Here is a 144179-nt window from a genome sequence, read left to right on the forward strand (position 1 = left end):
AGCAAATTTGCCCTCTAATTTAAACTACTTTAAAATTACATGTTTAAAATGGGGCATTCTAAGTGCTCCTGCCCTGATAATCATGAGGCAGTGGGTGAGGAGGAAGTAACATAAGCATTATTCAGAGGTTGGTTAGGGCTGGTTACTAAAATGCTGTTGCAATGGATGCAGAGCCCGTACATGAGACAACACCCTCATGCTTTGTTTTGACAGTGAGCTCTGCCATTAGTGTGCCCAGCAATATCATTATGGCAACAGAAGAGAAATGTTCTGCTAGTGAACCTGGGGCTAGGTCTGCTAAGACACCTGAAGACCCAGCACCTGGGCAACAAGCCCTAGGCCTGCAGCCAGGGAAGAAGGGGATATGGGCTGAGTGCCCCAACCCAGCCATAATCAGCACAGGCGGGTCACTGTACAGTCTTGATCTCTTCTCCCTTTGCTTGACGCCCACAGGTGGGAGGCAGGCAGCTCAGCGCTTACACAGCCCGGGCCCAGCCACCCCCTCGAGTAACGCCACGTGCCACAGCGCAACGGCTGCTTTTCACTGACTAACCGCCAGCTCTCGCGCCCGTGCTTCCCGCGCACTTGTTCCCAGAGGAGGGCGGGGAATCCATGGGCGCGAAAAAGCCGCGCATGCGCTTTTCACGGACGGCGGGTGGAGGGACCACTGGTCTCTCCGCGTGTGCCCTGTGCGAGGCACGTTACACCTTGTGACGTCAGCGCGCAGCGTCACGCGGGTGGGACGTACAAAAGTGTAAGTTTCAATTTTTTTTTTGTGCCAACGGAAAAATTTTTCTAGGGCCGCATCCGCGTGTCGGAGCCGGGGAGGGGCGGCTGCGCCCCCGCCCCCACACAGGGAGCCCTCCGAGGGGAGGGGGAGCCTGCGCAGGTGTGCGGGGAGCGGGCGGCTGGCCGGGGGGGTGGGCGGGGTAGAAGGGAGGGACGCGGGGACAAGGAAGAGTGAGACTGACACGTGGGGGGGGGCCGGGAGCGAGACCCCCCGATTGGGCCTGGGGCCAATGACAGCCCCGGAGCCCCCTCCCCCCCGACATTGGAGGCCCGTGAGCTGCACATGTGCAGTCGGCGCCCCCCGCCGTGTCTCCGCAGAGCGGCGCTGTGGGGGCGGGCGGGGGACGGACGGAGGGAGGCTGCTGTCCGCCGCCGGCCGCTCAGGTGCAGGCACCGTTCGGCAGGTGGGAGGTGCTGCTGCGCCGGAGGATGGGTTTGGGCGGGACGTGGGGAGGGGGCGCGGGATCTGCCCGGGTGGGTGGGGGAGATGGTGCCTCCGGCCCCTGAGTCAGGCGAGCCCAGTGCCTCGCACGGCCCCGCGCCAGCTTGGGCGGGCGGGCCCCCGGCGGGGGCGGGGGTCTGAGGCGCTGTTGGGGCTGCCCGTCTGTGAGGAGCCTCAGGGGCGCCGCGTCCTCCTTCGCCTCCCATCGCAGCTGCGGCCCGTCTGCCTGCGCCCGCCGCCGGGTACGGGGGGCTGTCAGGGGGCTGGCCGCAGAGGCCTAGTGTCTGTGGCGAAGCTGACAGGTCCGGCATAGAGGCGCCCCCACTCCTGTGCAAAGGCCTGGCCTGGGGGGAGTGGGGGCGGGGGTAGTGTTGCAGAGGGCACAGCTGGACCGTGACCGGCCCGGTGTGGGCTTAGACTGCCAGCGCAGGCCGCCTGCCGCCCTGCTGGGCTCCTCCGTGTATATTTGGGGTGGGGAAGCCCCTGGAGCTAGGGGGCGAATTGTGACAGCTTCCCCGAGCTGCAGGGAGGTCGTTCCACTGTGGGGGTTGTGCGGCTGCTCACCGAGAGCAAGTTGATGATGCCAGAAAACTTTTTAAATATTGCGAGACACGTTCTAAAGTAAAGAAATATATGCTTGTAGTTAATAAATTACACTTTACCGACTTCTGCAGTTCACTATTATAGCTGGTGTTGTCTTGACTTTCTTTTTAGAAAATAACATCACTGTTCCTGTTTCCTTCTGTGGGCATCAAGCATTTAAGCGCCTTGATTTCTAGGCATAGGTAACATGGCAAAAGATGTAAGTATATTTATTTCATATTATATGTGGAAGTATGAGTAATAGAATATTTCCTTGTTCTTGCTAATAAAAATAAAGCAGGCCATACATCCCACAGATGGCATTAGGGGATATGAAGACCTGCTTTTTGTATCTTATTTAAAATAGGGTTTGCAGTGCATCTGTCACTGTTTTCACATAGAAAGTTTAGAATAGAATTATTAGCTTTTGTACTATAAAAAGGCTTTAGATTTAAGAGAATCTGCAGACATTTGTTCTGTGCAACAAAACAAAAAGCCACCATCTTGCTGAAAAGCATTTTGTGATGCAGGCATTTTGTATACTTGTAGTAGAGGTTATGAAAACTGCTTTTCACTGCTGTGCTTAATACAAAAACAAAATAATGAAATTGTTGTTCAGTCTGAGTGTTGTCAGTGAAGTACCTTTCATTAAGTTACCTGTTTGTTGATAAAACAGGTACACCGGGAGCACCACTGTCAGTGTTTCCCTGCAGTTCAACCCTGTTTAGGGGTGAGCGGGTCCTTCAGTCTCCATTCCCTTTTCTTTTCCACCCTTTCTCTTCTGAGACAGACAAAATGAACCTACTTAATGCCAACAGGAATTGGCCTCAGGCAACTATTTTTTTTTCCACATAGACCATCAAGTTCATGCCACTAACCTAGAGGTGAGTGATAATAAAAGAGGGTTTATCTCTTGAGCCATCTATTCTTACAATTCCCTTTTTAATACCTCTGTAACTATCAGAAAAATTACATTTAAATATAAGACAGTATTTTTAAATGTAAACAAACTTCTGTTCACTAACAGTCCTCATTTAATATCATTAGGCTTTCATACTTGCATGTTACATTGCTAGTAAAGTATTCTGATATTTTGATTTGCATATTGATATGTTTTTTGCATATTTTCTAAAAAATACTAAGCAAAACAGCATTTTTAAAAAGGTTTTAGATTATGGCATAAGGTTTGATGTGAGACAATATTGCAACCTTCCAAACAGTGTGACACAGATAGAACTTAAGTAATCCTTGGTTTAAAGAATTAATATTGTAGAGCACTGATGTGGTTTAAAAACCACTTAAAACCCCCTAATGAGTGGTGTGGCAACCAAATAGAAAAAACAGTCAAGGCTTGCCAGGAAAAGACAAAGGAAGTGAATTACGTTAAAGATAGCAAAAGGCCTTATGGGTGGGAGGGAAGAAAGTAGGCCCATTGAGAGGATGACATAAAAGATGGTTGAAAATGACGGAGATACTGATGTCCTTCTGTTTAAATCCCTCCTAAGCTATGTCTACACTACAGATAGAGCTGTACTGCTGTAAGGTCTCCCATGTAGCTGCTCCACACTGGCGGGAGAGCGTCTCATGCCAGCATAGCGCTGTCCACACTGGTGCTTTTATCGGCAAAACTTAAGTTGGTCAGGGGTGTGGGTTTTTTCACACCCTTGACTGACAAGTTTTGCTGACCCCCTTCCCCCCCCCCCCCAAAAAAAAAAAAAAAAAAAAGAGTGTGTGGGAGAATTTAGAAAACTAGGAAATGAGGAAGAACTTAATGAGTATTGATGAAGAGCATGTAAGGAGCGTACTTGGGGAACAAAAGTGTATACCACTCATCCAGTTCAGCTGATATGGACCATAAGATATTAGGATAACTTGCAAACTTATATGTAGTTATGTATAGTTTAGTGATAGACAACTGATAGGGTACTAATTGCTTTTTTCCAATTTTCAAAAACGGAAAGAAGAGTGAACCTGATGATTACTGTTCAAAGCCTAACTTCTGTCCTTAGTGAAATAATGGAACAATTTACAAGAGGAAAAAATCCCTAATTTTTTAGGCCTTGATCCTGCAAAGATTTGCACATGCTTAACTTTAAGTGGGTGCATAATCCTGTAGACTTCAGTAGAACTGTTCATGTGTGTAAAAATTAAGTATGTGCATAATTCTGCAGAATTGGGACCTTACTGGATAATTTGCACTGTGAACAGTAAGCAGTATAAATGTATAAAGAATATTTCTTTCCAAACAAAATCTGTTCCTTTTTTTAAAAAAATTGCAAATTTAATAGCAAAGTAGGGGGATTAAAGAAAGGAATATATGGATTTTACTAAAACATTTGGTGAATCTTCCAAAATCTTTATCTGAAAATGTTAGTGACATAGATATAGTGTCCTGTAGACTGAAAACTGGCCAGAGGATTGTGAACTGATAATGATAAATGGCAAAGTATTGAGTTTGGGGTAAGTACTAATGGATTTTTTTCTAATGGATAAGGCCCAGAAGCTATTGCAAAGTCTGCTGTAGCTCCAGTCATAAATAACATCTTCATTGAAGAAGGAGTAAAAAGCACATCACAGTTAATATTAAATATAGAGGAGTTGAGAAAACACCAGTGAGGATAGAGAAATAATGCAAAGGGGTGTAGAGAGAGTTAAAAACACAAGTGGGTGCATCCAAATGAATTAAAAAATAAAATAAAATGCAGGCTAATATTTGAGGAAAATAATTCAGAACACAAATATTCGATAGGGAGAAACCTTGAAATCTGTAATGCTAAAAGAGATGTAGGAGAAGAGCAGCTCAGTTAGGAAATTCCAGAATGATCTGGCAGCAAAAATGACCAGTGTCATGTTGGCTAAAGATGCAGAGATATCACATCAAAGAGTGGAGAGGTAGTCAGCAGAACTATACAGAGAGTAACTGGACTCATTTACTGAAAGACCAAAGGACACACTCATTACTGAAAGACTTTAAATTGATTGATTAAATTCAAAGAAGAGATGATGATAAAGTTATTTAAGGGGAGGAAGGAATAACTTGCTAGGGAGAGTTAAGATATTAAAAATGTGTAGCCTGGCTCATTGACAATAGAGAGGGAGCAAAGACCATGGTGTGTGAAGAGTGTTCGCGGCTTGGGGATAGGATAATATGATTTCCCTTTACTTTGGCAGTGATCAGTTTCTGATGAGAGGAATTGAGGTCCCAGAGTTGCATGTGGTGTAACTTTTTTTTTTTTTTTTTTTTAAACACTGTGTACTGTTCTCATCTACGCTGCTCCCATGAGTCCTGTTGATCTTAAACCAAATTAGACCCAGCCATGCTTGGGGAATCCCAGAAACCTCAGCTCAGTCACCACTCCTGTTTCTGTCTCTTTAGAACATAAGAACAGCCATACTGGGTCAGACCAAAAGTCCATGAGCCCAGTATCCTGTCTTCTGACAGTGGCCTATGCCAGTTGCTCCAGAGGGAAGAACAGAACAGGTGATCATCAAGTGATCCATCCCCTGTCGTCCATTCCCAGCTTCTGGCAAAACAGAGGCTAGGGACACAGTCCCTGCCCATCCAGGCAAATAGCCATTGATGGACCTATGCTCCATGGACTTACCTAGTTCCTTTTTGAACCCTGTTATAGTCTTGGCCTTCACAACATCCTCTGGTAAGGAATTCCACAAGTTGACTCTGCGTTGTGTGGAAAAAATACATCCTTTTGTTTATTTTTAAACCTGCTGCCTAGTTAGTGTGTTGTTTACTCCTTCTCATAACAGTTCCTTATTTACTTTCTCCACACTTGTCATGATTTTATAGACCTGTATCATATCCCCCCTTAGTCGTCTCTCTTCCAAGCTGAAAAGTCCCAATTTTATTAATCTCTCCTCATATGGAAGCTGTTCCATACCCCTAATCATTTTTGTTCTTTTCTGAACCTTTTCCAAGTCAATATATCTTTTTTTGAGATTGGGGGGACTGCATCTGCACGCAGTATTCAAGGTGTGGGCGTTCCATGGATTTATATAGAGGCAATACGATATTTTCTGTCTTACTATCTATCCCTTTCTTAATAATTCCCAACGTTCTGTTGGCTTTTTTACTGCCGCTGCACATTGAGTGGATGTTTTCAGAGCATTATCCACAATGAATTCAAAATCTCTTTCTTGAGCGGTAACAAGCTAATTTAGATATACATCATTTTATATGTACACCTCTACCCCGATATAACACGGTAAAGCAGCGCTCTGGGGGCTGGGGCTGCGCGCTCCAGTGGATCAAAGCAAGTTCGATATAACACGGTTTCACCTATAACGCGGTAAGATTTTTTTTGGCTCCCCGGGGCAGCGTTATATCGGGGTAGAGGTGTATATATGTTTTCCAATGTGCATTACTTTGCATTTATCGACATTGAATTTCATCTGCCATTTTGTTCCCCAGTGACCCAGTTTTGTGAGATCCTTTTGTAGCTCTATGCAGTCTGCTTGAATATCTATCTTGAGTAGTTTTGTATCATCTGCAAATTTTGCCAGCTTACTGTTTATCCCTTTCTCCAGATTATTTATGAATATGTTGAATAGGACTGGTCCCAATACAGATCCCTGGGGAGACACCACTGTTTACCTCTTTCCATTCTGAAAACTGACCATTCATTCCTACCCTTTGTTTCCTATCTTTTAACCAGTTACTAATCCATGAGAGGACCTTCCCTCCTGTCCTATGACTGCTTAATTTGCTTAAGAGCCTTCGGTGAGAGACCTTGTCAAAGGCTTTTTGAAAATCTAAGTATACTGTATTCACTGGATTCCCCCTTGTCCACATGCTTGCTGACTCTCTCAAAGAATTCTAGTAGATTGGTGAGGCATGATTTCCTTTTACAAAAAACATATTGGCTCTTCCCCCAACAAATTATGTTCATCTATGTGTCTGACAATTTTGTTCTTTACTATAGTTTCAATCACCTTACCTGGTACTGAAGTCAGGCTTACCGGCCTGTGATTGCCAGGATTGCCTCTGAAGCTCTTTTTAAAAATTGGCGTCACATTAACTATCTTCCAGTCATTTGGTACAGAAACTGATTTAAATGATGTTACAAACTACAGTTAGTAGTTAAGCAATTTCACATTTGATTTCTTTCAGAACTCTTTGGTAAATACCATCTGGTCCTGGTTACTTATTACTTTTTAGTTTATCAATTTGTTCCTAAACCTCCTCTCGTGACACCTCAATCTGCGTCCGTTCCTCAGATTTGTCACCTAAAACAAATGGCTCAGGTGTGGGAATTTCCTCACATCCTCAGCCATAAAGACTGCTGCAAATAATTCATTTAGTTTCTCCGCAACTGCCTTATTGTCCGCAAGTGCTCTTTTAGCATCTTGATCGTCCAGTGGTCCCACTGGATGTTTAGCAGACTTCCTGCTTCTGATGTACTTAAAAATGTTATTACTTTTTGAGTCTTTGGCTAACTGTTCTTCAAATTTTTTTTTGGCCTTCCTAATTATATTTTTAGACTTCATTTGTCAGAGATTATGCTCCTTTCTATTTTCCTCAGTAGGATTTAAGTTCCACTTTTTAAAGGATGCCTTTTGGTCTCTCACTGCTTCTTTTACTTTGTTGTTTAGCCATGGTGGTACTTCTTTGATTCTCTTACTAGGTTTTTTTAATTTGGAGTGTACACATTTAAGTTGAGCCTCTATTACGGTGTCTTTAAAAAGTTTCCATGCAGCTTGCAGGGATTTCACTTTTGGCTTTTAATTTCTGTTTAACTAACTTCCTCATTTTTGTGCAGTCCCCCTTTCTGAAATTAAATGCTACAGTGTTGGGCTGTTGTGGTGGTTTCCCTGCTACGGGGATGTTTAATTATATTATGGTCACGATTACCAAGTGGTCCAGCTATAATCACTACTTGGACCAGACCCTGTGCTACATTTAGGACTAAATCAAGAATTGACTTTCCTTTTGTGGGTTCCAAGTCATTTAAGGTGTCAAGAAACTTTATCTCTGCATCACGTCCTGATGTGACATGTACCCAGTAAATGTGGGGATAGTTGAAATCCCCCATTATTACTGAGTGTTTTATTTTTATAGCTTCTCTAATCTCCCTGCGCATTTCAGTCACTATCACCATCCTGTGCAGGTGGCTGGTAATATATCCCTACTGCTATATTCATATTAGAGTATGGAATTACTATCCATAAAGATTTTTTGGTACAGTTTGGTTCATTTTTTTTTTTTTACAAGTTTTTTACTTCATTTGATTCTTTGGTTTTTTTTTTTTGTTTTTTTTACATATAGTGCCAGTCCTCCACCAGCACAACTTGTTCTGTCCTTCTGATATATTTTGTACCCTGGTACTACTGTGTCCCATTGATTATCCTCATTCCACCAAGTTTCTGTGATGCCTATTGTATCAATATCCTCATTTAATATGAGGCATTGTCGTTCACCCGTCTTATTATTTAGACTTCTAGCATTTGAATATAAGCACTTTAAAAACTTGTCACTTTTTAGCTGTCTGCCGTTTCATGATGTAATTGAATGGGCCTCTTTTTCATTTGACTGGTTTCAGAGTAGCAGCCGTGTTAGTCTGTATCCGCAAAAAGAACAGGAGTACTTGTGGCACCTTAGAGACTAACAAATTTATTTGAGCATAAGCTTTCATGGGCCACAGCCCACTTCATCAGTTGCTGTAGCCCACAAAAGCTTATGCTCAAATAAATTTGTTAGCCTCTAGGGTGCCACAAGTACTCCCGTTCTTTTTTCATTTGACTGTTTCTCATCAGATCCTACCTGTATTTTATCAGCTTCCATCCTCTCCTCCTTACTAGGACATAGAGAATCTCCATTAATAGATCCTCCCTTAAGAGAGATCTGTCTGAACCACGTGTTCCTCCACACCTGTCGGCTTTCCCGCAGCCCTTTTTTTAAAAACTGCTCTCTGACCTTTTAAATTTTAAGTGTCAGCAATCTGGTTCCATTTTGGTTTAGGTGGAGCCCATCCTTCCTGTATAGGCTCCCCCTTTCCCAAAAGTTTCCCCAGTTTCTAGTAAATCTAAACCCCTTCTTCCTACGCCATCGTTTCATCCATACATTGAGACCCTGCAGTTCGAACTGGCCCTGTGCGTGCAACTGGAAGCATTGAAGGTCCTGGACTTCAATCTCTTACCTAGTGGCCTAAATTTGGCTTCCAGAAACTCTCTCCTATCCTTCCCTATGTCATTGGCACCTGCATGTACCACAACCATCCGCTTCTCCCCAGCACTACACATACATCTATCTAGATATTTCGAGACATCCGCAACCTTCGCATCAGGCAGGCAAGTCACCATGCGGTTCTCCCGGTCATCGCAAACCCAGCTATCTGTGTTTCTAATGATCAAATTTCCCTATAACTATTACCTGTCTCTTCCCAATAACTGGAGTTCCCTCCCCTGGAGAGGTCTCCTCAGTGTGAGAGGATACCACAACATCATCTGGAAGGAGAGTCCCAATTATGGGATTGTTTCCCTCTGCTTCAGTTGGATGGTCTAGTTCCCTGAGACTTTCATCCTCCTCAGCAACACAGAGGATGTCAGGCTGCGGGTGGGACCGTTCTGCTGTGTCCCGGAAAGTCTCATCTATGTACCTCTGTTTCTTTTAGCTCCTCCATTTCAGCCACTCTGGTCTCCAAAGCCTGTATGTGGTCTGTGAGGGCCAGGAGTTCCCTACACTGAATGCACACGTACGCCACCTGTCCATACGGCAGGTAATCATATATGCTGCATTGGTGCAATAAAATGGATAGCCCCCACTCTGTTGCTGGACTTCTGCCTGCATTCTCTTTTTTTACTCCTGCAGCTCATTCCTTTGTTGATGTTTGGTTTTTATCAATGGCTGTTTCTGGCTTAAGTTTAAAGAAGGTTAAGTGTATTTAGCACCCCCTCTCGCATTCTCCCTCTGAACTCCCTTGCAAAACTCCCGTTAGCCGCTCCTGTTCGCTAGCTCCTCTTGTCACTTAGGAGTGGGTTTTTTAAAGGTTTCCAGCTGTCCTACCAACTGCCATGGGATCTTCCCCTCCAGTTTGACCTATCACTCTTCATTCAGGAGACATAAGAGCTTTAGCAGATATAACACTCTATCCCCTGTTGACCTGTTAACACTCAGATTCATCACAACACAGTGAAGTCTAGCAAGATTAATAGGGTGCAGTTAAGAAAGGGGAATACTTGGGAATTTTTGTCCTTGAATAAACTTACTGTGAGCATTATCAAGCTATCCTGTATTCTCCTAAGGGAAGTGGGTGAGATTTCCATCTTTTGGGACACTTAAAACTAGACTGGACACAACACTAATAAGGGGAGTCAGGAATAATTGTGCATTGGTGGGAAGATAATTAGTAACCTAATGGCCATCTACCATCTCTAACCCGATACCAGGAAAAAGTGTTGGTCGCTTGTATATTGGGACTGATGTCTGAAAATACAGAAGGAAACACTATTCCTCATAAATGGTTCAAAAATGTAATCGTGTAGCAGTTCTTAAACAGATTGGTGGAAAATCAACTGGCAGAATGGTGCTAGTGCTTCTCGTTTTCAGTTACTTCAATTGCAAAGAAAATCCTGGAGGCCTGCAAAAGCAGCAGGAAAACAGGTGGTTTGTGTCTGGCTCTCTGTTAGGAGTCACTGCTACTTAGAAGGAAGAGAAGAAACAGGAGCTGCTCTCAAGAATTAGAACCATTAGTTAGCAAGGAATGCTCAAAGGAGAGAAGTAATACAGCCTTGCAATGTGCCCATGGGAGAAGGGGACCAGGTAGGAGGAAGTCATGTATGGGGAGAAAACACTTAGTGCATTAAACAGTCAAATATGCATAATTGCTTTTTTCATATCCATTTCTGTGTAGGCAATTGCTATAGTTGTCACAGGGATACTTTGTGACTCTCACATGGACCATCTCTTTCCAGATATGGTCTTTAGTAAAACTCTGTCCGTGCTAGGAGAGAATTTGCAAAATCTTGGACTGATTGATTTCTCAAAGTTTTATTTTACATTGTGTGTTCTACCAACATTTTATTTTTTTACTCGAAAATATTTTGGCAAAATTATTCTCTTTATCTCTAGATAGGCAGATACCTCTGAAGTATTTTAATTAACAGTATTTTAGTGTTTTATGTATTTTAGTTACCGAGTGAGACTGACCCTATACCTGACTCTGAGCAGGTGGACCCTTGTGCCCGTATGGAGCCCTATTGATTCCCTGTACAGGATTCTGCCACATGGAGCTTGTTGCAGGCTCAATGCCTGATATTACTTCCCCAGATATCTAAAGATGGAGGGGTGAGAGAAGTGTGTGTATTCTCTCCCTTTTAAGGGAGGTGTTCAAAAGAAACTTGAATAAATTATATCATTCCACTTCACTTATTTTTTACGATATCGTCTGTAAATATGTTGGCCAAAGAAAATATTTTAAAATGTACACTTGAAAATGAAAAGGTTTAGAAAAGGGCAACAAAAATTATTAGGGGTATGGAACAGCTTCCGTATGAGGAGAGATTAATAAGACTGGGACTTCTCAGTTTGGAAAAGAGACGACTAAGGGGGGATACGATAGAAGTCTGTAAAATCATGACTGGTGTGGAGAAAGTAAATAAGGAGGTGTTTTTTACTCCTCCTCTTTACACAAGAACTAGAGGTCACCAAATGAAATTAATAGGCAGCAGGTTTAAAACAAAGAAAAGGAATTATTTCTTCACACAGCACACAGTCAACCTGTGAAACTTTTTGCCTGAGGATGTTGTGAAGGCCAAGACTATAACGGCTTTAAAAAAAAAAAAAAAAGGTCCATCAATGGCTATTAGCCAGGATGGGCAGGAATGGTGTCCCTAGCCTCTGTTTTCCAGAAGCTGGGAATGGGCGACAGGAGATGGATCATTTGATGATTACCTGTTCTGTTCATTCCCTTGGGCACTTGCCATTGGCCATTGTTGGAAAACAGGATACTGGGCTAGATGGACCTTTGGTCTGACCCAGAATGGCTGTTCTTATGAAATGCTGAGGAGTGGTTTCCTGCATTGCCATTTAAGGCCCTAATCCTGTGATAAGATCAGTGAGAGTGGACCCTGGCACCTTCACAGGGCACCACTGAAGTCAGTAGGGTTCTACAAGAGCAAAAGAGCTCACTTGCACAAATCTGACTAGGGTAAAGGCCCATGGCTATTTTTTGAGTGAAGATACATTGTTTGTAAAAAAGATAGCAAGATCCACAGGTCAGAATTCAGATTCATGTGTTTTCTTTGCAGAAAAGCTTGGCCAGGTGTGGTAACTGATGTAATCATGCAGCCTTACGAATAAAGTAAATAGGTTCTAATGTTTGAGGGCTGTTTGCCATTCATTGTAGCATCATGGTACTGAAAATACCTGACACAAGACTGCTGAGGTTGTTTAGAAGAACGTGTATTTTGTATACCATTCTCAGACCTATTTGATGAAGCCTACTGGCAAAGAAATACGTTCGGTGTATAACAATAACAACCTCACTATTTTATGCAGACTGCCATCTCCTATGAGATCTGCGGAAACCAATGCATGTGCAACAGTTTTTGTTTTTGAACAAAATCTTCATTATGAATACCTTGACTATTTATATCTGTACGAACTAGATTTACTCCATTATCTTCAAGTTTAATTGTTTTCTCATGCATTGCAGTTCTGTAATTAAAATAATGTGAAGCCTATGCTTTGATAATTTAAAAGTACCATATGGAAAACTAACTGAACTTAAATCTGCTGTCTTTATCCAAAGGTTACAACTGGGCTAAAATTTAAAAAGTCAAAATGACACTAACAGTAATGGAAACGAGGGCTCTATGCGCTCTTTATGATGCACAAAGAGGGCCTAAAAAGAATTTTATATGCATTTTTTTCCTGGCTTTCTTTCTTTACATATCAGGAACATCTAGTCTGATGTTTTTGCTTTTCGGTTTTTTGTTTTGTTGTTGGAGATTTCCGGTACATATTGGAAGTTTTAATTGAAGAGGTTGAAAATTCAGTCTCTCACAAACAGATCTTGTTCGAGTTGTTTATGGACACTGTTTTGTTAATGCTTACTTGCCTGAAAGATTTGATTTTTTTTTTTTTTAAAAAAAAAAAATCTGAATTAAAATCATTCACCCTGAATCATTTTTTTTCACTTGCTTGGTGTTTGTCCTAATACTACTTGTTCTCCCGTCGTTCGTTATGTCTTTCAAGAAAGAGTATACAAGACCTGACGTTTCTAATGTTAAATTTTTTAAAAAGGTAAAACATTGCACATACACCCTTTTTGGATGGAGGCAGGAGAGAGATAACTACAGCGTTAAGTGAGGAGTTACTGTAAAAGGTTATGTTCCTGAAAAATGCAACTTTATGCGAAATGATGTTAAGCGAATCCAGTTTCCCATAAGAATTAATGTAAATAGGAGGGGTTAGATTCCAGGGAAATTTTTTTCACCAGAAAGACTATATTATTATATATGTAAAATGTATGTATAAAAAAATATAGTGATACAGCATGGCCAAAGGGAAGAAAGTTTGCTGTAGATTAATTAAATCACCTGGAGCCAGTTAGAGCACCTGAAGCCAGTTGCCGAATAAAACCCACCTGCTTCAATCAGACAAGGGAAGGAGTTGAAGCAGAGTGGATTGGTCTTGGAGCAGAGAGCAGTTTGGAGGGAAGCAGAGGGGAGTTTAGAGAAGGGCTGCGGTGGGCTAAGAAGACCAAGACCGTAGTAAAGGGACACCTGGTTTGTGCAGAGGGAGGGCTGGAAGCCCCACAAGCTGAAGGGCAGGAGAGGGAAGTAGTCCAGGGGAAGGAACTGCTAGTTCAAGCGGTTTACCACTATCCCTAGGGCCCCTGGGCTGGGACCCAGAGTAGAGGGCGGGCCTGGGTCTTTCCCGCTCCACTCCGCTCCTCTAGGACACTACTGAGGCAGTTATTACCCCAGTTCAGGGGAGAGAAATGGTGCCCTGAACCCTCCCCAAGAAGAGAGAGTGCGAGACCCATCAAAGTAGTGCCAGACGTTTGCCACTATACATACATACACACACACACACACACACACACACACACACACACACACAGTATACGTTTCACACAAACAATTTAATACTGTGTGCAGCAATGATGATTGTGAAGCTTGGTTGAGGTGGTGAAGTTGGAGGGTGGGATATTCCTAGGGAATGCCTTACTGTTAAATGATGAACTAGCACTCGGCTGAGCCTTCAAGGATTAACATGTTGTTAATGTAGCCTCACGCTCTAGAAGGCAGCACAAATGGAGGGAGAGGAGACAGCATGGCAGACAGACCCACACATCGTACGTGGGAGAGAGAGATGCGCATTGCCCCTTTAAGTAAGCTGATTCCACTCTAAGTACATTGCCTTTTTAAGTAGATCAGCAAGTTGAGACAGCAGCTGCTGCCAGCAGGCTCCCTCCATCCTGAGCCCTGTCCCGTCCCCGTCCCCCCCGTGGGGTAAGCAGGGGGGAGGGGGACACCCTGACATTAGCAGAGACACACACCCACCCCGCACAGCAAGCAGGAGGCTCCCGGTAACCTCCTAAGGCAGAGGGCAGGAGCAGCACATGGCAGTGGGGGAGGACAACTGAACTGCTGGCAATTGATAGCCTGCTGGACGGCTGCCCCACAGGAATCTTAAGGGAGTGGGGAGCTGATAGTAGGGCTGCTGGTCCACCCTGGTTTCAAGCCCCCACGACCTAGCTCCAACAGGCTGCTCTTCCTGCAAGCAGTGGACAAAGCAGGCAGCTGCCAAACAACGTTATAAGGGGGCAATGTACAACTTTAAATGAGCATGTTCTCTAATTGATCAGCAATGTAACATTAAAACGACATTAAGCAGGACAACTTTAAGTGAGGAGTTAATGTATTATCATAAATGAGGAAACAAGCAAAATCCCAATTATTTTTGCTTTTTGAAGTCACCTCTAAAGGACCAAGGAAAAATGCCTTCTAAAAAAGTCACTTGCCAGTTCTGGAACTTATCTGCGTGGTTGTAGTCTTTTTGCCACGGTCTCAGTTCTTTAAAATGCTTATCTTCATTAATAATTTAATAGCATAGTACAGTATATAGCAATGGACTTCTGGTGTATGTCTTCAGTTTTACCTGTGTTAGGAACACAGCGGTACTTACTAGCATGCTAAACAAGATAACTGCTTTTAATGGCTAGTTATAATAGTCATGTTAATGCATCACAAATTTTAGTTATGTATTTGCTTGATTGTGGATGATTGATTTATTAGGGTGGGCCATATGTCCCGTTTTGGCTCGGGCAGTCCATTTATTAAACCCTGTCCCGACTTTTTGGCAAAAGTGGGCACTTGGTCAGTTGGCAAGAGCAAACAGGACAAATGCCCACTTTTTTTTTTTTTTAAACACAAAAGTGGGATGCAGCGGAACATGGTGAGGGGGAGCAGCTACCCCAACCTCGCATTGGGGGACAAGCAGGGCTTGGGCGAGCAGCAACGCCAGCCCCAGCCTTGTACAGGGGGGACAAGCAGGGCTCGGGTGAGTTGCTCTGGCCAGCCCCGTGCAGTGTCCCGTTTTTTCATTTTGGGAAATATGGCTGTGACGGGTTGGATCACAGAAACCGCCTGGGGGCTGCCAACTGATGTGCCAAGATTACTTCTGCACCTGCTTTCCCTGCCCTCCCAGCTTGGGACTTCAGAGCCCTGCCTGGTTTGAGCCAGACCCGCTAGCCTGCTGCAAACCCAGACCCAGGTCTGAACCACGTCCCCTAATAGCTGAGGCTTAACCTAAGAGCAGCTTAAGAAGTGTTCCTGTCTTTAACACTCAGATGCCCAACTCCCAATGGGGTCCAAACCCCTAATAAATCGGTTTTACCTTGTATAAAATGTATACAGGGTAAACTCATAAATTGTTCGCCCTCTAGAACACACACACACACACACACACACACACAGATGCACAGCTGTTTGCCCCTCCAGGTATTAATACATACTCTGCGTTAATAAGTAAAAAGTGATTTTATTAAAAACAGAAAGTAGGATTTAAGTGGTTCCCAGTAGTAACAGACAGAACAAAGTGAATTACCAAGCAAAATAAAATAAAATACACAAGTCTAAGCCTAGTACAGTAATAAAACTGAATATAGATAAAATCTCACCCTCAGATGTTTCAATAAGTTTCTTTCACAGACTGGACGCCTTCCTAGTCTGGGCACAATCCTTTCCCCTGGTACAGCCCTTGTTCCAGCTCAGGTGGTAGCTAGGGGATTTCTCATGATGGCTGCCCCATTTGTTCTCTTCTACCCACTTAAATATCTTTTGCATAAGGCAGGAATCCTTTGTCCCTCTGGGTTCCCACCCCTCCTTCTCAATGGAAAAGCACCAGGTTAAAGATGGATTCCAGTTCAGGTGACATGATCACATGTCACTGTAAGACTTCATTACCCACTTGCCAGTCGACAGGTATACAGGAAGACTTACAAGTAAAACAGAGCCATTTACAGTCAATTGTCCTGGTTAATGGGAGCCATTAAGATTCCAAACCACCATTAATGGCCCATATTATGCATAACTACCATAAGACCTCAGTGTTATATTTCATATTTCTAATTTCAGATACAAGAGTGATACATTTATACAAATAGGATGACCACACTGAGTAGATTATAAGCTTTGTAATGATACCTTACAAGAAACCTTTTCCATGAAGCATATTCCAGTTGCATTATATTCACACTCATTAGTATATTTTTATAAAATCATAGAGTGCAACGTCACAATGGTCACCCTATTTATTATGTTTGTGTGAAGTCATGTGCCCAGATATCATGTTGATTGGCACATAATTATTTCAGAATATTATTTTATAAACCTATAGGCATTTAAAGATTACATTGATAAGGATGTAGGTGAGGTAATGGCTTTTAAATGAATAGTGTTCAACACTTAATGCTAAAATATTGTATAGTACAGGTACAGTTATATAAACTGTTCTAATAATTTTGCTGAAAGAACAAATATCTAGGGTACAGACCCATTTACATGCGGGTGTCGGGAGTCAAGCCGCCATGACCGCGTGTTAACGGACCGCGGCTTAAGAGGGCCATGCTGAAAGAAGTGTCTGATTCACTTAGGAAAAAAAGGTTGTTATTTTCTGCTCTTTCTGACTCGCATTTTTTTTCTTTTGAACTCTGTCATTTTCCGCAGATGAATGATTTTGATATTTTCCGCATTTTACTCCTCCATAGATCTTGCAACAGTTTCTACAGCACTAAGTGGGTGAAATTTTGACATTTTCAACAACATTCTCATCGTCACTGCCATTTAGGCTGCGTTGTGAGAATTCTTGCCATCGCTTTTGCGGTCCGACGTAGCCTTGCAGCCCGTTAATATTTCTTCCTCGGACAGAAATTCTGAAGTCGGGCAATCTTCATCCATCTCCAGCCACTCAGTAATGATTTCCGGCGACGTATCCAAACTAAAATCTTTTATCATTTGAAAGAGAAGTTTACCTTTATCCTCTTTTGTCTGCGTGCATGTGTGTAGGACGTCTTCTTCCAAAAATCCTTCAAAGTCTGGTTCTGAATCAGTGCCACTGCTGGAGTTTTGAGTCTGAGCCAGTGTTCCCTCTAATTTTGGACAGGCTGTGTGAGCAAAAATTTCTTCTGTGCAAATTTTTGAAGCAGAGTTCAAATTTGTGCACCATGAGGCAAATGCGCCCAAGCGAGTAAAATGCTTATACATTTAAAAAGTTTTAATTTGAAGTTTGTGTCAGTTTATATGGGTTTTCAGATACAGACATCGTAAGTGGTTAAAAAAAAAAAAAAAAAAAGTTTGTTTTAAATTTAAAATTTTCCTAAAAAATATCAATAAATGATTATCAGCCAAGAATAATATGTAATTTAAAAATGCATTTTAATTTCCTTATTGGTCAAAATGTCAAAGACTGCTAAACTAATCTTACTGTTTTTCCCTGCGATCTTTTTCATTTACCTGTTCAATATAAACTCTGTCCAGATCTATCAGTCCTCCATCCAGCTGGTAACTCTTAATACACATCAGCATGTCCAAATGATCTACTTGTAAACAATTCTGCAGTTTGTTTTTTAGAGTGTTCATTAAGCTAACGCCGTGCTCACAGTCTGCACTTGATGCTAGGAATGTTCCTCCAATATCAATCAACTTTGCAAGATCCTGAAACTGCTCGTTCTGGTGAGCAAATGTCACCATATCCAGGAAACTTAAAACCAATTGGCTTTTGAGTCTTTCGGCTACTACAAACTTGAAGTCGTTGTATTGACTGACTATAACAATCTCTTCAGCAAGAAAGTCTTTGTATTTTGAACATAGGGATTTGACCTGATGAATTCCAAAATTTGAAGTCACACTTAACTATTGCTTCACGATCAAAAGCGGACCACTCCTGGACTTCATCCTCTGGAAACCTGTCTGCCAAATGTGCACACAAGATGTTTATGAAAGTTATTATAGAAATTGGTATAGAATTGGTATCGATTTTCATTATTTTCTTGAGAGCTCATATCTAAGAGAGCCTTAACTTTGTCACTCCATAAGACTGAATCTCCAAGGTACTGTCTTCTGACATTGTTCAGTTTACCTCGGGCAAGGTGAAATGCTTCAAGAGGTGTAAGGCCCCGTTTCTGGAGCTGTGTGGATAGTGAAGTCAGCTCTGACAAAGCATCATTCAAAACTTCTAATGTTATTCGGTATTCCATAGTATTCAGCTTTTTGTGGCAGTATTTAGAAACTGGATCAGTATCTTTATCTTGCCCAAAATATTCCAGAAGAGGATTATAGTTGCGAATAATTGCTTGAAGTGCAACGTGCCTAGATAACCAGCGCACTTCATTGAGTGGCCTGAAAGCCACTGACTCGCATTCAGAAGCATCCACTATTTTCTGAAATTTGTATTTTCTCCTGGATGACCAACAGAACGCCATGTAGACAGTTCTCATTAAGGTTTCGATTGTCTCTTATCAGATTGACCTCTTTCCATGCATCGGAAATCCCCAAGTCTTCCTGGTGTGCAACGTAATGTTGCTGGACTAAGTGTGGAATATCCTGTTTCAGCTGAGCCGCCACATCACTGAGTTTACCCAACATCACAGAGGCACCATCAGATGTGAACATCACCATTTTCATTAGATCAAGTTGGTGTTTTTTATAAAACTCTTTGATTGCAGACACTATTGAAACAGCATCACATTCTTGCAATCTTAATAGTCCACCAAACAAAGTTTTATAATCTGCAGAATTTATGGATCTATATTTAAAGTAGAGTATCAAATATCTGTGAATGGATATATCAGTGCTTTCATCAACAGCTACAGTAGGAAACGTTGCCGTTGCTATTTCACGCATAAGGTCATTTTGGACAATGCAGTTGATGATTTCAAGAAATTCAAAAACGTGATTTTTACTTCTCCAGCTCGCTGGTCTGTGCACATTCTTTTCCATATTGTCATTAATATCCTGAACAGAAAGCACTGAGCTGTGCATTTTAATAGCCAACAACACATTGTCAATAAGTACCTTGATTTCTTCTGGGTTTGAGTGCTTGCGTTCAAGATTAATTTGCCTCCTCTGCTTTTCAGCTGGACTTTCAAGAATCATGGAAACCATTCCATTCCGTAAGGAAGGGTTTTTGTTTCTAAGTCTTGTTACACCATCTATATGTGACTTATTTGACAGATGATGCTTTAAGAAATCCAACATCCATACATCGTTCCACATTCTTCCTGTTGAAAATTTTCCCGGAGCTCTGGCATCTCAACAATATAAACAAACCACTCCGTTGTCCTCCTCATATGTGAATATTTCACGAAGTTTAATAGGCATTACACTATGTGACTTTGGTGTAACTGTCTCTATAGTCTCATCCAACCATCCAGATTTAAATGAAGTCGCTGTTCTTTCACGCTTTAGACCTCTAGACAGTGACATTTTGGGACTGATTTTTTTTACCAAATTGGTTCATATAAAATTAATACTTTTTATTATATGGCTACTATTTCAATGCGCTTAATAGCGTGACTCGACAAAAGGTCAAACGGGAGATCATTCCGATCAGGATACCGGAAGTTTGTGCATAGCTCCGATCACGTCCATCTCTCTGTGGCAAAAAAACGACGGGAAAATGGTAAAACATCACAAGTAAATGGATGAAGTCCAATGCCTTTGAAAAATTTCAATCACGAAAAAAACGCTTACCTTTGTTCATTTCTGGGAACTCTTTGCAGTTCCTTAGCAACTACCGCCAGGCATTTTGACTTATTCGCATGTGCTTGAGTTTGTACACAGCCAAATGAACAGACTACAAGGAGATGTGTGGGTCTCCTCCTCCCGACCGTCCCGACATGATCAACGTTCCACGTTCAAAATGCTGGCGGGGAGGGGTACGTTTCATTGCCCTCCTTTCCCTTTTCCTCCCCCCTTGCCAGCTAGTAGAATCTGGCTGTGTTGATAGATGGTGGGCGAACAGTGTCAAAAGTCGCCCGTAAATAAGGTGACCAGATCGCAAGAGGTGAAATATCAAGACACAATGGGTGAGCAGGGTGGGGGGGGAAAAGAGACACACAGCTCCCCTGGCCTACACCCCCTGAACCCACTATGCCCAGAGCCTCCCCCAAAATCCCCCACATTTGACACAAATGCACAGTGCTGTGCAAACCACCACCCCTGCCCAGTGCCCCCCTGCCCACAGCCCCACCACAGCTGCCGAGCACCTCACACAGAACCCCCCCACTCCCTTGTTTTCCCAATACAGATTTCTCCTCCCTCCCAGTGCCCTTCCCCCACAGCCCAGCCACCACAATTAAACAATGCTCCACAGATTCCCTCTCCCCAGTGCCCCCCCCCCCACACACACCCCTCCCCCACTGTCTAGCACCCCAAAACACACAATCCGCCCTCACTGCCCAGTGCCCTCCAGACACTCACTCCACCATACCCTGCTCCCTTCCCTGGCTGCACTCACCAGCCCTGCTGGGAGGTCTCTGGCTCCTAGGGTCAGGGCGCGTGGGGGGGGGTTCTCCACTCTCCATGTGCTTTGCCTGCCACAAGCGCGAGCTCTGTGGCTCCCATTGGCCGGGAAAAGCGGGCGTTCCGACCGATGTGCGGTCAGGATGCGAGACAAATGTGTGCGCGGGGTTTAGAATCTGTGTGTGTGTGTGCACAGGCGCACAGCTTAAAGGGAACAGTGGTCTGAGCCGTCTTTGACAGAAAAGGCATTACCGAGAGCCTTCATCCAGCAGTTCTCAATGGACTTTTGTTTTACTCCGTCTCAAGCTTTTTTAACTAAATAAATTTCCTTCCTGTTTAACTGTTTCAGGAATTCGGAAGTGCCTGAAGACGTGCATGACACGATCGCTGAAATCAGCTCCTGTCGATAATTGTTTTAAAAATTCTAAATAATGCCCTGATCTAAAAGTTGAATTTTTGATGTTGTGTTGAATGGTAGGTATAGCACTCACATTTTTCCATCGCTCGATACCAGTGATTCGGCTGGAAGATGGGCTGAACAATTGTCAAGTAGCAAAAGTGCTTTGGCTTTGAGTTTCTTCGACCACAGATGCTTACGAACAGCTGAAACAAAGCTGTTGTGGAACCAGTTGTTGAAAATGTCTTGTCATCCAAGCATTTTTGCTCTTCGTGTATATTACTGGCAGTTTGGCTCTACTGAGGTGATTAAAGCAGCGAGGGTTATGAAAGTGGCCAACGAGAAGAGGGGAGGGGCAAGCTTTTGGCTGCCTGTCTTATTACTACAAAAAAAGTCACATGATCTTTTATCTTTTTAAATCCAGCTGTTTTCTGTCTGTCGTAATTAAAAGCTAAAGTCTTATCAGATAGCAGTTTTGCAAATAAAGCTGTTTCATCACAATTATAAAGTTGTTCTTCATGGTAGTCTTCATTTTGTAAAATAGATTTTAACTCGGCGGGAAACACGTTTGTGGCCAATTCATTGGCTGATCGGCTTTCTCCAGAAATAGATACCTGCGCTATGGCATGATGCTTTTTAAAACGATTTATAAGCCCTTGCTGGCTTGGAATGATTCATCCCCAGTTAAATTTCCAAATTTTGTCGCTTGGGCTTGAAGCATTGGGCCACTTAATGGCATTCCTTTCAGGCTTTCCTGAGCAAACCATGTGCGCATGGCTTTGTCTATCGTGGGTTTTGCTGAATAGCGCACATGTTTTCGCTTAAGCCCCGTGACAGAATTGATATTTTGTACAAAGCCATTCAGTTTAGATTAGTTTTTTAGCCATCCTCGGAGAGTAGATTCGACAATTCCAATATCTTTTGAAACTTTGGCCTGGGTTCTCTGCTGTTTACTCGATCTATTGCAGCTAGCTTTTCTTCTACAGTGTAGGAACGCTGACACTTGCCTTCTGCCATTATATTAGGTCTACAGTTAAAATTTTCTAAAGTAGTATATAAATTACTATATAACTACTATATATATATTATATATCTCTCTAGTGTGACAATGACTAAGTGTGCATGATACGTCTTTACCAATATCGGTAAAGACATACAACACGTTTCTGCTCTGCACTTCCTGTCGATTTCTATGTCAGTGAGTTAGTGAGCAAATCTGTAGCGCTACATAGCAAGTTCCTGTACTGCATGTTAACGAGTCTCGCGTGTTAAATAGGTAGCACTGGGAGGCGTGGCACTACCACGCTTTAAGCAGATTCACGTGTAAACGGGTCTGTACTGTATTTTGTTCAGGTCTAGGGCAGCAAGTACCAAGAGCTTTTTATGGACATGGTTGTTGCTACTGCTGCTCTGATAACTTGTCCATTGGCATTGCAGACTGTAATATATACTGTAATATCCTGAGTTCTGGTGCAGGAGAAAACACTTGATTTTCTCTGTACGTTAGCATGCCTGGTAGAGTTGACTAGACAGTGTTCTGTGCATGTGAAGTATCTGGGATGAGCATGACTTGAGTGCATAATTAATGAGCTGTGCATATTTTTAATTTTTGGAGCAGAAAAAGCGTCTGCTGACGTTGCTGCAGTTCTGCCTTTTGCCCACCAGAGGGCACTGTGGCAATAGAACACAGCAGCAGCTCCCAGCTGGCTAGGGAAGAGAAAGAACCTGCCTTCTTCACAGCTCATGTCAGGCCAGGTCAGGAGATGGGCTATGGGAAGACAGCATGGGGCTGCTAGGGGGCCGGACAGGGGCTCATAAAGGCTAGTGGGGGAGGACAGACCTGGGGCAGGGGCTGAATGGGAGTGGAGGTACAGGGCCACGGGGGAGGGAGAATCAGGGCCACATGGTGATAGGGAGAAGGGGTGCAGAGCCACATAGGCACAGGGGGTGGATGAGTGGGGGCACAGAGACATATGGGGGCAGGGGGTACAGGGACACATAGGGACAGGGTAGTGGCTGGGTGGGGGCACAGAGCCACATGGGGATGGGGAGAGGGATGCAGGGCCACATGGGAATGGGGGGAGTGGATGTCTGAGTGGAGGTGGAGGAACACGTGGATGGGGTGCAGGGACACATGGGGACGGGGCAGATGTGCCTGACTGAATTGGAGAGGTTAGGGGTGAGCCAGGGTCTGCATGGGGGAAGCTCCCTAACAATTCCTCCCCGCCTCCCCCAAAAACTTGTTCCATACTTTTCCCACCCATACCTAACAAGCCTCCAAGTTCATACCCAGGCTCCTTCCCAGCAATTTACTTCCCTCTCCCTGAGCTTCTCCATTACCCCTGACTCCCCCAAGCCTTTGCACTGCTTCTGAGGGGTGCAGGAAAAGCAGTTCTGTATTGTAGTTTAAATTAATTATTAATACAGAACTCTGAGTAATATGTTGTGACAGGGTCGGGCCAGATGGCTACAGGAGAGTAATAGAAGGCAGATATATTAGCCCCAGGTTAAGTAGGTCCCTTAACAGGGAAGGTACCAGAACAATCAGGAACCTTCTGGAGACCATTAAAACAGACGGGCTGATTTGAACACCTTCAGCCAATCAAGAAGCTTCTAGAATCAATTAAGGCAGGCTAATCAGGGCACCTGGGTTTAAAAAGGAGCTCGCTTCAGTTTGTGGTGCGCGTGTAAGGAGCTGGGAGCAAGAGGCGCTAGGAGCTGAGAGTGAGAACGTGGACTGTTGGAGGACTGAGGAGTACAAGCATGATCAGACACCGGGAGGAAGGTCCTATGGTGAAGATAAAGAAGGCGTTGGGAGGAGGCCATGGGGAAGTAGCCAAGGGAGGAGTTGCTGTTGCACAGCTGTTCAAGGAGGCACTCTAAACAGCTGCATTCCACAGGGCCCTGGGCTGGAACCCCGAGTAGAGGGCGGGCCCGGGTTCCCCCAAACCTCCCAACTCCTGGTCAGACACAGGAGGAGTCGACCTGGACTGTGGGTTCCGAAAAACGGCCAAGCTGAGGGCTGCTGTGAAGCTCCAAGGCGAGCAAATCCGCCAATAAGCGCAAGACCCACCAAGGTAGAGGAGGAACTTTGTCACAATGTCTAGTAAGGAATCTACTTGTCAAAAAACATTACCTGAATACTTGCTGACGGGTATTTTGAAATAAATGACTACAAATAGTTAAAACTGGTGTTGCTGTTATTTTGACACCTAAAATATGCAGAATTTTGCAGAATTTGAAAATATTGTGACATAATTTAATTTTTTTGGCACCGAATCCCCCAGGAATAACAGTGTAGTAGTGGCAGGTTTCAGAGTAGGAGCCGTGTTCGTCTGTATTCACAAAAAGAACAGGAGTACTTGTGGGACCTTTAGAGACTAACAAATTTATTTGAGCATAAACTTTCGTGAGCTACAGTGTAATGGTGGTAAAGGAGTGAAATTTGGGAGAAGCAGCCCAGTATAGTGAGTTAATGAAACTCTTGTCACTCCTGCTCTTTAGACTAGCAGACCAAGTGCTTAAGTCACTTGCAGGAGATTGAGTTCTATATGTAGTCTTGGGTGAATGCAGGAGATTCTGTGCTCATTTGGCTGCTCCCTACAGGAGAAGAAAACCATTGGTATTGGCAGCTTGTCCACCAGAGAGATCTGTTATTGGCCACTGGCCCATGTGCATCTTGTGAAGATATTTTTAGGCTCCTAAGAAATTGTTGAACTCTGATAAATATAATTTGCACTGCATTTTAGCTATGGACTCTTAGAAGTTTTTCTTTGGTGAAAGAAAGAGACAAGGCAGTGATTTAACTTGTCCATAGCCCACATAGTATAATCTTCGCTGTTGCTGAGCAGAGTGATTTAAGTGGAAACAAAACTAAGTTTCAGAGCAATTAGATAATACAGGTGTGCAAAGGCACTGACTTTCTGGTTTCCTCAGGGGTGCTCGCCCTGTGCTTCACCCTAGGCCCTCGCCCCAATTCTTTCTGCCCTTGCCCAGCCTCTTTCTGAGCAATTAGATAACACAAGTGTGCAGAGGCACCGAGTTTCTGGTTTCCTCAAGGGTGCTCGATTCCCTGCTATGCCCCAGGCTCTGCCCCCACTCCACCCCTTCCTCCAAGGCCCTTGCCGCGCCTCTTTCTGCCCCCGAGTACACCCTGCCCTTGCTCTGCCTCTTCCTGCCCCCACTCCTCTCCTTCCCCTCCAGCGCCTCCTGCACGCCGCTGAACAGCTGATCATTGGCAGGGCGGGAGGTGCTGGGGCAAAGGGAGAGGAGCTGATCGCCGGGGCTGCTGGTGAGTGCTGAGCACCCACTATTTTTTCCCCGGGGTGCTCTAACTCTGGAGCACCCACAGAGTCAGCGCCTATGCAAATGTGGCTCAAAAGGGGGGGATAAGGAGCAAGATGTAATTAAAGCAATAAGCTTACCTTTTTGCAGATCTGAACTATAAGTACAGCTAAGTATTGCTTCAAGAATAGTCTAAAAGACCAAAGTTCTAGGAGGTATCATAGTCCTAGGTCAGAGGTGGGCAAATTACGGCCTGCGGGCCACATGCGGCTTGCGGGACCATCCTGCCCAGCCCTTAAGCTCCCGACCAGGGAGGCTAGCCCCCGGCCCATCTCCTGCTGTCGCCCCTCCCCTGCAGCCTCAGCTCACCATGCCGCCAGCACTCTGGGTGGTGGGGCTGTGAGCTCCTGCTGGGTGGCATGCCCCAGTGCTCTAGACCAGGGGTGGTCAAACTTTTGAGGCAGAGGGTGGGGAAATTGTATGCAGGGCTGGGGCAGGGGGTTGGAGTGTGGGGTGTGGGAGTGAGTGCAATGTGAAGAAAGAGGCTCAGGCCAAGGGACTGGGGCAGAGGAAGGGTGCGGAGTGCAAGAGGGGGCTCAGGGCAGGGGTGCGGACTGCGGGAGAGAGCTCTGGGCAGGGGGTTGGGGTGCAGGATGGGTTTGGCAGGGGGGCTCAGGGCAGGGAGTTGCAGTGTGGCAGGGGATTGGGGGTGCAGAGGGGTGTGGTGGGGGCTCAGGCAGGGAATTGGGGTGCGAGGTGCAAGCAGGGAGTTGGGGGGGGGGGAGGGATTCAGGCTCCAGGGTGGCAGCAGCTCGCACCTGGGCCAGGGAATGTGTGCCCTAGTCCCGCGCTGCTCTGGGAAGCAGCCAGCACCATGTCCCTGCATGGCCCTGCACGCTGCCCTTGCTACGTCTCCAGGTACCTCCTCAAAGCTCCCATTGGCCACAGTTCCCCATTCCCAGCCAATGGGAGCTGCAGGGGACAGTGCCTGGAAGCAAGGGCAACACACTCTGCCTGCCCCACCACCCCCCGGGGCTCCAGGGATGTGGTGCTGGCCGCTTCTGAGAGTGGCAAGGGGCCTGCAGTGCCACGGGGGGCAATCCTGCAGGCCGGATCTGGCCCACGGGCTGTAGTTTGTCCAGCCCTGCTCTAGACTGTGTGGCGGCATGGCTGGCTCTGGCTGGGTGGCACAGCTGCCAGTCCTGGCGCTCTCAGTGGCATGGTAAGGGGGCGGGGAGTGGGGGGGGGTTGGATAAGGGGAAGAGGGTCTTGGGGGACAGTCAGGGGGCAGTTGGATAGGTGTGGGAGTCCCGGGGAGCCTGTCGGGGTGGGGGTGTGGATAGGGGTCGGAGCAGTCAGGAGACAAGGAGTGGGGGGGACTTGGATAGGGGATGAGGTCCGGGTGGGGGTCCTGGGAGGGGGCTGTCAGTGGACAAGGAACAGGGGGGTTTGGATGGGGCAGTCAGGGGGCAGGAAGTTGGATGGGGGCCAGGTTGTTTGGGGAGGCTCAGCCTTCCCTACCCAGCCCTCCATACAGTTTCGGAACCCTGATGTGACCCCCAGACCAAAAAGTTTGCCCATCTCTGTCCTAGGTTTTTACTTACAGAAAAATTAACTCATTTTTGTGATCTTCTAGAAGTCAAGCTTCAGTCAGCGCAGCTATAAAAAGCTATCTGAAAAGTTGCTTGATTTGAGTTATCCTGAATAAAATAAATGAAACTAATCAGGAAACTGCACATGTGCAAAGGAGATCTGATTGACAGCAATCTGTTGAGCTTGACTAACTCCTTATGGTATATGGGAGTTTTAATTGCAGCCTTCCTACACCAGCTGGAGCATCTATGTTTGGAAAAGAGAACTTATGCCGGAAAATGTGCTGTTGGTTTGTACTGCTTCAGTCCCTTGGGATTCCCTGCTTCAGTCCCGTGGGGGTGGGGGTGGGGGTGGGTGATGGTAGCTTTAATTTACATTTGAGGCTCCATTGGAGTGTTGCTGGCCAGGGTGGATTTGATTTAAATCATGATTTAAATCACATCAGGAAGACTCAATTTAATCAAGGATTTCTACATAAAAGTGTATTCTTGTTGGTTGTTATAACCTTAATACATATTCTTCACAACTCCGAGATAGATGTTGGTTTCATTTTTAGAAGGTACACACTATACATTTTTAAGTGATTTATTTAGAAAACTTTTCAGATTAGTTTTACAGCTGTATCAGAAAATGAATGATTGGTTAGTTCAATTACCTTTGGTAAATGAAATATCTCCAATTCAACAGGTTTATCATTAATATTTGGAGGATTTTCTTGCCATGCTGTATTAGGAGGAGAACATCACCAGACAGACATTTAAATTGTATTATTTAAACAACAACGTTCTGCATTTTTTTCTTCAACAGCAAACATATAATATTTTAACAAAACAAGCATATGAATTTTTGAATTTAAACATTCAAGTTTTTTAAAATCAGGTTTGTTTTTGTTAAAATTGTTTTTACCTAAAATAGTTAAATGAAATATTTAAAAAAAAAAACCCAACAAATCGACTGTCAGCCAGCTCAACATGACAAACTTAGAATATTGGCTTCCACAGCTAACTCAGTCATCTTCACCTTCATTTTCCTGTTAGTTCATAATCTGGAAAAGAAAAACAAGCTTTCCTACTTTTTCAGGTCCCACACGATTTCTCAGTTTGGAATGAATTAGTCCCAAGGAAGAAAATATTCTTTCAACGCCGGCAGAAGAAACTACTGCTGTTAAAAGGGAGATTATCACTTCAACAGTCTCTGAATCGAAGTGTTTAAATGACTTCCACCAGTTCACTGGTGTGACTTTCTTTCAAATATCATCAGCAAACATATTTCTTGAATGGTGCATCCTTAACTCTGAAGTTTATTATAGTTGGCATTATGGAGGGATGACTGCCAGATGTCCATGTCATAGCCAGCTCCTCTTTTTCAGCAGTTAAGGTTTACTCTGGTACCGAGTATTGAGAATATTTGCAAGAAAATCAGCTGGAGATAGTTCTTGTCCCATATGGTTTTTTAATGCTTGTAATTTAACTCTGCAATGGCATATTTCTCTTTTTAAGATTTCACTCGGTTCCTTCCAATTTCAACAGCGTCAGCAATAAAACCGCCATTTCCCTGCATTTTGTTCAAGGCTACAGAAATAGGCTTCAGGGGACTCGGCATGTGTTCAACATTTCTCTTAGCCCAACGTTGAGAACTTTGGCTGTGACAGTGCCATCTATTTTTTCACAATTTTGTTCAGACTGTCATCAGATTAGGTCAGTTCTTGAGATAGTGCTCAAAACCATCCACTACTGAGATCCATCACACGTCTTGTGGGAGAGTTAGCTTGGTTCCTCCCACTTTTTTTCAGAGCAGCTGCTGGAAAGTGGTTGTTACATGTGCCAAATTCACAACTACAAAAATAGGGAATAACTGTTTAGGTGGTAGTAGTGATGAAAAGATTCTGTAAGTTGTAGAGGACCACAAACTGAGTTGTCAGTGTGAAGCACCTGCAAAAAAAGGTTTAGTAGTATTCTCGGGTATATTAACAGGAGCATTGTATGTTAGACACAGGAGGTAATTGTCCTTCTCTACTCAGCGCTAGTAGATCCCAGCTGGTTCTGTATCCAGTTTTGGGCACCACAGTTTAGGAAAGATGTGGACAAATTAGAAAGAGTCAAGAGGAGAACAACAAAAATGATTAAAGGTTTAGAAAATTTGACTTATGAAGAAAGGTTTAAAAAACCTGTAGTCTTGAGAAAAGAAGACTGGGGGGGGGACTTGATAAGTCTTCCTTCTCCATAGAGGGTAAATGGACACACATCAGACATCAGGAATGGTAACATACAAAAGCCAGTAGGAGAACAATTAAATCTCCCTGGACACCCAGTAACAGATTTAAAAGTAGCCATCCTTCAACAAAAAAACTTCAAAAACAGACTTCAAAGAGAAACTGCAGCGCTACAATTTGCGAACTTCATTTGCAAACTTAACACCATCAATTTGGGCTTGAATAGGAACTGGGAGTGGCTGGCTCATTACAAAAGCAATTTTCCGTCTCTTGGTATTGACACCTGCTCATCAATTATTGGGAGTGGACCACATCCTCCATGACTAAATTGGCCTTCTACATTGGTTCTCCACTTGTAAGGCAACTCCCTTCTCTTCATGTGCCAATATATATTTATGCCTGTATCTGTAATTTTCACTCCATGCATCTGAAGAAGTGGGGGGTTTTAACTCATGAAAGCTTATGCCCAAATAAATCTGTTAGTCTTTAAGGTGCCACCAGACTCCTAGTTGTTTTTGTCCTTTTCTACAAACTGTTGCCATATGGGGCCTGGCTACTAACCTGTTTAGCAGTTAAGTTCAGGAAGTTGAGGTTTATTGATCATTAAGAGGAAGCACATATATGTATACTTATCACATTTATTCTTTACTCAAGACTTTAGTATAATTTTACTGACTGTCAATTTTATAAGTATATTCTGGATAATGAAGTAGAAATCTGTTTTTCTGTCTCCCTGCTTTTTCTTGTGGGATGGTCTTAGTGATTTTTTTTTTCTGTGGAATATGTCACCGGTATAGTTGTTAGTATGGTATTTAAGTATTTTAAAGAACAGACATTTTCCACAAAACTTTATTTAGTACATACTGTACCTTATTGGCCATTATGGGGTGGAGATACTATTGTTATTGAGTTGCAGTTTTAATTTGGAAACCTGGGTTGGGGAAGCCTTAACAAATTACATTAGATCTTTCAAAATTAATAGTAAAGAACTTACAGTTGTCTATAGATATTGTAAATCTTTTATTTTCTTTACTAGGCTGGACTAATTGAAGCCAATGGAGAACTTAAGGTTTTTATAGACCAAAACCTTAGTCCTGGAAAAGGTAAGAAAATACTTTATCAGAAAGATACTTTCACGTTTTGGCCTTGGATATACTTAAGTGTATTATGGGCAATAGAAGCCCTTGACAACTGCTTCCTTAGCACAGTTTTTTATAAAGCTTTTCTTATAGCTCATTTTTATACTCTAGTGAACCAATTCTGCAGATTTACCAAGGCTACAATTGTGTGAAGTTCATTGGTGGTTTAGCTGGCATTCCATAGGTGGCCAGTCATTAGTGTAGCTGCACTGGTGCAGCCACCTAGCTTAGACAGGCAAAGGTGCTGTAAGCCATGATTTGCACCAGTGTATTTTATCAGTTGGAGAAAATGCATTAGTGCAAATTGCTGTTTAAATTGTCTTTGCCTGTCTCGGCTAAGTGCTTGCTAATCAGTATGGCTACAGTAGTGGTTGGCTGTCAATATCTACCCAGGGAATTTGTCCAAGTTACAGCCAAGGCCTGGGATAGTGTTCTTAATATAAATCTTCTTAACTAGGTAATTCAGTTAGATAATAGCTGCGTTTGTCTAAGTCTTCACTACTTCAGTGATCTAAACATTTTTTGTACTCTCATAGGCTATAGAATTCTATTTCTATGTGACACATGATCTCAGATCCTAAACTCCAAAACTGTTGCAATATTATGTGCTGAATGCTTCAACTAGCAAAGGCAAGAGAAGCACACAGCTTATAACTTAGCAGGAAATTTGATTCCCTTATTTCCCCACTGATTCTCTGAGAGAGATTCTGTCTGTAACCCTTCAGTTTGTACTTTACTTGTCAGCAGGAGTATAAAGCCAGACTGGTGAGTGTAGGTGTTGAGCATTAATTGTAATATTTGGGTTCATAGTTTTTTCCTCTTGAAAACAAAACAAGGGCTTGTCTTTGATTTTTGAATTTTTTTTTATTTATCTTTTAAAATATCCCTATATACTCCTATCATGCCGGGCTGGTCCTAGTGGCTTTTCATGGTAGATGTGATATTTCCAGCATAGTGTACTCAGAGCTGTTGACATGAAGCAAAAAGAGTTAGCAGTCTGTATCTAGGTAGGTGAAACTTCCTTCTGCCATGACCCTCCACCCCCATAATTGAAGTGAATAATACACTGAATGCTTCATTCCCTTCTCAGTTCACTTAGCACATAACGCCCACACTTTGTATATTTTCTTGATACTTGTGAATCACTTTTAAAGAGTAGAATAAGGAGAAGTTTATTTTGAGTTTCAAGGGCAACCGAAAAGTGACTGGAAAAGAAGTAGTGCTTCATTTCAGTGCCTTAAGTGTAATTCCGTATAAGATTTTCTCTAAGTGGTTTTAAATAAAGTTTGTGCTAGCCTGCAGACTCTGCCTGCTGTCTAAAAATCAAGCTTTGTTCTTTTTGGCTTGTGTGTCACCACCAATAAGATTTGGCAATCCAAATTGTGCCCTCTGTTATCCTGTGCAGTATTTTCAATGGGGTTACAGGTGTAATTGAAGGCAAAACTTTCCCTGTTACTGGAACTTGTTTAATAGCTCTTTTTATAGAGGAGCTAGAATGGAATCCAGCAAACTTTATCATAGTTATATACACTCTACAGTGTTAACAGGAGTTTAAAGTAGTAAATATTTTTGTCACTAAAATATCCAGGTACCTCTTAAGATCTGTTGACAAAGGAGGTGTCAGTTTTACATGGCTGCTTTTTTGACAATATCTGTACCTTATGGTTTGGTAGGTATTTTTTTTAAAACGGGCATTTCAAATCAAACTGTATATGATGTAGCAAAGAAGAGTTTGTTTTCATTGACTGACTGATCTATAAATTGCGTATCATCATTTTTTAAGAGCCCCATCCAGCTCCCACTAAAATTGATGGAAAGACTCGCATTGATTTCAGTGAGCAGTAATCAGCCCTCAGTGTTGGATTGGAACAGTGAGAGATGCCTATTGGGCTGTAATATTTCTATACTTGTCTGTTTATTATGAGTTGCTACTTTTGAGTGTGTGATCAGATTTTTCTCCATTCTGGTTCCATGAGGAATGTGGTGGCAAAAAGGTATACCCAGAGTCTGCTGTTGAAGGCTTTACCTCCTGATCCCTCAAATTTGTATTTCAGTTCTGATAAATTTTAGCATGCAAAATTGATTGTAGCTACCATGAAGTTCTTGAAGGATGTCTTTAAGAAAACATGAACCTATAACAGGGAGACTTTGGGCATGGGCTCTGTGTTGTATAAGCTGTGGACACTACCCAGGCTGGGAAAAGTCCTGTTGTTCAGAAGTCCAGGACAAGTAGGAGTGCTCCCTCCTCATGAAAGTGTCCATTTTCCTCAGTTCTAAGGTGCAGTAACATAGATCTGCCTGTCAGATAGGGAGAGTAGCTGGAAGGGTTCAGGGGGCTGAGAGGACTTAATGGTAAGGAAGAGAGAAGATAGAGCAGAGCAATAGAACCTTCTAAACTGTAGACCACAGTTAGATCAAAGGCAGTTGTTGTCTTTGCCGGAACACAAGTGATAGTTTCAGTTGCCAACCAAAGCTGAGTGGGTAAAATTGGCTACAATTTGATTGTCTGCTGTGAAACAGTTTGATTTGATTTGGGGCTTTCTCTAGTATTTTGTTACAGCTGACTTTAAAAAAAAAAAAAAAAATTGAAAAATGACTGGAATACATCAAACTATCATTAGAATTTTAATGGCTGATCCAGTGACAATTCTGTAGCTGAACAAGAATTGGTACACATCAAATTCTGCTACAGCTGATCATATTGCACAGAAAACTGCTTTGGGAATTGCAGGTAACAAGATTGAATAACTCAGGTCAGAACTAGTTGCTCTGAATTCAGATTGTGTAGCAGTGAACATGAACTGTTTAAGTGTCATGAAGGCCAACTTTAAACAAGAAACTATTCATGTTGTGAACTGCATCAATCATAAATTTGAACCTTGATATTCAGGATCTCAAGAGATTATCTAAACAGCTGAAATGTATTTTGAAAGATCTTTTCAGATCTTATTTAAGTCCCAAAAGACCCCTTCAGTTAGTTAGTGTTGCCTTTGATGCAGCAGTGAGCTATTTTGGAATATCTTCAGTATAAACTGAATTAGTAGTCAGGCCAAAGCATAGCAAAAATGACTAAAAATTATATTTTGCCTGTCACCAGTTTGAATCATATTGCAAAAAACTGTATGAGGGAGTGATGTAGCTCAAGTTATGAGCATTCTTAAGGATAATTTATGAATGTCTATCTTGGAAATACAATTGTAATCACCATGGAAATTGAAGACTCTGAGCCTCTCCTTGAGACATAAAAAAATCTCTAGTTTGATGCTTTGCAAAGCCTAGAAAATGCTTGATGGAGCTTGCAGCAGTGGAAGGCAATATTGCTGTTTGTCTAAAAAGTTCTCCTTAGGGCTGACAGATTTGAAGATTTGGATCTTCAGAGACACAGTAGTCAAAAAATAAGATCTGTATGTTTGGTATCTGTGTTCAGTAGCAGATTCAGAATCATCATGTTACAACAAGCAATATTCATGTGGTTTCAGTACTTTGGCTCCATAAAGTGGCTTATTCTTTGAAGGCCTCTGTGCATTCTCACTCATGAGATATGGTGCCTCTGGTGTTATACTGTGCAGCTGTGTAGAAAAGCAGTGTCTGCTGAGTGCAAGGGGCAGGAGCACTCTTGTGCTAGGATGATGTCATCAGCTCTGTCTGTATGGGAGTGCACCCACGCGCACACCTCAGTTCCTTCTTCACAGCCACAGAGAGCTCGTGGAAATACCTTTCCTGTTCATGAGGCTAGTTAGGAACTATTCAGAGAAAACAAGCTGTTAGTTTGTTGTTAGTGTTAGGTTACTTGGGACAATTGGCCTCGAGTTATCCCCAAAATCATGGCAGGTCCTGAACCCCATAGAGGGTTCAAAAGAGATGCAACCCACTCAGCTATCTTCTCTGAGACAAAGACATGTTTGGTGTCTTCTGTGCCTGGGAGAATTGCACATAGTATCTCAGTGCACAGTTTTGCCATGCTTTTATTCCTTGACTGAGGAATGAGGGGCATCTCAGGGTGCACGTTCATTTGACTTTGGTACGCTTCCAGTTGGACTATCGTGGTACTCCTGTGGGAGGTTTTGAGTTCTGGGTCTTTGCCAAGGTCTTCTGTAAAGACACCTGAGACACATCAAGCTGCTCCTGATTTGTCGTCTTCCCTCATTGTAGAGCCTGAGGTCCAGCTCCCCAAGACCAATGCCTACAGTGGCCAGGCTTCCTATCCAGTACTTTCTGGAGCTGCAGACTTCACCTGGGCAGTCTGCACTGAAGACTCATTTGGTGCCATTAGTCAACTCCGTGACCAAAAAGCAGTTTTCCGGATCTGTGTGATCCTGCTCTGAGGAAAATGAAAAAGTATTCAAACTCACAAAGAGAGTCAGAGGAGGAGGCAGCATTGTTTTCCTTCTCTGCCACTGGCATGTTTCCTTTAGGGACTCTTCCCAGAAGAGGGCTGGACAGTGCAGAACACATGTTTTGGGAAAATTTGGAACTGGGAGTGTGTTGGGGTCACGCTGCTAGTAGTAACCAAAGCTGGTGGAAGCCAGGGTGTGACTGAAGTCTTGCTGACAGGCTGCTGGGGTCAGAGCTACTGGACCAGGACTACAGCTATACACAGACACTCAGGGTGTGACTTGCATGCTGGTGGACCATTTGAGTAGCCCAGGTGGGGAGCTACAACAGCAAAGCATAGTGAGGTACCCAAGGTTGCGGGGCAAGCAGTGACACAACCCCTCACTGGTCTATATTGCACACTGGAATGTGATAACCCACTTTTCCCTTCGAAGCTGTTGTCTGTGTCTCAGCTGCTTGACTCTGTATATTAGTGTTTGCCACCAACTTCAGTCAGGAACATCCTGGAGGAACACTGAATCCCTTCAGTACCAGTGTTACTCTGGGTTTTCTGAACCCAGAGCACTGGTAACTTAATTGTTTCTCTCCAGACAGTGTCAGGAATAAATCAATGGGGACACAGCTCTTTTGTCTTAGATACAAACCAGAGTTTTTACCTAAAGCTAATTTATTAGGTCTCAAGCACACACACGTAGATGCTATAGCAATAGGTTCAGAGTATCCTGAACATTATAGGTGATGGTTTCAAGTGATCACCAGCTAGGCTTCCAGGGGCCCTCCTTTCGTACAGCTGATAGGGGGTTTAGGTGCTGGCTCCTTGCCCTAAGAAAAACTCCTTCAGACTGCTCTAAAGTCTTTTGCTTAACTTTTTATTGTTAACTTAAACAAAGCACATAACTCCTAGTAGGTCACCAATTCTCCTAGTTTCAGCAAATAACTTCTTATCAAAGCATTTCTAGTAATAACAATAAAACTTATATGTTGGGGCACTTAAAACCAAATTCAGCTGTCCAAACAGTCCTTCCACTCTCATGGTTCATTAACTTTGTTCCATCCTCCCAGTCTGATTAGCAAAACTGCAATCATGCAGCTATTTGGCCTTGCCTCCCAGAGCCCTAATGATGATTCCTGGCTATGTGGTGTTTGGTTTTATGCTAGTAGTGGCTGGAGACACAAAATGGATGCCTGCTGTAATGTCAAGTTTAATTCTCCCATAACACCAGCTGTGCATGTTCTGCCAGCCTGCTGCAGAGAGCTCAGTTGCATTCCTTTGCCAAAGAATCCCATTGGCATGGAAAGACGTGCAGAGCCCTCTTCAGTTACTTGTGTGGTCCTACATAGAGAAGTCCACGACGAATCTCTTAGATGCCACCAAACTCAGCATGACTCTGGTGTTAACGTCAGCATTGATACCCCTCTTGGCACCAGAGATGGCAGTGTGGAGAATTTGCCTGGTGCCAACCCTACCCCAGGTGCCATTTTCTTTGAGTATGCATGTATGCTCTGTATACCCAGCACTGTCAGTGGAGTCATTAGACCATGGCTGACAAGAGTTTATGTAACCTGTGCTTAAAAAAACCCTCCAGTGATGGATACTTCATAGCTTCCCTATTCCAGATCTTACCTACCTTTATAATTAGAATGTTTTCCCTAATCTCTAACCTAAAGCTTTCTTGCTGCAGATTAAGCCCATTACTTCTTGCCCTACCTTCAGTGAACATGAACAATCGACCAATCTTCTTTATAACAGCCCTTAACATGTTTGAAGACTATCAGGTCTCCACTCAGTCTTCTTTTCTCAAGAAACATGTCCACTTTTTAACCTTTCTGTGTAGGTTCAGTTTTCTAAACCTTTTCATTTTTGTTGCTCTCCTCTGGACTCTCTCCAGTTTGTCCATATCTTAAAGTATGGCACCCAGAATTGGACATAATACTCCAGGTGAGGCCCCACCAGTGCTTAGTGGATTGGGACAGTCACCTGCCTTATTTTACATATGACAGTCCTGTTACTATGTCTCAGAATATTAGCCTTTTTTGCAACTGCATCATATTGTTAGTTTGTATTCAATTTGCAATCCACTGTAACTCCCTGTCATGGGGCGATGACTCACCGGTGCGGCGCCTCCTGTTAGTCGTCCTGGGAATTAGCTCTTCCAGCCAGGACTGCCCTCTGCAGGCCTGTATCTCGCCTGCCGCTGGCCCGTGTCCCTCCTGGACCCCAGTGCCCTTCTAGGTTAGGGTTCTGCTCCCTGGCAGTACCCCCTCAGTCTGTGTCTCCCCTCCCAGGAGAATCCCCAACCCCCTATCCCTCCCTTGCCTCAGTGGCTACTGCCAGTCATCGTCTACCCCCCACTCCCTGGGGCAGACTGCAGTCTATGAACCGCTCATCATCAGCAAGGGGGGTTGGACCAGCTGCCTCTGCCTGTCTCTGGGCTGCCCCTTTGCAGCCCAAGTACCTTTTCATAGGCCTTTAACTAGGCCTGCTGCCTGGGGTTTTGCGAGGCTGGAGCTCCCCAGCTCCCTCTGCCCTTCCCCAGCACTGCTCCATCCTAGGTACCCTTCTCAGCTCCCTGGCAGCCAGGTCCTTCTCTCTCAAGAATCTAAAGAGAGACTCTTGAGTCCTTCTGGCCCACCGCCCTCTTATAAGGGTCAGCTGGGCCCTGAGTGCACTGGCTACAGCTGTGGCTGCTTTCCCAATTAGCCCAGCTTTCCTCGCTGCAGCCCTCTCTGGGGCTGCTTTATCCCCTTCCGGCAGGAGCAGGGTTACCACCCTGCTACACTTCCATATAATTTTCTGTGGTACTACCACCTAGCCAGCTATTCCCGATTTTGTAGTTGTGCATTTAATTTTTCTTTACTACATAAAGTACTTTACACTTGTCTTTATTTAATTTCATGTTGGTGATTTCAGATCAATACTCTAATTTGTCATGGCTGTTTTGAATTCTAATCTTATCCTCCAAAGTGCTAGCAACCCCTCCCAGCTTGGTGTCCTTTGCCAATTTTATAAACATACTCTCCGCTCCATTATCCAAGCCACTAATGAAAATATTGAGTGATACTGGACCTAGGACTGACCCCTTAGATACGCCTTCCCAGTTTGACGGTGAACAATTAATAGCTACTCTGAGTATGGTCTTTCAACCAGTTCTGCAGTCACCGTTATAGTAATTTCATTTAGGCCATTTCCTTCTTTACTTTTCATTTAATAATGTCAAAGTCGCATTCCCCATGGTTTCAGGATTTTTTAACTAAATGAATGGCATTTGTCTATTCCCTACCTTCTCCCCAACTCTTAGCCCTCTTGGACATAGCTACTGCTGCTTGTTGGCAGTGGTTTAATTGGAGGTGGTCTCCCATTTGCATAGAGTGCCTGGGGCTCTGCTGTCACCCGGCATCCTGGGGCGCCTGGGTTCCCTGGCGGCCAGCCCCATGTCCACTGGGGTCCCCGGCTGCCGGGTGGCGTTTAACCATTAACAGAAACCAATAAGCATCAAGCTTACCGGTTAAACTCTTACATCCCTACCCCCCGTCTTCACCTCTGCCTTGGAGTTTTCTATTTCCAGACACTATAGGCTAGGGAAAAGAAACTGAGATGGGGGAGTACGCTTTCTTATAGACTGATCTGATGGTGACATCTTAGTGCAAGAATGTTCTTGAGCTCCCTTTCCCCTGCATTGGACACTGCTCTTCTACATGATTCCACAGCTCATAGACAGAGGCACCATATCCTTTTAATGTGGCTGCATAGACACAGCTCTTGAAGAACAACAGTTACTAGTAAGTAATTCCTTTTTTTATTAATTATTGTTTTATCCAATTGTTGTGGTTTTGCAGCCTAGAGGTGGTCTTTGGTCAACAAGTTGGGCCATTGTGACATTAGAAGTAATGCAACCATTCACCATTTAGAGCTAACTTGAATGCAACAGTTTTGTTAATTTGTAGGAAGGAGATTGGAAATGTGTCAAAAGTTCTCACTGATAGATTACTTAGCCCAACTGTAACTGCTCTCTAAAGAGCATGCAGTCACAGAATATCTTAAGCATTGGTGGCAGAAAAATTTCCCATGACACTTAGGCCTTGGTTTCACTGTGCATTGAGACAGTGCTACCAGGGTAACTTGGGCAAGAGTGCAGGGGAGCCCTTGCAGCATAGAGCCATTGGGACTCAGGGAATAGGCTTTCCGTGTTCCCCCATCACCTACCACAGGGCTCACTAATACAGCTGCCTAAACAAATAATTCAATTGCAAATAAAAGGGTAGCTTCATCAGTAGGTTTTCACCTGCTTTGTGTTGTGCTGGCAATGCAAAGCATCTGTAAACTCGGATTAATTGGCTGGTATGCTCTTACAGCTTTGTACTGCATGGTGAATCTGCCCTTAAAAAAAATAAAGTTGATACAATCGGTCAGGAATATTGCATGGTTTAATTAATTGGGTTTCTTGTTTAGTGTTCATGTATGAAATAGTAATTTAAAAAAAAAAAAATTCCCAGATACTCAAACAGTTAAAATGGAATTAAGGTTGAGAATATGTGTCAATAATTTAAGAATAAAAGAGGAATACTGTAAAACCAAACATTATGAGATTTAAGTTTGCATTTAAAAGAAAGTCAAACATGTTAAGGTAAGAAATGTGCCGTAACTCTGCTCTGTAGTAATGTGATGAGGGGGGGCAAGCTAAATTTATTTTTATAAAAGATAGATTTTATCTTGGACCACAAACACGAAATTACCTTACTCATAATTGTTCGACTACATTGTGTATCACTACAAGGCAGCGCTAAACATGTTTGGGTGGCTTAGTTGTGTTTTTAACTTGTTTGGACTTCTTTTAAGTGTAAACTTAACTCTGAATTTCCTGGATTTATAATGCTTGGCTTGGGAATAACTACAGCATGCCTCCTTTTGTGTATGTGTGTTGTGACAGGGTCGGGCCAGATGGCTAGAGGAGAGTAATAGAAGGCAGATATATTAGCCCCGGGTTAAGTAGGTCCCTTTTCCCTGGGTAAGGTAACAGGGAAGGGTTTTTTTTGTTTTTTTTTTTTTAAACAGAAAAGAATTTTATTGTGTAACACTTGCAAAGAGTTACCAAAGAAACAAAGCAACTATGCAACAAAACAACGCAAACAGAAGGTATAACACAGCAGCTTTCAGGAGGGAGAAGTGTTCAGGCTAGCCTGGGCCCAGAGCAGGGGGGCTTCCTCGACACTCGTGGTCTTCCACCCTCCTGAGTTACCTGGTGGCCTAGAGCGGGGGGGCTTCCTCGACACTTGTGGTCTTCCAGCCCCTCGAGTTACCTAGTGCCGCGCCCAGTGTCACCGATTATCCCTCTCCTGAGAGTGCCCGGCAAGATGGGCATAGCTGCAGGGTGGGCGGTTTGGGGGCGGGGGGGGGTTAGACACCCATGTATTATAGGACCCCTCCTAGATGACAGTAATGATGGTATCCACAGCGGCAACGGCTGGGGCTGGTGTCTCTCACTCTTCCCCTCAATCAAAGGGTCAGACGGAGGGATGGGGTCACCGAGCAGAGAACCCCGGACAGCGCCCACCGCTCCTCGAAGGCGTCAAGGGAGTCGGTGGACGCCGCCCAGAGGAACGCCGCCCGGATACGTGAATGTACTGAGGATCGGAAAAAGGCCCTACAATCGCAGGACGTTTCATGGGCCAGCCTCCTCTCTCTGGTTTTATAAATGGCTGTTTTAGCCAAGGCTAGGAGGAGGTTAACCAGGAGATCCCGCGATTTTGTTGGGCCACGGATGGGAAGTGTATAGATAAAAAGGTGAGAGGAGAAATGAAGCCAAAAGCGCAATAGAATATTTGTGAGGAGCCGGAAAAGGGGCTGCAATCTGGCACACTCTAAATATACGTGCGCCAGGGTTTCCCTCACATTACAAAAAGGGCAAGTATCTGGGATGGGGGTAAACCGTGTCAGAAACACGCCCGTGCTCACAGCTCCGTGAAGGAGCCGCCAACTGATGTCCCCGACGGGCCTTGGGACCAAGGTGGAATACAGGCTGGCCCACCAAGGTTGCTCACCCTCCAAAGGTGGCAGGAGGTCCCGCCACTTTGTATCGGGGCGGGACACCAGGGTGTGGGTGTGAAGCGTGAGTGTGTATAAATATTTCCGTGGTGCAATTTGAAAACTGACCGGCTGCAGTTCATGCAGCCGGCTTGCAGTGAAAGGGTGAGGGATTTGTTGGGATCGGCAGGGTAGGGGCCCAATGGAAAGGTCCGGCGGGCCTGGGGTAGAGGATGGGTGGGTTGCGCCCTTGCGCAAGGCTCAGTTGACATGAGCAGCGGGGGTCAAGGCGGCCTTCACCTCCTGAAGTACACGCCGGGCGGTACGAGGGCTGGAGAGCCCCATGCGCCGAGCGAGCGTCAGGGGATCCAGCCAGTCTCTCCGGTCGTAGTCCAGGAGGTCTCCGACCCTCATGACTTCTGCCAGGACCAACCTCTGGCGCACTGAGCGAGACTCCGCCACCTGCACACGGAGTTGGGGATTGTGTAGCAGGGGCTCCGTGAGGAGATCTGCTCCCACGGTGGCCGCCACGGACCTGGTCATTAGAAACAGTTTCCAGGTCCGGAGGAGGTCCTGGTAGAAGACCGGCAGCCCAGAGAGGTCTCGCGGAAAACCTCTCGGACAAAGATAAAAGAGCTGCCAGTCGTATCGGAGCCCTTGGAAGCGGCGCAGGAAGGCGTGCGCCAATATGCTCCACGTCGAACTACCTGCACTCTAAAGGAGCCTCTGCAGGGCCTGGAGGTGGAAAACACGGACCTGAGTGTACAGACGCTTCAGGCCCTGCCCTCCTTCCTTCAGGGGTAAATGAAGAAACCCAACAGGGGCCCAGTGCATTCCTGACCAAAAGAACTCTAGAATCAATCTCCGGAGGTGGGTCAGGAAACCCGGGGCCGGGGCCAGGGTGTTGAGCCGGTACCAGAGCCTGGACAGGACTAGTTGGTTAAGCACCAGTGCTCTCCCTCGGAGGGAGAGACATCGGAGTAGCCTCGTCCATTTCCGGATCCGCTCTATCACCCCGCTCTCTAAATTTTGCCAGTTCTCCGGCGGGGAAGGGTGCGTGGCGGAAAGGTAAACGCTGAGATAGAGCAGCGGACCCGCGCTCCACCGGATGGTCTGAAGCGCGGGTGGGAGGGAGCTTACCTGCCGCCAGTCCCCCACCGCCAAGCCAGAGCTCTTGACCCAGTTGACTCGGGCGGAGGAGGCTGCCGAATAGATGACCTGGCATGCCTCCACTCGCGCCAAGTCGCCCGGGTCCTGGACCACGAGGAGTACGTCATCGGCGTACGCCAACAGGACCAGCCGCAGCTCCAGCTCCCGCAGCACCAACCCTGTCAACCTCCTGCGGGGGAGACAGAGGAAAGGCTCGATCGCCAGAGCATACAGCTGGCCCGAGAGGGGCCACCCCTGCCGCACTCCTTGCCCGAAGCTGACCGGTTCGGTCAGGGTCCAGATGAGCCTAACCAAACACTCCGCGGAGGCATACAGCACCCAGAGAAAACTCTCAAACTGAGGTCCGAATCCAAACGCCTGCAGAGTGCTCAGGAGGTACCCATGGTCTACACTATCAAATGCCTTCTCCTGATCAAGAGACAGGAGGGCGAACGACAGACCATCTCTCCGCCTGAGTTCCAAAAGGTCTCGGACTAGAAATAGGTTGTCAAAAATGCTGCGACCCGGGACAGTATAGATCTGGTCTGGGTGGATCACGTCCGCCATCACGGACCCTAGTCACAGCGAGATTGCTTTCGCTACGATTTTGTAATCCGTGCTAAGGAGTGAGATGGGACGCCAGTTTTGTAAATCGCGGGGGTCCCCCTTCTTTGGCAACAAGGCGAGCACCGCTCGCCTGCACGACAGAGGGAGGACCCCGCTCTGCAAGGACTCAGCCCAGACAGTGACTAGGTCTGAGCCGAGGATGTCCCAGAACGCGCGGTAAAACTCCACAGTCAGCCCGTCCATGCCCGGAGATTTATTGGTGGGCATGCGACGGAGGGTTTCCGAGAACTCTGCCAGGGTGAGAGGCAGCTCTAGCCGGTCTCGGTCGCCCACGCTGACTGTGGGGAGTTCCTCCCATAGCACCCCGCAAGCGCCAGGATCGGTCGGATCCGGGGAGAAAAGGTTTGTGTAGAAGTCACAGGCCCTCCCACACATCTCCTCCGGATCCGTGAGGGGGGTGCCGTCTTCCGCTAGAAGGCAGGTGACGTGTTTCTTGGGCCCCCCTCGTTTTCTCCAGGGCATAGAAGAAGCGGGAGCCGCGGTCCATCTCCCGAAGGAGGCGGATGTGGGACCGAACGAAGGCACCTCGGGCCTGGTGGTCCTCGAGGGCCCGGAGCTCCTCCCGCTTCTCTCGGCACGCTCCGCAGAAGGACGGGTCCTCGGGGTTGGCGGCCAGGCGCCTCTCCATCTCTAAGACCTCCCGTTCCAACTGCTCTATCGCCGCATTTCTCCGTTGGCTGGTGCCCCGAGTGTAGTCACAGCAGAAGAGCTTGGCGCGCACCTTCCCTAGATTCCACCATCACCACACCGAGGGAAAGGCACGCCACTGCTCTCGCCAGGCCAGCCAAAACTCCCGGAAGGACGTCACAAAGCTCTCGTCCTCCAACAGGCTGTTGTTAAAGTGCCAATAGGCCGGCCCTGGTCTCTCTGCACGGAGGGAGACCGTTATGGTGGCTAAATGATGGTCGGAGAATGGGGCCGGCCAAATGGTGGAGGAGTGGGCCTGTGAAAGATGGAAACGGGATAAGTAAATACTGTCCAACCGAGAGTGGTGTGACCGATGGGCCTCCACCCGGACAAAAGTGAATGTGGAAGTGTTATCTGGGTGATGGTCACGCCAGACGTCCACTAGGGAGTGATGCTCGACTATTCCTCGGAGAATGTTCGCGGCGGCTGGGCTCGGCTCGGCCCCTGAGCGGTCCTGTTCCTCGAGGGTGGTGTTGAAGTCCCCTCCCAGGACCAGGCACTCGTGCGAATCTAGGGTGCCGAGAAAGTCGGACACCCACTGATAGAATTGTGGCCACTTTGGGCTCGTTTGCGGGGCATAGATGTTAACAGGGTTGACCACGAGCCCCTCTATACGGACTCGAAGGTGCAGCAGGTGGCCCGGCACGGCCTCAGTGACCCCTAGCACCTCAGGCCGTAGGGTGGGGGAGAACAGGGTCGCCACTCCAGCTTGCCAAGTCGTGAAGTGGCTAAAGTATACCCCGTCCCCCCACTCCAGCCGCCACCTGTCCTCGACGGTCGGGTCCGTATGGGTCTCCTGCAGGAAAGCTACAGAGTACCCCCCTTCCCGAAGGTAAGAGAGTACCTGGGACCTGCGGAGAGCCATCCTACAGCCCCTGGTGTTCAAGGTTGCAATAATAAGAGGCCTCATGCGGAGGGCTGGGGGGGTTCTCATTGGTGGGGGTATTCGTGGCCCCCGGCGGGTTGCGCAGCAACCCATGACCTATCCCGTGGATGAGCAGATCTTTTCGGAAGTCGCGGGCCCGCTCGTAGGCTGCAGCACCGCGCTTTCCTTGCCCTCTGCCCTCCTTTATAAGGGCCCTTGTGGCCTGAAGAATTTGATCAAAGTTCCCCCATAGCTGAAGAGCCAGCTGTATCCTATTGCGGGCGCCACGGGTGTGTTCTAAGAACTTCCGCAGTGCATGCCGCAGCTCATGGGGGGATGGGGTTACGGTTTCCGGGGTACTCCCCGATGGGATTCTTAATACAGCCTCGAGGTCCGCTAAGGCGGGTAGGCAGGGTGCGGACCGCCGACGGGGCGTCTGGCAGGCTGGGGTTATTAAATCCATCTCATGCCTTGGGGTGGACGGGGATGGCAGGGGGAAAAGTGCAACTCCTGATGAGTCGCAACTAGAAAATGTAAAGACTGCTCCCTGGGGGGAATCTGCAAAAGGCGGAAAAGAAATAACCCCAGGGGCGGCAGTAGCCTTGCAGGAGGAGGGAAATTGAACCGGGACAGGGGTGGGGGCAGGGGCAGAGGTAAGGCTCCGGGCTTCAGGAGGCGAGCAGCAAAAAAGATGCCTCCTGAGCAGGGTCGGGGGTTAGGGGGCAAGGGAGGGGGCTCCGAGTGATGCTAGGTGCTGGCTCCGGGGTGGTTGTGGCAGCCATGGCACCAGGTGGTAAACCACTCTCCGTGGGGTGCTCACCCGGAAAGGTAGTCAGGGGGAGAGAACATGGGGAAAGGGGGCCTGGGGTGAGATTGCCCAAATCGAGGCCGGCCGGCAGTAAATCATCCCCTCCCTGGGTGACCGGGGTCAAATCTAGGGCCTCAATCTCTGCATACACAGAGGAGAGGCCGACTCCCACTACCCCGGGGGCCTCTCTGCTAGGGCCCGCCTCAATGGTCACGTCGGGGTTCGTAGGGAGTTCAGGTGGTATCCGGGCAGGAGGGGCTTCCTCCGGGGCTTCGGAGGGGAGGGTCCCCCGCGGAGGGGGGATTCCGCCCTCCAATGCCAGTCTATCTTCCCCTCCCGACACCAGCGAATGGATCTCACTCATGGCCGTAGCGGAAGGCTCAATATCAGTGCCTCCCTTCCTGGTCTTCCGGGGGGCTTCCGCATCGGATGGATGCAGTGGAGCTCGAGCCTTCCGCTTGCCTCGCTTCCCCTGGACTAGGGTCCAGCCCTCCATAGCGTCGTCTGGGGGTTGGTTAGCAGGGGTCGTGTCGGGGGGGCGGAGGTGATGGTTCAGGGGTTCGGGGGGGTAGCGGTGAGGCAACATGAGGGGCGGGGGCTTCTCCTTGGGGCTGGCCCTCTCCTATACCCGGTAATATCTTTGCCACACCTTCCTCCATAGGCTCTGCCGGATTGGTAATAGCAAGGGTGGGACTCCCTTGCTCGCCCGGGCGTTGTAGGGAAGGTGTCTCTTGGGCCCGGACGGGAGCAGCGATGGGTCGAGTAGGAGGAGGGTTGGTTTCAGGTGCCGGGCGGCCAGGGGCATCAGCAACGACGGGCCGATGTCCTGCCGGGTCTCGGGTGCCCCTCCCCCCTGGGCCAAAGGGCAGTCTCTGCGGACATGCCCCGCTGAGCGGCAGAGGTAGCACCGGGCCTCTTCGGTGGAGTAAAAGACCTGATAGCGGGCTCCCTGGTAGGGGACTAGGAAGGACCCCTTGAGCGCCTCTCCGTCACGCGCCACCGCCGGCGGTAGAAGCTGCACTTGCCGGCGGAACGAAAGGACGTGACGGAGGGTGGGGTCCTTGCAGCCCAATGGGAGAGGGCTGATGACAGAGACAAGTTTCCCCAGGGTGGAGAGAGCGGGTAACAGGGCAGCATTGGGTAAAAAGGGAGGAACGGAGGTGAGGACGAGGCGAATGCCCAGGTCTTCTAGCGGCTCTAGAGGGACAAACACCCGCCCCACCGCCAGGCCCCTCTCCACCGCCTCCTGGGCGGCAGCCTCCGAAGCTAAGAAAAAAACGACCTTCCCATACATCTTGGAGGCTGCCACAATAGCCGTGGGTCCTACCACCTTCGCCAACACCTGCACGTATGTCTCCACGTGGGGCGAGGCGGGCACCAGGAGGCACGGTGTCCGTTGCCTCCTGGTCAAGATGGGGAAGGGGCCCCGGCCGCTGGTGATGGTAGCGGAGGCAGTGGGTGGGCGAGATGACGAGGCGGCAGGCAGGGGGGAGCCTGCCACCGCCCAGGCATACGTCTTGGGGGCCGGGGGAGGGACATTCGCAGAGCTGGTGGAGGGAAACGCAGGGAGGGACGCCACGGTCGATGACGAGGCCACAGCTGTGGGGGCAGCCCCTGCCATGGAGGGCCTAGGTGTTTTAGCGGGGCCCTTTCCTTTCTTCCCACCCTGGCCTTTCCGGCCAGCTGGGGGGGGGGTACCTAGACTCTGCTGCGTCCACCGCCCCCCCAGCGGCAGTAATCGCCCCGGTGCCTCCTGCTGCCGGTGCCCCAGCAGGGGCGGTGGCAAGTGTTCTAACAAAAGTGGTGGGGGGGCCTTGGGGGTTGGGCGGGGGGGAGGTGGGGGAGGGACAGCTGATATTGTTAGAGGGGCCTCGCCCCTCTCATTCCCTGCCATTGTGAGCAGGGAGAGACGGGGAGACACCGGAAGGAGGAGGGGGAAGCAGATTAACCGCTCCTCCCTGCTGGGCTGCAGGTGGGTGGGGGGTGCCAAATGGGTTGGACTGGAAGGGGGGAAAAACAAAAAACGGGGTCCGGTGATAGGGGCAAGCTGTGGGATAAACAGTCCGGGGGGGTGGGGGTGGACCCACGCACGTTTGTCCAAAGAGTCTCGTTTGGTCGGCTGTTATGTCTGGTCCGAAAGGCAAAGTTCAAAGCAAACAGCTGGATCCGAAGGCAGATGGCAGGTTGCCAGCAGGGACGAACGGCGGGGGGGCCGTGACAGTTGTAGTAGTGTTGGGGGGGGGGCACCGATGGATCGGGGGGCAGCTCCGTGCCACACCCCCTGTGCCGCCACAAACGCAATTAAACCACAGTCAAACTCCCCCCCACGAGAGTATAATTCAAAAAATTACTCAGTCTTACGGCCCCCTCCACAATGATTTGTAGTTTCTCTGGGTGATTTCCTCTGAAAAAAATCTTCTTCTCCAGCTGTGTTGGCTGTGTACTAAGGTTTCCGGCAGGCCGAGAATGTTGCAGAGATAAGAAGAGCTGACAGCAAAACGGCTGGGTCTGCGGGCTTCCACTCCCCCCTCCGGGTGGCGGGTCGGCAATCTTCCCCCCCTCCTCTGGGGGTTTCAGCTAAGGCAAATAGCTGCGCCTGAGAGCAGGCGTGGGGGGGGGGCGGTGCTGGCGGCAAGCTGGCAGCCGACCAGCACTCAAACGGCAGCAAAGAAAAACGGCAAAAAAAACAAAACAAAAAAGCGTCTGGCCCGGTCGGGGGGGGGGGGACGGGACTAAGGCAGGGTCAAAAGTAAGAAAAATCCAGGCCAGGGGGCTTTAGGAAAGAATAGAAAGCAGATAGCTGAAGAGCAAGCGAGGGCGGTCCCGTTTCCCAACAGGGAAGGTTCCAGAACAGTCAGGAACCTTCTGGAGACAATTAAGACAGACGGGCTGATTTGAACACCTGCAGCCAATCAAGAAGCTGCTAGAATCAATTAAGGCAGGCTAATCAGGGCACCTGGGTTTAAAAAGGAGCTCACTTCAGTTTGTGGTGCGCGTGTAAGGAGCTGGGAGCAAGAGGCGCTAGGAGCTGAGAGTGAGAACGTGAACTGTTGGAGGACTGAGGAGTACAAGCATGATCAGACACCGGGAGGAAGGTCTTATGGTGAGGATAAAGAAGGCGTTGGGAGGAGGCTATGGAGAAGCAGCCTAGGGAGGAGTTGCTGTTGCACAGCTGTTCAAGGAGGCACTCTAAACAGCTGCATTCCACAGGGCCCTGGGCTGGAACCCCGAGTAGAGGGTGGGCCCGGGTTCCCCCAAACCTCCCAACTCCTGGTCAGACACAGGAGGAGTCGACCTGGACTGTGGGTTCCGAAAAACAGCCAAGCTGAGGGCTGCCGTGAAGCTCCAAGGCGAGCAAATCCACCAATAAGCGCAAGACCCACCAAGGTAGAGGAGGAACTTTGTCACATTGTGTAACCTTGAAGTTTCTTATCTCTCTACTTCTCAATCTTAACATAGTGGGGGGTTTTAAAATAATAATCAGAGTCCAGTTTTCAGCTTTGGCAATACTTCACTATGCCAGGGGAAAGGGAGAGAGTCTACTAGAAAGTGATAGTGAAAATACTGAACTTTCTCAAGCATATCCAACCTGTTGGACTCGTGTAAGAGGAGCCATCCCGGCAGAAGAGAATTAGCAAATAGTTTCACACAGCTTTACTGTTTTGGAGCTGTTAACTTTGAAGAAAGCTGCTTCATTTTTGTCTTCATTATTACATTCAGAAAAAAATTGTTAAATTCCGGAGGCATATTTAAATACTTGGTGAGATGCTGTTTAATTATAATCCTCTTTTCCCTCCCCCCCACCCTTTTTAGGGTTTGGGATGATCATAGAATCAGTTGTTTCAGATGGGTGAAAAGGAAGAGAACTAATCATTCTATTTCATTGTGGTAAAACAAAATTGCTTGAATTAATCTATAGGCTATCTAGTGAATGTGGCGCTTAAGATTTGAGATAGGCACTTGCAGCTGCCATACCAGTAGGTGGCAGTTTTGGTATCCAACTAGAAAATATTTTATGAACAAGAAGGTCCTTAAAATGTATTTTAAATGGAACAAAAACTATATTTCTATTAACACTATAACCAGGGTCTTCCTTGTACGTAAATCCTATTTGTGAGCCACAAAATATGGTTTTGCTTAATTTTATTAAATTTTAGTGAGTGGACTATGAATAGAAAAGGACAATTACTAAATAAAGTTGCAATTTTTAATGTATGGAATTATTTAACTGTAAACTCCATTCAGCTCCCACCCTAATGAATATATACATTCTCTGGAAGAAGAGGGGAGAAAGTACTTCAATTTTTTTCCCCTAAATACTATTTCTGTTACAACAATTTCATGGAGAGGAGAGGAAAAACATGATGCAGTAACAGAAGGTTGAAACCTTCATTTAATCAAAACAGGATATTCTGCTCATATCCAGAAGCTTTTAAGTACTTTTTTTGGTCTTTTATTTCTTTAGCATTCATGAATGATATGTGTTTGACAACTATTGAGACTAAGGGCATGGCTAATCTTGCAGATGTAGAGCACTTCGAGTTAAACCAGCCTAAGAGCGCAGTAGGGAAAGCGCTGCAATCTGTCCACACTGACAGCTTCAAGCGCACTGGCATGGCCACATTTGCCGCACTTGCAGCGGCATTGGGAGCGGTGCATTATGGGCAGCTATCCCAGCATGCAAGTGGCTTTAATGTATTTTTCAAATGTGGTGGGGTGGTGTGGAGTGTGACAGGGAGTGTGTTGTGTGTATGTGGGAGGAGAGAGAGTGGGTTTTGGGGGGGCTGAGAGCATGTCAGCATGCTGTCTTGTAAGTTCAGGCAGCAGCAGGACCCCCGCCCCTCTCTCTCTCACACACAGCATTCCACGCTAATTGTTGCTTTGTCTCGGAGAAGATAAGCAGCCGGCTGTCAGAAACAGAGCTTTCAAAGGGCATTTCCGCAGTCCTACAGCCGATTCCAAACAATGACAAGAGTGGCCACTTGACTTAAGGGGATTATGGAACTTTTCCGGAGGCTGATCAGAGCGCAGTAAAGCAACACCTCGTTCACACTGGCGCTGCAGTGCTCCAGTGATGGCGCAGCAAACGTTATTCCACTCGCCAAGGTGGAGTACCAGCAGCTCCGTAGCCGCGGAGTCCGAGCACTCTACGTGCCTTGCCAGTGTGGACGGGTAGTGAGCTAGTGCACCCGGGGCTCGTTTATTGTGCTGTAACTCGCAAGTGTAGCCAAGCCCTAAAGTCCCTCGCTATAACAGAATTGATAAATCACATAGTTGAAGTTTAAGCGTCTTGCTAATGTGGCGAAAATGTGCCTCAGCCCTTACGAGGCAGTAATGACTGTAAAGGAGAGAATGTTATGTGATGTTATTGAGTTGAACTGGGACCATATAGAACACTGTTGCAACCAAGGTCCTGTGGTAGCACCAAATCTTGTATAAAGGGGGTCAAATAAGGTGTCTCAGACAAGGTTATGGTTTGCTGGTTATGATTATGCTATCTGTTTGCATGTATCATTTTTGTATTTAAACATCTAAGTATTGGCTCTATACTGTCTGTATTTCAAACTTATGCTATGCTTCTGGATGACACCCCAGACAAGTTGGTGTCAGCTCTACCTAGCCTGCTTGATGGCCCATTAAGGACCATCAGCTATACAAGTGACCCATTGAGAGAAGGCAGACACGCCTTGTGACTCAGCAAGGTATGCAGGGTCCTGCTTATGGACAGAACTCTGAGGTTTTCCCATGCCATGTGATGGACAGCTTGTCTTTGGAACAAAGAAAGACCACATGGCAAGAGAATATAAAAAGCTGCTGCAGCTCCTCCATCTGGTCTTCAATCCTGCTTCTTACCTCTGGAGGGATTTTGCTACACTGAAGCATTGAACAAAGGACTGATGACCCATCTCAGCTGTGGATGTACTCCAGAGACATGATTTGAACCTGCAGTTTATTCTATCACTGCTGCAAGCCTGAACCAAGAACTTTGCCGTTGCTGTATGTAATTGATTCCATTTAATCAATTCTAGCTCTCATCTATATTTCTTTCCTTTTATGAATAAACCTTTAGATTTTAGATTCTAAAGGATTGGCAACAGCGTGATTTGTGGGTAAGATCTGATTTGTATATTGACCTGGGTATGGGGCTTGGTCCTTTTGGATCGAGAGAACCTTTTTTCTTTTACTGGGGTATTGGTTTTCATACCCATTTGTCCCCATAACGAGTGGCACTGGTGGTGATACTAGGAAACTGGAGTGTCAAAGGGAATTGCTTGTGTGACTGTGGTTAGCCAGTGGGGTAAAACCAAAGTCTTCTCTGTTTGGCTGGTTTAGTTTGCCTTGGTGTGCATAGAAACCCCAGCCTTGGGCTGTAACTGCCCTGCTTTAAGCAATTTGTCCTGAATTGGCACTCTCAGTTGGGTCCCACCAGACTCAGCATCGTTACAGCCATCTTTAGCATTTGGGAGAGGATCAGACACTTGCAAGAATGGATAAATCAGGCTTATCTTCCATCTATGTCTTTTATGGAGATAAGTGTGTCTTCCCCCATCCTACAACATACGAAAGATTCTTTGCTCTTGACTTGTCCAGAAAACATCCTGAGCGGAGATCCCATTTGTTCCCTTGGGTCATGATAGGAAAGGATGCTTCAAATTTAGGATGGGGAGTCCCCTTTGAAGCACTGACTAGTTAGTATAAAAGTAAAGATATTTTCTAAGGGAAGGTGCTCCCACATTGTTCAAATGGAGAAAAAATTCTTTTCCTCAGGAAGACAAATGTCTATATAAATATTTTTGAACTGAGGGCCATAAAACTGGCCCTCAAAATATTTCCCCCTCAAGTCGGTGAGAAATTGGGTCAAATTTTTACAGACAAAATGGTTACCATGTACTAAGTGAACAGGTAGGTGGAAACCCAGTCTCCCTTAGTAATCCATTGGTAGAAGTGGAACCTCTAGAACCAATTCCTTTGGTCATTCACCTAATGGAGGGTAAATTTTAAAAAACAAACTAAAACCAAATCTCAGTGGAAAGGTGCTGACCAGTATGCATGGTCATTAAAAACTTAAGTGGCACATTTGAGTTTTGCCTATTGGGGTCAACTACAAGTCTCAATGCTGTATCTGTTGTTCTGCTTGAGAGCATCAAGGGGGGGACAAAGTCTGTGACAGACTTCTCTTGAATTGGGATGAAGCCTTCTCACTGATTTTTCCCCCAATGTCCTTGGGAAGGCTTATCAAGACTACCAGCATGATTGATCACATTAGCTTGGATGCAATATACCTAGTGTTCAGATCTGCGGTTTCTTTTATCTTTCATCAGGACCTGTTGCAGCAGTGTGGCAAAGTGGCCTATGGAGTGTTAAGATCTCTTTACCACAGAGAATGGCTCATGGATTTCTATGGTTGTGACTGACACTTCCTGGAAGAGATCAAGACGCTCCTCTTGGAATCCAATAAGCCCTCGGCAAGAAAACACTGTTGCCAAGTAGAATGAATTCAAAAGATTTGTTCAAATGGGCTGGATCCCTTCTCTCATCTGGTTCCAACTCTTCTGGAATTTCTGCTCTTTAATGTTGAAGCTCTCTTTAGCAATTGTGATGGCATCTAGTGGCCATTCTGCTTACCTTGTTTCTTTTTAGAGGAAACTGTTTTGCCCCACCCTCTGGTGAAGCAGTTAAGACCTTTTAGAACTTGTACCCTCTGATCAAAGAGCCTGCTGACCCTTGATACTTAGGCCCTGTCTACACTGGCAAGTTTCTCCGCAGTAAAGCAGCTTTCTGTGCTGTAACTCCTGAGGTCTACACACTACCAAGCCACTGATGGCGCCAAATGCGGACAGAAGCACAGGGATTGCTGGGATGCGAAGTAATGCATCACAGGGCATTCGGACAGGACCTCGGATACCTCCACACCCCCTTCACCTTCCCACAACTCTTAGCGGTAGAAGAGAAGGAGGTGGTCTGTGGGATACCTGTCCAGAGTGCACTGCTCCGAATACCACTGCAAGTACCGCAAGTGTGAAAACACTTTTGCGCAGGCAGCTGACAGTGTGAACACACAACAGCGGTTTCCCTTCAACGCTCTCTGAGCATCACTGTAACTCACAGCGCTGTAACTCTGCCAGTGTAGACATACCCTTACTTAGAGATATTGTGCACTCTTCCGTCTCTCACTGAAAGTTTCTTTCTTGATAGCCCTCACCTCTGCCAGGAGGGTGTCCAAAGTACAGACCCTGATGGTTAGTGCACCTTGCGTTATCTTCCACGAAGACAAGGAGGTAACGTTGTCTTAGCACATTCCTCACAAAAACTCTCTCAATTTCATTTGAGTTGATGTTCACTAGGGCAAGCAGACTACATGTTTTTGGATATAAAGCCATCCTTAGCTATTTAGATAGGATCAAAGCCTTCAGGAAATCTAAAAAACTGTTTTAGGGGAAAAAAACAATAGCCAGACATCTCACCTCATTAGTACAAGCGAATTAGGCTGTGCAAGTGTTTGTCTTGCAAAGCCCTTTTGCCAGAACACTGTAGAGCTTCTTACTTTACTGTTGAGGGGGAATGGCAATATCCATGGCATCTCTCTGTAATGTGCCTTTATAGGAAATCTGTAGGGCTGCTATATGAAGCTTGGTCAAGTTTTTCAAAATCTTGCTTTTTATGTTGGATTAGAGAATAGATTCTAGCTTTGGGGGAGTGGTAATTAAATTGTTGATTAGCATGGCTCCTGAACCACGTCCTCTGGGAGCTCACTGTTAGCTGATCTTCTACAATGGAATTCTATGTTGGCAACATCATGAAGGAGAAATTCCTGTACTCTGAAGGTGCTGCCTCTGCGGAACCTCAGTGATATCTTTCAGAGCCCAGCTATATTCTGGATATCTTGCGATAGAGAGGAATTGGAGACTGCTCATGGACATTGTGCTCTTGAGTCCATGTTCCCAGCTGGACCCAGGATTTTAAGGAGCATACATGCACCCCCAACTGATATTCAAAAAAGCCTGATGACTGCTGCTACCGGTACAGGGTTCTCCTACAGAACAGTTCTGTGGAGACAATGAATTTGGAGAAGAGGAATTATGGAATGTACATTATTAATTTCTATTAGTGTGGCACTTAGAAAATTTATCCCCACATTTCATAAAATGAGTTAAATCTTCATTGATTCTGCCTACCTTGTTTTGGATTATGTACATTATGATCTCTGGCTGCTCACGTGTACTTCCCCTCACTGGTCTAACAAGGGTACCTACTGTCAGGCTTCCAGCTCCGCAGTCCTGAGTGGAGACCTGCATCTCACTCCCTTCTCCCTGGGGTATTTCTAGGCTTCGCAGTTTCTGGCCTTTACTGTGGTGTTCCCAACAGACAGGCTGTCCAAGCATACCTGCTTGCTTTCTCTTCAGAGGTGGTTTATAGTAAAGGCACTGCAGAGAAAACATTAAAAATAATGAAAGAACCTACTTGCATGCTAATAAGATTACGAGGGATTACCATAACCCTAATGTAGGCTGTGACTGGAATAGTCCTTCCAAACCCCAACCATGGGTTTCTTTTGAGGTCAGAGGTTTATCACGGCTTCAGCTCACAACAAGCACAGTCATGACATGTTTAGTCAGCCCTTTATACAATTCAGGAGTCTTTTGATCTCAGAAACAACAAGGAGTCCATTGGCACCTTAAAGACTAACAGATTTATTAGGGCATAAGCTATCGTGGGCTAGAACCCACTTTTCCAGAAGCAGGTACTGGGTAAACAATTTGTTTTGCATCCAAAGGGGTGGATTCAGAGTGGGTCACTTGCATTCCCTAGTAAACCCACTTTACACAAATTGTTCTGTAAAAAGCCTTTTGAAATTCATACTTTTCTGAGATGGCATAAATCAGTCCCCTAGCAATGTTGTATACAGTTCCACAATAACACATACTTCAAGGAGTGTTCCTATGGGTACTCCACTGTAGGTGTGTGTATGCATCTCTGTGCTGCTGATTGGAGAACTTTGGTGGCAGAGTCTGTTCAGCCCCCATATGCATTGCTCCTTGCATGCTACAAGGCTGGACAGCTGCATGGGTGAACTCTCCTCAGTTCCTTCTCAACCACCCCTGGCTAGAGATTAAGCTATAGCTGTTCCTTTGCGGTTAGTTAACTCTTTTAGAATTGCTAATTTTTAGCTTCCCTTGAAGGTTTTCTTTCTTTACTTCATTTACATTTTATTTTGGCCATTGCCTTTTAAAAAAAAATAAAAGGACTTTGTCTTTTGCCAGCCCCCTGTGGGGGGAGCACCCCCTTCTTGATAAGGGTATGCCCGGTTCCCGGGCTTCAAAAAGTGCCTCAATTATGAGGAATCTATCCCAGTGACTGACGGACACTTGCAGTGTGTTCTCTGCCTGGGAGAGATACACATTTCACAGAAGTCTGGCTTGTGTCGGCAACTGAAACCCTGATGCAAGAAAGACCTAGAATTGAGCCTCAAACTCCTACTCATGGAGTCTGCCCTTCAGCCTCTGGAGTCCCCCAGGAGCCCTCCCCACAGCCCTCCACTTCAAAAGGAGGTGAGCCCAGGGAGATGCCCGTGAGCCATTCACATAAGGCCTCTAAGAAAAGGTCCAGGGGTCCCATAGTGAGCCTTGATCCAACTGAAAATGATCTCCAGCTCAATCAATATAGTCTGTACCAATGGCACCAAAGCTGTCTAAATCTGGTACCCAGGGCATGCACAGTACTGACCAACAGAGCTAGTTGAGTTGCATAAGAACCCACTGGGCACAGGCAAGGAAGCACCAGTACCGTTGGGGCGTGAGAAGCACAAAGATCCACCCCAGGGAAAAGTCTGTTGGTATAGACATCAACACCAATACCACCTGTGGTACACCAAGCAACAACGGACCTTGCTATCAGGTCCGCTTCTCCAGCCTCATCAGCACAGGCCTCTCAGCACCAACAACCCCTGCTGGTACTGACACCTTCTGCACTTCCAGACTTCCAGTGCGTGACAGATCTTTCAGTGTCTAATGCACGGGACTTGTGTCTACTCAGTACCGGGCCCCTGGTACTGAGTTCACCCAGAGCCATTGATAGATGAGTTCCTGCCATGCACCGCCCTTCTCGTTGTTGGAGAAAGGTGAGCAACAGGATGTGGTTTCCACTGTTCTTCCCCCCTCCCCCTCCCCGCCCCATAGGGCCCAATTTTACTATGAACATCAGGCATATCGTTGGCCTGATCCACAGCATCCCTGGTTTGATCAGCTGTGGTACCAACTAGCAGGTCCCTTTCCATCGCAATGGCAATACTGGGATCCCTGGCAGGATCAAAGACATCAGTCCTCCCTTAACTCAAAAGTGACCCTCCCTCAGCTGCTGCCTTGAGGGCTTCTGAACCCCCTGAGCCAGGCAAGAGAGGAACTGGAGGCTGAAGTTGAGGAGGCCTGCTTACTTCCCAACAATTAATGTTGTAGAACAGCGATAGCATGTACTAATGCTACGGCACATACCAAATTTCATTGATATATCTATATTAAAGCATTTTTGAGATATTAATTAAAAACTTTGAAAATATTTCCAATATTTTTACTGCAAAATTTCATAAGAAAAAATAACTTGCAATTTATAAATAAAATTTATATTAATTATGTATATTAAAATACTTCATTAAAACTGCAAGAAACATGTTAAAATATTAAAATATACTTTAATAATAATTTTGTGTTTAAAAAAAAAAAGCGATCATTTTTGTCCAGAAAATCCAAAATAAATTTGAAATACCTTAAGTGGTTAAGAGATCACAAGCAGGTACATTATAAAAAAAAATGTAATGCTTTTGTTCATTGCTTTTCGAAAATCATAACAAGAAACATTTGGATGCGGTAGCAGCACAAGAAGATTTGGCCATGGCTTCAACAAAAAAATCAAATCTGCCCCCACGATTGATAACTGATTTATGGAAGAGGATCTCAACGATGTCTTTACTTTTGAATTTAAAAAGCCCAAATTTGGGAAAAGCAAAGAAGAAATCGGCAACGTGCAAGGTGGAAAAGGAAGTGAATGGCGAGCTCAAAGACAAGTGAAGCAAGTGCTCTGAAGAGTTTCAACCTTTGGCGGTATGTAAAATGTAACCATCCTGAAAACTATGCAGCTCTGGTTACAAAAAAGGACCAGGAAGATGAGGCAAAACAGAAAGCTGACGCAGCTAAACGACGTTCATCTAGCTTTTTGAAAACTCCTGGAGAAAAGATTTTTTTGCGGAGCTTCATCTGAAAAGAAACCCAAAATTGAGCAAACAAAACTTGACTCATATTTGAAGTCCTCAAAGGTTACAGTCATCAGGGATGCCAGTACTTTCCGTGAAGGGCTGATGGAAATGGTTTGCTTGAGTTCAACACCGCTCACTACCTTCAGGCTAAAGAACAAAGGATTCCAAAAAATTGCAGATGAAATTGGTTGGCAGCTTGGCGTTTTGACGGGGCACGATGCAGTTCGTCATTTAGTTGTCGGCACAGTTGAGCCTTCGTGAAGAGGTCAAGAAAGCTTTGGAACAAAAATTGTTCTACCTGAAAATGGATGCGGCAACAGAAATTTCCTTGTAATCAATGCTCAGTACTACGAAGAAGGAAAAGATAAAACTGTGGTAAAAACCTTGGACATAATCGACACTGGAGGGCATCATAAGTCTTCGTATGTGAAAAGTCAAGTAAAAGCTATTTTAGAAAAATTTGGGATCAGTGAAATGCAAGTGCTGAGCATCTGCGTTGACAATGCAGCAAACATGACTTGTGCTGTCAAAAATTTCAGTGAGGGCAATGAAACCATTTCTACCTCTGAGAACGGGGATGTGGACAGAACTGAAGCTATTTTGCCTGATGAAGGAAGTAAAGGAATGGATGAAATCCAACACAACATGGATGCTGCTGTGCAATGGGTTAATGACCCTAGCCTTATACTTCCAACATGGCTTCATGAGGACGACTCAAAGTCCAACTGATGAGGTGTAGTATTAACACTCTTCAGTTGGCAATCTGAGATGGACTGAACAAAGAACATGCGAAGAAATTTCTGGCAAAAATTTGACGAGTCATTGTCAGACTACGAATCCCAAGAATTTGAAGTGTTCTGCTTGATCTACATGGGGTAACTCAATCATTGGATACTGTTACTCGCTGGGGTTCAACATTTGCAATGATTGATCGGTTTCTCATTTTTCAATCTTACTGTGAACAAGTGGCTGCTGCTGGAACAAGAGAACTCAAGTTAACAAAAGCTGAATGGGACGAAGCGAAGAACGTGCAAGCCCTCTTGGTAAAGCCAAGCCAAACAACTGTGAATCTTCAAGTTGTTGATGTAACCCCGGGAGTTTTAATGAAGGAATGGCGAAAACTGTCAAAATTCTTGCAAGAAAATGGTGGGCAAATTGCAGAAGGAATTCTATCCTCCATGCAGAAATGCGAAGAGAAGCTTTTTGACAATTATTCATTTCCTTGCTGGAGTTTGTTGACCCACGGTATTGGATTCTTCTTACCTCAAGGGAAATATGAAAGGCAAAGGAAGGGCTTCTTGATATTGCTCGATGACTCGAAAAACAATCTATTGCTACATTCGAATTCAGCGGAAGAGTTTGAAGAAAACGAAACACAACAAAGAGTCATCAACAATTGAATTTATGGTTTCAGAAAGTTCACATCCTTCAGAAATAGCAGGCTGTTCTCAAACTTCCATCTCCATTCTGAACTTGTTTGAGTGTCCATCCCTGAGACGTCTTCAATCATCACAGGGAAATGGAGGTATTTCAGGCATCAATTCTTCAGAAGATGACTCCTTCGAAAAGGAATTGGATAAACAAGAAAGACGCCCGCAAGTTTCTGTGATTCATAATTGTATTGAAGCATTATTCGAGAGAAACTTTTGGGAAGATTGGTTTCAGAGTAGCAGCTGTATTAGTCTGTATTTGCAAAAAGAAAAGGAGTACTTGTGGCACCTTAGAGACTAACAAATTTATTTGAGCATAAGCTTTTGTGAGCTACAGCTCACTTCATCAGATGGGAAGATTGTGAGGCGATGGAGCCTATTGGTAGGCTAAAAGTCGTCTGTTTTTGAGGCCATTCACAGCTACCCACACCACATTCAGGCTGCCTGTAGAATTGCTTCGAGCATGCCAACAACTCAAGCTAGAGTAGAGCGACTGTTTTCGGCTTTAAAGTTAATTTTAAATGATTTGCGGCGGGCTACGAAAGATGACGTGATTGCTGCAGTAATTTTTTACAGACTGAATTATGAAGGGTTCTAGTTTGTATCATTGTTGATATTTAAATTGTTTTAAAAGTCTGAATAAAAATGTTTTTTCAAAATTACAGTATGCACTTTTTTATATAGTTAAAAATTAATTTGAGTGGGAGCACGGAGCGGAGTCAGAGCGGAGCTGGAGCAGTCTTTATTGGTGCCAGAGCAGAGCAATTCAAGAATTTGATTGCTCCAAATCCCTGGTTCCTACAGTGACAGAAAAACCCCTTCTTTCGCTGTAGGCTGCATTTATGTAACAGGGTTATTCCAGCATAGCTACAGCACTGTAGCTTTGCCACTATATGTATATAGTCCCCGTAACATATACATAGCCTGAAAGGGTTGGGATGAGGAGAGTGTCCTGCCCGATAGATTTTTCTTGTCTTTCTGACTTAAACTCTGGAAGACAAGGACACCATATTTCACCCCAGTCAGCTGGGGGGGGAAAAAAAGCCAAGGACCTCTGGCTTGTTGCTTCCAAAATGCCAGGTATCAACTAAATTACATCCTTAAGCGCTTGAAGGATTGCCTACCATGTTGTTGCTGTTGCAGCAACAATTGACTCCAATGTTTCACCTTGGCCTGAAGCACAGAATAGTTAGGAATATATGGCTTGGAGATTATGCAAAGCCAGTTTCTGCTGCTGAATTTCTGCCCTAAATAGCTAATGGCTTGGCTACTACCTTGCTGTTGAGTGGGGGGAGGCCCTACAAAATTGCACAGCTGAGCAGGAAGGAGCCCCTTTAATTTTAGCTGGGCCTGCTACACTGCTCAGCTTTTTCTCTTCAAATACCAATTTCCTGCGGGTCCTGGGGTACTGCAGTAGGCAATGGACTGAGGCGGTCTGGATGTTGTGGTAGTCGGTGGGTTCGGGCTCCTGTTCTCAAAAATTCCCTCCCTGCTGGGGAGGGGGAGAAAGGGACATATCAAGGATAGAGAAAAATGGGAAAGACACTGCCTGGAGAGAGTCTTAGTAGAACGTTTTGCTTCTCTGAGCAGAGGTGAGACAGTTCTATGAACAACTCCACCTGTTGGTACTACATTGTGAGGCTAGGAGAGAGTGGGTTTTGGGGTATTTGTTTTTTAAAAGCTTGGAAGATTTACTGGATCACAGAGTATCAATTGTCCACAGCAGAGAAAGATTGGGAGGGCATACTGGGAATCTTAATTTTGTGTTTGTTTGAAGGAAGGAAAAATATATTACACTGATATACTATTATATATTTCCATTTGTAGGGTGCTTTTATACACATCTTCAGAAATTTTGTTTTTGATGCTTGTGTAGATGCCTATTGAAAACTAGTTTTCACTGAATTTTATGTGCTTTGATATTAATATGAATTTAGATTTACTGAAAGAAACAAAGCTGACCTGAAAATTTGTATTTATATTTGTTTTAGGGGTTGTTTCATTAGTGGCTGTTCATCCTTCTACAGTAAATACACTTGGAAAGCAGCTCCTGCCAAAAACGTTTGGACAGTCTAATGTCAACATTGCACAGCAAGTGGTAAGGAGAGTTTAAATTTTTTTTTGCCTTTGATTGTACATATGAATCTAACTGTGGTTCAGTGTAAATGCATCATATAAAGCATCAGTTGTTACTAGTTCTATGTAGAAAGTACTGTCTCACTTTTCTGTATAGTAAAGGCTGCTTAGTATGACTTTAAATTGTACTCGGAACATTAGTAGTTTTTGTGGGGAGAGGGAGCACGTGTTGGGCTAATCATGAAAGTTATTGACAAAAACTACATCAACCCTCAATACTTCAGACTACTGAATATTCAGATTCCTCTATTGTCTGTCAATCTTTCTGTGATAAATCCATGACACTTTCAAAACACACCAACCTGAAACTTTATCCAAAAGCCCATTTGCAAATATGTTATTGAGATCAAAATTGGAAAATCAGTGGGATTTTATAGATTTTTTTTTGTCCATATTTTAAAAAATGGTTATTTCAGACATTTCTGCTGAAAAGTGTATTGTAATTTTAAAAAAAGCAAAATGTGTATACACTGGATAACTTAAGGAGCCGGTGATCAGATAAAATGATTGTCTCGACAGTGCAAGTTCCAAGTGCAATCCATATTACTGCAATAGCAAACAAAACCATTTGGTGAGCCATGTGACATGAACTGATATATTTATTCTGTTACGTAGGGAGAGGTGTTATAGTTAGCGTCTCTGCGGAGTAACTTTTTTGCCAAGGATTTTAATTTGCATAGAAACTGAATTATATTCTCATCTGTAAAAGTGGTCCAGGTTGTTACATTTGCAAGACACTGAGGGCACAACTGCTGCCTTTACTGTACTGTTCTCTGGGGAAAAACAGGACTTCAGCATAGCACCTTTCATAAGCATTTCATTTTATAAAAGAAAAAATAGGTGCCATAGTATAAACACATTTGAATTTGTATGTGCATGTGCGCGTGGTTTAATGTGGATTGATTTTCAGTATACAAACACAGCACTAAGAGAATTGGTGGGGAGGGGAACTGAGGAGGAGGTGGTGTTATTGCTGAGAGAATTCAAGAAGCTACAGAGTTTTGCACGCACACACTGCACTTTATACTTCTGTAGCTAAGACAGTTCAACAATCGCCTCACTCCCCAGTTTAGACTGTACAGTTATACCAATATGCTAATAAGCTAAACTGATTTGACTGCATCCACAGTAGGGATGTGGTAATTCACAGAAGTTGCATTTGTATAACTATTTCAGTCACGGGTATGATTTTTTTTTTTTTTTTTTTTTTAAACTGAAATAGTTATATAGGTACCAAGTCTTTGTGTACACCAATCCTAAGACAGTTCAGCTTCAGACAGTTCTCAAGAGTCCCCACTGAGATTGTAGACTACAACCTAATGAAATGTTTGTATGACTGCAGACTTTTTTATGGCATTGCAGTTCCTGTTATGAATTAAATCAGCTATTGATTTGATGTCACAGTGTAGTCGTATGTGGTAATGACTGAGTAAAATTGGTCCTTTGTATGGGGCATTTTATCCTTTAGGTTTTCAGACAAGGAAATTAAAAATTCTGCAGCACTTACATTAGCTTTATTAAGCTTAATTCGGTAACCCAGTGATGAAACTACTTTACTTTTAGGAGTATTGTTATCAAAGCAGGGGATAGCCAGGTTAGTCTGTATCCACAAAAACAACAAGGAGTCCAGTGGCACCTTAAAGACTAACAGATTTATTTGGGCATAAGCTTTCGTGGGTAAAAAACATCTGGAAAAGTGGTTTTTTACCCACGAAAGCTTATGCTCAAATAAATCTGTTAGTCTTTAAGGTACCACTGGACTCCATTTTGTTTTTGTTATCAAAGCATAATCATAACGTCACAGCGTGGATTTGATTTAAATCACTAGTTAGGAAGACTCTATTTAATCATGGATTTCTACATAAAAGTGCATTCTTGTTGGTTGTTATAACCTTAATACATATTCTTCACAACTCGGAGATAGATGTAGGTTTCATTTTTAGAAGGTACACACTAGACATTTTTAAGTGATTTATTTAGAAAACTTTTCAGATTAGTTTTACAGCTATATCAGAAATGAATGATTGATTGCTTTGGTTATTTCATTTACCAAAGATAATTGAAGCAGATATTTATGAAGTCACTGGGAGGTGAACTATCTCCAATTCAACAGGTTAATCATTAATAATTGGAGGATTTGCTTGCCATGCTGTATTAGGAGGAAGAGAACACCAGACAGACATTTAAATTGTTTTATTTATCTACTACAACAACATTATGTATTCTGGATTTTTTTCTTCAACAGCAAACATACAATATTGCAACAAAACAAGCATATGAATTTTTGAATTTAGTTAAACATTCAAGTTTTTTTAAATTGGGTTTGTTTTTTGTTAAAATTTGTTATTCCCTAAAATAGTTTAAATAAAATATATATAAAAAAAAAAAACCCAACAAATTGACTGCGTCAGCCAGGTCAATATGAAAAACTTAAAATATTGGCTTCTTCAGTTAACTCAGTTGTCTTCACCTTCGCATTCCTGTTTGTACATAATCTGGAAAAGAAAAACTAGCTTTCCTGCTTTTTCAGGTCCCACACGATTTCTCAATTTGGAATGAATTAGTCCAAAGGAAGAAAATATTTTTTCTACACTGGCAGAAGAAACTACTGCTGTTAAAAGGGAGATTATCACTTCAACAGTCTCTGAATCCAAGTACTTAAGTGACTTCCACCAGTTCACTGATGTGACTTTCTTTAAAACATCATCAGCAAACATATATTTCTTGAATTGTTCACCCTTAACTCTGAAGTTTATTATAGTTGGCATTATGCAGGGATGATTGCTGGATGTCCATGTCATAGCCAACTCCTTTCATCATCTTCAGCACAGCTTCTCAGGATGTTGTTTCATTTGGTCAACCAGGCCCTGCCTCTCTTTTTTGCTCAAACGTGACAGTTCAAGAATAATTCAGAAGGAAGACAGGCAGTCCTTAAGAAAAAAGTACGAAATAAAAAAGTTTACCAAGCTGAAGATCCTGCATGTTCAGACATATTCCTTTTACCATCTTCAGCGCAGCTTCCTCCTGAGAAGGAACACTTCTCATGATGTTGTATCATTGGGCAACCAGGCCTTGCATTTGTTTGTTGCACTGTTTGCATTTTGCACGCATGCCTGTCTTATCCACAGGTAGAGAAACTTCATTAAAATATTCCCAAACTGGGTCTCTTTTACGGCCTGCTGTCATTATAGGTTTTCCCCTCTAGTGAGAGAATGGTATGATAGATCTCAAATCAATGAAGGATACACTGAGAAAGTCCTCAAGACTTCTGGAATATGCTGCTCAAACAGTTTCACTTTTGTTTCTACTGCCTGTCCCTCCCTTCTCACATTTATCGCCAGACTTCTTCTCCTTGTCCAGATCTATTCCTCCCCCAACAATCTTCTATTCATTGAACTTTTTGAAACTTTGCACTTTTGGAGAGAGGTAAGGGATTGACTCTGTGTACACAAATTTGCAGAGGAACAATAGGGTTGAGGTCTGTTATTTCTCACCTCTATATATTAATTTATTCATTTATTTTAAAACATTTTTGCTGTTAACAATGAGGTTATCTCTGGAGACACAAATCCGCAGTTTGAGAACTGCAAAACTAAGCATCTTTGATGGTATCTTCTAGACTGAGCACTGAGTCCCTTTGGGTAGATAGAAATGTTAACCTAAATAATCTATACAGAAGCCCCTGGAACCCCATGAATTGGATCCCTAGTTCATGAACTATTGGAACTCATTTACAAAACTTTCCTCATATATTACATGAATATATTGGCTCATACTATAGAATTAGAATATATAATCCCTATTCCATGATGAGATATTTTGAGCTAATGTATCTTTATCTTTAGATAGGTTTTTCCTCAAAAAGCATTTTATCAAAAAAATCTGATTTTATTTTAAGTCGTTGATTTTTATCTACCCTGAAAATAACTCTAAATACCTCTGAATCTGAAAAAATATATATCTATTTTTGGTTTTGACCCCCATTTTCTTCTCTATAACACATGAAATATTTTCTCTGAAATAGATACAAGTGGCCAAACAGGCATCAAACATGGCTGTATTTAAAAAAATGTATTTACACTTAGGTTATAGTCATTCAGGTGGAGTGATCTAACAAACGTAATATGGATGATTTTGCTCAGTGAAAGAGTACTGTGGCACATAAGAGGAGTGCTATAGACCTTGGGAATATTTAATAGTACTTAAAATGAATCTCTGATCTAGAATAAGTCAGAAAATACTTATATGTAACAATAATCATAAAATTAAAGGGCTTGTGCCTTGCTTCGATGTTCTTCTTTGAAAGGCTGCCTTCTTTGAAAGGCTGTCTTTTACACTAGCATATCAGGTACCAACTAGGGAGGAAGAATCTATGGTGCCTGGAGAACTAATGAAACGGGAATGTTGCAAGACCCAAGAGTGTGAAAACTGGGCAGTTTAGTGCGGAGGGGATTAAACACAACTCACTTTCCCAGTGTAGATAAAGATTTTGAACTTTCAGACTCCTCCATTATCCCTGCTGCTGCTGCCGACATTGCCTGAGGAGGCTACGAAGTGCAGCAGAAGTGCTGGGGCTATTTGAGGAGGAAAATTTTATTAGCTGACATGCAACCCTTTTATGCCTCTTCTTCTCTCAGCAACAGCTAGCAGGATTGTGGGTAGGGGGTCCGGGGGCGTGACGAAAAGGTGACCTTCCACATTAGTTAGAAACTTCTGGATTATGTGGGGAAGTAATGGGGGGTGGGAGAGGAGAATTCAGTGCTTTCCAGCAGTTGAAAGGGAGCACAACTGATGTGAGAGAGGGAGTCCCTGCATAAGGTATAGAGACAATACCCTGGTAGGAATCCCAAGCGTTTCCCCCTTCTAAGCCTGTAGGGGCTGCAGAGAAAATGGGCTTGGTTTCTCACCAGGGCTTTTGCTAGTGAGCTCCCTGATAATTGTTCATGTGGACATCTGGTTAGCAGGTTTAGTCCTGTCCAGTGGGTGATGTGGAAAATCTTTCAAGCTCTGTGATCTTAGTTATTAACACTTGTACTGCCAAAACATCACATCAGGGTAACTCCACTTAATTATGGCTTTAAGTGGCTATTTGTTCAAACTTAATTCAGAAACAATGTTGTGGGGTAGGGATAGCTTACTCCTGGGGGAATTCTGCGCCAACGCGCACATGCAGAAAACGTGTTCCCCACAGATTTCTTTGCTTCCCTGCAGAAAGTGATGGAAGTAAAGGAAAGCCGGGGGAGAGGCTGGGGATGCCCATGGGCCTAGTGCGGGAGGAAGCATTGCCCACCAAACAGAGGCAGGCCGTGGCGGGGGGGGAGAAGAAGACGTACATGGGGTCATGTGCCACTTCTCTCTCCAGCCCCCCCTTTTCTGCACATGCAGAGCTGCCTGGCTGAAAGAGTGTGCCGCTCGGCTCCGCAGCTGGATGTCACCTCCTGGGTCCTAGTGGTAGTTGTGCACCCCTTCAGTATGCTGGGAGCCATCCTGTTTTCTGTAAAACAGTGAGTGCCCGCAGTGGGGCAGGGCAAAGGGGGTTGTGGGGGGAGAGGCAGTGGGGAAGGAAGGGGGGGGTGGGATGGGGAGAGGATGGGGTTGAGAGAAGGAGGAGAGGATGGGAAAGAGAAGGGGATAGGGGAATTGGGGGGGGGGTGGAAGAGCAGGAGTATGGCTTGCAGCATCCCCTCTGCAGCCACTGCAGTTGGGGCTCCCCGGTTAAGCAGGCCCAACAAACCTTCATCCCGATGAGCCCCACCTCCCCTTCATACGGACCACCCTGCTGAGGCCCGTACACCCAGATCTCCCCCCCCCCCCCCCCCCCCCCCCCCCCCCCCCGCCGCTGAGCCCCAGCCATCTTCACCTGGACTCTCTGAAGAGTCGCATTGACCCTGCACCTGGAACCTCCCAATGAGGTCCTGTGCATCCAGATCTCCCACTGAGCCGCCGGCACGCAGATTGCCCACACAGAACTCTTACCCCACACCTGGATCCACCAATACCAAGCCCCTCTATGCTTGGATCCTGCTGGGCTGAGCCTGCCTGCCCACACCTGGTGTGTCTAGCGCAGAGGGGCAGCACCCCAGGGTGTTTCTGGGGCAGGACTAGTCCTTGTGCTATGTCAGGGTTGGGTACAGCCTTGCTGCTGAGCCCCTGTCCCAGGGGCTGACGGCTGCAGGGTGATCTCCCACCTTCATGTAGCCAGTGGCCTGTGCTCCCCACTGCCATGCTGGAGCCACCACATTTATTTATTGACAAATAAAATTTGCAGAATTTTAAAATATTGTGCATAGAATTTTTATTTTTTTGGCACAGAATTCCCTCAGGTGTAGTATAGCTAGGGCCCTGTTGTGGCACACTGGACCTAAATTCTGTAGCAACATCTGACTTCTGCATCTTATCAGCACTTAATTCTGTGTCATGTTGAAAGTCCTGGTCTGATTTCAAGTAACATAAGAGGTTCTTATTAAATTAAATATGAAACAAAATAATAGTCTTTAAAGGACTGTATTGTGTATTTGAATAATGAATTGAATATGAATTTCAAATCTGGAATGTGTTTAATCTTCAGCTGCTCTTAAACTTCCAATTTTCATTGTGCTATAGAATTTTGTATTGATGCTAATCTATTGAAATTGGACTGGGGAAGATGCTTGAGGCAGCTGGGTAGAAGGATACTGAGGCATTTGACACTCAGGAAAATATGGGGGGTGTTTTGAGGTTTTAGCTTTCAGGTTCAATTTAATGCCTTTGTTGGGGAGGTAGATGCAATTTAGATGAATAAGCAGATTTTTCTGCAAAATCAGGAAGGCTATGCTGTATCAGTTCGTTTTAGAGGCTTTTCTTCATAACTATATGCTTTCAAAAGCTATATTGCTATGCAGGACTAGATGTGAAGCACAATCCTACAGCAGAGATGAGGGTTACTGCATCATCCAGTTCTACAAATGTAGAGAAAACAGTGTTCCATATGTACTGCGAAAACTGGCTCTGTTCATGGTAAACCTGATTAATCTGAAGTGGACTGGAAGAGTGACTTTTACTTTTACCCAAGTCCAAAGCTGTCTGTGTTGGTTTTGTGTTTGATGCAGTAGCAGGAAGGAGAGAGAATCAGAAGAGATGATGTGGTTGTTCTTTGCAGTAGGCACTACATTTTATGCCTACTTACCAGAGGAGTTATTAGCTTTAGAGTTCCTTTTTGTTTGCTTTCTATTATAAGGTTAGTTTATCCTTTTCTCTTTAATTTTTTTCTGACTTACTAGTGTTAAGTTGTTGAGGCTTACTTTGACTTTTGTCAGATTTGTGCCAAATTTTGATCACAAATCAAGAAAGCAGATGAGGTTGATCAAAGGAAGGAAAAATAAAAACTTGTCACCTGAACATACAGTAGTCTAAGCCAATATGTACAAAACCCATGTACAACTGTGAGGGTTTTCTTTGGTAGGATGATGGTACTTTATTTATCTCATGGAGATAGGTGGAAATAAAGAAATGGCTCCAGAAAAGTGGGGGAAATGCATCTGAATAATGTGGGAGTCTTCTGACTGTATTCCAAATTATTTTGTTTTAACTGTAGGTTATTGGTACACCTCAGAGACCTTCAGCGCCAAATACTATCCTGGTAGGAAGTCCACATACACCCAATTCACACTTTGTATCACAGAACCAGACTGCAGACTCTTCGCCTTGGTCTGCTGGGTGAGCAAAATTCTGTTAAGTTACAAGGGATTAATAGAATTGTTTGGAAATTTTGTCCTAAAGTTCTCTTTTTTGGATTAATGTGCTCTGTAGGTACACTGATATGAAGGAGGGATTTAATTTAAGAGATCTCTAAGTTTTTGTTTAATACCTAGAGTAGAGAGAGAAATAAGAACACCTTTTCACTTCAGTATAGCAAAAGTCAGATTTCTGAGGAAACAAACTGACACGTAGTGTTCTGATGTCATGTTTACACTAAGATAGTGGCTCTTAAAAGAACAAGTGAAATCAACTGAGATTTTTCATCCTCTTGTACTGTCAGATAAAATATAAATGCAATATATTGTTTCAAACCAAACAAGCATAATTCTGTAGACCATTTTAAATGAGAAGAATAAGATCGTAGCTCAACTTGAAGAAAGCTTCACTTCCGGATTTCACATAAACGTGCTTTGGGGGTTTATTACGCACACGATTGTTTTGAAGGACCCATTGATGAACGTAGTTGCTTTAAAGTTAACATTTATTGGGGTGTATCTTTTTGGGGGGGCCCTAAGAAATATTTATATTAGGGGATTATGGAGTTGTGTTGTTCCTAAAGCATTTAAGCATCCATATATGCAGAAATTGAAAGCTGTTCCATTTGCTGACTTTCATATTTACATTTTATTGTAACAAAATATTTTTTAGTTACCCAGACAATTTTTCATTTGAAATTTATGCTGAGAACTTAACTAGCATATTATTCTAAATGCTTATGCAATAATACTGAAAGTGCTGTAGGACGCATCTACCCTAGGTTTGAAGCATTTATAGTAAAGCTGTATTCCATGACCATTCAAATCCATATTTTGGTTATTCTGTAATGTTGAATACAATATCAGATTTTCAGTATAACATACTTGACTATTTTAACTGTCCTGAATGTCAGATTATATATGCTCTAGAAAAATAAATTTTAGCTCCTCTAGTTCAGAGGGTTTCTAGTTTTAGCCCTTTCTTTTTTCCCCTCAACTTGCAGATGTTAATGTGTAATTGGAATGTGTTTTCATTACTCTCCTCCTTTTCAGAAGAAACTTCTTTACCACTTATTTGACATCTTCTAAATGTAATCATCCAAATTCATCTCTGGTATTGAAACTAGCAGAGTTACAGCAAGGATTAATTTAGCTCGATGTGTTTCATATTCAAGATAAAACCAAGAATTAGTTGTAAATTTAATCAGATCCATGATTCATAGAATCATAGAATATCAGGGTTGGAAGGGACCTCTGGAGGTCATCTAGTCCAACCCCCTGCTCAAAGCAGGGCCAATCCCCGATTTTTGCCCCGATCCTTAAATGGCCCCCTCAAGGATTGAACTCACAACCCTGGTTTTAGCAGGCCAATGCTCAAACCACTGAGCTATCCCTCCCCCCACCTACTCAGGCGAGTAACTTTTATTGTCCTGTTTTAGGAGTACAATGCCCTCTTTGCTGATTAAAATTTTTAAGGGTTATATTTCAGAACAATACGTGTTTAACTGGCAAACCAGAAAACTTTGGAATATTGATCGGTTACTTTAAAACATATTTTCTAGGAAGCGCAACAAAAAAGGAGAGAAGAATGGCAAGGGTTTGCGACACTTCTCTATGAAGGTTTGTGAGAAGGTACAGAGAAAAGGAACCACCTCATATAATGAGGTGGCAGATGAGTTGGTTGCAGAGTTCAGTACCACTGATAATCACATTTCACCAAATGAATCAGTAAGTATGTTGGTGGGTTACATGCCACTTGATTGGGGGAAAATGTGACTTTTTTGTTTTTCCTAATGCTAAATGAAACAGTTGAGACACTACCTGAGTTTACCCATCTACTGTAATACATTTTCAAACGTTTTTGTCACTAGTATGTTTTTGATTAATTCATTGTGTCTACAGCAGGCTTATGACCAGAAGAATATTAGACGACGTGTCTACGATGCCTTAAATGTCCTTATGGCTATGAACATTATCTCTAAGGAGAAGAAGGAGATCAAATGGATTGGTTTACCTACTAACTCGGCTCAAGAATGTCAGAATTTAGAGGTATACATGTGGGAAATTCAGTAGTTGGTATTTTTGTTTGTCTTAAAGATTTTTAATGTGATCTAATCCTACCTGAATATGGTCTTCTGAGCTATTGGGTGTTTGAGTCCCTTTGGGGACTGCCTTTCCAATTCCAGCAGGCGTGAGAGCAAGTCACTGTGGACAAGTGTGGCTTGGAGATCGCAATATCAGAATGTTCTATCCACTTTACCTTCCTCCCTCTTCCCATCTCTCTTCTGAGACTGTCCTCACAAGCACCTGCTAAGACAGGATTGTGACTCCCTTCTGACCACAGGAGCTATAGAACCAGTTCCTGTTCAGCACAAAGGGAAGGGGTTCTATTAAGGTACAGTAACTCCTCACTTGACGTCCTCCCGGTTAACGTTGTTTTGTTGTCACGTTGCTGATCAATTAGAGAACATGCTCATTTAAAGTTGCGCAATTCTCCCTTATAACATTGTTTGGCGGCCTCCTGTTTTGTCTGCTGCTTGCAGAAAGAGCAGCCCATTGGCGCTAGCTGGTGGGGGCTTGTAACCAGGATGGTCCGGCAGCCCCCCATCAGCTCCCCTAAATTCCCTGTGCGGCAGCCACCCAGCAGGCTATCAATCAGGGTGGATTTGATTTAAATCACTAATCAGGAAGACTCTATTTAATCATGGATTTCTACATAAAAGTGTATTCTTGTTGGTTGCTATAACCTTAATACATATTCTTCACAACTCCGCAATAGATGTAGGTTTCATTTTTAGAAGGTACACAACAGACATTTTTAAAGTGATATAGTTAGAAAACTTTTCAGCTTAGTTTTACAGCTATATCAGAAAATGAATGATTGTTTTGGTTATTTCATTTACCAAAGGTAATTGAAGGGAGATATTTATGAAGTCATTGGGAGGTGAATTATCTCCAATTCAACAGGTTAATTTGGAGGATTTTCTTGCCATGCTGTATGAGGAGGAGGAGAACACCAGACAGACATTTAAATTGTTTTATAAGTCAGTCTTCACCTTTGTTTTCCTGTTCATAATCTGGAAAAGAAAAACAAACTTTCCTGCTTTTTCAGGTCCCACACGATTTCTCAATTTGGAATGAATTAGTCCAAAGGAAGAAAATATTCTTTCGACACTGGCAGAAGAAGCTACTGCTGTTAAAAGGGAGATTATCACTTCAACAGTCTCTGAATCCAAGTGCTTAAGTGACTTCCACCAGTTCACTGGTGTGACTTTCTTTAAAATATCATCAGCAAACATATTTCTTGAATTGTTCACCCTTAACTCTGAAGTTTATTATAGTTGGCATTATGGAGGGATGATTGCTGGATGTCTGTCATAGCCAACTCTTCCTTTTCAGCAGTTAAGGTTTGACCCTGGTACCAACTCTTGAGAATATTTACAAAAAAATGAGCTGGACATAGTGCTTGTCCCATTTGTTTTTTTAATGCTTGTAATTTAACTCTGTCATTGCATATTTCTCTTTTTAAGATCTCACTCAGTTCCTTCCAAATTTCAACAGCATCCGCAATAAAACCGCTATTTCCCTGCACTGTGTTCAAGGCTACAGAAATAGGCTTCAGGGGACTCGGCATGTGTTCAACCCAATGTTGAGAACTTTGGCTGTGACATTGCCATCTATTTTTTCATGATTTTGTTCACAAACTGTCATTGGATTAGTCTAGTTCTTGATATAGTGCTCAAAACAGTCCACTACTGAGTTCCATTGCACGTCTTGTGGGAGAGTTAGCTTGGTTCCTCCCACTTTTTTCAGAGCAGCTGCTGAAAAGTGGTTGTTATGGCAATATTTTTCAGTTTCAACAACTGTATGTTGTTAGCTTGGGACTCTCTTCTAAATAATTTCTTCTCATCTTGGATACATTTGCAGCATTGTATGTGACCAAGCTGCATACTAGACATTTGGATTTTTTCCCCACAGTTTGTTATAGCTTTTACTGCTGCTACTTGTAAATACTCTGCCTTTTGTCCATTTCCTGATGTATCAATTGTTTCTGTAAGAAAGACATTCCCTTCTTCTGTTGTCACAGAAGCACATACAACAGGATCATTGTGGACATTGCTCCACCCATCAAGATTCAGGTTAACAATTTTATCCTCTAGACCTTTTGCACACTGCTCAATTTCTCTTTCATACACTTTATCCAGCAATTTGCCTGCAACATCTGTGCTGTTGGGTAGACTGTATCCTGGTCTTAATGATTGAACCATGTTAATGAAATGTGGGTTCCCAATCATACGGAAAGGAGAGTTTGTTGCATAAACAAACCGGGCAATTTTTTCATCAATTACCCCTTTTTTGTAATCTGCTGGTTCTTATCACAAACTTATCTATGGTTGTTTCTGGATGATGGAGATTTTTTTTTCTTTTTGCTATACTGTGGCTGTGTGACCTACATGATGTGATGAAACATTGTCATTGGCAGATAACTCTGAAACTAGAGAAAATGATGGTGATCTTGAAGGTGGATAGTCTTCAGAATCCTGTATGTCAAGGATGGATTCTCCTAAACAAAATAAGTCAATGCAGTTATTTAATTATTATTCCCATACTGCTCCTTTAGTATTACTCATTGCATTCACTGATACTCAGTACTACTTTAAAGGTGAAATTGTAAAAGAAAGATCTGCTTATTTCAGCTATTTATTTTTTTATCACAATTGCATCTAAAACTCTATTTTTTGCTCAAACGTGACAATTCAAGAATAATTCAAAAGGAAGACAGGCAGTCCTTAAGAAAAAAGTACGAAATAAAAAAGTTTACCAAGCTGAAGATCCTGCATGTTCCGGCATGTTCCTTTCACCATCTTCAACGCAGCTTCCTCCAGAGAAGGAACACTTCTCATGATGTTGTTTCATTTGGGCAACCAGGCCTTGCATTTCTTTGTTGCACTGTTTACATTTTGCACGCATGCTTGTCTTACCCACAGGTAGAGGAACTTCATTAAAATATTCCCAAACTGGGTCTCTTTTACGGCCTGCTGCCATTATAGGTTTTCCCCTCTAGTGAGAGAATGGTATGGTAGATCTCAAATCAATGAAGGCTACACTGAGAAAGGCCTCAAGACTTCTGGAATATGCTGCTCAAACAGTTTCGCTTTTGTTTCTACTGCCTGTCCCTCCCTTCTCACATTTATCGCCAGACTTCTTCTCCTTGTCCAGATCTATTCCTCCCCCAACAATCTTCTATTCATTGAACTTTTTGAAACTTTGCACATGTCCCACTCCTGCCCCCCACTCCTTTATCCTATCTCCACAGAGCGGTGAAGGGGAGGGACATGACAGGGCTCACGACATGGGGAGCTTGCTGGCAGTAACTGCTGTTTCAACTTGCTGATCTACTTAAAAAGGCAGTGTACTTGGAGTGGGATCAGTGTACTTAAAGGGGCAATGTGCCACACACACACACACACACACACACACACACACACACACACACACACACACACACACACACACACACACACACACACACACACACACACACACACACACACACACACACACACACACACACACACACACACACTCTGTGTCTCCCTGCTATGCTGTCTCCCCTCCCTCCATTCCTGCTGCCTTTTAGAGTAGGAGGCTACATTAACAACAATGTATTAACCCTTGAGGGCTCAGCTGAGGGCTAGTTCATCATTTAGCAGTAAGGCGTTCCTTGGGGAATATCCCACCCTCCGACTCTACCACCTCTACCAAGTTTCACAATCATCATTGCTGTGTGCAGTATTAAACTGTTTGTTAAAATTTATACTCTTTTGACTGACAAAAAAAATTTCCCTGGAACCTAACTCCTCCCCTCTCCCCCCCATTTACATTAATTCTTATGGGAAATTGGATTCGCGTAACATCATTTAGCTTAAAGTAGCATTTTTCAGGAATATAACCACAACTGTAAGCGAGGAGTCATTGTACTTCCTGGTCCCAAAAAACAATGGCGGGTTTTGACCCATCCTAGATTTAAGTATCCTGAACAAATTTTGAAGGTTAAAAATTTCAAAGGATTTTCAGCCCTCAACATACAAGAAACTTATTTCCATACAGTGATCTATCCTTCCCATAGGAGACTTTTTCATTTTGCATTAGGCCAAGATCATTTACAATACTGGGTACTCCCATTCAGTCTCTCCTCTGCTCCCAGAGTGTTCTCAAAAGTTCTGGCAGTAGTCTTGCCTATCTCTGCAGAGAAGCAATCGTAATATAACCGTATCTTGATGATTGTCTGCTGAAGGGTCGATCTTATGATGAGACCTTGTTAGCCACTCAAAAGGCCATAGCACTGTTCATCAAGCTAGGACTTCGTTAAATATCCAGTAGTCTGCTTTAACGTGTGCAATTACTAGAATTCATAGGTGCATCCGCGGATACGGTAACTGCCAAAGCCTACCTTCCACCACCCAGGTTTATGACACTATCGAATCTTACCACCACAATCTAGGTCAGCCAGGAACTGCCTTCAACATTTGGGGCCTATCTCAGCATGTACCTTCATAGTAAACCATGCAAGATTGCATTTTCACTGCCTCCAGCAATGACTTCAACCATCTTCTTTCCAAACAAACACAGTGTGGATGGACAGGCCTCAGTTCCCCAATTCATAAAGGCCTCTCTTGATTTGTGGAAAGATACCCCCACCCCCCCCACAATGTCTGTGCAGGATTTTTCTTTACCCAGCCACCTCCAACTGCTGTAATAATAGATGCATCTCTTTTGGGATGGGGAGTACACCTAGATACTTGAATTGCTATATACTCGTCCTCACAAGATCACCCTACACGTTAGCTTGCTGGAACTCAGCAGTCAGAAATGCCTGTCTCCATTTTATGCCATTGATCAGAGTCAGGTGCATCAAGAGCATGACAGAAAATGTGGCCTGCATGTTTTATGTTGACCAGCAAAGGGGAGTGAGAGCGCATTCCCTTTACTCTAAAGCCATAACACTATGGAATTGGTGCATACTCAGTCATCTACATATTTGCAGTGTACCTTTCTGGCATTCAGAACATCATAGTAGACTCGCTAAGCAGAAATTTTGCACAGGATTATGAATGGGAGCTAGACCCTTGGATTCTCAGTTGCTTATTTTAGATTTGGGTCTTCTGTAGGGGGACCTCTTCATCATTACCATAAACAAGAAGTGCACTCAGTTCTGCTCAAGAGAGGGATTGGGTCGCCACTCCCTGGGGGATGCCTTTCTCCTTCTTTGGACACTGTGACTATTGTTTGCTTTTCTCCCAGTGTCTCTAATATTGAAAGTAGAGAACAAGACAGAAGAAGGCCAACTTTATACTGATAGTCCCAATGTGGCCAAGACAGACATGGCTTCCTTACCTCATGCAGCTGGCAGATCATCAGGCAATTAGTCTCCCAGTCATTCCCCATCTCCTCTCTCTGGATACTGGTTGGTCCTTCATCCAAACCTCTGCGTTCTTTGCCTCAAAGCATAGCTCATTGATGGTTCATAGGGATAGAAACTACCTGCTCTGCAGGTGAAAAGGGTATTTTAAATAGCAGGAAGGACTCTACACACAATACCAACCTGCAAAAGTGTAATATATTTAGCCATTGGCGCATTCTGCGACATCTTTCACCTTTCATCATCTTCACTATTGGTCTACATTCTGTAACTGAAGAACTCGGGGTTATCTATGAGTTCTGTTAGAATTCACTTGGCAGCTAGCATGACTTATTCCATTCTCTGGCAGAAGGTTTCTCAGTGTTTGCTCACCCGATTAAGGTGAGAATTGTCAAAAGTCTGGGGAAACTCTTCCCTCAAATTAAACATTCTACTCTGGTTTGGGACCTCAGTGCTCAGGTTCCTATGAGACCTACCTTTGATTCAATGGTTCCCTGTTCACTACTGAATTTATCTATGAAGATGGCCTTGTTGGTAGCCATTAGGTCTGCTCAAAGAGTTGGAGAGAGAGGGGGTCACTACAGGCAACCCCTGTCTTTGCTGTATTTGTTAAAGATAAATTTTTGCTACAGCTTCACCCAAAATTCTTAACTAAGCTATCAGCAGAATTCTGTATTAACCAGGTTATTCATTTCCCAGTTTTCTTCCCCAAACCATATCTGGCTAGGGAGATGCTGCATTGCATAAGAGCGCATTAGTCTTTTACATGGACAGAACTAAATTATTTAGGAAATGTCCCAAATTGTTTGTATCAATTTGCTGACAGATGTAAGGAATCTACAGTTTCCAGACAAAGACTCTCTAGGTGGGTATCTGGATGCATCATTTCTTGTGATCAGTATAATGATATTCAGCATCTTCTTAGGGCATTAGCCCATTCAGCGAGGTGTGTCTCTACCTAAGTAGTTTTTCTCAAGAACGTTTCCATCACTGAGATCTGTAGAGCTGCAACTTGAACCTCTATACACACTTCTTTTCAAAGCACTTTGTAGTAATCTATAATTCAGCTTTGTATGCTGTGTCTGGCTCTGCACTATTATTTCAATATTGGACTTGACTCCAAAGCCCCCTCTTTTTCATGAGGATACTGCTTAGTGGTCACCTGAAATGGAGAACCCATAGGAACACTGCTCGAAGAAGGAAAGGTTACTTATCCTGTGCAGTAACTGTAGTTCTTCAAGATAGTGTGTGTCCCTATGAGTGCTCTAGCTCTGCTTTGGGGTTTCCTTTAAGAGACCTTGCAGTCTAGATGGAACTGAGTGCAGTTCACCTGCACAGCTCTATATGACCTTGGCGTAGGGCATGAGGCCAAGTAGAGGGCATGTACAAGCTGAACAGGCACTGCTACTGAAAATCTCCAATCCAAGCTGCGTCCTTCTGAAGAGGAGCACCGATACATAGGGCCCTACCAAATTCACGGCCATGAAAAATGTGTCACGGATGGTGAAATCTGGTCTTCCCCCTGTGAAATCTGGTCTTGCGTGTGCATTTACCCTATACTGTACAGATTTCACAGGGGAGACCAGTGTTTCTCAAATTGGGGGCCCTGACACAAAAGGAAGTTGCAGAGGAGTCGCAAGGTTATTTTAGGGAGGTTGCAGTATTGCCACCCTTACTTCTGTGCTGCCTTCAGATCTGGTGGGCTGGAGTCGGGCGGCTGTTAGCTGGGCACCCACCTCGGAAGGCAGTGCACCACCAGCAGCAGTGCAGAAGTAAGGGTGGCAATAGTATACCATGCCACCCTTACTTCTGTGCTGCTGCCTTCAGATCTGGGCAGCTGGAGAGTGGCAGCTGCTGACTGAGGGCCCAGCTCTGTAGGCAGCAGCACAGAGGTAAGGCTGGCAATATCATACCATGCCATCCTTACTTCTGTGCTACTGTTGACTCCGGCTCTGCCTTCAGAGGTGGGCACCTGGCCATACTCACCATAACTGGTACTGCAGTTAGTATTGTAGCAGCCAGAATTAGCAAATTATTGCTGTTCTTCTTTCTGTGCAAATTAAGACCCAATCTGAATTTCAAACTTTCAGATTCTCAGACATTTGATTCTTACATAAGAAAAAATTATTTCAGTTTCTTTTTATTTGGAGGAAGTGTGTATTCTGGTTGTTGTGTAATGTGGAAATGGGTAAAGAAATTTTTTTAACTTCCAAACAAAACGCAGCATTGCCTCTAGACTGATCCTAACCAGCCCAAGAGAGTAGCTTTTCCAGGAAGTTTTGAATATATGGAAACAGGGATTATAATGTGAGTTCTGTTGTAATTTTAGTTATAACTGAGTTTACCCAGGTACCTTTTATAATAAATGTGGGTTTTTTTATAAACTTGTAAAATTGCACTGCTTAATGCACAAACAGTACTGTCCTGTATCAGCGGAAAATGTGTAGCTTCACCCTTTAAATAAATGTTTCCAAAACAGGCCAAGTATTCAGGGATATAGGTTTTTCTGAAAATTTTACCCCAAACCCCATTTTCTAAAGCATCTTACTCATTCAGGCCTTCATCCCTGTCAATGGGATTGTGTCTTGTAAGTGCCTACATTCCTTTTGAAGATGAGATTTAGGCGTATAAATCAGTTAGGCAGTGGAATGTTGAGTGCAGCAACTCCTGAATACCTTTAAAAATCTGGGCCTTAAGATAAATCCTCTTGACTGCTAGGTACTTCTGAAATTATCTATAGTGTATATGTTCGCTGGAGTTTGTTGTTTTGACACCTATGGTTTCATAACACACAATTTGCTGTAATGAGTAAGGTCTTTGGCTTGAAATAATCTTGCAAATAGTTTTAGTTTAATTGTGTTAATATGTAAATATCTGAATTAAACTGTCAAAGCACACCACATATGAGATTTCTCTTTCACTAGCTTAGATAGTATATGCCATAAATTTAAGTTTTGAGCCTGGGACTATCTTTTTATATGTGATTTTAATATAATGCCCACTCTCTAGTTTCCAATTGATGTAAAAACTTTTGTTTTTTGAAACCATGCACTAAAAAGCAGTATAAAATTATAATTTATTAAAATTCAGTGGATGGCATTTTTAGACATTTTTAATGTCAAATGTTTTCATCATAAAATATATTTGAGTATGAAATACTGTTAAAATAAAACCCCTTTTCTTTCTGAAGGTGGAGAGACAGAGAAGACTTGAAAGAATAAAGCAAAAACAGTCTCAGCTACAAGAACTTATTCTACAGGTACAGTCAAGGTACTCTTGTCTGTAGGGCAAGGTAACTTGTATTTGTATACCAGTTTTCTTACACGTATTAAAAACAAAAGATCTAGCAGGAGATGGAAGAATACACACCCAATGTGAATTTAGCACTGTAGCCAAGATTGTTGTGCTGTAGGAGAAGCTGACAAGAACCCAGTGTTCTGTGTTAAATTCGGTGGCAGTTTCAAGTGCATTTTAACTGACAATGACAATATAACCTTTTTATTCCTTGAATTTTGACATTCAGTTCAGATCTCAGATTTGAAATGTTTCTTTATTTTACGGCTGTTCTCAGATTTGAAAATTTTATCTATAATGAGTACTGGCATTTTATTTTCTGTGATTCGTGACCTAAGAATACAGCCCTGTCACCAAATTTGTCTGCCAAATATATTACAGTAGAAAATTAAGTTTTGAGTCCTCATGTTTGGAAAAATAACTTTCGGTATGTGAATCAGTTCCATGTTGAAACACTAATTCTAAAAGATGTGAGATACACCCCTTTTCATCTCAGTGGAGTAACTCTGAAATGTAATTAGGTTAATTTAAAAGCCAAATTTAAACTCTTTCTTTGCTTATCACTTTAGCAGAAAGATCTAGATAATGTTCTTCTTCCAGTAGTGTTCCTGTGGTTCCAGTAGTGTTCCTACTGTAGGTGTGCTTGTGTCCCTAAGCTGCTGATCGGAGAAGTTCAGCAGTAGTGTCCATTAGGCCTACACATCTGCTATGTCTCCTCATTCTATGCCATGAGGCTAGTGAGCTCATGCCAGCTAAACCCTCTGTTTCTTCTCAACTGCCCCTGGCTAGAGACAGAGCTATTCACAATCAGAAAGTAACTATCCTAACCATTTGCATTTTTATAGTTAGTTAGTCTCAAAGGGCAGGTCTACACTGCAGCAGGGATAGATGCTCTGAGATCGATCCACTGGCAGTTGATTTAGCAGGTCTAGTAAAGACCTGCCAAATCAACTGCAGATTGCTCTCCAGTTGATCCCTGTACTCTACCCCCTGACGAGAAGAGTAAGGTAAGTCGACAGGAGGTTTTCTCCCATCGACCCCCTGCGATGTAGACCCCACGGTAACTCGACCTAAGGTACATCGACTCCAGCTACGTTATTCACGTAGCTGGAGTTGCATAGCGTAGGTCGACTTACCGCGGTAGTGTAGACATAGCCTTAGTTAGTAAAGTTGTGGGGTTTTTTCCTTACGTCACTTTTTTCTGTTTAAAAAAAAAAAAATTTTTTTTTTTTTTTTTTTAAAATACCCCGCATTTACTTCCTCACTGTGGGGACCCTTTCCCCTACGAGAGATCCTTGGTTCATGGGCTTCAAGAAGAGCCTCACTTGCAAGGAGGCAATCCCGGTTGCAGACAAGCATTCCCAATGTATTTGCTGCCTCGAGGAAAGCCACATCCAGCAGATGTGAGGTCTCTGCTAGCAACTCATGCCATGCTCACGTAATGACACAGAGCTCCGACGGAAGATTATCTTCATGGAGCTGGCTCTCAGACCCTCTCAGGACATGCTCCATGAGTCACCTGGCAGATATGAGTCTTTCTTGCAACCCTCTATGTTCTAAAGGCTGTGGGTCGAAGAGAAGCAAGCTTCTGACCCTTCTCACAAGTCATTGGAGAAGAAGGTGGGAAGCCCCCATAGTGAGCCCCGAGATAGGCATAAGCGATCCCAATCACGCTCAATATCTTTGGCACTAACACCTTCCCAGCATCGTACCCACAGCTCACAGAAACTGACAGCAGCAGGTACCATTGACATACCCATGGACCTAATGGGTACAGGCACTGAGTCATCGGCACCGATGGACAGGAGTAAGCTGTCCACTAAAATGGTGCTCCTGGTTCGTGAGTGTCTATCAGTACTGTCATCGACACCTCATCTGGCACCTGAGTGACAGGTACGGGCAAGATCCTTGACCCCCAGCACCATGCTGGTCAGTACCAGCAGAATTCCGTCATTCCAGAGACCTCTTCATATCGAATGTATAGGAGTCCCCGCTTCTCGACATCAGGACCTCCACACTGAGCCTCTGCCTAGCACGGTAATCATCCCTGTTGCCATGCCACTTTTCTCCGCTGTCTAGCAAGGGTTCAGACAGCGAGCCAGAGGAAGTGGCGTACTCACAGTACTCCTTCCAGGCTCCGTGTGGTGCCCAGTATGAAAAGGATCCTAGAGTATACCCACATGGCTCCTCCACCACCACCATCCTGATATGACCATTCACGGGCACCATTGCTGGGCTCTGTACCCACCACCCCAGTGGCCATATTGGGACCAGCATATTGCCAGCATGCCTCTTGAGCTTTGAGCCTCACCCAAGAACCCTTGATGCACACTCCCTTCGCTGCAGCATCCAGAGCTCTGGAGCCTGTGGAAGACGTTATGGAGGAACATGAAGGCAGTGCTGAGGAAGAAGTGACCCCAGTGACCATAGTTTCATCCAGGGAGGAGGAGGGTCATCTTTGGCTGATGACTTTTGCAGATGCTCTCCAAATACCACTGGAAGAAGTCAGACACCCTCCATTCTTCCTCTTACTAAAAGATCACCCTTCCTATTAACAAGGCCATCTTGGACCCGGCAAGAACAATCTGGCAAACCCCAGCATCAGTAGCACCTACCTGCAAGCGGGCAGACAAAAAATACTATGTCCCAGCTAAGGAAGCTGAATTCGTCTTCTCCCACCATCCATCCAGCTCCATCACAGTGGACGCTGTCAACTCCAATGGCCATCAATACCAGATGGGGTCCACTCCCTATGACAGTGACTGGAAGCTCCTGGACCTTTTCAGAAGAAAAGCATACTCCTTGGCCACGCATCGATTCCATATCACCAGCTACCAAGCCCTCATGGCAAAATAAGATTATATAAATTATTCAGAACTGACTGATTTTATTGAATAGCTGCCGGAGTCACAGCATTACCAATTTAAGGCCATTATCCAGGAAAGCCAGTTAGTGGCAAAGACAACACTGCAGTCTGTCCTCAATGCAGCCGACACAGTGGCGAGGTCCATCTTCATGGCGGTGGTGATGCGACGAGCGTCATGGCTTCATTTGTTGGGCTTTCCCGAAGGAGGTACAGTCAACTGTTGAAGGCCTTCCTTTTGAGGGCATGAAGCTCTTCACAGAAAAGACTGATGCCTCCCTTCACGCCCTGAAGGACTCTAGGGACTGAACCTCCTTTTTGTCTCCTGGCATGTAGACGACCAGTGAAAGGACAGTGGCCCTAATCCCAGCATAGACCATGCACACCCCAATATCTGGCTCAATGCCACTACAAGCCAAAGAGAAAGAAAAGGACATTTTCTAGGTGTAAACCACCTGGCCTGCAATCTTCCTCATCCCAGCTGTCTTTGTCCAAACACTAATTTTGGCAGGTTGGTCAAGGCATGGATAGACCACTCCTCCAATCACTACAGCTGACCAATGCTATATACCTATTTAGCCATCCATTGGCAGCGTTCCGCAGTGCCTGGGAAAACTTAACATCGGACCAATCGGTCATAGAGATCATTCACACTGGGTATTCCATCCATTTTAACTCCCTACGCCCTCTACAACACCTTTCCCCATCCCTCTTCAGGGACCTTTCTCACAAGAGTTTACTACGACAAGAGATAGATCGCTACCTCCAGTTAGAAGCCATAGAACCAGTACCTCAACATCTACAAGGCAAAGGGTTCTACTCTCTGTATTTTCTAATAGCCAAGAGGAAGAGAGACTGGAGCTCCTATACTAGATCTCAGACCGCTCAACAAGTTTGTCAAAGCTCAAAAATTCAAGGTGGTCACTTTAGCAACGATCATTCCAGTGTTAGAACAGGGAGACTGGTTTTTGGCCCTCAATTTTTAGGATACCTAATTTCATATCTCAATCCTACCGTCTCACAGCCAATTTCTCAGATTCACTCTAGAACAAGACCACTACCAATATGCAGTGCTCTCCTTTGGACTATCATCAGGCTGAAGAGTATTTTCCAAAGTTGTCTCAGTAGTAGCCATGCACTTACACTCCCAAGGGATCATAATTTAGCCTTATCTGGATGATTGCCTCCTCAAAGCCCCGTCTCTCCTAGAGACTCACCGAATCACCAAAACTACAATGTGCCTGTTTATAGAATTGGGCCTACAGATCAACGCCCGGAAGTCAACCCGCATTCTAGTACAGCACCTGGAATTTATAGGCGCAGACTTTGACTCGCTATGGGCCACAGTTCATCATCATCATCATCATCATAGATTTCTCTCCCTGGTTGCACTCATAGAGACCATACAAAGCAGCCCGCTAATATCAGCCAGACACTGCCTCCAACTTTTGGGGAATGTGGCAGTGAGCACAGCGGTAATACCACATGCCAAGCTTCACATGTGATGCCTTCATCTGTGGTTCAGCTCAGTTTGCAGACCAAACCGGGCCAGGTGAGAGAAACCCCTATCACCACTCTCCAGGATCAAAAACTTCTTAGACCACTGGAAAGACCCAACCAACGTTTGCAGAGGGATTTCCTTCTTGCAGCATCATCTGCTATTGCTTATCACCACCGACACATGGCTCATAGGGTGGGGTACACATCTAAATGACCTTACAACGCAAGGCAAGTGGTCACCCACGGAGATGCCCCTTCACATCAGTGTCCTCAAGCTCAGGGTGGTCCAGAATGCCTGCACCCACTTCCTGTCATTGATCAAAGGATCACACATGAGAATTCTAACAGACAACATAGCCTGCCTGTATTACATAAATCAACAAGGGGGAGTCAGGTCACCCTCTCTTTGTACGGAAGTGTTAAGACTGGAACTGGTGTATCTCCCACAATATCACACTGTCAGCAGCCTATTTCCTGGGCACACAAAACTCAGTCAGTCTCAGCCCTTATCTACACTGGGGCGGGGGGATCGATCTAAGTTACGCAACTTCAGCTACGTGAATAACATAGCTGAAGTCAACATACTTAGATCGACTTACCGTGGTGTCTTCTCCGTGGTGAGTCGACTGCTGCCGCTCCCCCATCGGCTCTGCCTGTGCCTCTCACGGCGCTGGAGTACAGGAGTTGACGGGAGAGTGCTCGGGACTCGGTTTATCGCATCTAGACTAGACACGATAAATCGATCCCTGCTAGATTGATCGCTGCCCACAATCCGGCAGGTAGTGAAGACATACCCTCAGTTGCAAATTCCCACACAACCACGAGTGGGCGCTAGACCTAGTAATACTTCACGATCTATTCAGGCAGGGGGGAATGCCAACCACAGACTTGTTCACCACTTACCTGAATAAGAAAATGTCCATGCTACAGCTCCAGAGTGGGGATAGGACAACACTTCTCGGGCAATGCTCTTGTCCTCCCCTGAAAGGGGGCTTCTTTGTGCCTCTCCTCCTTTTCACCTGCTACCGAAGGTCCTGCTGAAAATAAAGAGAGTGAGCATATGTCATTCTGATCACTCCTACTTGGCCAAGACAAACATGGTATCCTTTACATGTCACAGCTCATGACATGCCTACCGATCTCTCTCCCAGTCATTCCGTACCTCCTCTCCCAGGACAGAGGACGTACCCTACATCCCAACTCGGGGGTTCTTCACCTCAAGGTATGGCTCCTTGGTTCAAACAACTAGAAAGCTTCTGTTCGAAGGAGATGTAAGAGTAGTATTACACAAAGTCCTCAACACAACGTTCCTACCTGCAAAAACGGTCCGGTTTTGGATTTGGTGTACTTCCCAACAAATCTCTCTGACGTCCTCAACTCTTCCACATATCTTAGATTGTGCGCTGGCCCTAAAAAATCAGGGTGATCTCTAAGCTCTCTGAGGCCACCTAGCAGGTATACCCCCCTTCCATCAGCAATAGAGGGATACTCTGTGCTATCACACCCAACTACTGAAAGGTTCCTCACGGGTATAGTAAACCTCTTCCCACAACTTTGACTTCCTACTCCTACATGGGACCGAAACCTGGTACTAAAAGTACTGACTAGGCCTCTCTTTGAACCCATGACCACTTGTTTGCTTATGTACCTCTCAATGAAAATGGTCTTCCTGATAGCTATTACCTTAACTAGGAGAAATAGCAGCTCTGATGGCGCATGGTATTCTTTTGGGATAAGGTTATGCTCAGGCCACATCCGAAATTCATTCCTAAAGAAACCTCCCTGTTTCACGTGAATCAATTGATTAATATTCCAACCTTCTATCCCAAGCCTCACAGAGACAACATGGAGGCTATATTACACACTCTAGATGTCAGGAGAGCCCTAGCCTTTTACCTGCACAGGACAAAGATGGTCAGGAAGTCCCACAGGTTTTTCCTTTCCATTGCAGAAAGATCTAAGGGCTCAGCAATATCAGCCCAAAGACTCTCCAAGCGAGTCTCCAACTGCATCAGACGCTGTTAGCAAGTTTGCATTATGACCTCTCCAGCTAATATTTATACACACTCAACAAGGTCCTCATCTGTCACCTTATTCAAGAATTTCCCTAGCTCAGAGATCTGTAGAGTGGCGACATGGGAATCAGTCAACATTTTCACAGAACATTATGTGATCACTGGGGACTACACCTCCAATGCCATCTTTGGCTCCACAGTGCTGTCTTCTGTAACTTACCCCACTTTGAAGTCCCAGCCCTCCAGAAGGGATACTGTTCAGGAATCACCTACAGTGGAGCACCCATGGGGACACTACTTGAAGTAGTTATTCACCTTGTGCAGTAACAGTGGGCTCTTTGAGATGTGTGTTCCTATGGGTGCTCTGCAACCCACCCTCCTCCCCTCCACTTTGCAGAATTCTTGTCAATGACTCTGCAGTAGAGAAGGAACTGAGGGGGCTTAGCTCATGTGCACTGACTAACCTCATGGCACAGCACAAGGAGAGACAGCGCATGTGCGGGCCTAATGGACACTGCTACTGAAGTTCTCCAATCAGTAGTGCGGGGCACAAGCACACCTACAGTGGAGCAGCCATAGGGACATGCATCTCAAAGAACCATCGTTACTTCACAAGGTGAATAACTACTACTTCTGTTTACTATTGTAGGTGGCAGGAAGGAGGAGTTAGAATGGAGTCTGGTATGTCAGGAATTGGGAGTTCAAACTAATTTTTCTTAAAGAAGTTTTACCACCACTCCTCCTCTGTTGTCAGAAGCTACAACTGCCCCTCAAAAGTGGTTAAAACCTCCAGTTTTCCCCAAACTTTTATGCATTTTTCAGTGCATAATTCTGTGACACCTTTACAAATTGAAATCTGAGGGCATTCTGAACATTGTCTTGTGTGTACTTATAGTTGCAAATATCATTAGGCGCGATCAGCAATGGTTCTGGTTTGTAGTGTAGACATAACTTTAGGCTAAAGGTTCAGAAAGAAAACTGACTGTATTGCTACAAATGCTGTTGTGACTGGGTGCTGGTATGGGCTGTTTGGAAAATGGCTTATTTTCCATGGAAAATAGAAGCTTTCTGTGGAAAATTTAGTTTAGTCGAAAATCCAATTTTCTAATGGAAGCTTTTCAGCCAACCCTAGTGTTGGGTTATGGTAGGGTTTCTCAAATTCATTGCACTGCGACCTCCTTCTGACAACAAAAATGACTGCATGACCCCAGAAGGGGAGACTGAAGCCTGAGCCCACCAAAGCCCCACCACCCTAGGCAGGGGGACCGAAGCCAAAACCTGAGCTCTGTCAGGGGGGCTGAAGCCCTTGGGGTTGGAGCTTTGGCCCTGGGCCCCAACAAATCTAATGCCAGCCCTGGCGACCCCATTAGAATGGGGCCACAACTCACTTTGGGGTCCTGACTCACAGTTTGAGATCTGCTGGGTTATGGTATCCTTGACTTGTGTTTAGTAACATTAAAGAAGTGGTGGAGCATTTACATGATAAATGTCTGCTGCTTTAGTTTCAAAATATTTTCATTAAACTAAACTGGTTAATTCCAAATGTCATATTTTAGTTATTTACAAGTTTGGAAAAAGTTGACAGTGTCAAGCATATTTCTTTTAAATACTGAGATTCCTAATTCTGCTTTAGTTTCTTCAGAGACACCACAAATAATTACATTTTAATAAGAGAACAAAGAAGGAATAACTGTTAAATGTGTAGTTTTGTAAGCCACTATTACTTTTTGCAGCAAATTGCCTTCAAAAATCTAGTTCAACGAAATCGTCAAACAGAACAACAGGCAAACCGACCACCGCCGTCCAATTCTGTCATACATCTGCCATTTATCATTGTGAACACCAGCAAGAAGACCGTGATCGATTGTAGTATTTCAAATGACAAGTAGGTTGTTCATAAATTTTTTAAGTACCTCATCAGAAGCAGGAAGCCTGCTAAACAATCAGTTGGGGCCACTGGACTATCAAGGTGCTAAAGGAACACTCATGGAAGATAAGGTCGTTGCGGAGAAGCTAAGTGAATTCTTTGCATCAGTCTTCGCTGCAGAGGATGTGATGGAGATTCCCACACCTGAGCCATTCTTTTTAGGTGACAAATCTGAGGAACTGTCCCAGATTGAGGTGTCAGTAGAGGAGGTTTTGGAACAAATTGATACATTAAAGAGTAATAAGTCACCAGGATCAGATGGTATTCACCCAAGAGTTCTGAAGGAACTCAAATATGAAATTGCAGAACTACTACCTGTGGTATGTAACTTATCATTAAAATCAGTTTCTGTACCAGATAACTGGAGGATAGCTAATGTGATACCAATTTTTAAAAAAGGCTCCAGAGGTGATCCTGGCATTTGTGGGCCGGTAAGCCTAACTTCAGTACCAGGCAAATTGGTTGAAACTATGGTAAAGAACATAATGATCAGACACACAGATGAACACAATTTGCTGGGGAAGAGTCAACGCTGCTTTTATAAAGCGAAATCATGCCTCACCAAAATGTTAGATTCTTGGAAGGGGTTAACAAACATGTGGACAAGAGCGATCCAGTGGGAATAGTGTACTTACGCTTTCAGAAAGCCTGTGACAAGGTCCTTCACCAAAGGCTCTTAAGGAAACTTAGCAGTCAGAGGATAAGAGGGATGGTCATCTTGTGGATCAGTAACTGGTTAAAAGACAGGAGACAAAGGGTAGGAATAAATAGTCAGTTTTCACAGAAAAGAGATGTAAATAGGAGAGTCCTCCAAGGAGCTATACTGGGACTAGTGCTGTTCAACATATTAATAAATGATCTGGGAAAAAGGGTAAACACTGCAGTGGCAGAGTTTGCAGATGATAAAAAATTACTCAAGATCACTAAGTCCAAACGAGGCTGCAAGGAGTTACAAAGGGATCTCACAAAATAGTGACTGGCCAACAAAGTAGCACATGAAATTCAGTGTTGATAAATACAAAGTAATTCATAGTGGAAAGCACAATCCCAACTGTACCTACAAAATGATGGGGTCTAAATTAATGGTTACCAAACGAGAAAGAGGTCTTGGAGTCATTATGGGTGGTTCTCTGAAAACATCAGCTCAGTCTGCAGTGGCAGTCAAAAAAGCGAACAATTTTAGGAACCATTAGGAAAGAGAGAAAATAAGACAGTAAATATCATAACTCCCCTCTTAAAATCTGTGTTATGCCCACATCTAGAATACTGTGTTCAGATCTGGTTCCCTTCATCTCAAATAAGATATATTAGAAACTGAAAATGTACAGAGAAGGGCAACAAAAATTATTAGGGTTATGGAACAGCTTCCATATGAAGAGAGATTAAAAAGACTGGGACTATTTGGCTTGGAAAAGAGACTAATGAAGGGAGATGATAGAGGTCCATAAAATCATGAATGGTATGGAGAAAGTGAATAGGGAACTCTTATTTGCCTCTTCACATAACGCAAACACCAGAGTCCCCGATGAAATAAATAGGCAGGAGGTGTAAAACAAACAAATGGAAGTACTTCTTCAAATAACACAGTCAACCTGTGGAACTTGTTGCCAGGAGATGTTTTGAAAGCCAAAACTATAACTGGATTCAAAAAAGAATTGATAAGTTCATGGAAGATAGGTAAGGCTACGTTTTTGGCATGGGTATTTTTAATAAAAGTCATGGGCAGGTTGTGGGCAATAAACAAAAGTTCATGGTCTGGGAGAGTACTGCAGGTGCTCTGGGGGGAGGCCTGGGGGGCACTGCAGGTGCTGGGGGTGAAGGGGGGAGAGACAAGCCCGGGAATGGCAGGCTCCCTACTTGGCTCCACACCTCCCCAGAATTGGCGACATCCCTCAGCTCCTAGGCGGAGGCGTGACCATGCAGCTCTGTGCACGGCCTCCACCCCAAGCACTGCCTTCGCAGCTTCTGTTGATCGGGAACCACGGCCAATGGGAGCTGCGGGGGCAGTGCTTGCAGGTAGGGGCAGCACTCTGAGCCCCCTGACCGCACCTCCACCTAGGAGCTGGGATGTCGCCAATTCTGGGGAGCACCCCCAAGGTAAGCGCCACCCAGAGCCCTCACCCTCTCCCACCCAAACTCCTGCTGCTGGGGGCGGGGGATTTAATTGGGGATCGGTCCTGCTTTGAACAGGGAGTTGGACTAGATGACCTCCTGAGGTCCCTTCCAACCCTGATATTCTATGATGCGGTAGCCTGAGACTGCCCCAGCAGTGGCCAGTGCAAAAGTCCCAGAGGTCCCAGAAAGTTATCTCCATAACAAACTCACAGCCTTAATCATAGGTCCATCAATGGATATTAGCCAAGATGATCAGGGGTGCAACCCCATGCTCTGGGAGTCCATAAATCTCTCATTTTCAGATGCTGGGAGTGGATAAGAGGGGATGGATCACTCAATGATTGCCCTCTTCTGTTTATTACCTTTGACGCATCTTGCATTGGCCACTGTTGGAAGATGGGATCCTGAGCTAAATGGACCATTGGTCTGACCCAGTATGGTCATTCTTGTGTTCTTATGGGTCTGCAGCTAAATCTCCTGTTAATGGTTTGGGTGACATACAACGTTTTCATGATTTGTCTTATATAGTTAAGGTATGAATTTTGAGACATTGGAATTGCTCACTAGAACAAAATATTAAGGCTACATATGTTGTAATGCCATGCTTTCATTTTCTTGAAGTGCCACTCTGTTGGAAATAAGAAAAGGAGTACTAGTGGCACCTTAGAGACTAACCAATTTATTTGAGCATAAGCTTTCATGAGCTACAGCTCACTTCATCAGAATGCATCCAATGAAGTGAGCTGTAGCTCACGAAAGCTTATGCTCAAATAAATTGGTTAGTCTCCAAGGTGCCACTAGTACTCCTTTTCTTTTTGCAAATACAGACTAACACGGCTGCTACTCTGAAATCTGTTGGAAATGTTTTGGAAAAATTAGTGCAAGTAATTCAAGCTGATTGAATTTCTCGCCTCCAGGTTTGAATATCTGTTTAATTTTGACAATACTTTTGAAATTCATGATGATATAGAAGTACTAAAGCGAATGGGAATGGCTTGTGGGCTTGAATCTGGAAGCTGTTCAGCAGAGGACCTAAAAATTGCAAGGAGTTTGGTTCCTAAAGCTCTGGAACCATATGTGACAGGTTAGTTACTCAAAGTAAGATCTTTCTGCTGTTTTTCTCTTTGAAATAGGACTTGAGGAAAAACTGGTTGAACTACAACTCTGACTTGACCCATCTATAAAATGTTTAGTTTGCTAACTTCTGATTAGCCAACAGTGTAGATAGTTAACTTACTCTTAAATTTGTATGTTGTTGTAGGATGTAAGTGATAAGAACAAGACTGAATTTTTTCCCTTTTTCAAGTGATTGTCCTTATGTGTACTGCACTTCAGGATGCACTTGCACTCAGGTCTGAAGATTTTTCTCTAGCAGTGTCTGGTCATCATGTGTGCCCTCACTCTCCTGCTCCTCACTCAAGAAGATCAAGGAGCTGCCGGACTGCCACTGTCTTATTTCTTTCTTCCATTGGTGATTGTGGATGGAGCTTCACAGTTTGTGCCAACTTTTTCAGCTTCTCTTCGTAAATAGTTAAAAAAAAAAAAAAAATTTAATAGTGTTATAGCAGAGTGACAGCTCTGCTATATAGTTAATGTTAAGATCAGCTTTCTGTTTAAAGTCAGTTTATTCTAGGGGTTCTAAAAGCCATAGTTAATGAGATTGCCTTGAAATTTGTTGTGCTTCGTAGAGATGCGGGGTGCAGTCAGTGACTGAAATTTGGGGTCACCTGACCAATGGGTTCGAGAGATAGTTCCACGGCGAAAAACAGCTTGTTTTAAAAATTGGCACATTCTAAAAATTGAAAATGTTTTTTACTCACAAATAGAGATTGAACCAGGGCTCAGATCATTGCACCAGGTACTCAAATGCTCAAAGGTTACCCCAACAGAATGCATGGCACTTACCACCCTTATGGGGGAAATCAAATTAAAATGTTACTTGAAAAAGTTTGCTCCTCCAGTTAGGCTTGCCAAGGCTCACATGCCTAATGGTTTATGCGGAACATGTACAGAGAAAGAGGCTATCTGGAAAACTACCTCTACATAGAATCACAGAAATGTATGACTGGAAGGAATTTCAATAGGTCATCTAGTCCAGTCCCTTGCACTGAGGCAGGACTAAGAATTATCTAGACCAGGGGTCCCCAACACAGCACCCCGCTGCCGAAATGCGGCTGCTGAAGAACCGCCCACCAAAATGCCGCCGAGAAGCATTGCCATTTCTCGGAGGCATTTCGGTGGTGACGCTTCTCGCTGCTGCTGCATGCCACAGTCATCTGGGAATAGGAATATGCTATTCCCACAGAAAGGTTGGGGACCACTGATCTAGACCAGTGATGGGCAACCTGCGGCCTGTCAGGGTAATCCACTGGTGGGCCGCCAGACCATTTGCTTACATTTGCATGGCTGCCTGCAGCTCCCAGTGGCCATGGGTCACCGTTCCCGACCAATGAGAGCTGCAGGAAGCGGCGTGAGTCATAAGTTGCCCTGATCTAACCATCCCTGCCAATGTTTGTCTAACCTGTTCTTAAAAACCTCCCATTAGGAAGATTGTGGAACCTCCATAAGGAATTTTGTTCCAGTGTTTAACTACCCTTACTGTTAAGAAGTTTTTTGTAATGTCTAACCTAAATCTCTCTTGCTGCAATTTGAGCCCAATACCTCTACTCCTGCGCTCAGCGTATAAGGAGAACTATTTATTACCCTCATCTTTATAGCAATCTATGACCTACTTGAAGACTGTTATGTCACCACTCAGTCTTCTCTGCTCCAGACTAAACAAACCTTTTTTTTCCCCTCAATTTTTCCTCATAGGTCTCATTTTCTAAACCTTTAATAATTTTTGTTGCTCTCGGCTTTCTCCAGTTTGTCCACATCTTTCCCGAAGTGTGGTGCCAGAACTGGATGCAGTACTTCAGCTGAGGCCTTAACAGTGCTGAATAGAGTAAAATAATTGCTTCTTGTATCTTGCTTCCAAGATTCCTCCTAATACAACCCAGAATGTTTACTTTTGTAGGAACAGTATTCCATTGCTGACTCATTTAGTTTGTGATCCACAATAAACCCCAGATCCTTTTCTGCAGCACTCCTTCACAGGTAGTCATTTCCCATTTTGTATTTGTGCAGTTAATTATTCCTTCCTAAGTGTAGTACCTGGCATTTGTCCTTACTGAATTTGATCCTATTTATTTCAGACCATTTCTCCAGTTTGTTGAGATCATTTTGAATTCTAATCCTGTCGTCCAAGCCCTCCCAGCTTGATATCATTGGCAGACTTATGAGTGTACTCTTTATGGTGGTATTCAAATAATTTATTATAATCCCTGTGGGATAACATTCAATATGCCTTCCAGATTGATTGAGAACCACTGATAACTACTCTGAGTACACTTTTTTCCATCCAGCTGTGCACCCACTTTTTGGTAGGTTTGTCTAGGCTGTATTTCCCTAGTTTGCTTATGAGAAGGTCATGTGAGACTGTATCAGAAGCATTACTAAAGAAGAGATATATCCCATATACTGCTTCCCCCCCACGTCAACAAGGCTTGTTACCCTGTCAAAGAAGGATGTTAGGTTGGTTTGACATGATTTGTTCTTGACAAATCCATGTTTACTGTTTCTTCTCATCTTATTATCTTGTAGGTGCTTACAAATTGATTGCTTGGTTGTTTTCTTCAGTATCTTTCTGGGTACCAAAGTTAAACTGATTAGTCTGTAGTTACATGGGTTGTCCTTATTTCCCTTTTATAGTTAGGTACTATATTTGCCCTTTTTCAGTAGTCTGGAATCTCTCTTGTCCTCTACCAGTTCTCAAAGATAATTACTAGGAGCTTAGAGAGCTCTCTCTCCAGCCAGTTCCTTAAGTATTCTAGGATGTATTTCGTCAGGCCCTGCCAACTTGAAGACCTCTAACTTGTTGAAGTAATTCTTTACTTGTTCTTTCTCTATTTTAAGCTCAGATCCTACCCAATTTTCATTGATGTTCACTATTGTAGTTGTCCAATCGCTGCCAACTTTTCTGTTGAAAACTGAAACAAAAAAGGCTTTTTTTTTTCTTTTTTTTTCTTTTTTTTTTTGGCCATTGCTGTGTTTTCTGTTACTGCCTTTCCCTCCTCATAGAGTAATGGTCCTACTGTGTCCTTGGCCTTCCTCTTGCTTCTAATGTATTTGTAAAATATTTTCTTGTTATCCTTTTTCCCTAGCTAACTTGATCTCATTCTGGCCTTTCTAATTTTGTGCCTACGTGCTTAGTTGTTTTTTTATATTCATCCTTAATAATTCGACCTAATTTCCAGTTTTTGTGTGACTCTCTTGAGTTTCAGGTCATTGAAGATATCCTGGTTTAAGCCAAGGTTGTCTCTTACTATACTTTATCTTTCCTACATGCTGAAATAGTTTGCTTTTGTGCCCTTAATAATGTCTCTGTTTTAAAAAAAAACCCTGCTCATTCTCCTGAACTGTGTTTTTCCCATTAGACTTGCTAAAGTCTGCTTTCTTGTAGTCTGTTGTCTTTAGTCTGCTGTTTTCCCTCGTACCATTTCTTAGAATCATGAACTCATCATTTCTTGATCACTTTCACCGAAGCTGCCTTCCATCTTCAAATCAGTTACTCCCTGTTTGTCAGGATCAGATCTATGATAGCCTCTCCCTCGGACACTTTCTCCACCTACTGTAATAAAAAGTTATCTCCAATGCATTCCAAAAACATGTTGGATAATCTGTGCCCTGCTGTGTAATTTTCTGAGTAGGTGTCTGAGTAGTTGAAGTCCCTCATCATCATCAAGTCCTCTGCTTTGGATGATTTTGTTAGTTGTTTAAAAAAGGCCTTATCCACCTCTTCTTCCTGGTTAGGTGGTCTACAGTGGACTCCTACCAGGACATCACCCTTGTTTTTTACCCCTTTTAGCCTTACCCAGAGACTTTCAACAGGTTTGCCTCGCACTTCTGTCTTGACTTCAGTGCAAGTGTATACATTTTTGATATACAAAGCAACATCGCCTCCTTTTTTTTTTCTTCTGCTTGTCTTTACTGAACAAGCTGTACCCTTCTATACCAGTGTTCCAGTTATGTGAATTATCCCACCAAATATCTGATGCCAATTATGTTGTAACTGATTATTCACTTAGTATTTCTAGTTCTTCCTGTTTATTTCCCCTCACATCATAGGATTTAGGTGGCTCCAAGGGTATGATGATGTCACTGAATCTGAGCATCGTGTCAAAGAGAGAGTTCAAATCCAACTCAGGGCAGAAATTTGAAATTGAAAAAGCCCCAGACATATTGCTCCAATCTTTCTTTGTCAAAGGATGGATTTTGTTTTGGGGAAATGTAATCTGAGTACAGCAGAATATTCAAAAACACTGAAGCTATTTTTTTTAAAGGAAAATCAACTACAACGAGCAAATGCTTGCTGGGGGAGGGGAGGGTGACTAACAATGGAAGAGTATGTGGGAATAGGACGAGAAGAGGGATTGGGGGATCAGGTGATGAGGAGAGGAAGGGGAGTGGTAGAACATTGAGATGGGGGGTGAGTGAGGTGCCTGCTAATCCTTCAGTCCCCTCTCAGGTGTGTACCACAATCTGGGAGCCCCCAGGCCCTCTACAGGTGTGTTGTGACTCCCCCTTTCCTGCCCATTTATGTGAGCCAGGTTCTAGAAGGGGCTCACCTATTGGGCCGGGGGTCTGAGCCCCTCTTCCTCCCCCTATCTGAGCTGAGATCTGAGGTTCCTGGTCCCTGGGAATATCTCAGCCCTGTTCCCTGCCCCACTGTGTGTGCCAGGTTCTGGGTGGGCCCTGCTGTCCCCACACCCCCTCCATGTGAGCCAGGTTCCAAGGGGGCATGCCTTTCTAGTAGCTTCCAAGCCCATTCCCCACATATGAGCCAGAATCTGGGGACGCCCTTCCCCTCTGGGAGGTGAGTTTACAATAGGCATGTTTGGAGCAGGCACCAAAAACACACTGCTGAGATTGGGATGAAGTGCTGAGAACAGGTATGCTTGACATATATCAGAAACTCTCCAGCTCTGGGGAGCAGGGAAACACAATTCCCATGCCACATCAGTGTGCCAGTTCACAGGTGTCAGAGTTGTATCAGGCTGTGTTCTCTTTCATCTGAGAACAACTCATTAAGCTGAATAGGCAGCTTAACACCTCTCTGAGCCCTTTATGCTGATGATGAATGTGTAGAGCCCCTCCCTTCCATGCTCCCTCTAATTTTATAATGGAGGGCAGCTCTGCTCTACCTAAGGCCTTGTCTACACTGCCACTTTACAGCGCTGCAACTTTCCCACTCAGGTATGAAAAAACACACCTCTGAGTGCTGCAAGTTTCAGTGCTCTAAAGTGGCAGTGTAGACAGTGCACCAGTGCTGGGAGCTACTCCCCCTGTGGTGGGGGGGATACATGTTGTGGGGAACAGTGGGGTAAGGGATGGAGAAGGGGGGAGAGAGAGAGAGACCACTTTTCTCTCACACACTTAAGGTTACTGTAACAGCCATATACTACAATGATCAGTGGGGGATGTAGACCATGGATAAGATTTCTCACCAGCCCTGTTAGCAGCTACACATATGCAAACATTTCAGAGTATGACCATTATCCCTACTCTACTGGAGGGGTAGAGAAGCACTGAAGAATCACACAGGAGCTGAGTGGACTAGTAGAAAGACCAGTGAACTGAAACTGTTCCCAGCTCTGCCACTGGCTTGCTGAGTGACCTTAGGTAAGTCACTTCACCTCTGTATGCCTCAGTTTCCCATCTATAACATGGGGATAGTGATGTAAAGTTCTTTATCTGTTGATTAAAAGCACTATATAAAAGCTAGATCTCTATTACCTATGCCCAGTAGCATATCAACTACAAACCTAGATGAGAACTACAACTGTCTAAGTGACCACTAACTCTACCAACAAACATTTCTCTTCGTTCAAAAAAACTAGGAAATTACTTTGTTAATGCAGAGTTCAGGTTGCCCAGTGATTAGCTTGGTCTCTTCCAGAACATCAAATTCAGCAAAATTCAAACTTCTTAAAAGCAGCAAATAACTACTTAAGGTAAATGCCTATGCAACCTTAGCTCGGCCCTCCTTGGGCGATTCCCCAAGACACCCGTAACACACATACTAATGTAGTAGAACGAGAGAAGAGCCTGGAGCACTGGGCCTGGTGCAAGATATTGTAAACCTGAATCAAAGACTCTGAACCAAAATTAGGCCATGTATTAAAGTAGATGAAGTTCACTGTTTAGTATGAGGACTTGGCAGATTTGTTAATGTACTAGGTACTAGATATTTACTTAAATATATTTTAGCTAATACAGATACATCCCAATCTAGTACAAGATAAGATGGCCTGACAAAACAATGAATAGGAATGTTTTGTCCAAGATATCAGGAATAAAGGGCAGTAACAAACAGATGTCATGAAATACATAAGGTGGTGTGTTGTTTATGTATGTATGTCTTAATCTATAAATGTAGGGCTGCTTCACCTTAATTCTTTGTGTGACTTAGAGAACAGCAAAGATTCTCGCTGCTGACTGAGCTGTTTCTTGCAACAGGGCACTCGTGTTGGATCTGTGATTACAGGTATGCTAAGGGGGCTAGGACTGCTCCATGACGACAGTAAACCTGGCCTTTGCCACTAAATCGTGTCTATGTTCTTTCTTTATAAGTAACATGGAAGTTTGCGGAACAAGCAGGCTACGTTATCTGCTGCTAATAATAATCAAGGACATACGATTTGGACAGACTGAACAGTGTTACTAAGGCAATGATGTTCTGGCCTTCAGCGTTTAACAACACTAGGTGACACTATTGAAGCTGCTGAACCAGTTATCTATGCAGAGCTGGACAGTGCACTAAAAGAACATACATACCCAAGGCAACTAACAACAACTCCCATTCTGCCTTTTCACTGTAATGGACAGTTGCTTCTTGCCCTGTTCTTTGCTCAAACACGGAGCTCACTACCACAACAAAATACCACACTTGTAACATTTAATAACCACTTACAACCCCGTCACGCTTGCACATAGAATATTACCTAAACCTATAATTTCTGCTACCCACTATTAAATCCACAGATTGCTGTCTCATCCCACCTCAGTGCTGGCATCCATGGCAAGAAGACCCTGCTGCCCTGCTACTGACACAATCTACACAATTCTCTGTTGAAATGATGTAGATTGGAAGCTCAAGGTACACTTGCAACTCTTCTGTTTGATAACATACATGGGAGACAGACCCAGATCTCCTCATATTTCAATCACAGCTCTTCCAAGCTGCTCCAACGTACTCCTTTGCTGTTTGATGCAGCTATAACACAGTGAATGCTGCTGGAGTGCATGCACAGATGATTCCGAGTGACTATTGCCAGCTAAATGCCTTTTGCCATTTAGTTAGTTAGGAGATAGTTTTAGGGGTACAATTCCAATTGGAACTTGCGCCTTTCCTCACAGGCAAGAAATGATCTCTGTACAAACTGCCCCTCCCCCCAAAAAAACGAAAAAAACCCTTTGTTCTTGCTACAGGTGTGGGAGAGTAGCCAAGGATCCCCAGCTTTAAAAGCTACATCAAGTGCCACAAATCCCTCCTGCTCAGATTACTACACTTGTCTACTGCCTGGAGGAAACCCACATCCCTTCCAGGTGCAGTGTGCAGGACGTTCCTGAGTAGGGCCAAACAGTCAAAGGGAGTTTCAACTCCGACGTTCCTCATGGAGGAGTCCACAAAGGCAGGAACAACACCTGTACATCATCGTGAAGAAGATAGAGTGGCACCTCTTTTTGGTTCCAGGTGGTTCTGTGATCTTCAGATCCGAGAGACTTGGGAGAGTAAAGCCAGGACAGATGGAGGAAGGGAGACATAAGTGTTCCCACAAGGACAAGAGCGAAGGTTCTAGCTTCAAGCCCTCTAAGAAGAGGCAGAAATCCCCATACTGTACTGAATCATTGGGAGCTTCATACTCTGGAGTGGAACTGTCCAATACTTGGAAGAACTGGACCATGATGTCTTTGAAGGACAAGAGAGCTGTATTTCCAGTGCTGGAATTGGTACTCGACACCAAAATCTGTCATGTCAACACTGCCAGATCTGGCGCCCCTTTTGGTGACTCGGGTTACAGAAACAACTCCGATTTACTCCAGCTTGTTTCTTGACTCCAAATGACATCTTTGTGCTCCAAGAACTGGATTCTTGTGGCGAACGGGGGAAGTCCCGGATGACTGGAAAAAGGCTAATGTAGTGCCAATCTTTAAAAAAGGGAAGAAGGAGGATCCTGGGAACTACAGGCCAGTCAGCCTCACCTCAGTCCCTGGAAAAATCATGGAGCAGGTCCTCAAAGAATCAATCCTGAAGCACTTACATGAGAGGAAAGTGATCAGGAACAGTCAGCATGGATTCACCAAGGGAAGGTCATGCCTGACTAATCTAATCGCCTTTTATGATGAGATTACTGGTTCTGTGGATGAAGGGAAAGCAGTGGATGTATTGTTTCTTGACTTTAGCAAAGCTTTTGACGCGGTCTCCCACAGTATTCTTGTCAGCAAGTTAAGGAAGTATGGGCTGGATGAATGCACTATAAGGTGGGTAGAAAGCTGGCTAGATTGTCGGGCTCAACGGGTAGTGATCAATGGCTCCATGTCTAGTTGGCAGCCGGTGTCAAGTGGAGTGCCCCAGGGGTCGGTCCTGGGGCCGGTTTTGTTCAATATCTTCATAAATGATCTGGAGGATGGTGTGGATTGCACTCTCAGCAAATTTGCGGATGATACTAAACTGGGAGGAGTGGTAGATACGCTGGAGGGGAGGGATAGGATACAGAAGGACCTAGACAAATTGGAGGATTGGACCAAAAGAAATCTGATGAGGTTCAATAAGGATAAGTGCAGGGTCCTACACTTAGGATGGAAGAATCCAATGCACCGCTACAGACTAGGGACCGAATGGCTAGGCAGCAGTTCTGCGGAAAAGGACCTAGGGGTGACAGTGGACGAGAAGCTGGATATGAGTCAGCAGTGTGCCCTTGTTGCCAAGAAGGCCAATGGCATTTTGGGATGTATAAGTAGGGGCATAGCGAGCAGATCGAGGGACGTGATCGTTCCCCTCTATTCGACACTGGTGAGGCCTCATCTGGAGTACTGTGTCCAGTTTTGGGCCCCACACTACAAGAAGGATGTGGATAAATTGGAGAGAGTCCAGCGAAGGGCAACAAAAATGATTAGGGGTCTAGAGCACATGACTTATGAGGAGAGGCTGAGGGAGCTGGGATTGTTTAGTCTGCAGAAGAGAAGAATGAGGGGGGATTTGATAGCTGCTTTCAACTACCTGAAAGGGGGTTCCAAAGAGGATGGCTCTAGACTGTTCTCAATGGTAGCAGATGACAGAACGAGGAGTAATGGTCTCAAGTTGCAATGGGGGAGGTTTAGATTGGATATTAGGAAAAACTTTTTCACTAAGAGGGTGGTGAAACACTGGAATGCGTTACCTAGGGAGGTGGTAGAATCTCCTTCCTTAGAGGTTTTTAAGGTCAGGCTTGACAAAGCCCTGGCTGGGATGATTTAACTGGGAATTGGTCCTGCTTCGAGCAGGGGGTTGGACTAGATGACCTTCTGGGGTCCCTTCCAACCCTGATATTCTATGATTCTATGATTCATCATTACTTTCCAACCACAGTGCCCGGTATTGAGACTTTAGCCAGTACTGAACTCCCTGCGGTATCTCTCTCTCTGTCCCTGTCCTCGAGTAGGGACCAGATTGTTGCCGGTACCATGGAGTGGAGGCAGATTATCACCATCTCCTTCAGCACTGAGGGTTCACCCACTGCCATTCAGTCCCCCACTTCCAACGAAGATTTTGATCATGGGTGCATCCCACTTAGTTTGGGGAGCACTTCTGGAAGAGCATGTTGCTTAAGGGAAGTATCTGCTCAGGATTCTATGCTTCACATCATGTTGAAACTGAGAAGAGTCAGACTGGCCTACAGTCCCTCACATCCGTGGCAAGTCAGTCCAGGTGGTGTTGGACAACATAATGGCAGTTTATTATGTCAACAAGCAGAGAGGAGCATGCTCCTCACAGCTTTGCACAGAGACTGTTGCCCTTTGGAACTGTTGCAGTCTCATGCAAATTACCCTGACTGCCGTCCACTTGCCTGGCATCCAGAACACACTGGACTACTCTTAAAGCAAATGAGATTGGGAGCTGCATGACCTGTCCCTCCAGGAGATATTTCAGCCATGGAGTCTTCCACAGATCTTCGTGCCACATGTGAACAAGTGCAATGAGTTTTGTTCCAGAAGGGGTTGCAGCCCAGGCTTTCCATATGAAGCTTTCCACATACAATGGGTGTGAGCCCTGAGGTACACTTATCCCCAGTTCTCTTGTTACCATGGGCATTGAGGAAAATTAGACAGGATAAGGCACAAGTGACTTTCACAGCACTGGGTTGGGCCCATAAGTTCTGGTACCCTGTACTTTTTCAGCTGTCAATCTGATCCCATCTCCATTATGTCCTGATACGATCCGTCTTAACTCAAGACAAGGGAAGAACTTACCACTCCAACCCAGCCATGAGGGCGTGGTATTTGGGTAGATGTTGGAGGAGTTCAAGACATCCTGAGCAGTAATAGAAAGGACACTACCAGGAAATGTTACGAAGCAGTGTGAAAAAGTTTGACGTTTTGGTGTGACCAAGCAAGGCATCTCTTCTTTATGAGCACAGATTCTGGACATATTGGACTGTCTCCTATCCCTAAAATCCATGGGGCTGTCTGTTAATTCCCTCCGAATACACCTGGCAGCCATCAGCAATTTTCATCTGGTGGACATCTGTTCTTTCTCAGCCAGTTATATCCTCCTCTTAAAAGATATGATTAGAGCCTTCCTTCTGGTGGCTAAATCTATACCAGCTGTGGTTTGAACCTTTTTTTATCAACCGTGACTAAATCACTTTTTGAGCCTCTAGCATCTTGCTTTCTGTTACATCTCTGACTCCTGGGGGAATTCTGCACGTGCGCAGAATTCATGTTCCCCTCAGGTTTCTTTGCTTCCCTGCAGAAAAATGACTTTCTGACAGGGAAGCAAAGGGAAGCTGCAAGAGCAGTCATGCGCCACTTCCTAGCTGTGCAGGTACATCGTTTCAGGCACCCAGAGCAGCCAGCGGAGAGGTAAATCGCCACAGGGCTGGGGACACACTAGCCAGTGGCTCCTACCCTGAGCCGGGATCAGTTGCTCGTCCTGGCTGGGCTGGAGGCAGGAGAGGATGGGACTTCCTCTTCCCCTGCAAGGGGTGGCTGGGGATGTGAGACCCACCCTCAGAAACCTCCCCCAGCTGCAGGACCTCAGCATCCTCCCCTGCTTCCTGCCCCCATTGCTCCTCAGCTGCGGGGGAGGGGTCACTGTACGAGAGCTGCTCCCCCATCTGCCCAACCCCTGTGGATCTGGACCTCCTATACCAGACACCCCTGCCAAGCCTCACCCAGAACCCCCCTAGCCCTCCATACCCGAACCCCACCCCATTGAACCTCAATCCCTGCAACTGGAGCCCCCTGTACCCAGACCGCATGCCTCCAGACTCCGACCCCTGAACCCAGATGACCCCCATTGAGCTCCCTGCACTTAAACCCCCACCCGCTGCACAACCCTGAGCCCCAACATCCAGACCCCCGCGCCACTGACCCCCAGTTAGCTGCACCCTGACCCCCACCCCATCAAGCCCCACTCCCCCAGCACCCAGACCCTTTTGTTGAGACCCGCATACTCAGACCCCTCTGCTGAGCCCCAAGCACTTTCACCTGGAAGCCCCTGCAGAGTCCCATTGCTCCTGTACCTGAAACTCCCCCCACACACACACACACACAAGAGCCTCTGTGCATCCAGATCCCCCCACACCTAGACCCCCCCCCCCACTGAGCTGCCCGCAGAATCCTCTCACCTCACACCTGGATCCCCCCACAATAAGCCCCACCACACTTGGATCCTGCTTGGTTGAGCCTGCCTGCCCCACACCTGGTACGCCTGGTGCAGAGGAGCAGGGCCCTAGGGTTTTTCTGGGGCAGGCCCAGGCCTTATGTTGGATCAGGGTAGGGTGCAGCCTCACCACTGAGTCCTTGTCCGAGGGATGGGGAGACTGTAGGGTGATCTCTCACCTTCATGCAGCCAGTGGCCTGTGTTCCCCACTGCCATGCTGGAGCCTCTGCATTTATTTATTGATAAATAAAGCTTGCAGAATTTTAAAATATTGTGCACAGAATTTTTCATTTTTTTGGCGTGGAATGCCCTCAGGAGTAATCTCTCTGTGAAGGTAGCATTTTTGGTCGCTATCATGTCAGCCAGAAAAACTTGGGCATTAAGGGTGCTCATGGCAGACCTCCCTTATACAATTTCCCACAAAGATAAGGTAACCATGAAATTTCATCAAAAGGTTGTCCCAAAGGTGTATTCTGTGGAAATTAATAGACATTGACCAAAGTATTGACTTACTGGTGTACTACCCTAAACGTCAATCTAGCAGGGAACTGGTGTGTCACTCACTGGACGTGCATAGGACTCTTGCCTTTTGTCTGTAAAGGACCAAATCATTTTGAAAGCCTCTTAGGCTCTTTATATCACTTGCAGAATGAATGAAAGGAGAGGCCATTTCCTCCCAGAGGCTGTCAAAATGGATTTTGGGATGCATCCTACTCTGCTACCTGATGAACCCTTAAAGGCAGTGTACGAGCATATTTGACTGGTGCTCAGAAAGCATTGGTAGCTTCCTTTAGAGACATCCTTTTACTGATGTCTGCAGAACAGCAATTTGGAATTCCATACGCACTTTTGCTAGACGCTGTGCACTGGTGCATGTAGCTGCCTGAGGTGCTTCTTTGGGCAGCCAGTTCTGCAATCTGTTGTGTCATACTGCTCCATGCACCCTCCTCATTGAAAAGAGACTGCTTGCGAATCATGTGGAGTATCCTATGCATAGGGACAATCACTCAAAGAATATGGGTTACCCATCTTGTAGTAACTTGAGTTCTTCAAGATGTGTAGTCCCTATGTGTAGTGTGCTACCCAACCTCCTCCTCCTTCACTGCCTGGTTTCCCCCAGTGTGAATAGCAGTAGAGAAGGAACTAAGAGGGTAGTGGTCCAGCAACCCCCTTTATCCCCTCAGTGTGGAGAGCGAGGGCACATGCACACACCAGATGGACACTGCTTGGGCAAAATCTCCAGTCCTGGACTCATGGAGCGCATGCGCAGCCTGAAGTGCATTACAAATAGGGACAACATATCTCGAGGAATTAAAGTTACCACAATGTGAGTAACACATCCTTTTAATTTTATTAATGATAACTTTTGTTGTAGAGGAAAACTTAAGGTAATATTCAGTTAATTCAGTTACAAATGTGAAACATCTGGTAACTGCAAATGTCATTACTGGTTGGTTATTTTTTGTTGCCGTGATTGTTACTTCCACCATCTGAGAAGGAAAAAAGTCTCAACGTGTAGCATTCAAATAGGAAGTATGTTATTGCATTTTGGAGTCTGATGGTTCTCTGCAGCTCTCTGATTTCCTTCCTGCTTATCCCCACTAATGGTGCCACTTTGGGTGTGGTGCTTGAGGAAATGTCTGAGAGTGAATGTGTTTTTCAAAGTTGAAAGACCTCTTCTCTCTTCTCCTCCCCACCCCTCCAGCTGCAATCAGAGGGAATATTTTGATTGTTTATGCAATTATATTAATTTTAGACATCTGCTCGGGCATAATTTTAAAGCCTGCCTGAATTTGACTAGACCACAGCCAAGCCAAACACTAGCCCAAGTGTGTTGAGTTGTTTTCATACCTGATCCAAATACTAATAGTTGGGTCTGTTGGGTTTGTGTTAGATTGCAAAGGTCTGTTCACCAGCCCAGACTCCATTTTCTTTACCTTGTTTCCTTCAGTGGAACTAGGGGGACAAATTACCCACCCTGCTCCAGCCCAGTGAATCAGTTCCCCACTCCTCTGGGCCACTCCCATGGAAACTGTGCCAGTGCCACTGCCTCATCCTTAGGTCTTGGCCTGGCTACTCCCCATACCCTGTGTCTGTCTCCAGCCGCCTCCTGCCCATGGGGCTGGTGTGGTGATGGCTGAATGCCCCATTCCAGCCAGCCACCATCACCTCACTGCTAGGTCTCTGCTGCGGAGTGAGTGTGCTGACAAGTCTCAGCATTTCTCATTCTGCAGTGTACAAACGCAGCAAGGTGCCAGTGTCGGGCAGGAGTGGGATACACACCTATCACTGCACCAAAGCCACAAGCAGGAGGAGGTGATTAGAGACTACCAGATCTGAGCCCAAAAGTGTCAGGCTGTCTTCAATTCAACCTGAATCCAACACTTGTAGTCAGCATCCATTGAGTTTGAGTCAGGTTGTTTGTATGTGGTATTGTTGAATGTATTTTAGAAGTATACGCTTCTTTGTTTTACAGAAATGGCTCAGGGATCAATCAGCAGTGTATATGTAACATCTTCATCAGGTTCCACTTCAGATGTCACTAGATTTTCTGCCAGGTAAGTTAATGCATAAATTAGCGTTAGCCTGTATTCCATACGCTGTGCTGTCTCTAGTTCTGCCTCAGCTACCTGGTGTATCAGATGATTTTTTTAAGGTAATTCTGAGATAGGTATTATTTTTGCTATAATTACTCGTATTTCTTACCAGTGCCCATCTACCTCTTGGGGGAGCAAATGGACTGACCATCACTCGAAGTAGTACGGCAACTACCTCCTTTTGACATCTTCATATAGGTGAATTGTGGTTAATGTATGATGAGCTAACCAGTAACTTGTCACAAAACATGGGGAAATAAATTAGCTAGACTAGGATTAGTATAGAGTAGTTTAGGTTTTAAATTTAGAGAAGGACTTTTTTCATATCACAAAGATACCACCTGGGTAGGGTTCTCGTTTGGTCATGGCTCCCTAACGCAAGGTAGGAACAACTTAATTTCTTTGCTCATTGACAGCAACAGTAGTGGGCCGTTACCTTCTTTATGCACCACTGTAGCCATATTCCCGTTCTGAGCTTGCCCATTTCCCTCTCTCTCTTGCTCAAGTTATAGGTATTAGCTTAGTTTTTGCTGCCTCTTGCAGTAAACATGCTATATTTAAGACCAAAAGAAAAGGAGTACTAGTGCACCTTAGAGACTAACCAATTTATCTGAGCATAAGCTTTCGTGAGCTACAGCTCACTTCATCAGATGCATTCAGTGGAAAATACAGTGAGGAGATTTATATACACACAGAACATGAAAAAATGGGTGTTATCATACACACTGTAAGGAGAGTGATCACTTAAGATGAGCAGATAAAAGGCATTCTATACATTTTAAACCAGCAGTTTAATACAGGTATAAGTTTTAAACAATTTTAAAGAAACAATTTAATACTACAGTCATCATTGCTGAGTATGTAGCTTGGTTGAGGTGGAGGAGTCCGAGTGGAAGAGGGTGGATTGTCCAGCTGCTCCTCTTGCTGTTCTTACAAGCACAGGCACCGACTTTGCCGGGGGCGGGTGGCCCTCCTCACGCGCCCCCCCCAGCTCACCTCCGCTCTGCCTCCCTGGGCCTGAGCGGGAAGCCGCCACCTGCTTCTCAGCCTGCCCCAGCTTCCCGCGTGAACAGCTGAGGGGGAGCAGAGAAGCAGAGCGGGACAGCACATTCAGGGCAGGAGGCTGGGGGGGGAGGGGGGGCGTGGAAAAGCTGGCGGGGGTGGTGCGTTCAGGGGAGGAGGTGGAGCGGAGGTGAGCTGGGGCCGGGGGGGGGGGGGGGGGGGGGGGGGACACGACCAAATTTTCCCCTTGGGTGGTCCAGGGCTGGAGCACCCGTGGAGTCGGTGCCTAAGGCATCACTTTTGGCTGGTTAAATTTAGAAGCCCTTTTAGAACCAGTTGTCCCTCGTGGAACAACCGGATCTAAAAGGGCTTCTAAATTTAACAACCGGTTCCAGCAAACCGGCTCCAGCTCACTACTGACTATGGCCCCTGATGTACCAAAAACCTGAGGGTGTGTGAAGATCATGCCACATCTGGACCCTCAGGTCTGCCAGAGTACCCTGCTGGGGTGCCAGAGTCCTGACTCTTTCCTCCTCTGCACCAAAGGTAGGAAAGATGAGATGAGGGAGAGTCACAAGTTGTGCTACACAGAGGCATAACCTTTCACTATGCCATATGGTTGCCCAGAACCAACCCCAAACAACCAACTGGATTTTAGGGTTCAGCTGGGCACTTTCTAACTCACCAACCACACTGGAATGCACCACAGAGGACAGCAGTCGGAGTGGATGCCCTGCCAATTAGCTACAAAAGAAGCTACCCACTCTTTCAAGTCCTTCAACAAAATATCTGACTCACTGTCAAATGTAGTCCATTCTCTCAGCACTGGGGAGATATATTTAATTCCCACATAGGAAATTGCTTTATCATTATTCTGTACTTACCAGTTTCTAAGTTCATTTCTTTCACAAGAAAATTGAACTTTTAGTACTACTACATTTAAAAAACACACACACACACACACACACACACACACACACACAAAACTGCAATCACATGTTCTGTCTTGGTGTATTGCAGTGAAGCTGTTTCTGGCACAGACTGCACTTTCTACACTAATGCTGACACATCTGTTTTGTTTTGTTTTTTTTAAACTCCTGGCCCAAATCCATTTGTTGCAGGAGGGTGAACAGGTTATGTGTGTTTTTTAATTATAGTTTTGTTTTTTATCCTATGGATCCTGAAGCAACTGCTTTGGTTCTTTTTTGTTGGTTGTTTGCTTGTTTTTAACTTCTACAGTTGGGTTCCTTCTTTTGGGGGTACCTGTGTTCCAACTGCAAACACATACCATTTTGGCTTCCTCCCTTTTCCAGGCCTTTTCTGAAAAAGACTGCAGAGCATGCAACAAAAAACTTTTAGATTTTTTTTAAATCAAAATCACTTTTCTTGAGAGATTCCAGAGCCTCCTATTTTGACCAAGTCAAAAAATACTACAAATAAGATATTTCAGACATATTCCAGACATGCAAAAATGCATGTGAATGGTATGAAAATTAAAGTAGACAGTATTATATCAAACAATTGAACCTGAGATTATGTTCAAAGGATGATCTAGAGTTGCAGTCAGTTCTTTCTTTATGGCTTTGCTCATCCCTACTTATGATTTGGCTAATTGAAAATGACCCAGTTCACTTACAAACATGTTTTCCTTCAAACGTTGTTAGAAAATGTTGCTTCATATGTGAATTTGTAATTTCTCAGTTGATATTTTGTTTCCATCAAGTTTGGAAATTATACTACTAAATTATTTGTTTGTTTTACAAAGAGTCCTCTTAAAATGCCACTGCATATTGCCTATATTATTGAAAAACTGAAAAGTTAATTGCCCTCAACTATTCATTGAGTTAGTGGCAGAGCTGGGATTAGAATGGCTGCTAGTCCCGTGTTCATTGAACTCTAAAGCCACTGGTATTTTAATTCTTATATGTTTTTGTGTTACTAATACAATATTAGTAATATTAGTGAGTGATATAACTTTAGTATTTCACAATTTATATATTTAAAATTTAACTGCTACTTAAAGTATAGGAAAGCCACATTTCTTCTGTAAAATGGTTCTGTACCATTAATATTTGTCGTAGATATTGTAATAAAGCTGAACCGCGCAGCGTTCCACATTTCCAGTCTTTCTTATACCATTTAGATTTGCATGACTCTTATATTTCACCCTTTTATATTCTTAAACATTGAAATACTAATCATTCTCTCTTAACAATGAAATATTAATACACACTTGTAAGGATAATGTATATTTTATTCATATTGCATGAGGGATAATTGGTAAGTAGTTCATCAGTACTAATCAAGGAGGATGTTAAACAATATTTGTGAGGGTTAAATACTTTTAAATTAGCAGGTCTTGATAATTTTCACCCAAGAGTCCTAGAAGAATTGACTGAGATTTGTCTTGTTGATGTTAGATTTTAATATGTGTTGGAATGCAGAAAGGCTGGAATCACAGAAGGCTGGAAATGTGCAAATGTATCCATATTCATGAAGGGTCAGCATCATGACCCTAGGTAATTACAGGCCAGTTAGTCTGAAATAATTCCCAGACAAAATAAAGGAAAAGCTGATATGGTACTCAATAAATAGAGAATTAAAGGATAGGAGTATAATTAATGCTAGTCAACATGGTTTTATTAAAAATAGGTCTTGTCTAGTAAACTTGATTTCCTTTTTTGATGAGCTATAAAAAGTTTAGTTGATAAAGGTAACTGTAGATTTAATATTCTTAGGCTTTTGTAAGGTGTTTTGTAAGGTGTTTGCTGCAGAACATTGATTTTTTTTTTTAAAGTAGCATTGTACAGTATCAAGCACATCTTAAATGAATTAGCTGGTAAATTAACAAGTCTCAGGGTGGCTGTCAATGGGAAATCGTCAAATGGGAGCCTGACACTAGACGGAGTGGTAAGTAATGAGGACAAGGGACGTCATACAGAGCAGTCAGGGGTATATTCTATACTGTGCCACCGTGCAAATCAGAGAGGTGTGAATTGTAGAGTGCCCTAACTGCCCTGTGTAGGCCTTGCTGGCACGAACGAAAAAGTAATGTTAATGTGCACTGAGTACCTTTTTGTTTGTGCCATCAGGATCTCTGCAGGGCAGTGAGAGTTCAACATATTAGTGCACTCCACAGTTCATACTGCTGTTTGCGCTAGTTCAATTGTTTGGTAAACTGGGCTCGTTCAAACAGTGGGTTTTTTTTTTTAATGTAGCTGAATACAAGGTTATATATCTAGAAGTAAGTAATGCAGGCTGTACCTACACAATGGGGGAAAATGCCTTACAGGGAGAGACTTGGAGCTCTGTTAAATTCTTCAAAAAGAAGATCAAGAGGTGATTTGATTGTGGATAAGTACCTTCACAGGGAGAAAATACTAGGTACTAAAAAGCTCTTTAATCTAGGAAAGAAAGGCGTAATAAGAACCAATGGCTGAAAGTTAAAGCCAGACAAATTCAAGTGAGAAATAAGGCACAGATTTGTAACAAAATGATTAACCATTGTAACACGCTATCAAGGGAAATGATGAATTCTCCACATCTTGAAGTCTTTGAATCAAGACTGGATGCCTTCTGGAAAATATGCCTTAGTTTTGATGAAATTCTATGGCCTTAATTATACAGGGTATGAGATTAGATGATTTGATGGTCCCTTCTGGCCTTAAAACACTAAACTTATTTGGAGTGAAGTCTGGTAAGCAGACTTTTGAATGACTAAAATGTTCTTTGAACTATTTTTCAGTATGTTACATTAAACTATAGGAAAAGGTGCAATTGTCTACCCTCTCTGATTTGTTTAGCTCTTTTTAACTGTTGCAGTTTGCCTTTGTATATGGATTTGCCATCTGGGGAAGGATACAATTTAAAAAATGTGATTAATAATGAAGTATCGCACCAGTTACAAAAGTAGGGCATTGGGGTGGTGGAGAGGAGTAGATGAAACCTTGATGACTTTTTCTTGGAAATGTTCAAAGTTTCATTAAGTGTTACACCTCAGTTACACTTCAGTTACAAGTAACAGTTTAATTAACATTTCTCACTTCTTTTAAAACTTAATTTTCTTACTTCAGTGACTTCACCAATGGTGGAGATGGGATGTTAGCAACAAGTTCCAATGGATCGCAGTACAGTGGCTCCAGAGTTGAAACACCAGTCTCTTATGTTGGAGATGATGACGACGAGGATGATGACTTTAATGAAAATGACGATGATGACTGATCCTTTTTGATTGTAGACTTTTCAGGAATAAAATTGTTCTAGGGAGAAAACGCACTCATGCGCGTGCGCTCTCTCTCGCGCTCTCTCTCTCTCTCTCTCTTTTGCAAAATATATATATATTTTGCCCCGTCCCACAAGGAAAATATTGGTAAGCAGTTCTGAGTTTAGAAATTGCACCTCAGATAAGCAAATAAGGATTGTTTTATGTAGGATATTTTTAAATGTGGTGTGGATGTGTGTTTTGATACCAGTGTGTTAATGCAGAGCCTTTATTATTTGCTCCTTTTTTTTACTTGAAGGAAAATGCATTTTGCCCCAAATGTTATTGCTAAGTTTGCTAAAGAAAATGTAGCCACATCAATGAAGAAATAAAATGCTAACGTTAGGTGGGAAATTGATACACTGAATGGCCATAAGTTTGGAGTGTATTTTGATGACAGCCTTTGTTGAGGGATGGCAAGCTCATGTAGTAGTTGTGGGGTTTTTTTGTTAATCATGCAGTGTCCAAAGAACCAAACGAGATCCATCTTACTTTTTTACATGTTAAATTCCATAAATGTTGTGAATTTATTTTCCCTTAAATAATATGTAACATGATTCCATCAAGGTTATATGCTGTTTTCACTGTATGTTGGGACACATGAATTACAAAGTTTTTGGCAAATGTTTACTGCCAGCTGATGCAGCTATATAAAATGTCTTGAAGGTTTGGAATGAGTTATTGCTTATGGTAAAAATTGCCTGATTTCTTACAGGCAGACTTTGGAAACTTTTTATTATATAGTTGTTTACATACTTATAAGTCTATCGTATAAAGACATGTACTGAAACAAATGTTTGTATTTGTTTCATAAGCATCTTCCTGTAATCTATTATAAAGTTGAAATTAAATATAGAGAATGTTTTAAGTTTTTTAACTCAAAATTGTCAATCATTTTTAATAGTTCATTTTTTATAAAAGCAATTTCAGGGCAGGTGGTAGTCTTTTAAAATTTATTCACAAAACATTTAACTGCACAAATACTGTCAGCTGCCTATCTAAGACAATAGTCTTTTTATTGAAACACAAATAAACTTTTCTGTAATATTTTATGGAATATAAAGAGACTTTAATTGTTTGACTTGTTTAACCTTGGCACTGTTAGTTTTTATTAATAAAACGCGCATGGGCATTTTTAACAAACTCTGTGTTTTTCTAATTTAGGATTATTCTACCTAGAACTTTTAATCTTATTCAGGGGCTTAGCAGATGTCCCCATGGTCATGTGGAGGTGCAAGAGTCTAGAAGAACCCATTGTTTTTAAATGGGTAACCAAACAGATGTCGTGCTTCATCATACCCCAGGATGCATGTGTTCCTTTGCACTACTGATGTGAGCAACAGTCCTTCCTTAGCAGCTGAGGCAGCCCCATCCACTTTTTTTGGGAAGAGCAGAAGTCACATCTGTATCTGCAAAGCCTATCACAATATTTGAGTGGCAGCACAAAGACTGGTGTCTCCTGAGTTCTAAAACTCATCAGTTAGGATTGGACAAGAAGAAAACATGTTAAGGAAGGCTGAAAGTTTGGGACAAAAAAGATAAAAAAAGAAGGGTTATAAAGCAGTTCCCAACCATTTTCTCCAACTGCATTTAGCTGAGGCTGTGGTAGTGGAAAAAAAATAAATGAAGCACCTGAGTCTCAAAAGCTACCCCCTTTTCCTCATTTCCTGTCTCTGATTACTTCCACAAAACTGAAGGGGGAGAAGGTCTGAAATAGAAGCAGGATTGGAGCCGGGGATAAGGAAACTAATCTATTTACGCTGCCCCCACTTCAGAAATCCTTCCTAGCAAAGGCAGAAACCAGGAAGTCAAGAATGTCCATTGGCTTCTTTTAAATTACTTGTCAAACTTCACTTAATGTGCTCTTCAAGTAATCACCTGCTCAGAATGGATCCCTTTGGTATATGGGGGAAGGAAAGAAAAAGCGAGAGCAAAAACATGGAAGAGAATGGGTTCGGGGAAGAGAAGAAGAGGAAAGGAACTGGCAGTGTAGAAGTAGGGAGGTAGAGAACTAGAAGAGGAAAAAGATACTTGAAAGCTGGGGACTTCACAGTGAGACAGAAGGGAGAACGAATGAGAGAGAGTGGGGAGAAAAAAATAAAAATGGAAAGCAAAGCCAACAGACCCCCCCCCCCCCCCCCCAGCCCCACTCCCCCAGCACCCAGACTCCTCTGCGGAGACCCCCATTCCCAGACCCTTCCACTGAACCCCAACCACCTTCACCTGGAAGCCCCTGAAGAGTTCCAGTGCCCCTGCACCTGGAACCACCCCCCCAACAAGCCTCTGCATCCAGATCCCCCACATCTAGACCCCCCACTTAGCTGCCTGCACCCATAGAATCATAGAATATCAGGGTTGGAAGGGACCTCAGGAAGTCATCTAGTCCAACCCCCTGCTCAAAGTAGGACCAACACCAGCTAAATCATCCCAGCCAGGGCTTTGTCAAGCCTGACCTTAAAAACCTCTAAGGAAGGAGATTCCACAACCTCCCTAGGTAACGCATACCAGTGCTTCACCACCCTCCTAGTGAAAAAGGTTTTCCTAATATCCAACCTAAACCTCCCCACTGCAACTTGAGACCATTACTCCTTGTTCTGTCATCTTCTACCACTGAGAACAATCTAGATCCATCCTCTTTGGAACCCTCTTTCAGGTAGTTGAAAGTAGCTATCAAATCCCCCCTCATTCTTCTCCTCTGCAGACTAAACAATCCCAGTTCCCTTAGCCTCTCCTTATAAGTCATGTGTTCCAGTCCCCCAATCATTTTTGTTGCCCTCCACTGGACGCTTTCCGATTTTTCCACATCCTTCTTCTAGTATGGGGCTCAAAACTGGACACAGTACTCCAGATGAGGCCTCACCAATGTCGAATAGAGAGGAACGATCACGCCCCTCGATCTGCTGGCAATGCTCCTACTGATACAGCCCAAAATGCCGTTAGTCTTCTTGGCAAAAAGGGCACATGATTGACTCATATCCACCTTCTCCTCCACTGTAACCCCTCGGTCCTTTTCTGCAAAACTGTTGCCTAGCCATTTGGTCCCTAGACTGTAGAAGTGCTTGGGATTCTTCCGTCCTAAGTGCAGGACTCTGCACTTGTCTTTGTTGAACCAGATTGTCCCACACAGAATCCTCTCACCCCCACCTGGATCCCCGCACACTTGGATCTTGCCTGGTTGAGCCTTCCTGCCCCACACCTTGTGAGCCTGGCACAGACGGGCAGGGCCCTAGCCTGTTTCTGGGGCAGGCCTTGTGCTGTGTCAGAGTTGGGTGCAGCATCACCACTGAGTCACTGTCTCCGGGTTGGGGGGGTAGAGAGGCTGCAGGGTGATCTCCCACCTTCATTCAGCCAAGTGGCCTGTGCTGCCTACTGCCATGTTGGAGCCTATACATTCATTTATTGCTAAATAAAAACTTGCAGAATTTTGCAAAATTTTAATATATTGTGCACAGGATTTTTAATTTTTTGGCACAGAATGCCCTTGGGAATAAATAATAGATTTGAAAATAGATTATCTGGCATTGAGAGAAGACGATGGGGAAGTAACATACGGTCTCTCCCCTCATTTGCCAGCTCTTCTGTAACGTGTCCTGTTGATTACTATGGAAGGGGACAATAATATTTTGTAAAGGTCGCAGTGTGTGTGTCTGGAAAGGATCTACTTCTAAATTGTGTTTCGGGCTGAATACACAAATTGTTATTGGCATTGTTGGTTTTCTAAAATGGCTCATTTTCTGAAGAAGGTACCACCTTTCTCTTTACGGCAATAGAAGTTCAGAAGGGCTTTGCAAATAAAGTGTTTACCAATTCTGGAATCAGAAATTGTTTGGTTTCCCCTATAGAATTTTGCCACTCTTTTCAAAAGAAAAGTGATTTTATCTTTTAATTAAAAAAAAAAAACCAAAAACACTTCTGGTCCTCTGCAGCCCAGGATAATTTCTTCAGAGGAAGGTAAATAAGTGAAGATATGTGGTGCATTGGACCTTGAAGCTGATCATTTGGAAAATAGTTTAGATGAGGAGATAAGTGTAAGAAAGAAAAATCTTGGAATTTCTGCTATAGATGAATACAAGTAATTTGCATCTGAGTTATGAAACCTTCACCCCAATAGAAAACCTTACTGTGAATTTCGGTTTTTTGGTTTTTTTTAAATGGACCTTTCTGCCACCATGTTAATGCAGCCTTCTTGTTCCAAAAGGGACCTTCACACAATTAGAATCAACTTCTTGATGGAGGGAAGTACTGTATATTGCCTTTCTCCCTTGATGGCCCACAATGTTCAGTGGGTTTTCCTTGCTCCACTAGATTATTGGAAGCAGAGTAGACCTTTTGTCCTGGCTGTTTCGTAGTACCACTTGCTCTGAGCCTTTCCCAGATTTCTCTGACTCCAAGAAAGTACAAATAGTAGGCTATACACATCTGTGACAGCTTTTTTCAGATACATCTTGTTTCTTTCTTGTTTGGAATGTATAAAGGGAACATCAACTTTTTTAAAGTTTGACAAATACTAATATTGGACCAGTATTTAAAATGGGCAAATGTGATGGGGTAACTATAGGCTGGCTAGTTTTACATCAGTTCTGGGCAAAATAATAGAAAAGCTGATACGGAATTCAGTTGGTAAAGATTTAAAGCAGGGAGTAGTCAATAGGCTGACCACGGGCCAAATTCAAACCACCAGACACTTTTGAATGGACCCTGAGATCTTTTTATTTATTTATTTTTATCATTGTTATTTTTATTATTTTCTCTGAAGTCTGGACCTTGACTATACCTTGACCAAGAAATTTGGACCTTGACAAAAATAATTGATTACCCCTGATTTAAAGGATAAGAGTATAATTCATTCCTGAAAACACAGTTTTATGCAAAATAAATCCACATCCCTTAGCAACATAGTTACACCAACTTAACCCCCTGTGTAGACAGCACTATGTCGGTGAGAGAGCTGCTCCTGCCAACTGAGTTACCGCCTCTCAGGGAGATGGATTTAACTACAACAGGAGAAGCTCTCCCCTGTTGGCATAGGAGCGTCTTCACTAGAGTGCTATAGTGATACAATTGTACCAGTGCAGCTGTGCTGCTGTAGGTGAAAACAAGCCCTTAGACTTCTGTAAGGTGTTTGATTTAGTACCTTATGACATTCTGATTCAAAATTAGCGCTATAAAATATTTAAAAAGCACATGATATATGGATTAAAAACTAGCTAACTGACAGATCTCAATAAGTAGCTATCAATGGGGAATTATCAACTTGGTGTTTCTAGTGGGGTTCCACAGGGATCGTTTCTAGGCCTAATGCTATTCATAATCTTCTATTAATTGCTGAGTAAATACAAAATCATTCCTGATGAAATTTGTGGAAGACAAAGATTGGCGATACAGTAAATATAGATGAGGACAGGGCAGTCATCAGAATGATCGGGATTGCTTGGTAAGCTGGGTCCATTTAAACAAAATGCATTTTAATACAGCCAAATGCAAAGTTATACATCTAGGAACAAATAATTCAAGCTATAATTACAGAATGCAGGACTATATCCTGGAAAGCAGTGACTGAAAAGGACAAGCAATTCAATGTGAGTTCCTAGTGTAACGTGGTGGCAAAAAGGGCTGATTGTATGCTTTAGATGTGTAAGTGGGAGTAATGAGGAGTAATAGTAGGGAAAAAATGGAGACCTGAGAGAAGGGTCGGAATTTGCGGGGAGCATGGGCTGTTAAAGCAGGGATAAGGGAGAGACAAGACAGAACTGGGGGTGGGGAAGACTCAAATCAGTATGTTAGAAGTCTGTATTCTAATGCAAGAAGTATGGGGAATAAGCAGGAAAAACTCGAAATGCTAGTAAATCATAGAATCATAGAAGATTAGGGTTGGAAGAGACCGCAGGAGATCATCTAGTCCAACCTGTTCAAAGCAGGACCAACCCCAACTAAATCATCCCAGCCAGGGCTTTGTCAAGCCGGGCCTTAAAAACCTCTAAGGATGGAGATTCCACCATCTCCCTAGGTAACCCTTCCAGTGCTTCACCACCCTCCTAGTGAGATAGTGTTTCCTAATATTGAATCTAGATCTCCCCCACTGCAACTTGAGACCATTGCTCCTTGTTCTGTCGTCTGCCACCACTGAGAACAGCCAACCTCCATCCTCTTTGGAACCTCCCTTTGGGTAGTTGAAGGCTGCTATCAAATCCCCCCTCACTCTTCTCTTCTGCAGACTAAATAACCCCAGTTCCCTCAGCCTCTCCTCATAAATCATGTACCCCAGCCCCCTAAACATTTTCGTTGCCCTCCGCTGGACTCTCTCCAATTTGTCCACATCCTTTCTATAGTAGGGAGCCCAAAACTGGACACAGTACTCCAGGTGTGGCCTCACCAGTGCCGAATAGAGGGGAATAATCACTTCCCTCAATCTGCTGGCAGTGCTCCTACTAATGCAGCCCAGTATGCTGTTAGCTTTCTTGGCAACAAGGGCACGCTGTTGACTCATATCCAGCTTCTCGTTCACTGTAATCCCCAAATCCTTTTCTGCAGAACTGCCACTTAGCCAGTCGGTTCCCAGCCTTTAGCAGTGCATGGGATTCTTCCGTCCTAAGTGAATGACTCTGCACTCATCCTTGTTGAACCTCATCAGATTTCTTTTGGCCCAATTCTCCAATTTGTCTAACTCACTCTGGACCCTATCCCTATCCTCCAGCATATCTACCTCTCCCCCCAGCATAAACACAACTATGATGTGGCATCACAGATTGGTGGAATAGTACGCATGACTGCAATATTGGTACAGAAGGGTACAGCTTGTTCGGGAAGGACAGGCAGGGGGAAAAAGGGAGGAGGTGTTGCCTTATATATTAAAAATGTATACCGTACACTTGGACTGAGGTTGAGATGGAAATAGGAGACAGACTTGTTGAAAGTCTCTGGGTAAGGATAAAAGGAGTAAAAAACAAGGGTGATGTCATGGTAGGGGTCTATTACAGACCACTACCCAGGAAGAAGAGGTGGATGAGGCTTTTCTTAAACAATTAACAAAATTATCCAAAGCACAGCACTTGGGGATGGGGGACTTCAACTACTCGGACAACTATTGGGAAAATAACACAACAGGGCACAGATTATCCAACAAGTTCTTGTAATGTATTGGAGACAATTTTTTATTTCAGAGGTGGAGCAAGCTACTAGGGGAGAGGCTGTTCTGGATTTGATTGAGACAGATAGGGAGGAACTGGTTGAGAATTTGAAAGTGGAAGGCAGCTTGGGTGAAAGTGATCATGAAATGATAGAATTCATGATTCTAAGGAATGGTAGGAGGGAGAGCAGAAAAATAAAGACAGCGGATTTCAAGAAGGCAGACTTCCACAAACTCAGGGAGTTGGTAGATAAGATCCCATGCAAAGCAAGTCTAAGGGGAAAAACAATTGAAGAAAGTTGGCAGTTTTTCAGAGACATTATTAAGGGCACAAGAGCAAACTATCCCACTGCGTAGGAAAGATAGGAAGTATGGGAAGAGACCACCCTTGGCTTAACCAGGAGATCTTCAATGATCTAAAAAATAAAAAAAAGAGTCCTACAAAAAGTGGAAATAAGGGCAAATTACAAAGGATGAATATAAACAAATAACACAAGTGTGTAGGGACAAAATTAGAAAGGTCAAGGCATAAAACAAGATCGAACTAGCTAGAAACATAAAGGGTAACAAGAAAACAGTGTACAAATATATTAAAAACAAGAGGAAGACCAAGGACAAGGTAGACCCATTACTCAATGCAGGGGGAAAACAATAGCAGAAAATGTGGAAATGGCAGAGGTGCTTAATGACTTCTTTGTTTCGGTTTTCACCAAGAAGGTTGGTGGCGATTGGACATCTAACGTAGTGAATACCAGTGAAAATGAGGTAGGATCAGAGACTAAAATAGGGAAAGAACAAGTTAAAATTACTTAGACAAGTTAGATGTCTTCAAGTCACCGGTGCCTGATGAAATGCATCCTAGAATACTCGAGGAGCTGACTGAGAAGATATCTGAGCCATTAGCGATTATCTTTGAAAAGTCATGGAAGACGGGAGAGATTCCAATCTATAAAAAGGGAAATAAGGACTACCCGGGGTATTACAGACAAGTCAGCTTAATTTCTGTAGATGGAAAGATAATGGAGCAACTAATTAAGCAATCAGTTTGCAAACATCTAGAAGATAATAAGGTGATAAGTGACAGTCCGCATGGATTTGTCAAGAATAAATTGTGTCAAACCAACCTGACAGCTTTCTTTGACAGGGTAACAAGCCTTTTGGATGGGGGGAAGTGGTAGACATGGTATATCTTGACTTTAGTGAAGCTTTTGGTACTGTCTCGCCTGACCTTCTCATAAACAAACTAGGGAAATGCAACCTAGATGGAGCTACTATAAGGTGGGTGCATAATTAGTTGGAAAACCATTCTCAGAGAGTAGTTATCAGTGGTTCACAGTCATGCTGGAAGGGCATAACTAGTGGGGTCACGCAGGGATCGGTTCTGGGTCCGGTTCTGTTCTTCATCAATGATTTAGATAATGATATAGAGTACACTTATAAAGTTTGTGGACAATACCAAGCTGGGAGGGATTGCAAGTGCTTTAGAGGATAGGATTATAATTCCAAAATGATCTGGACAAACTGGAGAAATGATCTGAAGTAAATAGGATGAAATTCAATAAGGACAAATGCAAAGTACTCCACTTAGGAAGGAACAATCAGTTGCATACATACAAAATGGGAAACGACTGCCTAGGAAGGAGTACTGCAGTGGATCACAGGCTAAATATGAGTCAACAGTGTAACACTTGGAAAAAAAAGCAAATATTCAGGGGTGTATTAGCAGGAGTGTCGTAAGCAAGACACAAGAAGTAATTTTTCCGCTCTACTTTTTCTGATTAGGCTTCAATGGAGTATTGTGTCCAGTTCTGGGCGCCACATTTCAGGAAAGATGTGGACAAATTGGAGAAAGTCCAGAGAAGAGCAACAGAAGTGACTAAAGGTCTAGAAAACATGACCTATGAGGGAAGATTGAAAAAATTGGGTTTGTTTAGTCTGGAAAAGAGAAGACTGATGGGGGACATAATAGTTTTCAAGTACGTAAAAGGTTACAAGGAGGAGGGAGAAAAAAATTTCCTCTTAATCTCTGAGGATAGGACAAGAAGCCATGGGCTTAAATTGCAGCAAGGGACGTTTAGGTTGGACATTAGGAAAAACATCCTAACTGTCAGGGTGGTTAAGCACTGGAATAAATTGCCAAGGGATGTTGTGGAATCTCCATCATTGGAGACTTTAAGGGGCAGGTTAGACAAATGCCTATCAGGGATGGTCTAGATAATACTTGGTCCTGCCATGAGTGCAGGGAACTGGACTTGATGACCTCTCGAGGTCCCTTCCAGTCCAATGATTCTGTGATCCTAGTATCCTGACCACAAATCTGGGAATGTGAATCTGCATCTACCCAGTTCTTGGGAAACTTGCTCATTGTATTATTCTTTGGGGCAAAACAAGCATCCAAGCTATAGCAACAGTAAACTGTAGTTTTCCCACGAGAGTATGGATTTGTGATGAAGCATTGCCTGGTTCAAATATAAAGGTTGCAGCAGCTTAGGCTGTACTAGATATAGCCATGCACAGAGTCCTTCTCTTGCAAGACAGAGGAAGTTTTGTATGCTTGTTGCTAATGGCTGAATGCTCTGTTTACTGATAGTTTACTTAGCGCATGAGTAAGTATTTTGGCTAACAAGAAGGTTCAGTATTTTGTAGCTTTGGATGTTATTTTGGGAAAGCTGCAGAGGGGACAGTCCAATGCACAGCCAGACCAAAAGGTTGGTCTACATCCAATCACCCAGAAGAGAGGGAAAAGCTCACTGTTAATATTGAAACACTAAAGGTCCAGGAGAGGAAAATCATAGGTAAGAACAAATTTTATTTCTTGTCCCTGAAATGCAGAGATTTCCAAATATTCCTTAATTTGAGGTTAATGAGGAGCACGAAAAGTCTCTTGATGGCTACGTAAGGAAAGGAGTCTTCACCTCCAGGGTTCTTCAGTAGGTTGGTGGTTCCAAGTGACAGGCTATTTGTCTGGCTTTTGCTGTGTCCATTTAAGTTTTTCCTTCTGTGTGTTTTCACAGTTTCTGGAATGTCCAATTAAGTTGGGGATTCAAAAATATCTTTTTGGAACCATTTACTCTCCAAAGTGCCTCTCATCTGTTTAAAATAGCCTGGATTTTACCCCAAATAGTTTTAAAGCATATTGTACTGTGTCTTTTAGAAATCTTATTCTTTTTCATAGCAGTTGTTAGAGTTTGATTTTTAATATTTGCAAATAATTCTGTATATGAATTACTTTTAACATCTTCAAACATGCTTAATTTTTCAGAATCATTCTAGCTATCCAAAACTCTGTGGTTGTAACGTGCAATTAGTTTACAGAAGTAATATACTCTTTGCTCACTTGTGCTTTTACCCCAACTCTGATGGATGTAGTTAGATGCGACATTTTCATTGATTAGTTTTTTATTAAATGGTACACATACAGCAACTGTAAAATGTGTAATACTAAATACTGCTATAAACTACACAGGCTAATTTTCAAGTCACTTCTTCTGCAGTTATTGATTTGTTGTATCCTAAAACAAACAATATGACTGACTAAACTACAGAATATAATGTGTTAATGCATGATACAGTTAGATTTAAATACACTTTTTGATTTATACATTTTATACTAAGTGGATAAAACTAATGTCTAATGAAATTACATTGCAAGCTAATATTTCAAAACATCAGGGTATTAATATGTTTTTTGCAGCAATTGAATTGCTTCTACAATGGCTTGGTAAAGAATTATTAGTTGTAGCCAGAAAAGTGACTAAAATTGACATCTTGGTACTCTGTTCATGCTTCTCATGAATCATATATGCTCAATTTAGAGGAAAGCCATTTCATACTAGTATTTGTGTTAAAGCATCAACATACAGTAGCCATGGAAGAACAAATTCTGTGTACACATCAAGAAACATTACTACCTTGCTTCATGTATTGTAAATTATATCTTGATTTTTAGATGGTTGGATGATATTTCAATACTGATATTTACAAAATGTCTTTTGTGAAACTGGTATCTGAGCAAATTTTATATGGAAATCATGGGAAAAAATAAATATAAAATAATGTGGTGACATTCAAGTCACTTTTCATACCACACAAACTTTTCTGAAATGGCTTCATTTGTACCGGTATGCCTAATCTTGTATTCTCATTTTGAACTCCACTTTTCCTTCATATGGATCATGAGGGTTATCTGAGGTAATTCCAGTTCCAATGACTCTGCACACAACGGTAACTTCTGCATTCCTTGTCATGTTGAGAAATTTCACTGCTACCAAAGGATTACTGTAGTTGGGCTGGGATGAAAGAAAGATCTTTTAACCTTCTTTTGAAAGCTTGAACTATCAGTTTAGAAATACAACCTATGAATTAAATTTTGGTCAAATTCACATAATTTCACAGAGATGTTTCAAACTGCTGATCTGATAAAAACATGGGGGAACAAAAACACAAATTTGAGTTCAGAAACACATACCTGTGCTTTCTTTCCATAATAAGGGAAATAGTGAAGGTTAAAGGTGCCGTTGACTGGGTAATATTGTAGTTCAAGTGGGCTGAAATCATCATGCTATTTTTGAAGGTAAGAAATCAGATCTGTTAGCACTCAAACTATAAACCAGCACTCAGTTTTCAACAAGATGAAATTCATTAAAGACAAGTGCAAAGCACTACACTTTAAGAAAGAAAAATCAAATGCACAAATACAAATGGGAAATAACTGACTAAACAATAGTATGGCTGAAAAGGATCTGGGAGCTATAGTGTACCATAAACTGAATATGAGCCAACAATGTGGCGAAGTTGCAAAATAGGCTAGTATCATTCTGGGATGTATTAAAAGAATTGTCTATTCAGTACTAGTGAGGCATCAGCTGGAGTACTGTGTCCAGTTCTGGGCCCCACACATGGGCAAATTGGAAAGAGTCCAGAGAAGACCAACAAAAATGATAAAAGATTTAGCAAACCTGACCTGAAAGGTTAGAAAAACTAGGCATGTTTAGTTGTGAGCAAAGAAGGCTGTGGGGGGGACCGGATAACAGCCTTCAATATGTCAAGGGCTGTTATAAAGAAGACAGTGAGCAATTGTTCTCCATATCCACTGAAGGTAGGACAAGAAATAATGGGCTTAATCTGCAGCAAGGAAGAGTTAGGTTAGATATCAGAAAAAACTTTCTAACTGTAAGTACAGTTAAGTACTGGGATAGGCTTCAAGGGAGGTTGTAGAATCCCCACCATTGGAGGTTTTTAAGAACATTAGATAAACAGCTGTCAGGGATGGTCTAGATATACTTGGTCCTGCCTCAGCGCTGGGGTCTAGACTAGATGACCTCTCAAGGTCCCATTTAGCCCTACGTTTCGGTGACTGTACGATTCTAAGTATTTTATAGCTATTAAAACCTAAATAATATGCACAGACCACAGTTGAGCAAGCCATACTTTATCAGCGCAGCACTTGACAACATGCCTAACCTCCAAATGCCTAACCTCCTAACCTCCAAAGCGTAACAAGAGTTAACCAATTCAAGGGTATCTGCCTGAGTTTTCAGAGAGCCTGAACCAATTGCTCCAAGTTGTGAACTCCCCTGTTCATTTCAGATACCACTGATGATACTTTAAAGAAGTGGTTCTCAAAGCCGGTCCGCCACTTTTTCAGGGAAAGTACGTGGTGGGCCAGGCCGGTTTGTTTACCTGCTGCGTCTGCAGGTTCCACCGATCGTGGCTCCCGCTAGTCGCAGTTTGCCGCTCCAGCCCAATGGGGGCTGTGGGAAGGGCGGCCAGCACGTCCATTGGCCTGTGCCACTTTCCGCAGCCCCCACTGGCCTGGAGCGGCGAACCGCGGCCAGTGGGAGCCGCAATCTGCCGAATCTGCAGATGCGGCAGGTAAATAAACCGGTCCGCCCGCCAGGGGCTTTCCCTGAAAAAGCGGCGGACCAGCTTTGAGAACCACTGCTTTAAAGGTCAACTATTTCAGATACTCATGATACTTAGTTTAATTAGTTTGCTGGTTTTCAAAGCAGGGAAGAAAGAGGGGAAATATCATATTATAAACATCTTTGATATCCAATATCGAAAATAAGTAATTTCTTAATCTAAAGAATAAAAAGAATTACAAGCAAATTTTTAAAACCCAATTTAATTTCATTTATTTAAAATTCTAAAATATGGGAAGACCTTAAACAACACATAATAGAGTTAAGTGGGATATAAGATTCGTTTCATTTTCCTGAAGGGAGCCTTGGCTTTCAAAAGTCTGGGAAATGCTGCTATGTGGTATCTGAGAGAGACATGCCCTATAGATTGGAAAGATTCTTTCAGCATGTTGCATATTCTGTATTACAAAATACATAGTTCCCTCCCTTTATGTGAAGCAATTAACTGCTCTGATAGCTGAATGCCAATTTTGTAAATAACTTTTTTTCTATTCTGGACACATTTTATTTATATACATTCTTCCTTAAAGCCTGATCCAAGCTCATCAATGGGTTGTGTATCAAGCCCTGTATCACTGAAGGTTAGAAAATTTGCAGTAATTTAACTATTTTTATATAGTTACATTGGTGCAAACCTAGAGTAGAGGCACACTGCATAAGTGTTAACCAGAGCTGGTGCTGGTGTGACTTGCCCAAGTAATTTACTATGTAATTTGCACCAGTTAAAAAAACAAACAAGCAAGCAAACAAATGAAGCCAGTATAGCTATGACATGAGAAAAGGGTTTTTTTCCCCCCCTCTAAATTATAACTAAACAAACCTTTTTCTTAGCTTGAAGTCCTGTATACTAACTTTTTGCCAATAGTAATTTTATAGATGAATAATAAATCCTGGAGGTAAGGTGGTACTAGTGGAGAACTGATAACATTCAAACTTAGTGTGACAAGTATGTTTGGTTAGTATAATGTCTGATTTGGTTAGCAATATCTGAACAATGTTTTGAAATGAGTTAGAATAAAGAAATTAACTTTCTATTTTCTTACAGTTTCCTGGATCTGAAAGGTACGTGCAGGTAAGAATAAGTCTACTAAAGGAACAATTGGATATTACAGTGAATTGTAAATTGAAAAGTGTTTCATTAGGGAAATGATGATTTTCAAAGGTGCAAGAGTATCCATAAATTCTGTTGAAATCCATGATAGCTGTAGTGCTTGGAACCTTTGAAATGTGAGCACTCCGTACTTACTTGAGCTGTACAGCTCACTCTTGGTGCAGTACCATTGCCAGGGAGAAAATTGATAATCTGAAACATAATAAATGTTCACATTAGTCACCTCAGAATTATTTATAATGTAAAAACATTGGCAAAAATGATGTATTTAGATTTGCATATTGCTTTGGCTGCCTTTGTCTGGATCTTGGTAAGAATTGTGAAGCTTCGATCATTTTTCTTGTATGCAATAATAAAAAACACCTTATCACGAAGTATCCTATTTGCAATGTGGAACACCATCGTTTCCTGGCTTTTTTGTCCTTAGTGAGGCTAACTAATAAAATTGCATGCACTCATTTGGAGACTAGTGTTCAACAAGAAGAAATTTCTTAATGCATTAGTAAAATTAAAAAGAAAAGGAGTACTTGTGACACCTTAGAAACTAACCAAGGTCCACAAGTACTCCTTTTCTTTTTGCGAATACAGACTAACACGGCTGCTACTCTGAAACCAGTAAAATTAAAGTTTTTAAAAGTTTTGCTGCCCTCCATGACCTGATACATCAGCATTGGCTTGGGTTGAGTAAACAGGCATATCCTTCTCAGGTGCAAACTGGCAGGATCCCCATCACCAGTAGCAAAGACAGAAGGAAGTAAGCACCACTGGGGAGCGAGAGGCAGGACCTCCCCTTCCTCTCTGCTGAAGCTTGAGCTGGTAAACCCTCTAAACAAGGCCTCACTGGAGAAAGTGGCAGCTTTCTCTGTTCTTCACCTGCAAAAACCAAGTACACAAGCTTTCGTCCCACAGCTAGATCTTGCAGACATTAGTTTCCCCACTGTTGCTCAGATTAAATTTATTTGGTACTTGTGATGTCATAATTTTACTAATTCTCCAGTAACCCATAGGATCATCCAGGAAAAAGACAATACCTGAATTTCTAATGCAAAACTGAGTTAGATTCATCAGCAATGGGTGATATAGAAACCACTAGCATGGAAAATTATTCTGATTATTCTTCTATCAAACATTAGTTAACACATCAGTCTTTCTTTTTCAGTACTTTAGGATTGGTACTTACTCTGTTCATTTTTATAATTAAACATGGTTTTCCTTCAGGAAATCCAAAAGTGGAATTTTCCAGGCCAGAGCAGTTTTCAAGCATATCTGATGTGAACTTGCAGGAGTATTTTGTTTTGTTTGGTCCAAGGAATGATTTTTGAAAGAAGTATTTCTCACTTGTGCAGTTGATGTTGGCATGTTGTGCAGTTGTATTATATGCTATATCAGTGTAAAACAAACAAAAAATTAATTCCCCCATATCCTGGTTTGTGGCACTGAACTATTTCCCTCACAGATTGTAATTTTTAATACCATGCTCCAGGGGTTTTTTGTGGGAGAACTAGTTGTATTTCTAGAGAGAATGGAATCAAATAGTATTAAAAAGGGCAAATAGTTTTTGTCTGTGAATTATAGAAAGTACAACGTTAAAATGGAGTGAAGGTTGACAGTACATATCAATAATCTAGGATAAATTCCATTATGAGGATGTTAAAATTTATCCTCAAAACAATCATTAGAAATTCAGGAAGTTCAAAGTTAGGGTTTAACTTAAAATAAATTCCAACATATATTAAGGTATTAGTGCACCAAAACAACTTTAAATATGCCCTGTAGTGAAACCAGGCAATAACCACATGACTACAATTAAGGCATATGTGTGAGTGGTCACATATGAGATTAAACTTTTTTCTTTCTTTTTTCCCACCTCGTAGTGTCACAATATGAAGATCATTCGGGGAGGTGGAGTGAGGGAGGGGCAGCGAATAGGTCTATTATGGTGCTGCATTTCTTGAATCACCTATTTTACATTAATTTGACTCTTAATTTCATTAACAGGTTTACTTGTAAATTTTCAGAAAATTTATTCTATACTGAAAAAATGTACTATTTTATACTCACAGTGCTGTAGTTATGGGAAGATATGCTGTGTTTTCCTTACAAAGCAAAGAGACTGAATCTCTATTTTAAGTGCAAAACTCAACTCTTCCTTTAATAGGGAGCAGTGATCTGTGCTTCTATAATGTTATGTTTATATTTAAATAAATCTTATTTCTTTTCATACCCGAAAGAAATTTGTGAAGAGTTGTTACATATTTCTCCCAGGACTTTTTGTCAGAGATGTTGTAATAAATTTCTAATCCTCCTTCACCATAGACATCCGGTCGTAACGTCACCCCTGTATTTAAAAAAGAAAAAATGAAGAAAAGAGAAGTGTTTCAGGTATTGATTTAAACTAACTACAGATGTGACACTGAAATGAAAGCTGTCAGTAGAACTCCACTGAGCCCACAGTCACTGTTGGAAGTGATTTTAATCATCCTGCACAGGAATGATAGCAATCCTCAGAGGATGTATTCAAAAATCTATGCTACTTGTGAAATGCTTTTCTTTTCAAGTATGTCTCTCTTATTTTCAGAATGCCCTAAAATGCAAGTGCCACTGATGTCATATTTCATTTATACTGTATTTCCCCCAGCACTTGTTAAAAATAGTGGGTATAACTATCATATCAAATCTAAAAGCCAAAGTATGTTTCTCTGTGAAATGACTTTCCAACATGCCAATTTAATGTTTGACAGTAATTATTTTGCCAGTAAACTTATTAAATGTTGAGAGAGGGTATTTGACCACAGACAAGTAGTAGTGGTTGTAGGGTTACACATCTAAGTGTTGTTTTCCCATCCCCAGTTTAAAAATCCTAATTAGGAGCAGCTGTATACCTACATAGATTCTCTAATGATTGGCTTAACAGATTTTTTTTTTTTTTTTGCTGCTCCCTCTCCCATCTATTCACATTTTCAAGTCCTAATCTTTATTGTTAACTCCATGTTTCTTTGTCCACCTTATTTTTACTTTACTTTATGCCTTATTTTTTTTGTCATTTTTCTTTTCATCTTTTGTTCTCTCCCTTTCTATATCACTTGACTTCCATGGTTCTGTTTCTATAAATCTCACATTACTTCTGTTTTTTCCTGAGTGTGCAGCGTCTGAAGAGACTTGAAGGTGCCGCTGTCAAGGACTGGAGAGCTTAGTCCTGTCTTGTTTAGGAAATAAGGGCCCATTTACAATGCTTCTGTGGGAAAACCCATAGAAAGGGAGGAAATTTCCCTGAAGTTCCTCTTGCAATTTCCCCTGATTTATTCACTGAGAGGGCAGGTTTAAATAGGTGACAGGGCCTGCTCACAAACCCATTAGAACCTCTGAGAGCCAGAGGATGTCAGGACCCTGATCCTGTGCCCCTGCTTTGTGTCCTCAGCACCCTGACCATTCCTCTACACAGGAACTGGTGTTGTGAGAAATGAGTGATTTAGATACATCAACCATACGGTATGAAATGGACAGAATTTATGACTATACCTGGTGATTTTAATCGATCTTGATAGTCCGGTGTATATGGATTGATTGTCCTCATTAAGGAATATATGGCGAGTGAAAACAGCCCAGTCATCACTATGTAGAAAGCAACGTAGTACAGACTGATCCACACTGTAGGGAAAATGTATGATTAACAATATCAGGTTAAAGTGAATATTGTGAGTAAGTCCCTCCCTGCTGTGTTTTTGTTTTTAGTAGATGCTGTCATGACTAAAAAGCTTGAAAGGAGTAGGAAAGTGGAGAGGCAAAGTAATCCAATGGACGGAATCTTTGTTTGAACTTGACTTCAGTGGGAGTTGAAGGTACTCTGCATCTTCCAGAATTGTGCCTTAAATTTGGTGTTTTGAGTCTTATCTATTAATTTAAAAAAACTTTTTTTCTGGAGAATGTTGTAAATTTGTTCCATTTTATAAGGAACATAGTGAAGGTGTGGAGTAACATACCACTGGATATTATTTATTGACTGATCGTTTCTTTCTGCTCATACATAAATTTGGATAGCTTGAAAGAAGGGGCTAAAGGCTACCCATTACACAAAAGTTCATTACTTTTTTTTACGTAACTGGTGATCAGCACAGATTATAAATTGAAAAATCAGTGCAGCTTCTTGGCATGACTATTTTTGCATGTTCACTCTTCTTATCTGCTCTTCCATATGAAGGATATAAAACAGTCCTGATGAATTTCACTGACAACACCAGTCTGCTAAAAATATGATTTGGTCACAAATCCCATTTACACTTATTTCACACTTTATCATCGGACCTTCTCTGGTAAATCCCTTCTCACTGCCACCTGATTTACAATGGTGTGAGATTAGAACCAGGCTCTGTTTCTTCATACATATCTGTAAAATACCTAGCACACTGTTAGTTCTATATAAGTAATTAATAAAACAATCCACAAGAACTAAGTGAGGGAAAAAAAACTCACTAATTTTTATCATATAACCCCTGCACCCACCAACATTAGGAAAGGTTAATTTTAAGTAGATTTTCTTTTACGTTTTAAAAATTGCTGTTAGATCCATTATATCAAATTTCAGCTCAGAAAAACATCTTACAGGCAAATCTGTTATCTCAGGAAAGGAGTGGGAAAGGGAGAGAGTAACCTGCAACTGCCATTAGTATCTGTAGGACAAGAAACCTTTTTAAAATCAATCAGAGGACGGCTTCTTTGAATGTAGAACATGAAACATTGTTGTTGCAAAGGCAGGGTTGGTTATGGATGGATTGATGGGTTGAGCTGAAACGTGCATCAGTGTGCTGGGATAAAACAGCAGATTTACTAAACAGAAATTAAATCAGAAAAATCATTTTGGAAAGGCAAATTATATTTCCAGTTATTTGGATCTCAATTTTATCTTCACTTGCTTCCCAGATGGGCCTGAAGAGAAAAAAACAGATCTTGTTTCATAGAATCATAGAATATCAGAGTTAGAAGGGACCTCAGGAGGTCATCTAGTCCAACCCCCTGCTCAAAGCAGGACCAATCCCCAACTAAATCATCCCAGCCAGGGCTTTGTCAAGCCTGACCTTAAAGACTTCTAAGGAAGGAGAATCCACCACCTCCCTAGGTAACGCATTCCAGTGTTTCACCACCCTCCTAGTGAAAAAGTTTTTCCTAATATCCAACCTAAACCTCCCCCACTGCAACTTGAGACCATTGCTCTTTGTTCTGTCATCTGCTACCACTGAGAACAGTCTAGATCCTGTGTTATCCTGATATTTTTATAGGTATTAGTTCCAGTTCCTGTAGTCCTGAGCATCCAAAACAACCAATTAAAGTCAAAAGGAGTTTTGGGTACACAAAAACTGCAAGGTCAGGCCCCCTCTAGTTAATCCTGATATCAGAATCATGTCATAACTATAACACGTAGATATTAATAATTATCTTAATTTGCATCCTGGACAATAATTTGAACCAGAATGGTTTAAAACGATTCTCATACTTGAGGAAAATACTTGGATCAGTTTTTCTTTATTAAAATGGCCTATCTGGTTATATAGCCAATTGTTAATATTTATCCTAAGTGTGATTGCCTTTGATATGGTGTCTCTAAACTGGTCAGAAATGTTAGAAGTCCTGGCTAAAGACAGTTCAGCTGTATGCAGTCTGGCTTTGGTAGAAATTCTGAAAAACACTGACATGCCATAGTTTATTTTAATAATTATTTATCAGTTTCACAAATCATGGAATCATGTGCATTAGATATGGAAGTCAAAGGGGATTTTGCCATTGACTTCAGTGGGTGCAGCATTAAAAACCCTTAGTTCTTTTAATCTTTCCATATAAATCAACCCTGCCAGCACCTTAATCATTTTGGTTCCTCTTCTCTGTGCTTACTCCATTTTTCCAAGTGATTCTTTCATTGTGTTGTTTTAAGTCATTCTTAAAGCCACACATTTCATCCTAATGGTTTTTCGGGAATTTTAGTTATGGCAAAAAAATCCTTGAATATGTGAAACAATTAAGAGATTCCAAATCTCCTCATTCAATAACTTCACAATCAGAAACATTTCAGGAAATGAACTCATGCTTTAACAAAATCTGTCATCAACTCCTGGGATGACTCACAAGCATGCCACGAAAACAAGTGGTCTCCATGACCATGCAACATTCATCATCTCATCCTATCAAATTAATGAGGAAAAAACAAAAAATCATGCAGCTTTCTAACTGTACTAGAAAGAAGAAAATATTCTTGTTTTTGTAGACTTATGTGACCACATACCCCAATTAATCAAGGTCCTTCCCATTAACTGCCCTGTATCTGGATTCCAGACGAAACGGTTGAAATTTTCCATCCGTTGGCTGCAGGTCTTCTTTTCATTTAAAGCTGCCATTTTCTCCAAAAAAATAAAATAAAATAAAATCCCAAACACACAGACAACCCCCCAAAACCCAAAGAACACGAGAAACCAAGAAATTCAACTGATGCCCAAACAGCTGGTCAAGAAGAATACTCTGCTTTTTATACTTTTCTTCCCTGAAGGTCAAACAGATTACACCCGATATCATTGGAACTACCTAATGGCAAAATGTTGTCCTGTATAAACATTGCTGATAAAGTACAATGTTCAGGTTGGCAAAGAAAAATTAGTTGCTATCACATGTCCTTCTATTTTCTCTTTAATACCTCAGTAGATCTCCAGTGTTACACATTTTGTACAGCACCTTTAGAGCTTGTGATACATTCAGCTTGATAACTTTATCTGCTTTGATAACAGCTAAGGAGAACTGCTTCCCTGCATTTTTTCTTTTTTAAATAATCTACAAAGATTGGATCAAACTCTACCCTTACAGCACATGAAAGCCCAATCAGATCCTTGGGGTTGCATGGGGAATAAGTTGTAGCAGAGTTTGGTCAATTACCCATCCAGTTTGCCACCTTTCACAAGTAGATGGGGAATTTCTCCCTGCTTTCTACTGGAAGAGTTGTTATAATGCACTCTCTGATTATATTAACTTTGGCCACACTTAGGACACTAGTCTCATTCACTTCATATGCCTGTTTCATTCACTGTACACCACCATACCAAATGAAGCAATGGTCCTACGGGAAAAAATGCTGTGTAATAAAGGACAGTATTGTAATACATGTATATAATGAAGCAGAGGTAAGATTGTGTGGGCAACCTTAACTTTATCTTTCCTGTCTTTTGATTGTTTTACTTCACAACCTGAGGCTCTGATCCCTCGAAGATATTTGCTTCTCTTTGTGCACCGTGAGTAGTCCAGCTGAAATCAATAGTTGTGTAAGTCTCTGTAGGATCAGGACCATAATGTACTTTTGCCTAGGTTTTTTTCAGAAAAAAAGAAAGGATGTACACTGAGGACTCAATCCATTTTAAAAAGAGTGGGTTATGATAAGTTCCACTAGCACACAAAGAAATAATGGTTCAGAATTTAGATTAAGATCCTAGAGCTCTTGACTCACTATGCTTTTAACCACACTGCTATGCTTCAGCTTTATTAATCCGTGTTAACCTACTGTCAGAAATATCTAGGGTTAAATTCGGGTCTCACGGAAGTTAACAGCAAAACTTTCTACGAATTCAGTGACACCAAGTTTTCACTCCTAATGCATAGCTGTATCTGGTATGTCTTGATTTGCATTCATTTCAAAGGATATTGTATAGGAAAAAACTTTAAAAAGAACTGATATTTTCTTTTGATTATTCAAATAATTGAGACAGTTGCTACTGACCTTAACATTTGGAGTAACAAAACAGTTAAGGTTTTCAACTAAATAATGCTGGGTTCCTGGATACAGCTTGTGAGATTTTGTGCATTTCTATTGGATTTGATCTGCCAGAAGGGTACTTTAATAACCTAATATTTTATTACTTGTTTTACAGTGATAAAGTATGAGTAGGGCCAAATAGAACAACAAGAAAATCACAGACATTTGAGGAGTTTCTATTTATTTTCCATAGAAAGAAGGGGAAGACAAGCAAGAAGCTCATTCCAGTAATCACATAATTTAACAACAAATCTGCAACTGAATAAATGGTGAGTTATGAGTTTTTGAAACATTACAGAAAATAAGACAAGGAGATCTGGCAATGGATTTATTGTGAGGAAAATCAAATAACTACTGAGAGTCTAAAAGGAATGCCAAGGTTCTTGCAAAATTCCAATTTCAGAGATAAGGTGAAAAGAACTTAAGGGAGAAAGCGCTTACTAAGGGAAGGAAAGTAGCAGGTCCTAAAAACATTTCAGTTTTGTCCATATCTAATATCGGACATTCAGGTGCATCTAGAAGACAGTAAGCAGATATTTAGTTCTGCTTCAGTGCAGGGGACTGGGCTAGATGACCTACTGAGGTCCCTTCCCGTCCTATATTTCGATGACTCTAAGTGTCTCTTTTATATTAACTTTATAATTCATGTTTATATACTTGCGGTTTGAGCTTATAGAAGGTGTTAGGGTGGGGGAATGTGCTGAAGAAATTGAGGGGGTTTTCAAGGCAAGAAGGATGGGGCAACAAGGGGAAAGAGATTGGGGAAGTACGGAGGTGGAGGGACGGCATGGGGGAAGAGGAAGGCAGGGATGTGGGGAAAGGGAAAAGCGGGACAAGATGAGAGAGAGGAAGTAGTAGGTGATAGGAAGGGCCAAAATCGCTGTTCATGTATCTCAGCAGCCTGGATTGGTCTGGGCTCCATTGCTCCATAGGGGGTACAACTACGTACTCAGCTCCTATGCAGCTTTCCATGAAGTGTTGCAGGGAGGAGAGCCATCTCTCGCATTTCCAGCACATGGGCCATCAAGCTGCAGGGCTTTGAGGACCCCCACCAGTAAGAGGTGGCAACACAACAGGGTCTCCCACTAGCACAAATTTTAAAAAGTGGCATTGAAGCCCTCAAATTTCTACAGAGCAACAGGGAGCTGCACAGCCCCCTGATGATCACTTTGGAGTACATCAGTGCCAAGCTAACTCACACGTCTTGTATAATCAGAAACAAATGGTTCATGTTGATCTATCCATTTAGGAATGTTCTCAAATGTTTCATTAATTCCCCAGCACAAATAGAGAGCCAAAGGCACTTAATCTTGCTAATACACAATTTAATAAATCCTTTCCACAGTCAGTTCACTACCATGAAATCCGTTTGGAATCTCTACTACACACGACCTATAAACTTCTTGAACATAAATCCTCAAAAGAATAGACCCTTTTACTGAGCCAATTATCCCTGTCAAACAGGCAGGCTTCCGGCCAAAACGTAGTTGTTGTGACCAAGTTCTGGCACTCACAACTCACACTGAAGCTGGCTGTCAGAAAAAACTAAAGGCTGGTGCAGTATTGGTTGACTTGCCATAAGCATATGACACTGTCTAGATTAAGGGCCTGATGCTGAAACTTGCTAAAAGTATACCTTCCTACCAAACACTTTGCTTGCTGTGGACCATGCTGAGTGACAGATGCCTATGGACAGGTTTCAGAGTAGCAGCCGTGTTAGTCTGTATCCGCAAAAAGAAAAGGAGTACTTGTGGCACCTTAGAGACTAACACATTTATTTGAGTGTAAGCTTTCATGAGCTACAGCTCACTTCATCGGATGCATGCAGTGGAAAATACAATGGGGAGATTTTATATACACAGAACATGAAACAATGGGTGTAACCATACACACTGTAACGAGAGTGATCAGGTAAGGTGAGCTATTACCAGCAGGAGAGAAAAAAAAACCTTTTGTAGTGATAATCAAGTTGGGCCATTTCCAGTAGTTGACAAGAATGTGTGAGGAACAGTGGGGGGGGGGGAGAAATAAACACGGGGAAATAGTTTTACTTTGTGTAATGACACATCCACTCCCAGTCTTTATTCAAGCCTAATGTAATGGTGTCCAGTTTGCAAATTAATTCCAATTCAGCACTCTCTTGTTGGAGTCTGGTTTTGAAGTTTTTTTGTTGTAGTATTGCCACTTTTAGGTCTGTAATCGAGTGACCAGAGAGATTGAAGTGTTCTCCAACTGGTTTTTGAATGTTACAATTCTTGACGTCTGATTTGTGTCCATTTCCGGTTTGGCCAAAGTACATGGCAGAGGGGCATTGCTGGCATATGATGGCATATATCACATTGGTAGATGTGCAGGTGAACGAGCCTCTGACAGTGTGGCTGATGTGATTAGGCCCTATGATGGTGTCCCCTGAATAGATATGTGGACACAGTTGGCAACGGGCTTTGTTGCAAGGATAGGTTCCTGGGTTAGCATTTTTGTTTTGTGGTGTGTGGTTGCTGGTGAATATTTGCTTCAGGTTGAGGGGCTGTCTGTGAGCAAGGACTGGCCTGTCTCCCAAGGTCTGAGAGAGTGATGGGTCATCCTTCAGGATAGGCTGTAGATCCTTGATGATGCGCTGGAGAGGTTGCACCATCATAGGGCCTAATCACATCAGCCACACTATCAGAGGCTTGTTCACCTGCACATTCACCAATGTGATATATGTCATCATGTGCCAGCAATGCCCCTGTGCCTTGTACAGTGGCCAAACCAGACAGTCTCTACGTAAAAGAATAAATGGACACAAATCAGACGTCAAGAATTATAACATTCAAAAACCAGTTGGAGAACACTTCAATCTCTCTGGTCACTCGATTACAGATCTAAAAGTGGCAATTCTTCAACAAAAAAATCTTCAGAACCAGAGTCCAACGAGAGACTGCTGAATTGGAATTAATTTGCAAACTGGACACCATTAAATTAAGCTTGAATAAAGACTGGGAGTGGATGAGTCATTACACAAAGTAAAACTATTTACCCGTGTTTATTTTTCCCCCCTACTGTTCCTCACACGTTCTTGTCAACTGCTGGAAATGGCCCATCTTGATTATCACTACAAAAAGTTTTTTTTTCTCTCCTGCTGGTAATAGCTCACCTTACCTGATCACTCTCGTTACAGTGTCTATGGTAACACCCATTGTTTCATGTTCTCTGTGTAGATAAAATCCCCCTACTGTATTTTCCACTGCATGCATCTGATGAAGTGAGCTGTAGTTCATGAAAGCTTATGCTCAAATAAATGTGTTAGTCTCTAAGGTGCCACAAGTACTCGTTTTCTTTTTGCAGATGGGTGTATCTGGGTAATAAGACCAGCTTTCTCCAGACCATAAGCAACAGGCAACCACAAGGCTCTGTACTCACGCCAGCCCTTTTTAATATTTACATAAGTGACATGCCTCCAACTAAATAATGAAAATTTGGATATGCAGATGACCTTGCCATGACAGTACAAGCACCAAACCTTTATGACATTGAGAAAGCATCAACTGAGGACTTCCAATCTATGGAACAATACTTCAAAAAATGGAGGCTCAAACCAAACCCTGGAAAAACCATCATAAGCGCATTTCATCTTGGTAATAGGAGTGCCAAAAACACACTGAAAGTAGCTTTCTGTGGTTAAAATGTGAGACATGATTACACTCCAACATATCTCAGAGTGAAACTCGACCGCACTCTCACCTTCCATGAGAAAGTAGCTGCAAAGATAAAAATGAGAGCCAACATAATCCAGAAATTAGCAGGTACAACCTGGGGTGCATTGGCATCAGCGTTTGTGAACATCTGCAATAGCACTTGTATATTTGGTAACTGAATATTGTGCACTGGTATGGAACAGATGAAGCCATGCGCTTGTGGATACACAGCTGAATACAGTGATGAGGTGCATCACTGGAACCCTTAAGTCGACTCCAACACCATGGCTACCTGTTCTAACATTCTCCCCTCCCCGCCGCCGATATATCGAACTGCTGCAACATTCTGCAAAGCTCAGCGAATCAGGAAAACAGATTTCTTCCTATCCATCAAGACCTTGACAGTGCTCCCCACCCCAGTGTCTTAAATCCCGCAAGCCTTTCTGGGAACATTCATTTAGCCTCATGCAATCAGGCTATCATCAGAAGGAGGCTTGGAAAGCAGCTTGGGCTAAAGAAGACTGAGAAAATAAGCACCCAGTGCTGGATCCCACGCACAAGCTTTCTTCTTGGTCACCTCTGAACCAAATCTGAACCAACCATGGTAGATGCGGACATCTAATGCACAAATGGAAAATCAAGGACTCCCCGGCGTGCGAATGTGGCTCCCCATGAAAGACCATTGAACATATCACCACCTTCTGCCCAATTTATAAACATGAAGGAGGCATTACAGCAATAAATTCTGCGGCTCCTGATGTAGCCATTTGGCTCGATCAACTTCAGATGAAATTGCAGTTGCTGCTCAACACCAGCCACACGAAAGAAGAAGAAGAATTTGGAATGAGATGTCCACTTACCTCCCATACTGGGTGCTTTTGCATTCAGCCATTTGATGAGAATTGATATTCATTTCCCAAAAGTTAATAAAATATAAGATTGGTGCAGAAGACATAACTCAAATAAGTAAGTTAGTCACAGTCACTGGATAAGTTCATAAGTGCAGGTAGGACAGACATAATGGGGAAGTAAACTCGATGTAAATCAGAACAGCTACTCAATTCACTGCAGGCTATTTTTAAAATGTTGTGCTTCTTAGGATTTTGCAACAGAGGCACTTCCTCACCCACCTTGGCATGGAATTGTGCTGGAAACATCATAAAATATTTGAGCCTTTGCTGCTTGGCAAGTTCCCTGGCTCTTTTAAAGGCTGATCTCTGTTCAGCCACATCTTTTGCAAAACCTTGAAAAATCCCCCTTGTGGCATTGCCCAAGCAGTTCTTATTCCCCCCCCCCCAGCTAGATGCATTAGTTTTTCTTTTACAATAAATCTGAGATGTTTGACAACCTGTCCTTGAGGTTTGGCATTTGAATCTGGTTTAGGAGCTAGAGACCTGTGGGCTCTCCAGAAGTAAGGGGAAATGTAGAATTGTTCCTCTGTTGTCTTTATAAACAAACTAATAGATTGTACTGAAACAAGCATGACACGGAGACACCAGAATATTGCTGTGATCCACCCGCACGTTGTCACTCCATTTTTAACTAATTGCTAGACCACGGTGAGAATTCCTAGAGGCAAGTACATTTTGCACGTTCTTCAGTGTTATCCAGATGACCTAGCTTCTAGTGGGCACATTCTTGACTGATAAAGAAATAGAGTGAGAGACCTTGAAATGTTTCAGAGTAGCAGCCGTGTTAGTCTGTATTTGCAAAAAGAAAAGGAGTACTAGTGGCACCTTAGAGACTAACCAATTTATTTGAGCATAAACTTTCGTGAGCTACAGCTCACTTCATCAGATGCATTCAGTGGAAAATACAGTGAGGAGATTTATATACACACAGAACATGGAAAAAATGGGTGTTATCATACACACTGTAAGGAGAGTGATCACTTAAGATGAGCTATTACCAGCAGGAGAGCAGGGTGGGGGGTCGGGGGGGGAGAAAACCTTTGTAGTGATAATCAAGGTGGGCCAACTTCTGTCTTTCCAAGACCTCTGAATTGCACTATTTAAAGTTAGTAGCTGTCTTCAAGCCACTGGCATCTGTTCTGTAACACATTCATTGAACTTCAACACACCAAATAAATAGTTTTATTTAAAACCTTGTTATGCATGTGAGGTGCCATTCTTTTTTCATTCCAATTTATGCTGACTGGCAGATTACTTAGATAATAACAGGGGGTATTTCCTATTGATAACATAATAGTAACATACTATCCATAGGAAAACGTTGATTTTTTTTTGTTGTTGTTAATTTTTTTTGGTTGGGAAAATTGAAAAGAAACCTGTGGTTTTGGGTTGGGTTGACCCAAATCAAAATGTTTCCATTTATCAAACAAAACCAAAGGGTTTCATTTCAGGTCAGTTTGACATTAATCCGCATTTGTCTGAGTAGCTATTCAGGTGCCTGATGCCCCCATTCCATTGTATGAGCAGGGCTACCTGCCAGGCTACATCTCCTACGATGAACCATGGTGGCTCAGCCAAAGGGATGACCTGACAGGGAGCCAGGAGCCAAAAAGCTGTTGGAGGCTGGGCAGTGGGGCTCCCAGCTCTGGAACGTGCGAGATCCCCAGCCTGAACCAAGGTTATCATGGTTTCCAGGCTCCTTGCCATCAAGCCAGAAGTCAAGCCCCGGTTAGAGGCCAGGCTCCCAGAGCTTCCAGTCTCTCAGCTCCATGGCAGAGCTGTCCTGGAACTGCAGACCCTGGAACCCCAAGTCCCCAGCAGCTAACTGGGTGAGCTGGCAGGAAACCAGGCAGGGTTCCTGCAGGATTCTCCCTGTTTGTTTCTGGAAGTCTGTTGCAACCAATACGTTTCTGCAAAACAATTTAGTTTTGTCAAATTGGCATTTTCCGACATAAACCTGTATTGTTAGGAAATTTGTGATCAGCTCTAGATATGAGGCACCTGAGTGACAGCTCCCACAATACATTGCGGCAGTTCACGCAGATACGGTGCACTGTTGAGCTGACTTGAAATGAAATGTTTTGATTTTTGTAGAATCAAAATGTTTCAGAATTTTTCCTCCTTTGAAACATTTCAATATTTTGACTTTTCTTCCTGGTTTTTCCCCTCAGCTTCGATGTAACCAACATCCAGTTATTGTGGACGCTCTAGAGTGAAGTGTGCTCTGCCTTTTCCTGCCAGGCTTCTCTTGGCTTCCCAGGAATTATCAATTCCTCAAGCCTCACCAGTAAGAATAATTGTTTGAGTTAAATGTGTGTAGTTTTAAAATGCAGTTGTTTACTGAAAAGACGCTCTGCAAAGATGGACTTGCAGGTGTCCATGTTTATTGGGACTCAATGAATGTGGAAATCAGGAGACTCTAAAGGGAGAGTTCAGGTGAGTTTAAATATGTTTTGAATTATCTTTCCTGAATTGTAGTGCTGTTTTGATAAAACTTTTTTACTACTTTTGTTTGCAGCTATTGTCCAATATTTGAAAATTATACAGATGGTGCCTGAGTGGCAATAAAACACATCTTGTCCATGGGAGAATATAATCTCCAAAATGTAAACTAGCTCTTCGGATAATATTTTCAAATCTATATTTATTAATTTGTCCTAAAACATATGTACTATATACTTTGGTCTTCTAAAAAATAATATTAGAGGAAGTTTACAGGATTCTAAGAGAATGCAAGAAGATAAAGCTGCATTGAAGACATCCATTATTAGTGGAGTCAGTGTTTAAGGAGTTCTATAAAACTTCTGTTGGGAATCTGGGGATTTTCTAGCTTTCCGTAAATTAACTGCCTCATCATGTGTTTGTTTTTTTTTCCAGAATGCCGGAGGGAGAGATTTGAATCAAATGGATCTATATTACGGATTTTCCTGAGGGTATGCTGAATTGTGGTGAAATTTGCCACTTTCTTTACTTGGGCATTGGGGGAGGGTATGTATTAATGAACTGGGAGAATGAGTGGGCTTGTACCCTTGCAGGCGGTGGTGGTAAATGTGCAGGGTTATTTGTTATTGGTCAATGAGTTTTTCTGATCATTGGGATCTCCCTGATTCTGGCATTTTGCTTTAGCGTATTTGGAGCCAGTGTGGTGCCCAGCTCCACAGCAGAGTCCGAATTTCCTCCGCCTCCTTGTGCAGAGTTATCATAGGTGATCTTCAGCATAAAGGGCCTTGCTCAGTCAGCGTTGCTCCTTCCTCATAACCATTTCTGAACCATTTGCAGCTCTACCACCTCAGCTGCTCCTGTGATTCCTGGTGCTGGGCCAGGGCGTGTGTGTGTGTGTGTGTGTGTGTGTGTGCACCAGAGAGGTATTTTGCACGTCACACTCCCTTGTTGTACTCGCAGCTATTTGAGAATAGCCAATGTTTACTGTTCGGTCTCTATTCAATGTCTGTCTTTCTGACCTTGGGCTGGCCACAGAGCTGAAGGACGGCCAAACCAAACATAAAGGTTATGCAGGAATTCTTGGTAAATTTTTCAGGGTTTGTGGGGCCTGGGAGAAGGGAGCCAGCAGTAGACGTAGCAATGCTCCTCAGAACACATTGTTCCACCTTTCAGAGGGTACAGTGTTCACTCCCCTTTGAGTCCAGCTAGCTCTGTTCTCCTGTGCAGAGGGTGGGTCAGAGCATGGCCCTGTCTCCTCCCTTTCCATCATCCATTATGGGGCAGTTAGCACTGTTAGGACCAATCCTCGGGGGCATGCAAGGACTGCGACAGTGCCCTGCCCCCTGTAGTGGTGCCAGGGGGCTGAGAGAGGCTTCATGTCATCCTCTCTGTCTTGCATATACATACATGGGCCAGGCACAATCTGGCCTCAGAGTTTTATTATTATTTATAAGTAATGGAGATCCCCACTGTATGGAGTCAGATCGTGAAGCTGTATTTGGAAAGGGCTGGATAATGTGACTAAATGTACTTATGCTTTTATAATCAAAGAGGTAGGTAAATGTCCCCTCTCCCCTTCCCATCTCCTTGTCCAGTTTTGTACAACTGGCAAGGTGCATTGGGGTGGTTTACACCTTCCCTGAGGCATCGGGTATTGGCCACCAGCAGAGTCAGGGCACCAGACTTGATGTATCAAAGCTCTGATCCCATATGACATGTTCTCACGTTATTCCTGTGGGAAGATAAGATAATACTCTGCATAAATCAATGATGATGCATTTTTACATGCACTGAATAGCGGAGTTGCTGGATCACTTAAATATACTTTATAAATAATCCCTTATAAAATGTCATCATCTTTTCCTCAGCAAGCAATATTTCATAATAGAATAGTGCTCTACAAGTTCTAAGTATTATTACTAATTATTACTATTATTCATTAAAGATAATGGGCCTAATTGCCCTAGTGGAAGGGCACTAAAGGGAAGGAAGGAGCGATTTCTCCACAATCACGCTGCTGGAAGAGGCAAGGTTTGCCCCCAGCCTCAAATAATATGATCTTGGATCAGCCCATGGAAATTCTATAGATCCAGGCATTCACACAGGTAAGGGGGAACCTTCCACATGGAGGTCCCCTGCCTCCTATGGTTCTAGCTCAGCTCCTCAGAAGCATGGCATCAATAGTGAGCACTGCCAGGGTCTCCCCTAGTTGCAGTTGCCCCAGGGAGGCTCCCCTTAAAGGGCTGTGGATGCCCATTGGGGGGCGGGAGCGAGAGGGCATGGAAAAGTCATACAGCCTCATGCTGTGATACCTTTTTGCCTTGAACTCCACAGGGCAGATGAAGGTGATAAAAGTCCTCCCTTGAACTCTGCCCCTGGCCTGCCCACTTTACTCCTGGATTACCCAGTATATGCCGTCACTCTGCTTCCCCTGCAATGCAAACCCCTACCACAGAGTGCACTTTGCAGTGTCTGGGAGGAGAGGCAACACTGAAGTGGAAGAGGAAGAGGTCTGTGCCTGGAGTGCACCTGGGGGAATTCTGTGCCACTGCGGCACAGCAGAAAAATGCCCCCTACAGATTCTTTTTATTTTCCACAGAAAATCATTTCTGCGAGGAAGCAAAGAGAAGCTGCACCAGTGCAGATGTGTCTGTTCTGGCAGCCGGGGAGAGGTAAATCACTGGGAGGAGGGGGGGTCTGGGGATTCCCTGACTGGCCAGGGATGTTAGTCCTGGCTGGGCGGGGGGGGTGGGGGGGAGAGGAGGAGGAGGATGGAGCCAGAGTTCCCTCTCCCCACTCCTCCTTCCCTTCCCATCCCTGCACAGAGCAGCTGGGGCTGGGTCAGAGAAACCCCCAGAAACTTCCCCTGGCTGCAGGAAGTTCTGCACTGTGTGTGTATGGGAGGTTGGAGGGGGGCCTGGCGGAGGGGTGGTCTGGCTGTGGGGGGTGAGGCTCAGTGGTGTGGGGGTTCTGGGTGTGGGGGGAAGGCTTAGTGAGGTAGGGAGGCTGGATGCATGGGTGTTGGGCGGACAGGGGGAGTAGCTCCCCATACAGTGACCCCCTCTCCGTACCCAAATTCATACCCCCTCCAAGCCTCACCCATTGCATTAGGTCAGGAGCCCCCCCGAACCGAGACCTCCCCACACCCACAAACCCCCACTGAGCCCCCCCCGCACCCATCCGCCTGCCCCCGAGCCTCACTCCCTGCATCGGGAGCCCCCCCACCCTGCTGAGCCTCACTCCCTGCATCAGGAGCCACCACACCCAGACCCCCCTCCCTACTGAGCCCCAACCAGCTGCACCTTGACCCCCCCCAAGCCCCACTCCCGCAGTCGCCCCCCCTCCCTACTGAGCCCCAACCAGCTGCACGTTGACCTCCCCCAAGCCCCACTCCTGCAGTCGCCCCCCCCACTGAGCCCTAACCACCTTCACCTGGACTCCCTTGCAGAGTCCTATTCCCCCTGCACCCAGAACCCCACACTGAGCCCCAGTGCATCCAGATTCCCCCCCACACACACACACACCCAGACCCCTCACAAGCTGCCCACACCCAGATTATGCCACACAGAATCCTGGTACTCTTGAGGGAATTCTGTGCCAAAACATTAAAATTTTGCAAAGTTCTGCCTATTTTAATTGTCAAAATAACACAAACACAATAACAATGTAATCACACCATTTTCAATTATTTTGGTCATTTATTTCAAAATACTTGTCAGCAAATAATTGAAAACGGTGTGATTATATTATTGTTTTGACAAATAAAATAAGCAGAATTTTAAAATATTGTGCATAGAATTTTTTGGTGCAGAATTTTCTCAGGAGTAATGGAGAGTCCCCCTCTGCATAGGGACCGTGGAGGCATCACTGGGATCTTCTGTTGTTATCAATGAAATGATCCCAGATAGGCTTTGGAGCTGACCGCTGATTGGAATGAACAGGGGTTTCCAGTTTCTTTTCTTTGGCCAAGGACCATTTTCTCATGGCTGGGTTAAAAGGGCAGCAGCTTAGTGGGTTACATTAGGCTGGCTGTATCTTTGCAATGGAAAAAATAGAAACCTCTGATATTTGAATTCTAAAGGAAAGTGTAGAGTACACTGACTATTAGCAAATGCACCAAAATCTGTGGCGAGAACCTAAAACTGTGAGATCTCCTATTTGTTTGTTTTTTATGTCCATAGTTTTTGCTGTCCCTGTTCTTTTTCTTTTGGATTGTGCTGTGTGTCCTCACAGTCCCCTCCATTCAGCTTGTCCCAACAGAACCTCCTGCATCTGTCAGGTTGACAGGAGAAAATGCACTAACACTTTTCAAGCATGGGGAGCATGATGGTTCTTCTTCTGACCTTGAAGCATCAAGTTTCAGCCTGAGAAACTCTAGCCAATACAGTGGTAAAAATACCTGCGGCTGGTCTACACTTTGTGATCCCACTGTCGCTAGCCCCTGAGGAGTTGCTCTGTGGCTACAGCAATACTGTGGGGTTTCAAGTAAAAGCTTGGTGCAGAGGTTAGAAGTGCTGGGATGGCAGTGTGACCAGCCACCTGAGGAAGGCAGTGCCTTCCAGGGGCGCTGGAACAATTTTGATAGTGGGGGTGCGCTGAGAGCCTATGAACCAAACTGTAAACTCTGTATATAATGGCATCCACTTTTGTTGCGGTTCAAATACAAGACAGGACAAGCTTTAAGCAAGCAAGCAGGCTGGTCTGCCGACGGGCTGGTCTGCCTGTCAGCTTTTCCACCCTCTCCTTTATTTCTCTCTCTCCCCCCGCGCATTACATACTCCAACAGATAAAAGGAATACACTGG

General features: G+C 43.6%; 2 protein-coding genes and 2 long non-coding RNA genes across 16 annotated transcripts; 3 read left to right on the plus strand and 1 right to left on the minus strand.

The window, feature by feature from the left end:
- Positions 1–258: 258 nt before the first annotated feature.
- TFDP1 (transcription factor Dp-1) lies at positions 259–111544 on the plus strand. Of its 12 annotated transcripts, XM_037897320.2 has the most exons (13): positions 761–889; positions 1946–2033; positions 30320–30386; positions 60584–60690; positions 68302–68423; positions 70003–70168; positions 70343–70489; positions 79054–79122; positions 87269–87420; positions 90495–90661; positions 105018–105099; positions 105251–105336; positions 110214–110415. In XM_037897320.2, exons 2-12 carry the CDS (start codon positions 2022–2024, stop codon positions 105321–105323), a joined length of 1164 nt encoding a protein of 387 aa, XP_037753248.1. In that variant the 5' UTR covers positions 761–889; positions 1946–2021; the 3' UTR covers positions 105324–105336; positions 110214–110415. The 12 variants fall into 12 exon arrangements, with proteins under 12 accessions (XP_007063892.1, XP_043391985.1, XP_037753205.1 ...); XM_007063830.4 differs by lacking the exons at positions 761–889; positions 105251–105336 and adding an exon at positions 259–754 and having other exon boundaries at positions 110214–111544; XM_043536050.1 differs by lacking the exons at positions 761–889; positions 105251–105336 and adding an exon at positions 721–754 and having other exon boundaries at positions 70346–70489; positions 110214–111544.
- Positions 17666–21698, plus strand: LOC119566100. The gene is made up of 2 exons (XR_005225140.1): positions 17666–20211; positions 21147–21698. It is a non-coding gene; the product is annotated as an uncharacterized LOC119566100 (long non-coding RNA).
- A 10110-nt stretch (positions 111545–121654) lies between the features above and the next one.
- ATP4B (ATPase H+/K+ transporting subunit beta) lies at positions 121655–131213 on the minus strand. Its single transcript, XM_037889694.1, is given in 7 exon segments — positions 121655–121816; positions 121996–122114; positions 124694–124754; positions 125743–125942; positions 126787–126900; positions 128082–128210; positions 130834–131213. Coding segments are annotated over 7 exon segments (897 nt in total). The 5' UTR covers positions 130946–131213.
- On the plus strand, positions 126749–132614 carry LOC119565210. Of its 2 annotated transcripts, none has more exons than XR_006284443.1 (4): positions 126749–126944; positions 128295–128401; positions 131788–131857; positions 132539–132614. It is a non-coding gene; the product is annotated as an uncharacterized LOC119565210 (long non-coding RNA). The 2 variants fall into 2 exon arrangements; XR_005223849.2 differs by having other exon boundaries at positions 132461–132593.
- Positions 132615–144179: the final 11565 nt, after the last annotated feature.

The sequence above is a fragment of the Chelonia mydas genome, chromosome 1 (genome assembly GCF_015237465.2).
Source record: "Chelonia mydas isolate rCheMyd1 chromosome 1, rCheMyd1.pri.v2, whole genome shotgun sequence".
Lineage (NCBI taxonomy): Eukaryota > Metazoa > Chordata > Testudines > Cheloniidae > Chelonia > Chelonia mydas.

Bases quoted from the DNA above. Each gene is read 5' to 3' on its own strand.
- TFDP1 (XM_007063830.4), top strand. The intron at 68,424-70,002 runs GTGAGCAAAATT...CATATTTTCTAG, and splicing joins TCTTCGCCTTGGTCTGCTGG to GAAGCGCAACAAAAAAGGAG. The intron at 70,490-79,053 runs GTATACATGTGG...TTCTTTCTGAAG, and splicing joins AAGAATGTCAGAATTTAGAG to GTGGAGAGACAGAGAAGACT.